The sequence below is a fragment of the Gordionus sp. m RMFG-2023 genome, chromosome 1 (genome assembly GCF_954871325.1).
Source record: "Gordionus sp. m RMFG-2023 chromosome 1, tfGorSpeb1-WG-v2, whole genome shotgun sequence".
Taxonomy (NCBI): domain Eukaryota; kingdom Metazoa; phylum Nematomorpha; class Gordioida; order Chordodea; family Parachordodidae; genus Gordionus; species Gordionus sp. m RMFG-2023.
In genome coordinates this window covers 61816735-61938630 of record NC_088775.1, presented here as the reverse complement: position 1 = coordinate 61938630, position 121896 = coordinate 61816735, and the positions used below count along the sequence as shown (strand labels likewise).

At 27.5% G+C, this 121896-nt stretch overlaps 2 protein-coding genes and 1 long non-coding RNA gene across 5 annotated transcripts; 2 read left to right on the top strand and 1 right to left on the bottom strand.

Annotated features, from left to right (window-relative positions):
- The first annotated feature begins 9584 nt into the window (after positions 1 to 9584).
- Positions 9585 to 91357, top strand: LOC135931188 (uncharacterized aarF domain-containing protein kinase 5-like). 3 transcript variants are annotated; one of them, XM_065468120.1, is made up of 13 exons: positions 9585 to 9751; positions 9790 to 9853; positions 10695 to 10895; positions 57544 to 57687; positions 58523 to 58636; positions 58934 to 59065; positions 59305 to 59388; positions 67201 to 67282; positions 73320 to 73424; positions 74309 to 74497; positions 74588 to 74882; positions 90218 to 90343; positions 91173 to 91357. In XM_065468120.1, the coding sequence occupies exons 1-13, from the start codon at positions 9606 to 9608 to the stop codon at positions 91285 to 91287; spliced, it is 1797 nt and encodes a 598-aa protein (XP_065324192.1). In that variant the 5' UTR covers positions 9585 to 9605; the 3' UTR covers positions 91288 to 91357. The 3 variants fall into 3 exon arrangements, with proteins under 3 accessions (XP_065324192.1, XP_065324193.1, XP_065324194.1); XM_065468121.1 differs by lacking the exon at positions 73320 to 73424; XM_065468122.1 differs by lacking the exons at positions 90218 to 90343; positions 91173 to 91357 and adding an exon at positions 87045 to 87596.
- LOC135922375 (uncharacterized) lies at positions 14843 to 16434 on the top strand. Its single transcript, XM_065456762.1, has 3 exons — positions 14843 to 15316; positions 15434 to 16166; positions 16244 to 16434. Exons 1-3 carry the CDS (start codon positions 14843 to 14845, stop codon positions 16432 to 16434), a joined length of 1398 nt encoding a protein of 465 aa, XP_065312834.1.
- LOC135931189 (uncharacterized) lies at positions 32326 to 45088 on the bottom strand. Its single transcript, XR_010572964.1, has 4 exons — positions 44768 to 45088; positions 32757 to 32843; positions 32409 to 32543; positions 32326 to 32359 (listed from the first exon to the last, which is right to left on the bottom strand). It is a non-coding gene; the product is annotated as an uncharacterized LOC135931189 (long non-coding RNA).
- Positions 91358 to 121896: the final 30539 nt, after the last annotated feature.

Genomic DNA, 121896 nt, shown 5'->3' with positions numbered 1-121896 from the left:
GGTGAAGAGACCGATGAGAAACTATCAGGTCGAGATAGGAAAGGTGAAGCAGCCTTAATCTATACTTTAACTTGTGGTTTACGGGGATGTCCCACCACATGTGAGGATATTAGAAATTATACGTTAAAAGATTAGAAAATAAAATTATTGAAATTGCAAATAACGGGAAAAAAACCATGGGAAGCCGGTGAGAATACATTTAAATGTATTGAAACTGTAACGGTGGTAGACGGTTGCATTATGAGGGCATAGAGCTATTATACCGAGTCAACTGAGAGACAAAGTTCTGAAAATATTACACGCGGGACATCAAGGGATTTCGCGAATGAAACAGTGGGGAAGGGAATATGTTTGGTGGCCGGGAATGAATGGGAAAATTGAAAAAATTGTGAAGTCTGTAACGCTGGGCAAATATGCCGTGTCGGGATAAGAAAAGTATTTTGCCGAAAGTAAATATAGCTTGAGGAAGGGTGCATATGGATTTTTTTGAGTGTAATGATAAAAAATTTATTTTAAGTGTAGATGCTTTTTCAAAGTAGAATGAATTTGAAGAAGTACATGTTTTAACTACGGGTGATATTAAACATTTAAAGAAATTATGGTCTAGATTCGGTATTCCGAAATGGGTGATTTCAGATAGTGATCCGGGGTTCGTGAGTGAAATGTTCGGAAGTTTTTGTTTGAAAAATAATGTGCAACATATGTTAGCACCACCGTATCACCCTAGTTCTAACGGACAGGCAGAAAGATTGGTAGCAGTTGTTAAAAGTTGGTTGAGAAAGGCCAAAGATGGCAAAGAAGAAGTTTGGATAGCTCATTTATATTATAATAATGGGGTAGGAAGGGATGGTAAATCTCCATCGGAAAAAATGTTGGGAAGGAAAACTAATACTTTTTTAGATATATTGAAACCTGTTTCGAAAATTTTAGGAATTGAAAATAATAGGGAATACGAATATATAGTTAATCAGATGGTCTGGGTTAGAATGTACGGGAGTGGTAAAAAATGCGACAAAGGAATAATTATAGAAAATTTAAGTAATAAGTTATGTAAAATAAGATTAGAAGATATGACGGAAGTGCGTCGTCATAGAGATCAAATAAAGTGTCGCGTAAATACGCTAAGTTAATTTTTCTTGGTGTTTGGATGGGTCCATAATATAAAAAAAAAGGGAAAAAAATCTGGACTGATCATATTAATGAAGCTTATTGTTGAATTAGTATGTATTTTTCGAGATTAAGTTTGATTTAAAAAAAAATATATATAGTAAAAATAAAGACAAGAAATAGAGTATTTATTAATTGGGGTATAGTAGTAAATTTATTTAATGCGATTAAAAAGAGGTTAGAAGTAAAATATTTTTTTATTTTAAGGAAGGTTAACAAAAATCATGTATTTTAAAAAAATATATATATTTTATTTAAATATTAAGATTTAAATAAATGAGTTCACACATAAATCAAAGAAAATTTAAATAAAAAAATTGGAAATATTTTTGGAATCGGGCATAAATTCAAATAGGAAATATTTTTGGGATCAAGGATAAGTTTGGTTTAAAAAAAAGAAAATATGTATATATAGTAAAAATAAAAAACAACAAGAAATGGAGTATTTATTAATTGGGATATAGTAGTAAATTATTTATTTAATGTGAAAGAATTGAAAGGGGGAAAATTAATTTTTCTTTTTATTTTAAAGAAAGTTAACAAAATCATTAATTAAATTTTTTTTTTATTTTCTAAATAAAATAATTCAATCATTAAAAAGTTTGGGTTTGTAATTTCTAAATTTTAAAAAAAAATTTTCAGTTTTGTATAAATAAAATAATTTAATTTAAAAGAAATTTTTGTATTTAGAATAAATTTTCTAAAAATTATAAACAATATGATAACTTTCTATATTAAAACTTTACAATCCGTAATTCAAGTGAACCAAGCTAATCTATGAAGTCCATTGGCCGATGCTTGGTTGGATAGATGGCTGATACAACAACAAATGATTACACCTAAGCCTCAACCTGCATTGAATGGACGAGGGGCTTCGTATACCTTACCATGTCTCATTAAAATATAGAATATTTAAATTTCTTTTATTAATTTATAATATAATAGTACATATTTATAATCATAATTTTTTTTTAAAAATTACGAATTTACACTGGTGGGGTCTAATTAGGCCTACAAAAAAACGAATCGAATCGAATAATACTATTATTCGTATTCGATTCGAATCGAATAATTGCGCTATTCGTATTCGTACGAATAATAAAATCATTATTCGTTTCGATTCGTCGAATATCCGATTCGATTCGAAAATTTTTATAAAGCTTATAAAAAAAATTATAAACAGATATAATGTTTTAAGATGACACTTTTAAGGATTCTCTAAACTAATTGTCCATTACAATATAAAAATTTATAGAAAATAAACGAAATAAAACCAAATGATTTCATATAACGTTATCCAAACAAATTGGCCAAAAACGTCCGATTTATAGATTAGAATTGCTTATAAAAAATATTTAAATTATTTCTTCAATCTAATATACAAATTTTATTAAAATATTCTGAAAATATACAATAATTTCATTTTATAAACATCAAAATATAATACACAAAAAATATAATTATAGTATATCTGAATTTGTTAATAACCAATTTTTTAAACATAACGTCTTTCTTATAGTATCCTCTTTCAGAGACATCCTATTTTTCATTATCATATTCGTTCCCATTGAGAACAACCTCTCAGATGAAGCCGATGATCCCTGAATTGACAAGATATCACTTGCCATTTTCGACAACACGGAAAAACGATCCCCATGCAATCTCCACCATTCTAACGGGCTCTTATTAGAACCGATTCTTACTTCACTAAGATATGTCTCCACTTCACATATTGATGTGATGTTATTTTGTTTGAATATTCTATCCATGTTTGACTGTACTGTTGCACTAACTGATGTAGTATTGATATTGTATTTCATTTTGTATTGATTATATACATCCTTAATTTTTTTAATAGATTTGTCGTATCTATAATATACGACGAAGGTAATTGTTCAAAAAATTGGACTTTTAATCTTGGATCCAATATGGTTGATATTATTGTTTCAATATTTGTAAGATTATAATAATTTCCTATTTTATCAATAGCATTTATAGGGTTTATAAAATGGTGGTCAAATGAGTTTAAATGTTCCATTAAGAAAACATAAAAAAGGATGACTTGATTTAAGGTAGGCTATGTGTCACCACAGATATCATTGGTGAAATCAAAAAAGGTTTTTAAATTGTTTTGTATGTTGATTAAGGTAGTCCAATCATCCTGATAAAAAATAATAATTAGTAAATAAAATTAAATTACTTCGTTCAGTTTCCGTTCTTCGATATCAGATATATCATCATATCTGAGTTACAACCTCATCAATAACCCTTTTCATTTTAATCGCTCTTTTGATCATTAAATAAGAACTGTTCCATCTGATGGAAGTGTCTAATTTTAATTTTAAATATTTTATAGGGGGAATTAGCGAGGAGCATACATTTTGCATGATTCTTGTCTTTGTAAACGAATTGCGAATAATTTTATGATTATTCTTAATTTGGATAATTGCCTATTTTTTTAAGTATTTCTTGTACGACTAAATTAAGTACGTGTGCAAAACATCGTACATGTAAAATTTTATAATTTGGATTTTTTACACGAAGAATTTTTATGAAAGTCGAATTAGAGCTAGTATTATCACAAGTAATTGCTATGTTACATATGTCGATATTATAATTTGAGAAAACTATATATATTTTCACCAGAAGAATCAGTGAATGGAACTATATCTAATAATAATGATTTCATCTCCCATTTTTCATCAATAAAGTGGCAGGTCAACCCTAAAAATGGTACATTAGTGGGGCTTGACCATATGTCAGTGGAAGGTTAATTTGGCACTTTAAATTATTTATAATTATTTTAACTTTATTGAATTCTTTATTATAAATTTCATTCATATATTGTTTAATTGAGGGTATTGAATATTTTTATGTCAGGATTCAAAGCTCTAACCAATGACTTGAATTCCTGTGTGGCGAGAATTTTAAATGGTATATTAGACTTGAGTAAAATTTTAATAAATAAATATCATCAGCATTTGTTTTGGACACATTATTTAAATAGTTTTTTATCGTATTATTATTTTGAATATTTTGATGAAATCTTTTATTATGATTAATTAGTGCCGAGGTAGTTTTTTTCTTGCACATTATTTCTACAATGCATATCTTACATCTAGCTGTCTCCGTTTTAGAATTATGCAGATAATGGTTCCATATTAAAGAATTTTTCCGCCTAACATTAACATCAGTTTGATCAGATATTGATGTAGATCTAGAACTATTCGAGGGTACTTCTCCATAACTTCTTCCATCAAGATTTTCTAATTGATCTTTGAATATATTTAAAATTATATATATCATATAAAATACATGCTTACCATCTTTCCTGAAATTCCAGATCATTAATTCATTAGGAGCTAAAAGAAAAAATATTTAAAAATTAAGAAACAGTAAATTAATTAAACAGTGGCATAAGCATGGGGGAGGCTGTTTTTAAAAAATAAAAATATTTTAATTTATATTTTTATTCCTCTTATGAATTAAAAATTAAACCTCTCTTTTCAAATCAAAAAAAATATTATATTAGTTTCTTTTAAATATATTCTTAAAATTTATGCAAATACTATTTTTAATCAAAGTACAAATACAATGTTTTATTTATATTTTGAAAATATTTTCATATTTTTTTTAAATACCAGTATTTGCATTAGTAAAATTTTTAAAATTATAAAAATATTTACATTTTAAAATTTATTTTAAATAATAAAAATAAATTTATGATTAAATAAAGGAAATTTATGCTACTAAAGTATTTTAATATAATATAAAATTTATAATGAAATACTTTCTAAAATTTTGATATATCTTATTCTTATATGCAAATATTTAAAATAAATTTAACATAGCCTAAGATGTAAGCAATTGAGTGTTCATAAAAAATGGGAGAGTTGGGAGAGAAAATCCTGGCTAAGCCACTGCAATTAAAACTTCAAAATATTATTGTTAATTTTATAGTATATAAATTATACATGTAATATCATTTTATTAGAAGTGATTATATATTCTTAAAATTTATGGAAATACTATTTTTAATCAAAGTACAAATACAATGTATTATTTATATTTTGAAAATATTTTCATATTTTTTTAAAATACCAGTATTTGCATAAGAATTATTTAAATTTTATATAATTTTTTATACAATAAAATTTTTAAAATTATAATCTATATAAAATATTTACATTTTAATATTTATTTTAAATAATTAAAAAAAATTTACGATTAAATAAAGGAAATATATGCTATTAAAGTATTTTAATATAATAAATAAAATCTATAATGATGAAATACTTGCTAAAATTTTGTTATATCTTATTCTTATACGCAAATATTTAAAATAAATTTAACATATCCTAATTAAGTGTTCATAAAAAATGGTAGAGTTGGGAGAGAAAATCCTGGCTAAGCCACTGCAAAATATTATTGTTAATTTTCTAGTATATATATTATACATGTAATATCATTTTATTACAAGTGATTATCACAATGTAATTAATAGTGATGAAGATTTTATGATAGTGATTATGATACACTATCTGAATTAGATGATTTTCTTTAAAATTTGATAAAAAATAAGGTCACTGAATGGGAAAAGAATTTTCCTAATCAAAGAATAAGAACTAGTCAAGAAAATTAGTTATTTATCTGCCAAGGAACTTAAGAATATGGGAAAGATTGTTTTGGCTTGTTCTTTTTAAATATATTCTTAAATTTATGCAATAAAAATTTTATTGTATAAAAAATTATATAAAATTTAAATAATTCTTATACAAATATTGGTATTAAAAAAAAATTAGAAAATATTTTTAAAATATAAATAATCCATTGTATTTGTTGTACTTTGATTAAAAATAGTATTTGCATAAATTTAAGAATATATTTAAAAAGAACATGCCAAAACAATCTTTCTCATATTCTTAAGTTCCTGGCAGATAAATAACTAAATTTTCTTGACTAGTTCTTATTCTTTGATTAGGAAAATTTTTTTCCCATTTAGTAACCTTATTTTTTATCAAATTTTAAAGTAAATCATCTAATTCAGATAGTGTATCATAATCACTATCATAAAATCTTCATCACTATTAATTACATTGCCATAATTACTAACAATAATATTTTGAAGTTTTAATTGCAGTGGCTTAGCCAGGAATTTCAGGTTATTTACGACAAACTACGAGCAAGGAAATCACAACATCATCTTCAAAAACGAAACCACCTTGAGCAAAGAAAAGAGAATCTCCTTTTTTAGGTAAAATTTTCTATATTATAAAATTTATTATATTATATTTTTTATATGGCTACAAATGCATATGTGTTGTAACCCGATAATCATCAACTCTTGAAGTATAAATATTTATTATATTTTCTTATAATTCATATCTTTGTCTCTTTTTTTCTATTTCTACCTTCTTATTTTCATTCTTTTTTTCATTTCTTTGCTCCCCTAAAATCCATCTCCTACCTTCACGCGGTGGGGAGTGAACAGTAATTCTGACTAACAGGAGCTCTGGTAAATAATGTTAGTATTTAGGGTGCTAATAAGAGATATTGTTTCATTTTTGTAATTTAAAATATAAATTTCGAAATCACATCTCATAAAAAGGAAAATGTCTGATTCATCCATCATCAAATAAAGGTAAAATATATTATTCATCAATCATTAAATAAAAAAGACAATCCCTCTCTCTTAGTCTTAATGGGTTGGAATTGGCCTGAAGGAGGAGGGGGAGGGGTAAAAAGAATTATCGTAAAAGAACGAATAAAATTCTCATCCCCGTCATTTTTGACGGGTTATCAACTAGTATATAAATCATTTCGAATAATACGAATATCTTTCCTCATTATTCATATTCGATTCGAATTTTCGAATCGAATAATTATGCTTCGTATTCGTAAAATACGAATCGAATCGAATTTCGAATAACAAATAATTCGTTTTAGGCTTAGGTCTAATGAACCCCAAGCAGTCACAAAATGCTTATATCTTAAAAACTACTCAACCGATAAATATCAAATTTTGAATATAGATTTAAAGATCCGTTTTTATACAATATCTTTTCTAGCATGCTTGTTTCATATATACCCGACCGAAGTATTGAAGGGCTAATTGACCGATTGTAAAGGTATTTCCAAAAGAATATTTAAAAGAGAAATTTTATGATATTTTAAATGATTAGTGTTAGCTTAAGGAAAATATAAGAACAATCATATGCCATAAAGAATACCTATTGCTAAAAACTTTTATTTTTGTCCATTTACGTCAAAAAAATTCAAAAAACTTTAAAAATAACTATTATGACAATTGTCACTTATCTAGGGTACATCTTCACTATTTAATTAAACATGTTAGAAATATTTATTTTTACCCATTTACGTCAAAAAATTTTAAAAATAACGATAATGATAATTGTCACTTATCAATGGTACATCTTCACTAAATTTTTAATTAAACATGTTTGCAATACTTATTTTTGTCAAGTGTCAAAAAAATTAAATACGTTTAAAAATACCGATATAATTATCATATTTCCAAAGAACATCTTCATTTAAATTATAATCATCTTTATAATATATTACACTCTTATGACAAAGAATTTCAAAAATGTTTAAAAAAATGAATATGGCAATCACATTAAAATATTAACCTTAAAACGATCGTATAAAATAACATAAAAAAGTTTAATATAAATATTTAAATTATTTAGAAAAAACTACCTCATTTAACAGCCTTAAAAATTAGATAATTTTATAAAAATGATAAAAATAAATTAATGATTTCACCTAAAAGATTGTTTATTTATAATAAAATTCAAGAGATTTAAAATTCAATCAAAAATTATTTTCATAAATATTTTGAAAATCACTTAATGTTATTGTAATTATTTTTTTTTATTAAAAAACATCATATCATTTTTATAATATAATATAAATTTCATTTCATATAAATAAAAAATATTAAATCAAATCATTTGTTTTTTTGTTGATAATAAAATATTATAAAAAAAAGTTATTTTACTAAAATAACACGAATTTGAGATTTTTATTAAAAATTTTGGCTCAAAATTACACTCGAACCAACTCCTGAGCCGGCTTGAGTTTGAGCCTAATTTTCAGCTCCGACCTCGAGGTTGAAGCCAAAATTTTCGGCTCAGACCTCAAGGTTAAAGCCAAAATTTTTAGCTCCGACCTCTAGGTTTAAGCCACATTTTCAGCTCCGACCTCGAGGTTTAAGCCAAAATTTTCAGTTCCGACCTCAAGGTTTAAGTCAAATTTTCGATTCCGAACTCAAAGTTTAATCCAAATTTTCAGCTCCGACCTCGAGGTTTAAGCCAAAATTTTCGGCTACGACCTCGAGGTTTGAGCCAATTTTTCGCCTCAAAAACTGGCTGAGTTTACGGCTGAGCCAGTCTACACCAAATTCTTCAAAAATTTTATTAAAATTATTTATAAATAATAATATGCCTTTTAAAATTATTAATTCAAATGATTTTAAAAATTTTATAAGTGATCTTGATTGTTCTGTAAAATCAATATGCTCCAATACTCTTAAATTGCACATGTATAATATATTTGCAGAAAAAGAACAATTGGTAAAGGAAATAATATCTAAAAATAAAAGTCAGATTAATTTTTCATCTGACATTTGGACTAGCCAAACACAGGTTCCTTTTTTAGGGCTAACAGCCCATTTTATTGATCATAATTTTAAAATAAATAACATAATTTTGGATGTCAGTCCAATAAATGAAACACATTCAGGTGAAAATATATTTAAAGCCTTTATTAAAATAATTAAAAATTTAATTTAAGATAATGCAACTAATAATAAAACAATTATTGATACATTTTCTTTAAAATATCCATTAATAAAAAAAAATAGGACACATCCGATGCTTTGCCAAGCACTACTACCGATCTACAAGCTATTACTTTAATCATCAATGCATCAAACCCAGGCTGAGATAACAATTGCTGAACATAAAGCTATTATATTTAAAATCCTTATAGTATAGTAATAGAAAATTATTTACCTCAACATGTTATTAGCTATATTTAAACCTCTAGGATCAATAAAACCTAATCACTCCATAAGAGCCAAAGCTGAAAGACCAAAAACAATAAGGTCATAAATACGTTGGTTTTTTTATTATAAATATTTGATTTCCAACGTTTAATATACCCAATAATTAACTAAATAATTTTCCCTATATTTATAAAAAAACATTTATATTTATAAAAAAGGTGAAAACTCAAAATTATTTTCATAAAAATATAGAAAAATGTATATAATAAGCGAATTTAAAGACCTGCAATAAAACTTAGTGCGGAAAACTTCAATAGTGCACTCTCCCCATCTCACGCATACGGGAAATCTGGATATGTTGCCGTCAATTACCTTTTGATATGTAAATTCTTACATCTTATGGCTATAGATGTTGACAACAAAGTTTTTACATTATAAAAAGATATATCTTATAGGAGCAGCGATTGGAATACCATCTCTCTATTATCTAAGTCTTACACCAGCGGAAAAACGAAAAGCTATAGTTAACTATGGTGCTATTGTGCGGTTTTTTAGGTATCTTATATATTTTCAAACAATATAAAGATTCTAAGAACGTTTTCAATTGGTGCATTTATAAGTCTTCAATATAAAAGAAAGTTATTTTTTCTCAAAGAAGTATATTAATATTTATTTATATTTTTTTCTACAGAAACAAAATATTTAAGCTTGTACCAATTTAGAATATTACATTATATGATATAGCATTCATATAACGATATTAGAGCTAGCTTACATTACAATTATATTTGTTTTAATTTCAAACTATTGAATTTGCTTAAACGATATTTTCTCCATGGCTCAATTATTATCCATTAGAGTGAAATTAAAATCCATTTTTTTATTATTAAAGTTTTTGTTTATAAAATAATTATTAATTTTAAAAGAGTGTAACTTAGATTATCCTTGTTCATTAGAAAAGTTTTCAAAGTCATATTATTCTTATATTTTAAATATCTCTACCTTAAATTAAGATATCCTAAGTAAATAATTGATATAAATATATTTACTATAAACGGAGATATATCACTTGGTAAATTAGACATATAAGGAAATAGGTAGTGTTGTTAAAAAGCTCGATTTGCTCTGATTTTTTCAAAACAGCCTGGTTAATATTTTAGCTAAAGTAATTATGTAAGCATTGAGATTTGGCAAATAAATGCCAATCCATTTCTACCAGCTATGAGAAAAATCTTTATACATAATGTTATTTTAGTTATAATCTTAGTTGGGCTGTTTTTTAAAATCGACCCCAATCGGGCATTTTGACAACACTAGAAATAGGATGCTTAAGTAAATATAGTTTTGCACCTTAAAATTAATTAGAATATAATAACATACCTCACTTATGAATAAGTATAAAACAATATAAAGTTTGAGATGAACTCTTATTATTACTCTTTTCACTTACAATACCATTTGACATGATGTAAATATATAATGATAAATTAAAATTTAGAATTCATTAGCATATGAGAAGGCCATTAAAGATTGTCATCTATATGGAGCTAACATGATCTTGAGAGGATGCCTTGAAAATGGGGGCTTATACATTAAATTGGGTCAGGGATTGGTGGCCATGAATCACATATTGCCAAAAGAATACACTAACACATTGCAAAGTCTGCAAGATAAGGCATTAACTCAAAATGCCAAACAAGTTCAGCTATTATTACTTGATAATATTAACATGCTCTCTATAAAATGCCATTTTTAAAGTTTTTGATCAAGTGAATAAAAATTTTTTTATTTTGATGATTAATAATTTATATAAATCAGAATTTTATAAATATAATTCATAAGCTGCGATAATTTTAATGTATCAATAAAATAATTTAAACTTTTTTTAAATTCAGACAAAATGCAAATAAAAAAATTAATAAATCTGACTAAACTTGTATAAATTTATTCCAGTAATGATATGGGACTGGTATTAAAATTTATACAGTATATAATCCAGAAGAGCTGACCAAAGAACAATATTGTCATTTAACACAATTGTACTTTATATTCCCTTCCCATTCTTCCTTAATTAAAAAATAGTTAAAATGGATCCAAGCAATCAGCTTCTTTGAGATTATTACATTCATCATTTTTAATACATAAGAAGATCAAGGTGTTAGTCACCAGAGCCTAAATCAAGAAGATGAAATCAAAAAGTATTTAAATACTAAATTATACCAATCATTGAGTGAATATAATATATATTTGACAAGTGTGAAAATCATGAAAGCTTCCAAACTGCAAATTATCAAAAATTGTTTTCTGCACTAGCTTTTTTGAGCAGGCAGTTAGCAAATTTTTTCAATTTTCCCCTTTAGATGAAATTCTGATTTATGTTACTATATAACATCATAAACATATCTGACTAGACATTTTATTTTATTATTTAATGAGATATAAAAAATCTATAATTATTTTTGCCTTGTTTAATAAATATTAATTTATATTTTAAATATCTATTAATTAAAATAATAGACTGAAATGAGTTTTATTATTAAATATACAACAAAAAGGAGTAGACAAAGAATTTTATTTAAATTAATTTAACAACATATTGAACTCATAAACGGATAATTATTTAATCTATTGATGAAAAATACAATTTTTAATCTTCTTTGAGAATGCTCAAGTAAGATTTTTGATTAAATTTATGTAAAATTCTATGACAAAATCATTTTATCCAAATATTAGATGCTTCTATAAATTTCATTGTCTAGCATGATGAAATTTAAAGATCTTTATTCAATCTGTATATAACTTCGTTTTTCTTATTAAGTTTTTAATATTTAAAAAAATTTAGAATTACTAAAATGTTATTTCGGTAAAAATATGATATACACCAGAGAACTGCAGAAATATCATTTGCATGACCAGCCCAAATTAAAAAAACAATTATTTTGAAACATCCTGGGTTTTATTTTTAAAAAATATATTATATTTATTTTTAATTTTTATAGCTAATAAAATAATGGCGTTTAAAATGTGATACTGCCTTGTCCAGGTATTTTAAAAAAATTCTGGATCTACCAGATGTATTTAAAAAAAATTAAAATACGGCATAGCCTGTATAACCAGGCTTAGGGCCAGGCCTGTAGGTCTCTGACATATACTTTGATAATACATAAAAAATAGAATTAAAATTTACAAATGATTCCATTTGTTCCCTAACCTCATTAACCTCAATGGTGATACCTTTTTTAATATAAAGCAAAACCCAGTCCACTTTAGACTGGTAAGAATTTTTGCACAAGTGGCCTTACCCAATAAATTTCTAGCCAAGCCCAGCTTGGTATAAATTTTTTTATATGCCTGGTTAGGCTCGTCGGCTTTTTAGATATCTAATAATGTCATGAGGATTATAGGGTCTGCAAAACTCAACCTACCAACCAGTGGTTTGAGAAATAATTATTTCCTATTTTTAGGGTGGGTCGGAAATTAAAAATTTTTGTTTAATCATGTTTTATATTTATTATTTTTTACAAATTTAAATTTAATTGGTAATATAAATAAATAATGGTTTGATTACATCTTATTTCGGTTCCATGTCAATTCAGCGAAAATTTTATCGCGAAACACTTTTTCGCGAAACTTTTATCGCGAATGTCGTTTATCGCGAATGGATTTTATAGCGAAACTTTTATCGCGAATCCATAATAGCGAATACTATTCCGCGAATGCAATATCGCGAATTTTTTATAGCGAAACCTTTATCACGAAACCTTTATAGCGAAGACATTACCGCGAATACAATATAGCGAAACAAATATCGCGAATTTTTTATAGCGAAACTTTTACCGCGAAACCTTTAATGCGAATACATTACCGCGAAACTTTTATCGCGAATCAATAATCGCGAAAATTTTATAGCGAAACTTTTATCGCGAAACATTTTAAGCGAATACATTACCGCGAAACTTTTATCGCGAATCAATAATCGCGAAAATTTTATAGCGAAACCTTTAAAGCGAATACATTACCGCGAAACTTTAATCGCGAAAATTTTATAGCGAAATTATTATCGCGAAACCCAAATCGCGAAGACAATGTAGCGACAATTATTTCGCGAAACATATATCGCGAAGATATTATAGAGAATTTAATATCGCGGTAATTGCTAATAATGACTAATTTATTTTGAATCATTTTTTTATAATTATATTATTTGAATAATATTTTTTTAATTCACATAGTTTGTAATTTTCTTATAACCTTAAAAAATTTTTACAATGATTAATTAACTTAGACTGGTTTATGAAATTTGTTATTGAAATACACTTTTTTCGCTATCCTATCCTTTCCTTCGAAGTTCTTATTTTTTTATCAATATATTAATCATTGAGTTTATTAGTTAAATCTTGATATTTATTGGCGAAATTGATATCTGGGTAGCATTCCTATGTATTGTCTGATGACTTAATATTTATAAATTTATCAATTAATTTTGGCCAGGGTTAGCAAATCAGTCAAATGACCAGTCTAATGACTAGATTTTGACGGGTCAATTGAACGGGAGAATATTTGACCTGGTCAAGTGGTCATATATTCTATAAGATCTGAATATAAAAATATGTTTGAAAAAGAAAAAACGATATAAAAACATGTGAAATGTGATCACAATGCTTATTGAGTTCCTAATATTAAGGAGAGCATTTTAATCATAGTGAATTTAATGAAGTATGTAATATAATAAAAGAATTAGGCATACAAGGTGGTGATCAAAATATTTCAAGCTATATCATAAATTTCAGAAATAAAAGCGGCTTGTTTAATAGAAAATCATGGGGATAGCAGTAACTTCCATAAGAAACAATCAGATTTCAAACTCAAGCAGTGGAATTAGCTTTGACCACCATGGCCATTAAGAGAAGTGACATTACTAACAATTTCTTGATCTACTTCTTCTTCATAAAGTAATTGGTCTATTTGTGTCAATAATCTTACTAAAACAGAAATCGATTGAAGATTTAGACAAAAAGAAAATTGATTAAAAAATATTAAAGAAAATGATGATATTCAATATAAAATAATATTTATTTGATTTTAACTATATTTGATCGGTCAAATGCACAACCGTGGTTTTGGCAGTCAATATTCTTAAACAGTGTAGATGAATAAAGTCTACAACATTACTGTTTAGAATATCAATTTTGAATGGCAATTCAAAAATAAATTACATCTAAGTGAAATAAGGGATTTCCCCAATTTAAAATATTTATTAATTTTATTATTTTCAATCTTTATAGATATCTTTTTATCTTTTCTGTTTATTTGAAGGGGGGGGGGCGTGATAAAATTTTTAGTTTAATAACTCGGCATTAATTTAAATATAATATTTTGATATGGGTTCTTATTGAATCTTAAATAATTTTAAAATATAATAAAAAAAATAGCTACACTAAAAATTAACAAATAATTAATGACATATTTGATAAATTATAACTATTTTAAAAAAAAAGTATTGCCTAAATTTAAAAAAAAAAATTTTCCCGTCTGGCTGGTGCCATTCCTTTGGTTATAAATTATAAATATTTTCGCCATTCCTTTGGTTATAAATTATAAATATTTTCGCCATTCTTTCCTCTTTATTTCGGAGTCTTATAAAATATGTTATCAAGCAAAAATAAGGAGATCTTAACCTTTAAAAATTATTTGTTCCGCCTGGATAAAGTAGTCTCAGATACTAATTATTTTAGATGTATCAATCAGGATATTTTTAAATGTCCCGTACGACTCACAAAAAAAAATGGTAAGATAAAAGATAATAATGAAATACACAATCATCCAGAAAATCCAATCGAAATGGAAACCAAGAAAATAATCAATTCAATTAAAAATGAAGCTTTGAATAATACTATGGAAACTCCAAACTTTATTGTGGCGAAACACGTATCTCAATTAAGTGATTCTATATCAATGGCACTACCATCACCGAATCTTATGAAACGTATAATTCACCGAACGCGGAGTTCAAACAGTTTTGCACCTCCGAATCCTAGCAGCCTTATTGAGCTAGTAATTCCGCATGAATATTCAATTACGGATAAATATGAGGATTTCATACTTCATGATGATGGTCCGGTAAGATTTTCTATAAATTTTTTGAACAAATATAACTAAATCCTTCATTTTTGTTGCGATAAGCTGCCCGATAAGAAACACTATTATAATTGCTTATTTATTTATCATGTGTGTCAGGTTCCCGACCGTGTTATCATATTTGGAACAAGAAAAAATTTGGACTTCTTAGCTTCATGCGAACATTGGTTTTCTGATGGTACATTTAAATCGTCGCCACCTTTATTTATGCAAATTTATACAATTCATGGGATTAGAAATAATAATGTTTTACCTCTCATATATATATTGACCAATAGAAAGGATTATGAAACTTATAAAAGAATATTTACTATTATAAGTGACAACTTAATATCAACTCCAAAAAAAATTATGACGGATTTTGAAATATCCAGTGTAAAAGCTTTCAATGTAGTGTTTCCCAATTCGCAACACAAATGTTGCTATTTCCATTTTGGCCAATCCTTTTGGCGAAACATTCAAAAATATCCAGAAATATCGCATAAATATAAAACAGATGTAGAATTTAATATACAACTTAGAATGATGGTTTGTTTGGCGTTTGTGCCACCCTTAAATGTAGTTGAAACATTTGAATTACTAATAAACTCCGAATTTTATTCTAATAATCAATTGTTACTTCAGCCTCTAATTGAAACTTTTGAAAAAGCTTATATTGGTAAAACGTTTGGAAGAGGCAGACTACCTGCTTTGTTTAATATTGAACTCTGGAATTGTTACCAATCAACACTGAACGGGGAAGCGAAAACCAACAACGCGGTTGAAGGGTGGCATAGATGCTTCAGTTCCCTCCTAACAAGTTACCATCCAAACATGTGGAAATTTATATCAAGTTATCTATATATCTATTATTTTAAAATGATTTAAAAAGTATAAAGATTTACTAATAAACTATATAATTTTTCCTAGGCTTAAAAAAACAACAAGGGTTGACAGAGTTAAAAATTGCTCAGTATAATTCTGGTGAAACACCCTCTACCCCGAGAAAAAAATATCCAAATCTACATGCGAGAATAGTAACAATTGTTTCTGACTTCGAAAATCGATCAAGATTAGATTATCTTAAAGGAATCGCTATTAATATAACATTGAATGTTTAATTTTTTAAATTCTTATCTACAATAATAAAAATTTTGTTTGTTTTTATATAATAGTCTCAAAATTTTTATATTTTCATTATTTTTTTGTGACAAAAATATAGGATACTTTGGTATAAAATTTAGCTGGTTACTTAAGACTCATTCATCAAGATATAGATTTTATGAGGGTATTTACAAATTCTTTTATATGTGTGTGACACATTCTTTATCTACCACATCAATCCCACGATTAATATTTCAAAAATGCATTATAAAATTATTTTAAAATTCATATTCCTAGCCCTTGAGTCATATAGTTGTTTCCCCTTACAAATATGATCATTTTTGATGAGCAACATTATTAGAAAAGTACTATTAAAATAATACTCAAATATTACACTAAAGGGCAAAGTTTAAAACGAGGATTACATTTTCCTTTTATTTATTAAAGCATATAAATTTATATCGGAGTGTTTTTGTCAGATTTTTTTCCCATGGTTATTTTTAACCAGTCTTTGTTCAAATCAGTGATTCTTTTAAAAATTTACACTTCAGTTATACATTTAACAAACAAACCTATTGGTTTAGACGATATGTTATGACAATGCTCTACTTTCATATTCAATAAAAAAAAAATTATTTTTTAAATAAATGATATCAACCCTCTCAAAACTTTTAACCTCCTGCCAAATATAAATAATTTTAAAAAAAAATACCTTTCACCACTTTCCAATTTTTCAAATAATGATAATTATTTCATAACTAACTATCCCCCCTCTAATTTCAATGATGCTCCTCTAATGAGTTCGCAGTTCAAGTTACGATATTGACCTTGCTATAAAAATTTGGGAAAAAATTGGTTGTATTAATTTTGTTATATAGCTTTAAAATTCCTGAAGGTTATTAATTATTTAAATATTGGAATTTGGTTAAATTTTTTTAATATACTATATTTTCATTTGATTTGATAACAATGTAAATGAGCTTGGGTGGCTTCATGTCATGTCATGAATAATAAAATTAAAATACATCATTTTTTTTGGTTATATTTTTTAAAAATTATTTTCTAAATTTTTTTTATTAATAGCTCAACCTATTCGCGGCTTGATGAAAATAATTAGCTATCCTAATTGATTTTACCATAACCAATCCATCTCATTTTGATATAACATTTTCCAAAGTTGCCGCAAGTTATGTCATCTGTCGGAAAAGTTTCCAAGCTTAATTTTCTTTTGTATAAAATATCGAGTTAGCCTTTTATCTTTATCCTCATATTTTGAAATAAGGAAAAAAGTTGATTTTATAAATAATATAATTTCATTTAATTTTTTTATTATAATTGCTTTCTTTAGATTCTTTGTTCAATCTAAATTTGATAATTTTTAAAATTCTAATAACTTTTGGTTCATACTCAGGGTTGCCAGGTCAAAATTTTCAAATTGAGGGAGATGTGGGAGAAACATGGCGGTAGAAATATAAAAATTGCTAAAAAAAATTTTTGCGGGCGGCCTTCGGCCGGGATTTTGAATTGATTTAATTATCCGCCTATTATTTTTTATAATTAGTTATATAAATACAAAGTCGGTAACTATTTTTCAAAATACAATAAAATCTTGATTTATTAAATTATATTAATTTATAAAAAAAACCAACGATCTTTTTTAAATATAAAAAACGATTTTAATTTTACAATTAAAAATATATTTTAAGCGAATGTCCCTCAAAACGACCGCAATTGGAAATCTACCGTGTGTGTGTATAACATTATAGGGATAGGCGCTTAATTATCAAGTATCACGTTTAAATACATAATAAGGTACTCCAAAATAAGATATAATACAGATGCAACTACAGTTGCGGCAATTGTACTTATCTTGTAGTACAACATTCACAGAGATACTTATCATCACAATGTTGGTAGAATCTTTTTTCCATAATATTTAACGACTCTAATATAAATGAAAATTATACTTGTAGAACAAATGAGCAAGGCTATCATTAATGTTTTAAGACCTAAATCCAGGAGGTCAATTTTTGACGATTTGAAAGATGGGCATATATATGCAATTCTAACAGATGCATTTAAAGGGATTTCCCTTGATCTTCCGCTATTTCAACAAAATTAAGGTCATTTCAATAAAACTATTAAATTTTTTCCCCTCAAATAGTGAAAAATCCAAAGACATAGCTAACCATATAATATCAGATTCGAGATGATCAATAAATTGCATGTCAGCTTTCTGATCTGTTAATGCCTCAGTGATGGAAAAAACAGAGTGTATTTACAGAAGCGAGTCTACACAATGTTGGTTGCGATATGTTCCTAATATCGGCCATCGATAGAATTTTAAAATTTTATAAACCTTTAAAAAATATTTCTTATAATGAATGGCAGAGGTATATTTAGGAATGATTTCACATGTAGAATGTGCAGTTGCAATCGGAAGAATCTTAACAAAGATTCAAAAAATTATGCTGCAGATGTGTCCATCTTTACAGTTAAAAATTGACAATAAATTTTATGGCGCCCTTGCTAAAACATAATTATATTTTATTTGAGATTTAAATAATAGAACTAAATGTTTATCGTCGTTATTGAGATTATAATATTCCTGGCATGACATATTATACATTATTTAACCATTAGCTCGTTCTCTAATGTTGTTAAATCCGATTTCTCTCCTTTTTTCCAGGCAGTCCTCTTCAGGCTAAAAATGCGCTCGGATGAGTAGAATGAGGTAAGGAGAAGTTTTGGCGAATCATAAAAAATAGAGAGAATTAAAATCTTTTCAAATAAGACATCAATGTCTTTCGGTATTTTTAATATATTTATTAAATTACAAAAACCTTAATTGATGGTTTCTGTTCCAAGGTCATAATATTTATACAATTGTAAATAGAGTTATTATAATCAAATTTTGATTGTAAATATTCTAAAATTGTCTGAATAAAAATATCTGCATTATTTAAATATGTATTAATTAGAGTATTATTTGAACATTTTAATATAATATTTTTAGCAATAGCGCCATAAAATTTATTTTCAATTTTTAAATATAGAGATGAACAGAGCTGTAGCATAATTTTGTGAATCATTTTTAATAAAGAATATTCTGATTGCAACTGAATATTAACTGCATGCAGTAGATTTCCTACATGTGAAAAGAATCCCAAATATACTTCTGCCATTTCATATTAGAAAATTTTTTTCAAATTTTAGGACAGCCTTTAAAATCTTTATTTAAGAAGTATTTTTTTAAGGGTTTGTAAAATTTTAAAATTCTATCGATGGCAGGTATTAATGACAACCACCTGATAGGTATATATCGCAACAACTCACACCATTCCAAGTCAGACCACTTCACCAACTCTTTTAATTCATTAACTCTTTTAGTTGAACTAAATTCGTTAAAATATTTCATCACAATTATTTCGACATCCACAGACAGTACATTCATTGCCTTCTTGCAAGAACTATGTAGTATATATGGCATATACAGCCAATTGGTAATAATTCATTTGTGCTGCCTCAATTCGGTAACTTTAGTTTTGGCCAAAATTTACAGAGGCATTATCAGCGCAGAAAGCTGGCATGCAAATCATTGATAACCTTGAATCAGCTATATTTACCCTTATGTGGCTAGCTACATCGTTGGATTTTTCACTATTTGAGGACTTTTTTTTAACAGTTTTATTGAAATGTTCTTATTCTTGTTGAAATTGCAAAGGATCGAGGGAAATGTTTTAATATTTCCATTATTAGATACATTTGTTAGAATTGCATATGGATGCCCATCTTTCAAATCGTCTAGAATTGACCTCTAGGATTCAGGTACCAAAACATTGTGATAGCCTTGCTCATTTTTATTGCCACAAGTAAGGTTTGCACTTATATTGGAGTCGTTAAATATCATGAGAAAAAGATTCGACCCACATTGTAATGATATAAATAGAGCTCTGTGAATGTTGAACTACATAATAGATGTATACGATTTCCTCAAATATAGTTTCATTTTGAGAATATTTTTGTATTGCAATCGATGTTGATATACTCCCCTGTACTGACTAATATTAATGAAATAATGTTGATTTATTATTGGATAAAAATAAAACAGGATAGAAAGAAATTTACAAACTAGACATGTTTTTCGAATAAATATTTAAAATTTAATTTAAAAATATAAAAATAATCAATTAATGTCTCAAAATTATTATTCACATATTAAAAACGTTTAAAATACTTTTTTTTAAAAATCGCGGGAGAAATTAAATTGCGGTAGATTTTTGCGGGAGATTTCCAATTGCGGTAGTTTTGCGGGAGAGAGATATTTGCGTGTAAACTAAAAAATTGCGGGAGTCCCGCTGATGGGGAGAGACATGGCAACCCTGTTCATACTTAAAGGTTGCTACTGTCTATTTCTCTTATTAAAATTAGTTTTTGTTTATTGACTAGAAAAACGGATTGATGGAATAGTAAGTACTAATCTGGCATTTCTATGGTATGAGCTCACCCAAAAATATTTGTTTTTTTTCGCATGTTGCCAATCGTGGCAATTTTATCTTATTTTGTCGAAAAACTATCTAATGAATTGAAGAATCAATGTAATAAATTTCAATTATTGATTTAAGTTCCAGATTAAATGCTTCCAGAAATTTGGTTGGTTTTACGCTTTAATGGGAGATATAGATTTTATTTCTCTTATAGTACGATTACCTTTTTGTGTGTGAAAAAAATGACTGAAGAATTAATAAATATTAGCGCAAACCAGCTATTTTCCATTCTATCAATAATGCCAAATTAGGCAATTTTTCTTATTTTGCTAATAAACTTTTTCTTTATACTGTCTCTTAAACGAATTAAATTATAATTAATACGGAACATCGATAAAATTTTCTGAATAAATTATTTCCGTCGCTTAAATCATAGATTTGCCAAAATTTTGTTACTAATAGTTTTTTCCTTTTACGAGCTACTATACTCAATTGTACAAATAAAGCAAGAAATAATGATATAATTTACAATTAGTTCGTAGAACTATTCAGCCGCCAAATTTAACGGCGCTGATATTAAAATATATAAATCTTGTTTATTCCTCTGTGATACACAAGTTGAAGCATATAAAGAAGTTACTCAGAATTATCAAACTATTATGGTAATTATAGATATAAATAGCTTAAACCTTTGATTTTGAATGATACGATCAAGTTAGAATATTTAGAAAGAATTAAATAAAAATGTAAATATAAGCCTAAAAAATATTTAAAAATTTATTTTTAATTCTACATTCAAATGCTGGCTCAGAAATGAGTTTAATGAATATAATTAGGCGAAAAAATTTTTCTTCGGTCTCATTTGATTTATTAGAGGCCGAATTAATGGTAAAGCAGAATTTTGACATGAATTGCGAAGAGTTAAAATTTATTTCATATATAATAAACTTTTAAATAAAATAAATTCCTTCCGATAAATATGTAGATTTGGATCTAATTTTTATATATTTTGACTTTATATTCAAATTCAAAATTTGTAAATTATAATTTGAAAAAAATTATTCACCAATATTAATATATAAAAGGATTGCAGTTGTGGCTCTTTCCCGCTTTTTATCCTTTAGTCATTAAAAATCCCACCTCACTCTTAGAATATGGGAGGTATGGCCGGGCCTAAAAATTTTTGCAATTTACAAAATGAATGAGAAAATTGAATAATACACCTATTTAATATAATTAAAATATAGCCACTTTTTATAATTATTTTTTATTATCCTTCATTTATATATTCCTCTCAAAATTTAGAAAATGTTTTTATCAACCCCCCCCCCCACCCTTGTCGTGGTAAAATATGTAAAAGTAAATAAATAAACACTTAACCCATTTTGCCCTGATTTCCCGATATTGGAATATCTTTATTTTCTTGATTTGGATTTTCTATTTATTTTCAAAAAACCCTGATTTTTTTAATTCCATTTTATTAGAAAAAATGAGTAAAAGTGCTTACAAATTGAGTAGAAGCGTTTGGCGATGTTTTCACAAATACGCTATATTGAACTGGTATTATTTTAAAAAATGATGAAAACTATTTTACGTTTTTTAATTTTTTTTTTATATTGTTTAGTTTGACTTGTGAAATCAGCAAAAATAAAAAACTAAAATAATTGAAGATCTAATGATTTATTTCCAAAATTTATTCTTCATAAATATTACAAATTTATGTAATCTAGAATATTTTGAATTTTTTTTTTGATTAATCATAACTTTGCAGTTATTTCTATTTATTAAAATGCGAATAGAAGAAAAAGGAAAGGTCATAATATTCAAATGAATTAGTTACTATTATATCAAAGTTATATCGATGTGCATTATCTCAAAATTGTAATTAGGAGGCATTAATTATCAGTAAAATTTTCTATAATTAAAATAATCTGAGAAAATCAATAAAAAATTCTTAGCTTTCAGTATATTTTTTTTATCTAGATTAGAAATAAAGTATTACTTTAAATGACATAAAGCACACTTTTAAATTTTATGTTGGGGGGGGGTTAACTTATTCTGCTAAAAACTTAACCCAAAATATCCGCTCCATACTTACAACCATGAGTGAGTGAGACCAGGAAGACTAATATATTTTCTATCACATCAGATAGAGGTTACATGCTTATTAAATAAACAATACGTAATAAAATATTCTTAAAACATTAGCGTTTATGATTTAAGAAACTTCAGTTGGTAAATTGATATTGAATATATCGATTTCACTTAAAATGAATTCACAATTTTCGCGGTCATGCGCTCGTTATAATAATTTCGCGCAAATACATTCGCGGTAGAAAATTCGCTATAAATGGTTCGCGATTAAAGTTTCGCTATAACGAGTTCGCGATCAAAGTTTCGCTATAATGTATTCGCTATAAAGTATTCGCGGTCATGGTTTCGCGGAAATAAATTCGCGATAATAAGTTCGCGATATTGTCTTCGCTATAAAAGTTTCGCGGAAAAAAATTCGCGGAATTGGTTTCGCGATATTGCCTTCGCTATAAAATTCCTTCGCGATAAACGACATTCGCGATAAAAGTTTCGCGAAAAAGTGTTTCGCGATAAAAGTTTCGCTGAATTGACCTGATACGCTTATTTCACAACTTCATTCATTTTAGATTATTTCTTATAATATTCCAATTAATTAGTGGTCTGTGATAACTCAACTCCAAATGTTATAGCATATGATTGTAGAAATTAGTAAAATCATAATAAATTTTTTTTTAAATTTATTATATTAAATTTCCAACATAATTATTTAAACATGATGTTCACGCTTAATTAATTGCTTCCACTTTTTTAAGCCTAATATGTTGTTAAATTATAATAAAATCTTTCTGTTTACCCCCTTTAGTTGTATATTTAATAACTAGTTGATAACCCATCAAGAATGACGGGAATAAAAAAATTATGAACTATTACAGGAAAAATTTTTTTGAGAACATTCAGTGAATTTTCTAAAATTTGGAGGTAAATTCTATTAAATAAGGTGATTGAAAGTATTTCTTTTTTCCATTATCTATATAAAAATAGCTAGTAGTAATTGAGATATCGATAATAGCCTGGATAACCTGATCAAACGCATGTCGCTGTAAAACATTTAGATTGGCTAACATTATAATTGCGACATCTGCTTCTATTATTGGGTCATATAAATTAGGTTGAGTGATAGGGTCAGGAGATGGAAGATTAAAATCGTTGCAATTGAACCCAGGACAATCTACACAGGTTAAAAGTATGGAGGATATTCCTGTGGTAGCAAAGGGTAAGTCATTTTTTTGTTGTCCTCTAAGATAGTGTAGTAGAGTATTATAAAGATATGTTGTCTTACCTGATCCACCAGGAGGATCTATATAGAAAAATCTGGTAGTAATTGAGGTATGGCAATAGCCTGGATAACCTGATCAAAAGCATGTCGCTGTAAAACATTAAAACTCCTTACATAAAGATTTTCTGAAAAATATACGTTCACTATCACAAAATATGGTAGTAAAATTTTTTTTTTATCTCAACCACAATATGGGAACTTTGCAAATAGTTTAAAATACCTATTTATCAATATCTTCCCATGCCAGAAAATTAACCTTCCTCACTAATCCTAAGTACTTATTATAAATTAGATTTAACAAATAAATTTAAATTATATTTAGCCAATTGAAAAATAAACATTAATCTCATATTACCACCCCAAAATATGCCAGTATAAAAATTTATCTCAAACAATATTTGAACTCTGGAAATGACATACAGTACCAATTTATCAATATCTACCTACATTTTTAAATATTTTGTATCTTAAGAATCTCAAATAAATAAATAAAGTTTGCTTAGTTAATAAAGAAAATAATTAAACATCTGTTTAATTACTGATTATTTTCTGATAACCAGAGGTGAACTCAAACATGATTTAAATCTTGTGCCAACCTGGTGGTGATTTATTCTGTAATAATATCTATAAAAATTAAACATCTTTTTAATTACTGTCTCCTATATTTTGGGGCCTTTGGCAGATGAACTATTATGTCCTGTTGTAATCATTTCGTTACGATTTTTTAAATTAAAACAAAAAATGGTTGATTTTAAAATTAAATAATATAAATAACTATAAACCAATAAAATAAGAGCTTAATAAGTCAATAAAAATAAAGATTAATAAGCCAATAAAAATAAAATTGCATAACAATAACATATATAAGAAAGATTATATTACAAATATAGAAGGTGGCTGAGTGGGAAGAACGTTTGCCTTTAAAACGTTAAGTCATGGGTTCGAATCCCGTTATGTACAAAAAATTTTCTTAAAATTTAACATTAGAGAGATATAGTCTCCATCGATTTATTTAACATTAAGAAGATAAAAAGTTGATAGGAAAAATAAAAATTAACATTAAGAAGATAGAAAAGTTGATAAGAAAAATAAAAATTACCATTAAGGATATACGAAAACGCATTTCTTGATTACGGTGATTATATATATAGATAACATGCATTTCATGTAAACAATGATAACATAAAAATTTAATTTTTTTTCATTATAAATTTACATACATTTTAAAATGACAATAAAGTTTTAGTCATTTCAATATTATTGCTAATTTTAGGTTTATGAATAAATTCCATAGGAAGATATATGCTTAATATCATAAACAATTAATAATTTTGAGTCAGCAATTATTCTCCTACTGGGCATAATTTGGAAATTATTCTATTATCAAATTTGATTTAAATAAAAAATCATGAATAATCTCAAGTCAACTTTTTAATATTCAATATTAATAAATAATTTTTGATTGCCTTTCTCATGTTTCCATAGTTATTTTCGCATTTAATGATATAATTTACTAAAATTGTTTTAATTTTGGTGCTTACCTTTATAATTCATTAGAAACAAATACATAAAATAAATAATTTAAAATAATATCAATCATATTCAAATTTTTCGTTATATCTAAATTTAATGTCCCATTGGAGGTTATATGGTTTATAATATGAGTTTTTGTTTTATTGTAGGTCCAAAAAAATCTTTTTTTGGTAAAAATAGCATTCAATCATCATAATATAAATAGAAAATAAACAAAATAATTATTATTTTTATTATCTCTATATATAACACTATTAAATTTAAACGTTCAATGTATTGCTGTTGTGACCGCTGCTTACTTAATATACTACAAATTTTCTTTATTTAACCAATAAAAAATATTATAATTTTTAAAACGAAAAAAATTAACTGTTAAAAAAAAATTAATTTAAAAAAATGAATTGATAATTTACAATTTCGCTTCCCTTTTATAGGGAAGCAATAATCATCACAAATAAATAATTAAAATTTAACAATCTAAAAATATCTTCTTTTACAATTATAAAGTACCTAATCATGCCTCAAATTAAAATTATAAGATAAAAATAGGTCCGTGAAGTTGGCCGAACGATTACAAGCACTAACGATGAATCATATGTCATTTTTTAGTGCTTGTTAGTGCTTCAATCCGAATAGTAGCCGAATTTAAGGGAAAAAAGTTGTAGGCAAAAATAAAAATTTGTGCCAACTTCACGCTTAAAAGTCGATTGGAAGCACTAACGTGAAACTTATATCATTCTTTATTGCTTTGTTAGTAGAGGTTAGTGCTTCAATCCATTTTGTAGCCGAATTTATGAATAAAAAGTTATTCACGAAAAAAGCAAAAATAAACAAATATTGGCGAAGTGCCAAAACAAAAACTAGAGTAGTACTTAACATCTGGTTTTCGCCATTATTTAGTGCTTAATTAATGTATTTAAATTCCATTATTAAATTAGTTAACCGCCATATGGAAAAAATGTTATTAGCTAAATACAAATTATGACGTCACGATTTAAGCGTGAAGTTGGCCGAACTTTTGGAAGCACTAACGATGAAACTTATATCATTCTTTAGTGCTTCGTTAGTAGAGGTTAGTGCTTCAATCAGTTCCGTAGCCGAATTTAAGAATAAAAAGTTATTTACGAAAAAAACAAAAATAAACAAATAATGGCGACGTGCCAAAAAAAAACTATAATAGTACTAAACATCCGGTTTTCGCCATTATTTAGTGCTTATTTAGTATATTTAAATTCCATAATTTATTTTATTAACCGTCATATGAAAAAATTGTAACACGCTAAAGAAATTTTTAGAGGTCAAATTTCGGCTAGAAAATTATGAAAGCACTAACGATGAAACTTATATCATTCTTTAGTGCTTCGTTAGTAGAGGTTAGTGCTTCAATCAGTTTTGTAGCCGAATTTAAGAATAAAAAGTTATTAGCAAAATAAAAACTATGACGTCACGATTTATGCATGAAGTTGGCCGAACTTTTGGAAGCACTAACGATGAAACTTATATCATTCTTTAGTGCTTCGTTAGTAGAGGTTAGTGCTTCAATCAGTTCCGTAGCCGAATTTAAGAATAAAAAGTTATTCACGAAAAAAACAAAAATAAACAAATAATGGCGACGTGCTAAACAAAACCTATAGGAGTACTAAACATCCGGTTTTCCCCATTATTTAGTGCTTAATTAGTGTATTTAAATTCTGTTATTGATTTACTTAACCGCTTTATAAAAAAAAAGTTATAAGCATAAAAACTATGACGTCACGATTTAGGCGTGAAGTTGGCCGAACTTTTGGAAGCACTAACGATGAAACTTATATCATTCTTTAGTGCTTCGTTAGAGGTTAGTGCTTCAATCAGTTCCGTAGCCGAATTTAAGAATAAAAAGTTATTCACGAAAAAAACAAAAATAAACAAATAATGGCGACGTGCCAAAACAAAAACTATAATAGTACTAAACATCCGGTTTTCGCCATTATTTAGTGCTTATTTAGTATATTTAAATTCCGTAATTTATTTTATTAACCGTCATATGAAAAAATTGTAACACGCTAAAGAAATTTTTAGAGGTCAAATTTCGGCTAGAAAATTATGAAAGCACTAACGATGAAACATATATCATTCTTTAGTGCTTCGTTAGTAGAGGTTAGTGCTTCAATCAGTTTTGTAGCCGAATTTAAGAATAAAAAGTTATTTGCGAAAAAAACAAATAATTTCGACGTGCCAAAACAAAAACTATAATAGTACTAAACATCCAGTTTTCGCCATTATTTAGTGCTTAATTAGTATATTTATAATCCGTAATTTATTTTGTTAACCGTTATGAAAAAATTGTAACACGCTAAAATAATTTTTAGAGGTCAAATTTCGGCTAGAAAATTATGAAAGCACTAACGATGAAACTTATATCATTCTTTAATGCTTCGTTAGTAAAGGTTAGTGCTTCAATCAGTTTTGTAGCCGAATTTAAGAATAAAAAGTTATAATCAAAATAAACAAAATACAAATTATTCCTTTTACAAATTTTTATTTTATTCGAAAAAATTTTAATATTTTTATCAAAAATTTCAGTTATATTTAGATCTCATTATTCATAATATAATTATGCAGGAATTCAGTTACCCTGATTCAATATAGCAGTGCCATATCAATACTTAATAGCAACAACCCAATAAAAAAATTTAGTTTACAAATCCCAAACCAATTAATAAAATATTTTTTTTTTTAAATTTAGAAAATATAAATTTAAAATTTTTTTTTTTTCAAATATAGTTGAATATTTTATTTTGTGTATATAATAATCTATAATGACAAGTAAAAACACAATACATATAATAATAATTATAACATACATAATGTTAATTTTGTGAGAAAATATTATATTTTAAAATTGTATTCTCGTTTTAGTTTTGAGTTTGAGTGTTCGGAAATTGGCATCTTTTATTTTTATATAAATAGAGAAAAGATAAAAATATATTTAAATTAATAGGTATAAATTTTTATTAACTTTAATTGATTGGTTGTCCCCGACAACCAAGTACCAAAAAATCATGCATATGATTATAAAAGTTTGTAAAATTGTACGTATGTACCGATTTAATATGGAAGCAGTGGCGTATCAAGGATTTTCCTATAGGGGGGGGGAAATTTTTCCTAATCTCCCTTAGCTGTACCTAGGCCAGCTTTCACCCGGCCTTCGGCCGGGTCATATGTTTAAGCTATTTTATTAAATGATTTATAATTGTTTTACCTTTTTATTTATAATTTAAAGCCAAATTAAGTTATTATTGTTAGATGAGAGTTTTTAATACCGACCTTATTTACCCCATTAACTAATCACATTCACTTCCCATATTTATTACACTTTTGATATAGATTTCGTATTTCAATTTTTTTAGAAAATTCACGAAATAAAAAAAAGAACACAAATAAATATTCTTAAATATAATTTAAATGGCATATTTTATTTACAATTTTTTAAATCGCATAAAAAAATAACATTAAAAATAACAAAAATAATTGCCCCTGAAAAGGTACCCTAACCATTTTTTATTCTATTACTAAAATAATTAACCACACATGTGATTAATTAATCTAATCTATTATAAATATTTTATAATTTTTTTACTGCCATTAAAATAATTTAAAAAAAATTTGTATTCAAAATTTTGTTAATTATTATATAATGTTTTTTATTCATTTAATGACCATCAAGCCAATCGACATTTAATAAAGAAATAATTTAAAATAATCTTCCGTAATTTTTATATATTTAGGATGGTAGGGAAGGTAACATCTTGCAAATAACGGGGATAAACAAATGGTGGGAAATCAGGGATAGCAATATCTTAAAAAATGATTAAGAAAAAAAAATACAAGGTTTACCTCGAGAAATAATTGTTAGAGAAATATTTTAAATTTTAATATGTAGCTTAATAATAGTTCTTTAATATGACATACAAAGTAAAAATCGAAATCCCCGCAAATTCTTAATGTTTTATCAAATAAATATGATATAAATTGAGAACTGCTTATCGATATTGGGCAAGCTTTGATCACACGCTTATTCCTTTTATTTTATTAATAATTTTTTTTAATTAACATTAATTTATAATAATCGACAATTCCAAAAATATTTTCAATATACAAACATGAAATTAATAATAACAAGGTTTAAAAAAAAATCATAATCATTACTTCTAATCCTTTCCCAAAGGATGATCGGAATTTTTATTTTCATCATCGCTCTGCCCTAGCATGAGCTCTTCCATTCTTTGGACTTCAGATGATGTCCTTGAATGAGCTTGCTGTCTTATCCCACTTGTCGAGGCTTTATCACCTGTTTCCGACAAAGGAATCCTGATTGTGTTAGCCACCGACTCTTTTGGTAATCCCGCGAGGGCACTAGTCGAAATGTACCTAATGTGTCCCGACTCTACAGTGCCCCGTTTATTCGTACCGGAGGTATTCATTTAGAACGAAATGCGGTATTTAGGCAACAAGAACGTACTCTTCCAACGTGCTTCTTGTGTGGTCGTCTGGGACATAAAATATTCAACTGTCGGGAAAATGGATCTTTGCCAAGAAGAAGATTTAGGAGAACCGATGAGTGATAATCGGTTGAACAATAGGTATGTTAGGAATCTCTTGCTGTGACATCCACATTTCTAACCAGGAGTCTGCTAGTGGGTTACCTAGATTCGACTGGTTTACCTACATCGAGGCATAAAATATTACTATAAAAATGTTTCCCGCTATTAGAATTTTTTTCACGATCCACCCCCCCCCTTTAAATCAAAATCTACTCTTAATAAAGTAGATTTATCCATCTTTCATTTTATACAAAAAAAATTAATTCTTTTCACACAAATTACTCTTAAACAAATTCTACTAGTATATATAAAAAAAATTAAATTAAACCTCATATTCTTTTTATAAAAAAAACTAATTTCTTTTAGAGATCTTCATGGGCCGGGCCGGCTTACAGTCCTAATTACATATTTTCTAGCGGGCCTGGGCCGGGCTTGGATTCTTTGGAATTTTTTGCAATAGGGCTTTGGCCGGGCTTGGGCCTAAATTTTAGGCCTATGAAGGTCTCTATTTCTTTTCACAACAATTTTTTTAATAAAAAAAAATTTTTTTTACTTGGATCATAGAGAAGGGTGTCTTGATATAGAAAGTGGTCATCATTTTAGTATAATTTTTTTAAATAATATATTTAACTTAGAATAAAATTTTATAGAAAAATTAAATTAAATAAAAATTAATTTTAAATGCACAAATTTTATTCTAAAGTCTAATTATTTTAAATACAAATCTTTAAGTTGTAAATTTTATAGAAAATAGAATTGAATGTGGTGTGTGCTTACGATTTATAGTTATGTTATAAGAAGCTGGCCTAGGTACAGCTAAGGGAGATTAGGAAAAATGGCCGCCAATATTTATAAAGCGATGAAAAAATATATAATAAATAAATATTTTATAATTTTAATGGTCGCCAATATATTTGAAGCGATGCAAACATCTTAAAAATCTATACGGTATTGATTCTACAATAGCAATATATCACTACGGTATTGAATCTATAATGATATCAATACGGTATTGAAGTTACAATGGGTATTGAAGTTACAATGGGTATTGAAGTTACAATGGGTATTGATTTCACAATCAATACACCGGCTCTGATGTAAACATATGCCAGGCTTATAATAATTTTTTCTAAAATATTCCATGGGTAATTACGATTATGTAGCACATACTTATTTTATCTTATATTTTGCCCGTCAAGATGATAGTGAAATAAGAATTTTCTTTTTTATTATTTGAATATATTTTTTATTGTGGACATAAATTAAAATTAATAACCATATACTTCATAGATAAATAATAAATTTTGAATAACCCCTGATGATGGATAAATCAAAAATTTTCTTATCTATCTTATGAGATGTGATTCAGAAATTTATATTTATTAAAATATTTGTTATACATAAATTAAAATTTTTAACTTGGTTTGTTTTTATTGATTTGGGTAGATTAAGATTTTGGTGAATAGTAGATTTTGGTAGTGTCTAATTTAAAAAAATTTATTTGTTAACATAAATTAAATTTTTAACTTCGTTTGTTTCTATTGATTTGGGTAGATTAAGATTCTGTTGAATGGTACATTTCGGTAATATGATTCGTAGAATCTAATTTAAATAAATTTATTTGTTAACATAAATTAAAATTTTTAACTTGGTTTATTTTGATTGATTTTGGTAGATTAAGATTCTGCTGAATGGTACATTTCGGTAATATATATCGTGGAATCTAATTTTAAAAAAATCTATTTGATAACATAAATTAAATTTTTTAACTTCGTTTGTTTTTATTGATTTGGGTAGATTAAGAGTCCGTTGAATGGCACATTTCGGCAATATGATCCGTGGAATCTAATTTAAATAAATTTATTTATTGTCATAAATTAAAATTTTTAACTTGATTTGTTTTTATTGATATAGGATCACTGAAAAAATTATACTTAGATATTGCACCAAAGGTATCTTGTGTAGGAATCTAAAAAAAATAATAAAATAGATTTTAATGGCCCACAGTAATGTTCAACTTGTTCTTGATTTTCAGTATCTTCAAGATGATTGGATGTTGAAGCAAATTGTTTATTTCCAGTATCTTCAAGATGGTTGGATGTTGTAGGAATAAGACTTTGCTCGTTCCTTTTCTGTCTCTTTCTAGCTTTCTCCTTATGTTGATTTATTATTAATAAAAATATAAGAATTACTCAATTTTATAAAAATAAGTTTAGTTTAAAATATTTATTATTGTGGACATAAAATAAAATTACTAAATATATACTTCATAAACATATTTATAAAAAATAATGGAAAATATTAGAATAGCCCCTCACCTAATAAATATATATTTCGGAATCACATCTTAAAAATATAAAATTTACTCTTGTTGAAGCAATAATGCCTTTAGATTTTGGTAGTATGAAACGTTCCAGTGTTTGGTTTTGTTGAATGGTATCTTGTGTAGGAATCTAAAAAAAATAATAAAATAGTATTTATAAAAATTTTAACTTACATTGCCTATGAGATAACCTTAAAAAACTTATTTAATATTATATGTATTTATTATGTAAGTTTGTATTTTGTGCAGGAATCTAAAAAAATAGCATTTATAAAAATTTTAAATTACATTGCCTATGAGATAACCTTAAAAAACTTATTTAATATATGTATTTATTATGTAAGTTTGTTTTTTGTACAGGAATCTAAAAAATAGTATTTATAAAAATTTTAACTTACATTGCCTATGAGATAACCTTAAAAAACTTATTTAATATTATATGTATTTATTATGTAAGTTTGTTTTTTGTACAGGAATCTAAAAAATAGTATTTATAAAAATTTTAACTTCCCTAAATCTGCCACTTAACGTGGGTAAAATAGAATAGATAAATGAATTTTCAAATATAAAATAAGATGCTCAGATAAAACGTAAGTATATGTAATGTTCAATTTGTTCTTGATTCAGTATCTTCAAGATTAAGATGTGTAAATTGAAAGTATATGGTTTTGCTCGCTGTGGTGTCTATTAAAAAATATAATTATTTACTGATGATTGAAGGTTTTGCTCGATGTTGTGTCTGTTAAAAAAAATATCAATTATTGTAATTATTATATTATTATATGTTTTGTAATTGTTTTTTGTATTGAAATTCTTTTTTTGAAAATGGCGGTTCGATTTGGTTTATGAATGCGTGTTTGATATGTTTAAGCTATGATGATTTTTATTGAATATATATATTATAGATTTGAATTCCTTAGCTCTTGTAGGATTATCTGCAAACATTTTTTTCATACTAATGTTCCTTCCTGCCTATTGCCTCAAAATACTTCTGAAATGCTTTCCATGATTTATAGGAGATTAAATCCATTTTGCTAATATGATCTAAATTGGCTAAAAATTGCTATGATAGATAGATAGATAAATTATAGATATATAGAAAGAACAATATATTTGACATCAATTAAGACAAAATAATTGACTATATAATGTCACAGTTGTGACTGTGACTGCTATAATCATTTTGATTGGACAAATAATATTTAAAAGAAAACTATTGGCTAAATTTGATTGACATTTTTTGAGGATTATATATATAGATTCGGCTACGGAACTGATTGAAGCACTAACCTCTACTAACGAAGCACTAAAGAATGATATAAGTTTCATCGTTAGTGCTTCCAAAAGTTCGGCCAACTTCTGGCCTAAATCGTGACGTCATAGTTTTTATTTAGCTTATAACTTTTTTTTTATAAAGCGGTTAAGTAAATTAATAACGGAATTTAAATACACTAATTAAGCACTAAATAATAGCGAAAACCGGATGTTTAGTACTCCTATAGTTTTTGTTTTGACACGTCGCCATTATTTGTTTATTTTTGTTTTTTTCGTGAATAACTTTTTATTCTTAAATTCGGCTACAGAACTGATTAAAGCACTAACCTCTACTAACGAAGCACTAAAGAATGATATAAGTTTCATCGTTAGTGCTTCCAAAAGTTCGGCCAACTTCAAGCCTAAATCGTGACGTCATAGTTTTTATTTTGCTAATAACTTTTTATTCTTAAATTCGGCTACAAAACTGATTGAAGCACTAACCTCTACTAACGAAGCACTAAAGAATGATATAAGTTTCATCGTTAGTGCTTTCATAATTTTCTAGCCGAAATTTGACCTCTAAAAATTTCTTTAGCGTGTTACAATTTTTTCATATGACGGTTAATAAAATAAATTACGGAATTTAAATATACTAAATAATGGCGAAAACCGGATGTTTAGTACTATTATAGTTTTTGTTTTGGCACGTCGCCATTATTTGTTTATTTTTGTTTTTTTCGTGAATAACTTTTTATTCTTAAATTCGGCTACGGAACTGATTGAAGCACTAACCTCTACTAACGAAGCACTAAAGAATAATATAAGTTTCATCGTTAGTGCTTCCAAAAGTTCGCCCAACTTCACGCTTATCGTGACGTCATAATTTTTATTTAGCTATTAACTTTTTTTCCATATGGCGGTTAACTAAATTAATAATGGAATTTAAATACATTAATTAAGCACTAAATAATGGTACAAACCGGATGTTAAGTACTACTCTAGTTTTTGTTTTGGCACTTCGCCAATATTTGTTTTTTTGTGAATAACTTTTTATTCATAAATTCGGCTACAAAATGGATTGAAGCACTAACCTCTACTAACGAAGCACTAAAGAATGATATAAGTTTCATCGTTAGTGCTTCCAATCGACTTTTAAGCGTGAAGTTGGCACAAATTTTTATTTTTGCCTATAACTTTTTTTCCTTAAATTCGGCTACTATACGGATTGAAGCACTAACGAAGCACTAAAAATGACATATGATTCATCGTTAGTGCTTCCAATCGTTCGGCCAACTTCACGGAGCTGATAAAAATTCATTTTTAGAAATTATAAATTATCCCATCATCATAATGACTTTACAATAATTAACTTTTATGAATCTAAAAATAAAATGTTAACGCGATTAAACTAAAACATAAAATTATAAAAATAACAATGACTCACCAATTTAAATAAAACATAAAATTATAAAAATAAAAATGACTCATCAAACGCAATACATACTGACTTTACCAAAAATCAAATTTTACAAATCAAAGTCTCCCAATTATGACACAATGGTTATGGATTTATTAGACCTTCTATATTCCTTATTTTTTATAAAATTTTATTATTAATTGATCTTTGTAATATAGATTAAATATTACTTCTAAACGTTGATTAAATGACATTTTCTAAAGATTCATTTATGTATAGTGAATTCCATATCAAATCAACCAAAAAATATATTTTCAACCCGACCCCCCTCCGATTTTTTAAAAATTTTGTACATTGGTTGTATATACAATCACTTAGAAAAAAATGAAATTTTACTTCCTTATAATCCTTATAGAGGTTAAAATTGGTACATTTTGACAAAATGCACTTCAATAACTTTCAAATCTCTCAAAAAAAAGTTAAAGCAATAATTTAAATTTTATTATATAGCTTGATAATGGATCTTGAAATTTTTTTTTTTGGGGGGGGGGGGGGGTTATGAAGTATAATGGTTTGTTCAACATTTTAGTTAATTTCTCTTGAAATTAGCTTAAATCAAAAATAAAAGAGACAATTTATTATTTGATGCGAATTCAATAGATTATATATCTTTTCTTAACATGCTGACAAAGCCCGCCAACTAATTTATAGATTATTTAGATAGCTTCACAAATCACAACAATCCTTATTTCAAAATTCATTAAAATCCAATTTAAGTGCTGACGAATTCTTATTTATTACTAACCCTTAAGAAAATCATGCATTTGTAGTGCAGGGTAGAGAAGTGCACGAACTGTCCGAAGACGACCCGAGCTCGAGACTCGGGTTGTCTTCGGACATTAAAAATATTTTTCGGGCTCGGGTCGGATTGTAAGAGCTGCCCGACCCGACTCAAAAAATATATAAATATCCTAAATTATCATTATAATTCATAATGTCATTTATAAAACCATATCATATTTTATTTATTACATTTTATTCTAAAAATATCAATCAGAATAACATGTCATTTTCAATTATGATTTTATAATTTACATAACAACCATATACCAATTTTATGTGATTATATTTTAGTATATTGCATTGCATAGTTAACAATATTATTATATACTTAACTTTCATCATATTCTATCAAGTTAAATAAAATATATTTTACTAATATCTATTTAATTAAATAGCCTCATATTTTCATATTAAAAAATTTATTCCAATGGATGCCAAATTAAAAAAAATTGGTGAAAAGATTAAGAGCAATGAATATGAAGTAAGGGAAATTGCCAATGGCAAATTTGCAGTCTGGAAAACGTTTTGATTTATATATGATGAAAACAAAGAAAAACTTAATTATATAAGTTGAAATTTTTGCAAAAATATGCTTATTCTATAACAACATACATAAAATATAAGATATTATGAAATTATTTTAGGCATAAATCAACTAAAAAGGCATAAATACATATTTATAGAGAGTAAAAGGACTTTAAGCGTTTTTGATACTGATCCCAAAAAACTCAAAAATTATGCTAAATTAAAAAAAGAGTTGAAAGGTGCTAACCATATTTTGTGGACGTGATTTGAGATCATTTGATGCAATTCACGGGGAAGGCTTTGTTGATTGTTGCCAATATTTTGCCAAAATTGGCTCAATATATGGAAATATAGATGTTAAAAGCATTATTCCAAATCTCACGACTACTGATGGTATACGCAATAAATTATTTCCGAAATTAAATGCATATATGAAATATGGTCGATGTGCTGATAACAAATATATGAAAATATGATTATTTATATATTTTAGATTCGATTGTATTTTAACTTATTTATAATATTTTTTACAAATTAAATAAAATGCAACTTAATATATATCTTGATTAGATTATGGCCGTCAAATAAACTTTTATTTAAGGTGGCGATGAATATGGTTATTATAATATTCAAACTCAAATTGTATAATTTTATTCGGGCTCAGGTTGGACTAAAAAATGTGTGCTCGGGTAAGGCTCGGACAATAACGTTTTTTAAATTCGGGCTTGGGTCGGGCTGCTAAAAATTACTTTGCAGACCTCTAGTGCAGGGTCATCCTAAGGATTCCTATGGGCCAATAGCCAGGCCACTACTTATCTTGAATGGTTTATTATTGTTAAGACAGCTTGATTAAACAAGTAAATTGTATCGTTTTATCAGATTGTTTGAAGGATAGCGCATCTGCATTTTATTTATCTCAAGCAAAATTCATCTTATCTTTAAAGAAAGATCTGGCAGAGTAACAAAAATTCATTATTTTTTTCTGATGGGGCAGTTACCCAATATAAAAATAAAAAAGGTTCATTACCTTCTATAAACATGAAAATGATTTTGGGATAAAATCAAAGTTGGATTTATTTGCAACCGCACCTGGGAAAAGTCCCTGCGACAGTTTTAGGAGCGTTACTAAATGGTTAACAGCTCATAAGCTTTCAACGTTCATATGATCATATATAAGAAATGATATTACAGATAAATTATACACATATGAGCAATGATGAATATCTAAATTTGAAAAATCATCTTGAAAACATGTTTTGACAGCAAAACAAATTTCTGAAACACAAAATTTTTATACTTTTATTAGAAAATTAGCTGGTAGCCCTTCAAGAATGACTGGAAATCAGAATTTTCTCCTATGATGGATGAATCAGAAATTTTCCTATCTTATGAGATGTGATTCAGAAATTTATATTTATTTAGTTAGAGGTTATCTAAAATTTTGTTTATGAAGTATATATTTAGTAATTTTAATTTATGTGTACAATAAAAAATCTTAACTTAATTTTTATTCAATTCTATTTATAATTTAAAAAATACATTTGCTAGATGAGTTTTGCATAACTTATTTTCTATTTAACTTTGTCCTACAAAACTCTTCTAGCAAAAATAATTCAACCATCATCATATAAAGGTGGACCAGTCCATGTTTGATAGAAAATATCCAAACCCAAGCCCATCCTAAGTTTCAAAAAATTTGCCCAAGCCCTTATTTAAAATTTAATTTATTGTTTTAAATGAAAATAAACAATATTTCAGTGTATTTAGGCCATCACTTTGTTTGCAATACTGAAATTTATTATTATTAGAAGAAGAAAAAATATTTTTAAGTTAGTAACAGTTTAATAAGCTAAATTTAAATAAAAAATTTTTAGGCCGAAGGCCATTAAATTTCAAAAACCCAGACCTGACCCAGGCGCGTATATATTATACCTGGCACCCCATGGGTCGCAAGTCGCCTCATGAAGATCTAATTGAAATGTTAAACCTTTTTAAATCTTTAAAATATTTGATAACAGAAAGAAATTTTTTTAAAAAGATCCATTAAAAGTAAAAGCAATATTTGAAACAAATGTTAAAATGGACAAAAAAATTTAAATAGATGCAATGAAAGATAATTCATTAAATGTATAAAGACATAGCATTTTATATTTTGCTCTTTAATCAAATCTTCTAAATTGGAATGTTTCCAATGGATAGAAATTATCAACGCGTTAACGAAGTTCGTTTTTTTTGAAAAAAATGATGAACGGCGTTCCTTTTATTTTTGACGAACTTTGAACGTGGACGCGTTCTTTTTTTTTGACGAACGTGTTCGAATTTAACGTTCGTTCAATATTAAAAACACTTTTTATTTTTATTTATTTGAAAAATTTAATATTTATCCGAATTTTTTAAGAAATAAGTCCTGTATTTTTTAATCAGCTGTTTTTCCTTTTCATATTTCAGTTTTTTTATAAAAGCTAAATTCTATTAAATTAAATTTTCCTTTACTATAACTTTTTTTCAAATCTTTAATCTAAACAAAATAAAATTCTTTCTAACGTCACCTGGATCTTTATAAAATTTTCTTGGATTCAAGTTAGTATAACTAAATGAAGAACAAATTCACAGGCAAGTTACAAATTGGGTTCCTTAATATAAATGAAAAACAAACTAACGGATCTCTTGAGGTTAGAAGTGGTGAAAGTAGACCTTAATCAAGAAACTCGCTGTCCAGGAACACTGCAAACTTTAAGTGTTATAAAATATTTTACTCGGATAGCACTTCCAAAATCTGGTCTGGTATAGCATTCCTAAAATAAACGAATATATAAATTAATCATCAAATTCGTACCCATATATGAAAGATATGGTCTTCTCTCTTTAAACATAAATTTTAGGCCCACAATAATAGCAAATTTCTATGCCCCACCAATTAGAAATGAAAAATTAGGCTTCATCGACATAATGATAAATACGATCCACTCCCTAGTGCAGATATAATATAATTGTTCGAGGCGATCTAAACCTGAAAATTAGTAAAGAAGCAGAATATGTAAACAGTAATGTCACCTGGAATGCTGCTACCATACAACAATCGAATAACTAGGATAGCAAGAAACTATTGATTTCTGCAGAAACAAGAACTTTAAAATCGAAAATACCTTTTTTTGCCACCTAGAAATAAACATACACCTTCGTGAGTCAGCAGAAATCCAAAATTGATTTCTTCATCTCTAATATTCACCAATGGTTTACAGAATTAGACAAAACTCGACTGAATCTAGTAAAATTCATTTGAAAACAACTTTATACATAAACTCATTAAATTACAAACGCTGGAAGATGTAATAATTTTTGATCAAGTATTAAATAAAAAAAAAGGTACTTCTTAAACATAACTATGCACGGAAATGTAGAAGTATGCTGGAAACTATTTAAAAATGATCTTGCAGAATCATACGATGATTTGTCAAATGTAAGTCTTTTTTAGGAAAGAATGAATGTTTAGTGAGACATTAGAAAAAATAAATCAACTAAAAATGAAGAATGGCTCGAATAACGACTTTGAACATACAGAGATTATTGCGGAGTGATAGACGGATTTACTTATCAAAAAAAGTGATATCGATAAAGATATGAAAGAAAATAGGATTTATGACGCCTATAAAAAATTAAAATATTTCTGTAAACCTCGCAGTTTTAGAAAACCCCCCTCTATAATTTTAGAAAACGGAAAAGCAATCATTAACCAGGACAAAAAAATGGCATTATGGATTAATTATTATATGATGGTCTTCGACTCGCGGAAAGCAACTCTACCAACAAACATAAATACAAACCTCGTACCATTCCCGTCTGGTTTCTCCATAAATAAAATATCAAATGTGAAAAAACTACGAAAAAACAAAGCTCAACTGGATAATATCACAGCTAAATACCTAAAATCGCACCTATGAAATTATCTTCCTACCTCCTAGCCCTCTTCAATAAAATATGGGAGAACGGAAATACTCTAGTCGAATGGAACAAATCCTTCCTTTGTAATTTTCCTAAAACAAAGACCCACAAAAATTTAGGTTCTTAAAAAATAAAATCATATCATCCACACTTCATCTTTTCCCCAAATACATATGCGCGTACAGACCAAACAAAAACATACTTGAGCCAATAAAATAACTTCACTTTCAGTAGAGCTTTTGATAATGTTAACATGAAGCTATATGCGAAACGCTGTCAGAGTGTGGTATGTAGAGCGCATTTTTAGTATAGCTAATGCCGTATTAACTGTCAAGCGTTCTCGCTCTATCAGATGAAAATTTTGAAAAACAGTTATTAAAAATTAATAAGAATTTTTTATAAATAAAATTATCTTTTTATTCGCTATATTATATTGCATTTATAATTATATTATGAAAATAAAACTATATTATTTTTTAACATGGCTAATATATTGTGTTTAAAAATATAAGACATTTATTTTTCTTAATTTAATTTTAAAAAAAATTTGAACGAACGTCAACGCGTTCCTTTTTTTTGAAGGTGAACGTGAAGACGTTCTATTTTTATCAATTAACGTTGAACGCTAACCCGTTCGATTTTTAAAAAAATGTTTACAACACTAAAAATTAAAAATATTCACAAGTAGTCAGATTTGGAAAAGTCTAAAAATTAAAATGTTTCTTTAATGAGTCAAAGTTGTTTCATCAATTTTGCAACTTTAAATTGTTACTTATAAAATCTGATGTTGAATATGCAAATATGCTCTTCACCAAAAATTGATCTGATTTCACTTATATTCCAATCATTAAATAATATAGTGAACTGCTATTATAGCAAGCTTCATTTTTTTTCTATATCAGCTCATAATGCCAAAGTTAAAAGAATCTTGTCTTTAATCAATAGTCAAATGAAAGGAATAGATTATCCGTATTCATTCTGCCTTCTATAAATTTTTAGAGAAAAGGCCAAATATATTATGAAAAATATGGAATAAAATAAATATGATTATATGAATTTTATCTAATAGAGAAATAAATGGATTTATCAATTCTTTTAACAATTTTTTTACATCCAGACGTGATGGTTTTTATCCTACTCACTTATAATTTCGTATAAAATCTTAAATTTCTTTGAAGCCAATTTAAAAAGACACATTTTTAATAACAAAACCAAAATCTGCTTCCATGATAAAAATTACATTGATTTACGGAGTTGCAAAATTACAGACCTATGATATTTCATAAAAGTGATAATATATAAAGCATGGTTTTTAATTTAACAACTTCCTAGAATTATAAATATGTTTATTTTCTAATTTGTCCATCAATAAAATGGGAATTTTTTATTCATCCATCAACAAAATAAGGAGAAAATTCTAATTCTTTGTTAATATTGATGATCTATTAGCTAGTAATCATATAAATGCAAATGTTTACTTATGCATAAAAATTACCTTATTAAATATAAATTCAAATATTTATTAGATTGTGGGATTGGATTCTTCCTAAGGGTTTTCAAAATAGAAGGCACAAAGCACTCTTTGGTAAATTGTTCTCCAGAGTTTTGAATTAGTTTGCATCTTCTCATGACATGGATTCATTCTTCAATAAGATCTTTATTATAAGTTAATATATTGATAATTTAAACATTGATACTGTGAAATCTAAATCCTAACCATTTGCATGATGATTTTATTGGACGAATAATTTTTAAAAGAATACTATTGGCTAAATTTGATTTATGTTGTGACATATTATAAATAAAATGAAAGTCAAAACTTATTCAGGTTTTTCGGGCGATTTAATATATGATATATTTTAACATTTTTATATATTATAAATTTTTGATTTTATAGAATTATTTAGTCAAATAAAGTTATAAATATGTTTAGAATATTTTGTCACGTAATTTCGAGAGAAAATTAACCAAAGTGTTAAATAAACCATATTTTCCCACCTCTCAAATATTATTTTTTAAATAATAAAGTAAGGGCCTTTTATTTAGACACAATTTTTAAATAAAAATTATTACGTAACTATTCATTAAATTTAAGATGATTTTTATGTTAAATTTGATCAATTTTAGCCATATAAAGGGTCATAACTCTTAGACCCACGTTCATCCCAGTCTAGGATTTTCTACAAATATAAAGGAGCCCGGTATAGTTCAGTGTTGTCTACTAAATTTTTTAAAAAAATTGAAGGTCGTATTATTTCTAAAAAATCGTTTTTACTCCTTATATATTTAATAAAATGGCCGGAAATTGAAAAAAAAATTTTTTTTTTATCTAAAAGTAGAATCTTTGTACGTAATTTTGATATTAAATTTGTTATTTACAATTAGATAGTTTCTAAGATATGCTTAATTGAATGAAGGCAGATAATGGTAAAAATACGTCATTTTTGCCACTTTGAACCTAATATCTCCAAAAATATAAATGTTACGAGGCTAAAATTTTGGCTATTTCTTAACTACACTAACCTTTCTTTGCTTACTAAATTTTAAAAAAATCTAAGGGGGTCGGCCGAATCATGGTTGATTTGTCATGGAATGACCCATTTATTTGTCATATTAAAGATCCATTATTAAGCTATATGATAAAATTTAAATTATTGCTCTAACATATTATAATTTTTAGATATTTGGAAGTTAATGAAGTGCATTTTGTTAGAAATGAAAAATGTACCATTTTTCGCTCTTTAAACCCCATTTCTTTGCGAGTTAGTGGTGTAAGAAAGTAAAATTTCATTTTTTTTAGTTATAGTATATATTACCAATATACAAAATTTAAAAAAATTCTGATGGGGTCGCGTTGAAACCTTAGTTAATTTGATATGAATTCACATATATAAATAGTTTATATAATCATTTTATTATTTTTCCCCCTTTCGTTTAATATTAAAATTAAATTAACTGGAATATATTCATAGACTACTCAACGATTATCATATCATATCAAGCAAGTTAGTCATAGACCTGCCCAAGGTGAGCGAACGAGAATTACACGGAGACCTGCCCTCCATATAATTATGCCAATTTTTTTTCTCAAGGGTACCAACAAACCTTGTTACTCAGATGTTTTATCATAATGAGTTGAACTAAGCCCTATCCAATTATAGTATTAGAGTATAGTATAGTTATGAGTATATAGGAGAAAAGATAAGAAGGAAAAGAGAGAAAAAAAGAAAACTATTTCTTACAAATACAAATGTTTTTATTTAATTGTTAGGGTTTCTGTTTAAATATTGAGAGATTTATAAATTTTGTACATATTATGTAATCAGTCAAGCATTACAAAAAAACCTGGTTAATTGTTTAAGTGTTATAAGTATTTAAAAATTATTTAGTAATTATCCTATATTGAGAAATTTTATAAACTTAGTACATATTATGTAATCGGTCTAAGAATGTTATGAAAAACCTAGTTAATTTTTGTTTAAGTGTTGTAAGATAATTAGTATTTAAAAATTATAACATTATTTTCCTATAACTGTACATGGCATATTAGTTATCTTACTTAGTACTGAAGTCCTATAAATAGTATGATGGGATATCTAACTTTATATTAAATTTCACTATATAATTGGAACCTTTCTTTATTTAGGCCTATATGGATCTCTTGATCTACCTCTATATGAGTCTGTCCTAGTCATGATTAATTATGCTTTTACGCAACGAATGAATTTTTAGATAACCTTTTTATACATTATTACTTTATAAGAATAAAATTGGGACTGGATAATATCTATTTTGAATTAACCACTATAGAGTATCTTATTTCATTACTTAAAAATAACTTCCCCTCAATCAGTTCTCATTTATAAAAAAGCAATATCAATTTCTTAAAGTAACTTCTTTCAACAGTCATTAATTATATAAAAGCTGGATATCATTTATTAAATATTAACAGTTAAAGAATATTGGAGGCTTTCTTAAAATATCTTAAAAATATTATACTAGATACTGGCGATCGATATAGAATTAAAGATCTTCCTTCTTTTTAAAAAAATAAATGGTTATATAATTACCCTTCTAAAAGAAAGTTTTCCTATCAGAAGAAGCTCGGTTAATGAATTCCCAGGATATGCCTATCTCCGCTAATGATCGAGTTATCTTGCCGAACCAACTATTTTTATAGGTTAGGAAGGATTTGAGGGTCAACGGGGATATTTTAAAGAGTGTTTGATATATTAGATTGTTAGGAGCTTGTCTAAGCATGTCCTACTAGTACTATTTTCCTGTATTCTATCATTCTATAATTGGAATTGTGTCGCATCTGGACCATAGAATATAGTTAGTTGTATTACCAGGGAAGAAGGTTATGGTTATATATCTAAGACATTTATTAACAAAAGTTTGCATCTTTTTATTTTCCTGTTTTGTGTCGCTACAATTTCAATACCATAATGTAAGGAAGAGAGTATTAGCTTTGAATAGTCGGATTTTTAATGGAATTGATATTTGGCTTGAAGACCATATTTTCATTAAGGACCTATATTTTATTCTAGCTCTATTTAATTTTACTATTAAATCTTGTTTGGTATTTCCTTTTCTGTCTAATATTACTTCTAAATATTTTAAATGTTGTACTTCTCGACTTCCCTTGTATCATTATATTCACTTGCAGAGGAGTGAATTGAGGTTATCATCTTAGTTTTATTAATGTTTATTTCTAACCCAAAGAATTCAGCTTCACCGATAATATTATCCATTAAGAATTGAAGGTGTAATAATGATTCTCCCACCAGACAAAGATCATCTGCAAATGCAAGAATATTAAGCTTCCCGGTCTAGGCCTTATACCCAGGCTGGGCCTGCAGGTCTCTGATATATATAATTATAATACATGATATCCATGCTTGACTATTCGATTGCTCTCATTTAAAATATAATGTATTTAAACTAACTCAAATTTTTTATTTAAATATTAATATAATTTTATTATTTTGACAAAAAAGTGAGAATAGTCTTATAGAATTTTATGAATCAATTTTTCTTTTATTTTGTATACAATAAATACCACAGAATATATGAAAACATTGAAAAACCATGTGGTTCAGCAGGGTCACCATATATACCTTCGTGGCCTTTATATCAATCATTATCATTTTTAAATAGATCATTCATACCACGCTCTCAAATATCTAATCTCGATAATTTTATTATTATCCCAACACCAGATATAGTTACTATAGATGAACCTAGCGAATTAGCAAATAATGAGAATTTACCATCAAATTCATTATCTCAAAATGAAAAAAAAATTAAAGAGGTATTATTTTAGAAAATAATCAATATTGAGGAATGAAAAACAGATCCTCAGCTTTTGCAAGATATATAGATGAGTAACTATCAATGCTACCATTACATCACAAAGATAAAGTTAAGATGAATCTTACATATGATCTTTATGTACAAAAGTCAATTAAATAAAATATATATTTTATTTTAAATATATACTCAATTGTAAATAAATTTATTTTAAATATATTTTCCATGGTAAACATATTATAAAATATTTTCAATGGTAGATATAAAAATATTATATTGTAACTAGAGATCTGCAGGGCTGGACCTAATATTTTTTAAGAAAATTCGGGCCGGGTTGGGTCGGGCCTTAGAATTTTTTAAAATATATCTAACTATCAATTTTATGTTGAACTTTTTATGTAAAATAAAAATATGTGATTTTTTTTATAGAAAGTAGACGTCAAGTAACATAACGTTTATTTTGAGTAATTATAAAAATAAATTTTTATATTTAAATAAATTCGGATCGGGCCGGGCCGCCAAATTTTTTTAAAAAAATTTCGGGCCGGGCTGGGCAAAACTTTATAAAAAAATTCGGTCCGGGCTTGAAAAATTAGGCCCGATGCAGATTCACTATTAATAAAAAATGATTATTATAAGTAAGCAATCAATTTTTTAAAAAAATACTGATATATTTTTAATATAAAAATAGTTCAAAATTTTATTTTTTTGCCATGACTAAATATCAATATTATTAAAATAATTGCAAAACTAATTCATATGTCTTTGTTTTGATAGTTGTATTTTTAATACTTAGCTGATTCCATATTTGAGTCCTGAATTCATAGGTTCACAAATGGATATATTTATATTTTCTTTGTCTAAAATAATATTTATATAACACAACAGGATTTTATTATGTCTTCAAATACAAGCACACTAACTTCAACTTCATTAAATAAAAATCTCCATTTACTAGTTATTAGCCCAAACATACACTCAACCATTCTCCTTTCAATAGTTCAAATATATGGCTTCTCAAAATTATTTTTAGAGGCTAGGCCCCATCGTCTAAAATAACATGTGGCACTGTAATATTTAAATTTACGTGGGGTTTACCATTTTCGATTTTTTTGATAAAAGAGAGTTGGTAACGATTTCGCCATCACTTTGGCTTCCATAACTGCCAAGATCTCACTAGTGCTTGAAGTATTACCGAAAGCTCATGCTTGTAATTGAAAAATTATGTCCCTGAATTTCAGGGACCCCGTTATTTATAACGGTTCAGTATGTAAAAATTATAATGGTTACGTTCTGGTTACGGTTCTTAAGAATAAATTTATAAGGGTTCGGTTCGGTTCAGCTAATTATAAAGGTTCATTCCAGTTAGAAATTTTTTTTTATTGAAGCAACACTATCATATAATGATTTTAATTATAAATTTATTAAAAATTTTGCCATCACTAATTTATTTTTTATTATAAACATATATAAATTATATATAAAAAAAATATATGATTCAAAATAACTCATTTTTAAATATATTATTTGAACGTATAAGTATATGTTTTCTAATATAAATGGATTCATATTTGTTCGTTGAGGCGATAACACAAATTTTAGCCCCGTAAAGGCCCTTTCTACGGAAACTTGGATTGCTGGAACTGCCAGTGTTATAAGAGCAAGTTTATGCAATTCTGGATATTCAAATTTTTTCGATTCCAAAAATATAAAAACTGATGATTTTTTGTCGATCCTTTCAACACCTTCAAACGATTCAATAATATTTCTAATATTATGTTCTTTGTGTGCATTTGAACTAGCTTTTTTAAATTCCGACTCACGGGCTATAAGTAGCTTTTCTAATTCATCTCTGTTTTATGATCTTTGGAGCTAGAGGTAGCTTGCAATATATCCATTTCTAGGCTATCATCATTTTCCAAAGCCTATATATTTTAAATTAAAAATAACCTCACGGGCTATCAGTAGCTTTTCAAATTCATCATCTGTTTTATGATCTTTGGAGCTAGAGGTAGCTTGCAATATATCCATTTATAGGCTATCATCATTTTCCAAGGCCTATATATTTTAAATTAAAAATAACCTCACGGGCTATCAGTATCTTTTCTAATTCATCATCTGTTTTATGATCTTTGGAGCTAGAGGTAGATTGCAATATATCCATTTTGCATGTTGCATAATATATTATTAAAAAAGATTCACTTAATATTATATTGTATTTTTATATACGAAGCCTTTAGCCACAATTGATTGACCATAAATTAATTTACGATAGATATATATATTGAGATTTTGTGAAAACGAATTTAATTGTATCACTTGTTTTTTTTGTTGTTTGTTTTTTTTTGGAGGAGGTGCATGTTGCATAATATATTATTAAAAAAGATTCACTTAATATTATATTGTATTTTTATATACGAAGCCTTTAGCCACAATTGATTGCCCATAAATTTTACGATAAATATATATATTGAGATTTTGTGAAAACGAATTTAATTGTATCACTTGTTTTTTTTCTTATATTCGATTCTATTTTTATATAATAAATTATTCTGGATTAATACTTTCAAATAAAGACGATATATTTAAATTATTCTAAATTGAACATTTTTCATGTTGCATAATATATTATTAAAAAAGATTCACTTAATATTATATTGTATTTTTATATACGAAGCCTTTAGCCACAATTGATTGACCATAAATTGATTTACGATCGATATATATATTGAGATTTTGTGAAAACGAATTTAATTGTATCACTTGTTTTTTTAAAATTGTTGTTGTTGTTGTTATCGTTGTAGTTGTTGTTTTTGTTGTTGTTGTTGTAGGTCCTACCATTATGCTTGTTTTCATTCCATGTCATATAGAATTGTGCACCATATCTGTCATCTTTTCTCCATATATCTTTTTCAATGAAGGACTTTTTATTATTAAACTCCAATGATTGACATTTGACAACAATCTCCTCAATTATAATCAAGTCTGTCGTGTTCTCTTCTATCAATCTTGTTTTTAATCTCTCATTGTGACAATTAATAATGAATTGAACTGCTATCAATTCTGAATTAAGGCCAGATCCGCACACCTTCAGCCTATCCAGATATTCTCTGCATGACTCTAATCTATCTAAGTTTAGTACTAAAAACTTCCATTATACGAGTAATTTTGTTTTTTTCAACCTTTTTTGTATTAAATCCTTCATTTGTTCATAAGATAAATTATCAATCGAATCCATTATACTCACCGCCAAATCTTTATTAATTGTCTCGAACAGTTTAAATTTCTTAGTAGGTTCATCAGTTATGTTTTCGGCAATAAATTTTAGGTCAAGGGTTTTGAGTAAGACTTTTATGTTATTATTACTATCCTCCATTATATTGAACAAGAGAGAAAAATGTTCATTTTAGAATAATTTAAATATATCGTCTTTATTTGAAAGTATTAATCCAGAATAATTTATTATATAAAAATAGAATTGAATATAAGAAAAAAAACAAGTGATACAATTAAATTCGTTTTCACAAATCTCAATATATATATCTATCGTAAATCAATTTATGGTCAATCAATTGTGGCTAAAGGCTTCGTATATAAAAATACAATATAATATTAGGTGAATCTTTTTTAACAATATATTATGCAACACATTTCTAGGCTATCATCATTTTCCAAGGCCTATATATTTTAAATGAAAAATAACTTTTAAAATAAATCCGGACAATAATCAAAATAAGGCTAAATAAAATATGTGGACCTGAATTGCTTTCCATGTTTTATTTAAATTATCTTTGGCAGTCAATTTTCCATCTTCTGTCAGCAATATCTGATAACGTGGGTCCATATATAAGGCTGCACAAAAGGCATCATTTCTAATATTCGCCTCTCTTGCCTTGATACATGTTGAAAGGTGCTGAGAAAAAGGTGTTTGTACCTTTTGTGTTTCTATTAGACAATTTAGCCAAGCAGCATAAAAATCGCCCAATGTTAATCGTTCATTTGAAGAATTTTTGTCAATATAAAAGAAGGCTTCATAGCTTTCATAATATTTTTAATTATATCCCACTCATCTTCACAAAGATCAATGCTTTGATCCATTTCCATTTCATCACAATAAACTTTTAATTCTAACAATCTTTCTATCATTAGGTAGATAGAATTCCACCTGGTACAGCAATCTATAAGGGGATTTTTAAGATTTAGACGGGTTAAGATATTTAATGAAGTATGTGTGCGAATTTTTTTGCACAATGATCTGGCTTTGTTAATAATCAATAATTCATTAGGTGACGATTTGATGCAATCATTTATCGCCAAATGAAATGTGTGGGAGGCGCATCGAACTCCAACTAACAAAGCTCCAGTCATCCTAAATATAATATCAGTTTCATCAATGTCGTCGATATTACTAATATTTGATAAATTATTCTCATGTGATAACATCATATCTTTGTCGTCAATATCTTCATGCTCCATTAAAAGCTTGATTAACTTAACCATATTGGATGCATTATCAGTAGTTATGCTATATATTATGTTATATGTTGTGTTTTAAATATTTCTAAAATAACTTTTTTGATATTTTCCGAGGTATGCTTTTCAGTAAGTTCTCTCATGCATATTGATCGTAATTGTATTTTTCCATCAGATATAAATTGAATATTGACGCCTAGAATAGCTCTGTCATACCTTGTTGCAATATCTAATTTTACAGAATTCATTTTATTGAATATTTCTTTTTTTATATTAGCAAGGCATTTGCTGGTCATTTTATTAATATTATATCTCATATTTTCTGAATTTATAGAAAAATTATCCCCAAGTCCTGTTATAATTGGGTTGATAATTTTTTTTAAAGCTAAATCATCTAATAAGCTAAATGGCCGGCCATGTACAGTAATAAGTTCTGTGCACGAATTTATTAATGTGTTTTTATCCATTTTAATTTTGATAAGAGAATTTAATGTCTGCTCAATAGAAATATTATGGCTAGGCTTTGATATTGATTTCAAAGTCTTGGATAGCTTTAATTTTTTTGTAGTTAGGGATTCATATTCTTTAGAATGATGCCTTTCTAAATAACTTTAATTATCATTATGCAATTATCTATTATACAGGTTGATTCATTTAAGAGAATATTATAACTAAAAAATGAACGGACTGGGTTAATTTTGGGACGGACCATATTTCTAAAAGCAAATAAAGTAAATTTTTATTAATTATTAACCTAAATACTATAAAAAAAATGAGATTTGTGTAAACAAATATTGTAAAATTGAAATTGATAATACTGCCAAGTTGTAAAGTATATGGATATTATTATTTAAAAATTTACTATTCCTCTAAGAAAATTAATACTTTAAAATATATTCTAATGCCAAAATTTTATAAATAATATATAAAATATAAACTTCATAAATTAGCCTACTATCATATTCAAGGGTGGGTGGGGATATTATAATTAATTAAATAAATGCAACTAAATCAAATTGGCTATTTTGATATTTTGCATACTAAAACATAAAAAATAGGATATAAGAAATAAATACAAAAAATGAGGTCAGACAAATATAATATATTAAAATTATTTGAAAAACTAAATAGAATTTATAATGTAACACAAATTTATTATTTATAATAAAGGCCTGATATTATACTTAAATTAATTTAATAAATACAAGTAAATCAAAAATCTACAAATTGTTTATTTAGATATTTTCTATAATTAAAAGATTGTGGATAAATATAAGTAATAGTTAAAAAATTAATACATACTTTATTAAGGATATCAGATCACACATATATTTTGATCATTTAATAATTAAAATTATAAATAACGACGGAAATATGGTTAAATATATAATTACACCACAAGGAAAATGTAAAAAATCAGAATTATTAATTTTATTTTGCTTTAAACCGGTTTAAAGTTTTTTTATAAAGATCTTTTCACTCCTTTAAAAAATAATTATATCCGTTTGGTTACGGTTAATGTTCAGATATTTATAATGGTTTCGCGGTTCGTGCTCCGGGTCCCTGCTGAATTTGGAGGCTTTTTGTCTTGCAATATTCCCCAACAAATGCATGTTTTATCAAATAATATTAAAATGAAAATTAGCTTTTGCATTTATTTAAATAACATTACAACATATACAGTTAAGGAAGTTCCACATTTCTAGTGTTGTTAAACGGCTCATTTTGAGCCGATTTTTAAAAACGGCTAACTTAGTATTTTATCCAGAAAATTATTACGCAAGCCTGAAGATCTTGCTCATAGATGGTACAAACGTCTAGACATCTATTAGCGAAATCTGGAGGCTTAGGCAATTTTTTTCTGACTTAAATATAGAGTTAGCCGTTTTTAAAAGCGGCTCTAAACGAGCAAGCTTTAAGCCACTTCCTCAAACATCTCCAATGATGGGTATCATGCTTTGGTTGTTTCTCCTATTATTTGCTTTATTGTATATACTTAGTTTATATTCATATGACATTGTGACATATGAATTCCCATTTGCTAGGTATCTTTTAAAGGTAATTAAATGAAGTAATAAGGAAATAGCATAAAAACTTATTCTAAAATTATAAAAATTAGTTATAAGATTATAACATGTCTGGTAAGTGTTTCCACTTTTATTAGTATAAATATATGGTTTAGATCTCAATATTAATACCAAAAAATTTGGTCTGGGGGGGGGGGGGAATAATAAATTTTTTTAAGAAATATTATTGTTATTTAAAAATATCAAGCATACATTTATTAGGACTAATAACTATTTCTAATACACAATTTTAAATTATATGAATTATAAAAAAATTATATATATAAACCGGCACATAAAAAACTAAAATAAATGTGAATTAAAAAATATAAAGTGAATATAACCACCATATGAATCACTTAAATGACCCAAAATAGAAATTTGAATTTTTTGAGCCTTTAAAATTTATATATAAAGTACAAGTTTTAACAAACACTATTATATTTACCCATTGCCGTACGCAGCGGGGGGGGGCAGGGGGACAAATCCCCCCCCCCCCCCAAAGCCAAAAAATGCAGATGCCGGATATATTTTTCAAAAATATTAATGTTTATAATAATTTATATTTGTTAATATTTATTCCTATCTCATATTAAATATATATTTAATTTCATTTATTTATCACATTCATCTATTAAGTTATTTTTATAATTAATTTCAATTTCAAGTTTTCATTGGCGTAATATTTACATATTATTTTCAAATTTCTAGTGGCGTAATATTTATCTACCATTTTCATATTTCTAGTCAAATAATAATTTTTCTGAAACTCCTTGTTCAACAGGGAGAAAGAAATTGCAAGCTTGTTTAACGAGATGTCTCAGCCATCAAGCAGTAACTGCTTTTATGGAGTTAGAAGGGCCGATTATTAAGGCTATTACTGAAATATCACAGTAGCCTGAAAGAAATATTTCCTCAGAAGCAAGGAAATTATTGGATTCGATACTTATTCCAAAATTTTTTCCTCATTAGAATGCATTGTTTAATTATACAACTATTTTATATAATACTTTTCAAAAACATGACATTGACTTGATTAGGAAGATAGCGGAGAGCATTTTATTAGAACTCAAGGAAATCAGGGCTAATGTTGATAAAGAATTTCAATTTTATGTGTTATTGTTGAGTCAAAAGGAGAGCTATACGTGTTTAATATTTGTCTCACTCGATTTGCAGCAAGGCAAGCTCATCGTCAAAACATTAGTATAAGATCAGTAGAAAAGTATTATAAAACTATAATCCAAATAAATGAATGGTTTTTAATTCATCATGCAGCACTTACCAATCTGCAGATATTACTTCCACAAAAGCCTTCCCAATCTTTTTCAGATGGTGATAGAAAAAAAATAATATTTTTTGATGCCTTATTAGCTGAATAATTATGTTTAAAAGATTGCTATGGATGCTTTGTATAATTTCAATTTTAGATTTTATTCCCAATGTATTAAAATGATTATATATATATATTAGCAACTCTTCCCATTAGTAAACTAATGAGATAACATTCTCTTTTTTAAGAAGATTAACAGAGGCCTGCAGAGATACAATTTTCAGGGCACGGCCTGGATTTTTTTCAAAATTTTTTTTCGGCCTGGCCCGGGTTTTTTTAAAAAAAAGTTTTCAGGCTTGACCCGGTTTTTTTTAAATTAAATTTTTCAGGCCCGACCCGGATATTTTTAAATAAATTATTTTTGATTTTTATAGCTAATTTCAAATATTTGGTTTTAAAATATATAGCCGGGCCCGGTTTATATATATAATTTTATAATTCATATAATTTAAAATTGTGTATTATAAATAGTTATTAGTCCTAATAAATTTATGCTTGATATTTTTAAATAACAATAATATTTCTTAAAAAAGTTTAACCCCCCCCCCCCCCCCAGGCCAAATTCCTGCGTACGCGCCTGTATTTACCACAGAGTAATCATCAACTTTTCTATGTAATAATTAGTCTTTATTAAATTTAATTTCTTTTTTGTAATTTCATCTCTTATATGACGCATATGTAATAAACGTTTCCTATTTTATAGTGGGATTTTGAATATTATATTGAGAAATCTATTCACTCTTTTCGTATGCATATAGTAGTTCTTATAAAACTTGGCATCATTTTTAAGTAATTTGGGTAACAAAATAAAATAAGCTCTTTCTATACATCTTTTAGTGTTTATAATATTCTTTTCCTTCTTGAATAATAGATCAAATATAATATATAATTTTTCTAGAAAATATTTCGCCTAATACCCCCGTGGTTCTCTCTGATGTGATGGTGGTCATACCTTTTACCTCAATGAATATTTGTTCATTTAGATAAAATTATGCCTAATTTATTATAAGCCAAAAATTAAAATAAATCACTATGAATGCCTTGTCGGGCGCTGCCAAATCTGATGTTTTTGACATTTAAATCAGATCCGTCTCCACTTTGTATGCTGCCTAAGGGTGTTGATATACTCCACCTGGTTCTAAACTCAACCATAATTTCCCCGAGTTCAGTGGATCCAGGTTCAAAAATTTTAAAACTTGGGGGTGATTCAACGGGTTCAGCAAGTTTAGACGTAAAACCTAATATTTTTAAATTTTGTTTTAAAAAAATCAAACATAAAATGACTAAAAAATGGATCCTAATCATAATCTGAATATTTTCGGGTTCTGAAAAAGAGTCCCGAACCAAGGTTTAGGATCGGTACAGAACTATACTTTATATTTAACACTTAAGGGTTTTGGTAAAAATAATATAATATTAGTAATTATTTCTTATATAACTTTTCCATTATATCTCAATTTATAAAATCAACATATGGTGAATTCCATATCAAATCAACCAAGGTTTCAACCCGACCCCCTTCAATTTTTCTTAAATTTTGTACACTTGTAGTATATACTATAACTAAGAAAAAAATAAAATTTTACCTTCCAACACTGTTTACCCGCTAATATATGGCCGTTTAAAGGGCGGAAATATGGTATATTTTTGACAAAAAGCATCTTATTTGTTTTTATAAATCTCGAGAAATAATTATGTTAGAAAAATAATTAAAATTTTATTAAGTAGCTTAATAATAGTTCTTTAATATGACATAAATATAAATATGATAGAAATTTAATTAATATCGAAAACTAGATGTACAAAGCCGGAAATGGCCATAGAAAAAAAGGTATTTTTTTTTCATAATTTTTTTTTTGTAGATAGATATCACACTGCTTTATATTTATACAAAATTCTAATCTGGGATGAACATGGGTTTAGAAGTTATGACTCTTTATATGGCTAAAATTGAACAATTTTAACCCAAAATATCATCATATTTAAATTTAATGAATAGTTATGAAATAATGTTAATTTAAAAATTATGTCTAAATGACAGGCTCTTATTTTTTTTTATCTTTATCAAAATTTTTGAGGGGTGGCTAGGATAATGAGCTATGTTTAACACTTTAGTTAAATTTTGTTTCGAAGTTACTTGACAAAATAAATCTAAACATATTTATAACTTTTATTTGCCTCAAATTGCATTACATATAATACAATCAAAAATTTATAATTAAAATATATCATATATTATAATCATCCAAAGAATTTGAATAAATTTTCACTTTTGTTTTCGCCTAGGGGAATAAAAACATGGAACTTTGTATTCCAGACATTTTCTTTGCTCTCAAAAATCTGCTTCCAGGATGACTTTCTATGTTAATATATTCGTTATTGCTCACAAATATATAATTTACCCCATAGATATTATTTCTTGCATATTTAAATAGTTTCATTATTTTCAATATGTGATATCCATATGGGTATTGCAAGCTTGCTTGAGCTGCTATAACGGTCCATAAGATGTCGTTTCACTCAATCAAATCTTTCCTTCAAGAATACCATCAATTTTTTAAATAAATAAAACATGCGTTGGGCTTTAAACAATCTAAAATAACCACTAAATTTACATGTTTTATTATGTTGTCCTCATCATAAAAGTGCGGATAGTGGCCTGATTATTTATCTGATTAAATCTTTGTGCATGGTCCCACACCACAAATGCATAGTTTTCTGAAAAGTCTGCAATAACTAAGAATTCTCCAACATTTAAATTGAATTTTAATAAGTTTCGAATTAATGATTATCGTGAAGCTATAAACAAGAAATCAAATTGTTTAATTATTCAATTAAATAATCTACAAATTCGTCGGCGGATTTTGTTAGTGTTTCGAGGGTAGTTCGATCAACAACTATCCATTATTTGAATGTTATATAATCTATAGAATTCTCGTCAAAGAATATATTAAGCCTTTCTTTTAATTTTAAAGTTATGGGGGAAAATTATTGTTGGATTTTAATTATTGTAGATTATTTTATGCTAAATAAAGCTCATTATCTTAGCCACCTCTCAAAAATTTTGATAAATTTAAAAAAAAAATATGGGCCTGTCATTTAGACATAATTTTTAAATTAACATTATTTCATAACTATTCATTAAATTTAAATATGATGATATTTTTGGTTAAAATTGTTCAATTTTAGCCATATAAAGAGTCATAACTCCTAAACCAATGTTCATCCCAGTCTAGGATTTTGTACAAATATAAAGCAGTGTGATATTCTACAGAAAAAAAATTTTGACAAAGAAAATACTTTTTTTTTCTATGGCCATTTCCGGTTTTCGATATTAATCAAATTTCTATCATATTTATTTTTATGTCATATTAAAGAAATATTATTAAGCTACTTAATAAAATTTAAATTATTTTTCTAACATAATTATTTCTCGAGATATTTGAAAATAAATGAGGTGCATTTTGTCAAAAATGTACCATTTTTCCGCGCTTTAAACGGCCATATCTTAGCGGGTAAACAGTTTAGTTATATTATATACTACCAGTATACAAAATTTAAGAAAAATTGTAGGGGGTCGGGTTGAGAATTGCCTTTTTTTTGTCGATTTGATATGGAATTCACCATATATATTTTAATTAATATTTTTTAAAATTTCTCTTAGGTGGACGATTTATTCAAAGAAGATTTCGAAGGAAAATTACCTTCCCAAATTTTCAAGGAATTTGAAATGACACCTCGCGCGTCTGCCAGTTTGGCTCAGGTGCATAAGGCCGAAACTTTCGATGGAAAGAGTGTAGCAGTTAAGGTTTTTTTTAATTAAGTATTATATGATTTTAACGTAATTAAGATCTTTACTTAATTTATTTTATTTATTAAGATAAATATAGTCCTCCACCATTGGCTTCATATAATAAAAATTAAAACTTTTAGTCTATATCAGAAAGCTTTTTGGCGTTATTATCTTATATTTTAATTATAATTTTTTTAGTTATTAAAAATAGACACTAAAGAATTTAGTGGACATAAATTATACCTTTTTAAGTTTTAAACTGAAATCGACTGTAATTCGTGAATTTTTTTTTATGTGAGGTTATACTTTTCCTATTTTATTCTAAAAGCTATTAATTTTACAAAATAATTTTAGAAAAGGTATAAATATAATATCTTAAAAAACAAAATTACGTTCAATTGTTTCTTTATTAGAGTAAATATAAGATTTATTTTAAAAGTAGAACAAAACAACTCATTTGACTGTTTAAAATCTATTACATAATGATTAAAAAATGGGAAATAATGAAGCAAAACTACATAAAAAATTTTCTTGCAGGTATAATTTTTTACAATTTCTCTCAACGACTTGTAGAGGTGTTAAATTTTTGAACAAACCCGGATTTAAAAAATTTCCAGTCTGACCCAGATATTTTTTAAATTTTCTCAGCTTAACCTAAAAATTTTGTCAATTTTTAATCATTTTTACTGTATTTTATAAAGTAGAAATTAAAAATTTAAGAATCAGGTGAAAATTAAATTGACTCTCATCATATGATTTTCCAATTAGTTAATTCAGATAATTTTTTAAAAAATTAGCTTATTCAAATTACATTTTTTTTTAAATTAATCTTATTTGAAACATTTCATAGGTTCAATACATCGATCTAAGAGATAGGTTCAATGGTGACATGTGGGCTCTCAGATTTTTGATGGAGTTGGTGACCTATATTCATCCCAAATTTGGTTTCAAGTGGATATTAGACGTAAGTTTATAATTTTTCAAATCTGTATCGGTGCATCTCTCTACTCATTGATAATACAGTATTTTAGTCTTATTTTGCTTTATAACAAGGCAACCAGCCTCTTAATTTCCAATCTTGTAAAAGTTGCTTTCCTAGAATATTCTAAATGTAAGCACATTATTGTCATCTTTAATTCAGCGAATTGTCTTTTGAAAGTTAGTGAGTTTCTTTTAACTTTGAAAATTGATAACGATATAAGTATAAAAAGCAAAGATATTTTTAAAAAAATATATATTATGTATACTATTTTTATACTAGGAATTAGAGGACACTCTAGCACAGGAGCTCGATTTCGTTCACGAGGGCAAAAATTCGGAAAGGTGCCAGTTCGATCTTAAACATTTGAAATACGTTTACGTACCACCCGTCTTATGGGAATATTGTAGCATGGTAATAAATTGTTAATTTTTGGATGCATCTTAGATTTATAAACTAGTTATAATTGTTACCATGAGAACGATAAAAATTATTGGGCATAAAAAAGGAAGGAATTAAAATTATAGTTTTAAAAGTGACTGTTAGTCGAGTACTCAGGCTTCAATATATAAAATAAAATATACAAACTTCTTCTATTATCCTTTTTGTGACTAATTAATTTATATATTTTTTTGAATTTTATGGTATATTAGAGGGTTTTAACAACGGAATGGATCGATGGTGTCAAAATTAACGATATGTCGAGATTAGAATCCATGGGATTCTCTTTGAAAGATGTAGGATTTTTTTTTATTATATAAGAATATTTTAAATAATCATGGTAGGTAGTGTTGTTGTCGAGTTCTTCCGACTACGACTAATAGTCATACGTAGTCGAGTAACTTGACTAAAAACTAGCGAATACATTGGCAACTAATTCAATAGACTAAAGCACAATTTAGCCGACTAAAGAAACTAATTTAGTTAACTAAACTACTAGGGCTCTGCCGATCCATATATTTTTCACCTATCCGATATTTTCCTATATTGGTTCAAACCCGATCCGATATTTATATTGATTTTTCACCCCCCCCCCTCTTTGAACCAAATTTAATTAATAAATCAATATTTTTTATGCAAAAAATTGAATTATGCATTTTATTTTATTTCTACAATAATTAAAAAAAGTTTAAGGATATTGGTAGTATTAAATGAATTTTTCATTATTCCTCTCCGTGAAATTAAAATTCCTCAGATAACGCATTTTGCAAAATTATCTTTGTCATTTGTAAAATATTTCCATAATTCAGATTAGAGAACTGCAAAGTAATTTTTTCGCAACCCGAGCCCGACCCGAGCCCGAATTTAAAAATTTTTTTTGTCCGAGCCCGACCCGAGCCCGAGCACACATTTTTTAATCCAACCCGACCCGAGCCCGACCCGAATATAATTTTGCAATTTAAGTTTTAATATTATAATAACCAAAAAAAATTTTTGTGTATTTATTCAGTTCAGCCACCTTAAATAAAAGTTTATTTGACGGCCATAATCTATTCAAGATATATATTAAGTTGCATTTTTAAAATTTGTAAAAAATATTATAAAACGATTAATATACAAGCGAATTTAAAAATTATAACGATTATATAATAAGCATCATTTATGCGAATATAGATATGATGTAAAAGTTAATAAATATATAAAAAATATAATGAACATATTATATTATATATTGACCTCATCAATATCATTATCAAAATTATCACAAAGTGAATAATTATGATATATAAATAAAGAGGCGTCCAGTTTATCTGGCTTTAAACGAGTCCTTCTCTCCTCAAAGGCCCTACCAGCAGCTGAAAACGCCCTTTCACTGCCGACGAAGCAGGGATAGCCAGGAATTTAAGAGCTAAAATACTTAAATTTGGAAACTCATAATGGTTTGTTTTCCACCATTTTAAAATATTATCGTCATCAACACATAATTTCGGATCTAGATATTTTTTTAGCTCGTCAACTTCGGCGCTAGCATCAGAATACGCATTGTCAGCCTCCCATAGAGAGAAGTCCAAAAACGTATCTACCACCTCTGTAGTTTCTTAAGAAAAAAATATTCAATAATAATATTAAGATATATATTTACATTATTATTTTTTAATAATTTTACATATTTGATGATTAATATTTTTTTTGATATATGATATTTTTTTATAAAATTTATGTAATTATCATTATTCAACATTGATTTAATAAAATTTGAATTTTTTGAAATTTATTTAGTGATAATAAAATAATTAAAGGAAGTACTGAAAAAGAAAATTTTATTTCAGTAATTTTAGGAAAATTTGTCTAACTTTTTTTTGGAAGTAAATATTAATCTAAGATTTTGTATTTATTATCTCCAATATTTTTTAAATATATACTCAAAATTTTAGATCTCAATTTTTAATAAGTTTTGAGATATATCTAATCAAAATTTGGGGTAAAATAGACCCCACCTTTGTAGTTAAGGGAGTTTTTTCTACCTTTGTAGTGAAGGGTTAAAACAAATGTTAAAAAAGACAATGTATAGGCTAGTTAAATAATAAATAAAACTTACATAAAATATGTCTTATCTGTAATTTACGAGAAACACAATTTAGTAATAAAATAGTTTGGTATCCGGTTGTTAGGTTTATAAAATAATAATTAATAATGACATGACATGTTAATATGATTTTATAATTAATATTATAAATTATACTAACTATTTAAGATATTAATATTATTATATATATTTTCGGGTCGGGTCGGGTTTTCGGGTCGGACAGCTTTTACAACCCGACCCGAGCCCGAACCCGAGAAATTTTTTTTTGATGTCCGCGGGCTACGGACAGCCCGTGCAGTTTTCTAATTCAGATACCATATTTAAAAAAATTCTTTATTTAAAGTATAAATAATAAGGCATTATTTTTTAAAAAGATAATAAAATTTTAGGTGTTCCTTTCTATTTTTATAAAACTATTAAAAACTATAAATCTATTTTAAAAAATAAATAATATTTAAAGGGTGTTATTTATTTGTATTGTTTAATAAAAAATTATTTAGAAAATATTATTAATGTAAAATAAATATACATAAAATAACAAAAAAAATAAAAAGATCGAATCGGTTTTTTACAGGTATCGGGTAAATCCAATATTTTTGGAAAACTCTAAATATCGGTGCCGATCCGATATTTAATATCGGAACAGCCCTGACTACTAATTTGGTCAACTAAATCGACTAATTTAGTGACCCTTTTACTCAGCTAAGTCGACCATAAAAATAATAAACAAAAATAATGATAATAATTATTATAAATAAGTGAAATTATGAGTTATAAAATTAACAATGAAATAATTTAATTTTAAAATTAATATATTATATGATATATATGTAATCAAACCAGAGTTGGCACGTCGGTCAATTGACCAGTCAAATTCAGTCAATTGACCGGTCAATTGACCTTAGAAGTATTTGACCTGTCAAATACGGTCATATACTCTAAAAAATTCTAAGGAAAAATAAATTAAAAATATGTTTAAAAAAGGGAAAAACGATGTAAATACATGTGATCACAATGTTTGCTTATTTTTTGTGTCCACAATATCAAGAGGAAAACTCACAAGTATGTGATATAATTCAAGAATTAGCTATTTTACAAGATCGTGATGACCAAAATATTTTAAGTGATATATTTAATTTCAGAAGCAAAAACAGCATGTTTAATATAGCAAATTATGTGGAAACCAGAAACAATCAATTCCGACCTAGTTAATAGATTAAACTTTGTCCACCCTGCCCATTAAGAGACTAACAATTCCTAGTTCTACTTCTCCCTTAGAAAGAAATAGGTCGATTTGGGTTAATATTCTTGTGAAAATAGAAATCGATTGAAGATCTAAGACATCAGGAAAATTGATTAAAAAATATTAAAGAAAATGATAATATTGAATATGGATCAGAACAAAACTCTGCTACAGATAGCTACATGTTAGTTATTGAATGACAATGAATTTAAAAAATTAATATTATAGATTCATTTTACTATTATATTCAAAATAAAGTTAAAATTAACTTAAAAAAACATATATTTGAATTTGTATTTTTCCGGTCAAATGCACAACCCTGAATCAAACAAATAAACTCGATTCCCCGACCTCCTTCAATTGGAAGCATTATAAGGAATATATAATGATTTTGTAAAGAGTGATAAAGTACCACTATGATAATAAAACCCCAATAATCTCTTCACGCTTCTCAAGGATGGACTTTCGCCCCGCAAAAAAATTTTGCAAATCTTGAGGGAACGATGTAGTTTTTTTTGTCAGATAATTAGATCTTTGTAATCGTCAGAAATATTTCATTTTAAATATTATTAAGAAAATTACGGTTTATTATAACAAATAAATCTCATATTTTTCAAAATAATCTCTCAAAGTTTAATCTTCTTAAAATAATAAAGCAAAATAAATATATTTGACATAAAGTCATATTGAAAATTTATTCCAAGAGCAACAGTTGGCATTGTTGATAAATTTTACTCTACGAAATTAAATTACGTATCCATTAGCCTAAAATTAATAAACATCTTTTATTTCTTACCAAAATTATTTAAATTCTACAAAGAGATAAAAAAAAGTTATTTCAATTCCAGTAATGTGCTGCAACTCTTTCGGTTAAAATCATATTTAATATGTTATGATCTTAAACGGGCTAATACATGGATGATACAGTTATTTCTAGCATATTTAATCAAAAAATTTGTAGTTCTTGTCTGAAAAATTTCAATAATTTTATACTTTTCTGATGGAGTTGTTACCCAGTACAAAACTTTTTAATTTCTACAACCATGAGAATGATTTTGGAATCAATGCAGATATGTATTTTTTTACAACTGCACTTGGCAAAACTCCTTGCGATAGTTTAGGGGACATTACTAAGAAGTTAGCTGTTAGAGCAAGCTTGCAACGTCCTTATGATAATCATATACTAACACCTATGGATTTATGTTTTGTAATTATGGGCTAATTAATATCTCTATGATTAATTATATATTTGTCAGCAACATTAAAAATATAAGCATGGTAACTAATTTTGAAAATAGATTTTAAACAGCCAAATGAATTCCCGGAATGCAAAAATTTCATGCATTAGTTTCCATGAAGGAAAAAATGAAAGCCAAATTATATTCAAATTCATTTAATTATTTAATGTATATTATTTAATTAATGTGTTTATTATAATATTAATTTCCCATTGATTTTCATGTATTATAAATAATTAGCTAAATAAAGTTAAAATATTTTTACAATTATTTTTTTTCTACAATATACCTAAGCTTATATGTTAAATACGACCCAATGTCCACAGTGATTTCTCTGGTGCCTGATTCTTCAAGCCCAGCCCAAAATTTTTATAAAAAAAATATGGGCTCTCTCCCAGACAATTTTTTTTATATTTATCCAGAAAAGCTGTTCCCGAGATATACGAGCTCATAGGTGCAAAAAAGAGCCACTTTTCTGTAAAATTTTAAAAATGCTTATATCTCAAAAACTATTTAAAGTAAAAAAAATATATATGATATATCATATTGTAAATTAATAAAATCTCTAAAGGGCTATCAAAAAATAATAAAAATTCGCGTCATTTTGAGTCTTTAACTTCCGGTCTACTTATATTGCTTTACCTGTATTTTTAAGCAAAAAAGGGAGTTGTTTTCGAAATTTTTTTTGCTTTTTATTTAGACACCTTTTATAAATATATATACGATGTCAAAACCTTGGCTACGCGACGCTATCGACTCTTCCGAAATATACATTTTTACCAGAAAAAAAATATATGGCGCTAATGATTTAAAACTATTATTCTTAAGGAAACTAAAAATATTGACACGTTTATAAGAAATATGATAAAGATTTCCCAGTTCTGCCCCACCCACCATCCTTAAAAAGTTTTACATTTTTTAGATCTCTACTTTGCTACTATAGCGAATGACTCATTAGCTCGATAATATATAAGTATAACAACTACAGTAAAAAAGAATATTTTATTAGGCATATTATCGATTATATTTTACGAGCATATTATTTTACAAAATAAACTGTTTAAAACGATCTCACATTCTACATATATTTTTAACTTGCCTGTTTAGATTAATTAGTTCAACCCGTCTGCAGCTTATTATTTTATCGTCTGTCTACAAATAACATTCGGAATTTCAAGAGTGTATAAACATATATTCAGATTAATTAAAAAAAATTTCTATATCACAGATGGACATACCAAATGTTAAAATTTCAAAATCATCTACAAAGACATGCTCATTATCGCAAGAATCTAAGAAAAATTCTACCCTGGGTGACCCAAAAAATTTTACTAATCAATTTAGATATGTTAATATGCTCTTCATGCCGACAAAAATTAGCAAACAATTTTTATACTTTAAATTACAATGTAGATATTGATTCTCCTCCTCATATAATTAATCGAGAAGCTATTGATAACATTAATATATCCTTACAATCAATAGGGGAATCTTACATTATAAGAAAACGCTTACGTGAAAAGAAATATCCAAAGAAAAAATTATTAACTAAATTTTGTTTTAAATATATCTTAAATTATGGAATGAATATTATTATCTATCTATATTATATATTATTAATAAAAACGAATAATAATTAAAAATTATACGAAAGATATTTATTATTAGAAATTTGTTACATTATTGTCTAATGGGCATTTCCCACACTGCCCCTCAGTTTAATTAGTATATTTAATAGAAATTCGAAATTTTTAAGTATAAAAAGTGAAAATATCCTGTTAATGGTAAGTTAGCAACAAAATTTTAATCATAATCCGTAATTTCATAAAGCGCCATTTATTTTATCTTAATTTTTGGTAAAAATGTATATTTCGGAAGAATCGATAGCGTCGCCAAGGTTTTGACATCTTATATATATTTATATAAGGTGTCTAAATAAAAAGCAAAAAAAAATTCGAAAACAAACTCCCCTTTTGCTTAAAAATACTGGTCAATATAAGTAAACCGGAAGTTAAAGACTCAAATTGGCGCCAATTATTATTTTTTTGATGTCCTTTAGAGATTTTTTTTTACCTACCATATTATATATTTTTTTAATATAAATAGCTTTTGAGATATAATCATTTAAAAAATTTTACAGATTCCATTGTGGCTATTTTTTGCACCTATGAGCCCTTATATCTCGGGAAATAGGTGTGCTAGCGAGCTAAAATAAACGGCGTTGTTATCATTTTTTTACCTATCTAAATAATTCCAGAAATATTTAACTTTTAATAGGAGTCGGCCGAATCGTGATCGATTTGATGAGGAATGGCCCAGGTGCGGAATCTCTTGGACCATTATTTGTCCCAGCCTAGAACTTTATACAAGGAGATATAATGTCTTTCTGTAAAAAAAAATTGAAAGAAAAAAACGCAATTTTCTTTTTAAAACTATTTCTGGTTTTTGTTAATAGACTTTTTTCGATAAAATAAATTTCATATCATATTGGCTATTCTAGAGCTATTTAATAAAATTTAAATTATGTTTTTAGCATATTTACTTTTTGAGTTATTTAAAATTAAATATAGTGTATTTTGGAATTTTCACATTTCCAAAGATGACCATATTTCATGAAGTACTGAGTTGGGAATTAAAATTTTATATTTTTACTAGTTAGTGTTGAATTTTCAGTTGATTTGATATGGAATACAACATGTATTTTTTGAAAATTAGGTGAATAAAAAAAATGGAACATTTTAAACAATTTGTCCAATAAAGGTCAAATACAATTAAATATTATTTACAAAGTGTTGGGTAAAATATTGATTTGACTAAACTTAACCAATTTTTGTCAAAAAATTGACTCAAACTCAATGAAAAATACCCTCCAAAAATTTGGATAATTTTATGGTGTTAGTTTCCCATACTTAAAATTTATCTAATAGATTATTCTTATAATCATTGTCAAGATTACTAAAATTTATATCTTATTCAATAAAAATGTGAGGAAATTGGAAACCTTTTCCGTAGCTGTAAATCCCAAACTCTCTAAAGACTTCATCCAATAACTGTTATTTGATTATAATATGTTCCAAGTATTCTTCAACATGCCAAGGCTCTTGATTATCCTTCAAATGTTTCTCGTGTAATTGGAAATATTGAATAAAATATATTACTCAGTGCACTGTTATGTCTATAAAGCTTTGAGTTTTTGTAAACAACAAATCTGCCTTATTGGTGGTAGAGATATATGATTGAGTCATAAAAACCACGATAAATTAAGGTTATATAAGTTTATTAATTTATTTTACAAATATATAGTATTTTCATATAAAATGAAATTTTACATCCTGTCTGTCAAAACTCATTTTTAAATTTTTGTATCGAAGATGCATTTTTTCAAAATATATGTACGAAATTTTGAAAAGTGTTTTTTATCTTTTTTTGAAATTTTTCAGATATTTATTCAACACTGATAGAGACTGTATCATTACAATCTGCTTATCACTTTATTTAATAGTACAAATATAACAGTTTTATTTATATTATTGTTTATTAGATCGACACCAAGTTAATTTCCATGTTCGGCGAACAAATCTTCTGCACTGGCTTTGTGCATGCTGATCCTCATCCCGGAAACAGTTAATAATAAATACCATGTTTTTTATAATATTTTTATTAACTTACAACTTGATTTGGAAAGGGAAATATTAACATCTTATATTCGCATATACGTTCACCTTCAAAAAGGGACGCGTTCACGTTCTTTCAAAACTTGAATATATTATTGGTTGTTCGCAATAAGAATATCGTTGTTCCTCTAGAATGGTTGTCAAGGCTAATTATTTGAAAAACCAAAAATCACAAAATATCAAATAATTTTATTGGTAAAATAAAAATTGAAAAAATGAAGTCTCATAGTAATATTAGCAAAAATCGGCCCTTTTATATCATACAGTAAAATAAATAATAAATAATTCTCCAAAATAAAATAATATAGGACTCATCCTGAGTCTTGCAACTTATATAATTCAAAGTCAAATACATGTGCCGTTGTCACACATCTATATTACCCCGATCATAACATATATTTTTTTTAAAATATAATATAGTGAATAAAAAAGATTCTTATTAAATATGAAATTTAATTATTTATAAAATAAAATGTTCAACAAGTATTATATAACTCTTGATAAAAACTTAAAAATAATAATGATTAGATTATTATTTCAAAGAATCATACTAAAAATAAATAAATTCTAAAAGATATTAACTATTTTATATCTATGTATAATATATAACATTTAATGATTCTTACTTTATGTATCTATTATAATCAGTGGCATAGCCAGGATTGATCCATGGGGGGGGGGGGGGGGGTGGAATATTTTAGTGTCTAACCACTATAGTAGCCAGCATAAATGAAAAAAAATATTAGTAACAAGATTATGATTATTACGTGACTGAAAGCTATTCTAAAAATTTTATCAATGTTTAGTCAATTGTAAATTAATTCAATCCATTCGGTGTAGAAAGAAGAATAAAATCGCCACCCCCCCCTAAACCTCCCATTTTTTATGACACTCAATATATCTTATTCTATGTTAAAAATAATTATTTTAATTAAATTTTTGCATATAACAAAATTTTGCAGAGAATTTCATTATAGATTTTATTTATTATTAAAATACTTTAGTATAAATAACACCCCTTTATTTAACTATGTATTATTTTAATGATAACAAATGAGTATATTAATAAAACATTAATAATTCTTATTAGAGATCTGCAAAAGTAGGAAAATCGGGTTTGGGCCTAATATTTTTTTAAAAAAATCGAGTCGGGTTGGATCGGGCTTTGGAATTTTTTTTAAAATATATCAATTTTATGTTAAATTTTTTATGTAAAATAAAAATATTTGATTTTATTTATAAAAACTAGACGCCATGTAGCATATATATTTTATTCTGAGTAATTATAAAAATGAATTTCTATATTTAAATAAATTCAGGCCAGGCCGACAAAACTTTTTTAAAAAAATTTAGGGTTCGGGCCGGCAAAACATTTTTAAAATAATTTCGGGCCTGGCTTGAAAAATTAGGCCCGATACAGATCACTACTTATTGCAAATACAATATTTTTATTAAAAATAGTATAATATATAAATATTATGACAAAGAATTCATTATAATTACTTATTGAATATAAAAATTTTATGTTTAATATTATAGCAATTTTATGATTTGAATTTATAAAGAGAGATGTATTTTTCTCTGAGATTTGACTAATTTATATAGAATCAAATTTTTATCTAGCGAATTATTTAAACAGCTTTCACAGGTGCTATTTCTAAAATAGGGGTTTAACCTTTTCAAAATTGAAGAAGACCTTTCATTAGTGCAGGTGCTAATCGGTAAGGTAGCTAAAATAAAAAGCAATGTTTTGATATTAGGCAGGGCTTCTAAAGTGCTATCACAATGGAAAGGGCCTGCATAGCATTTTTTGGTCTCAAAGAGTACTCTATTCTGTCAAAATTTTTATACCAAAATTCGAAATCACAAAGTAACTTATCATACGATCCTAATAATTCATCAGAATAAAACTCTGAGACTTAATATCCTCTCGCGTTTCAAGTGTATTCAGACTCAACCGGCAAAAGAAAATGAAAGCTGTTTAGAATAAAATTATGACTAATAAATCTTTCCTTTAATTGAAATAAAAATGTATCAATAAGGGGAGTAAAAATATTTATTTTATAAAAATCCTCAATCGTAGATGCGTCAATATTTAAGCGATTGGACTATCTAGAAACTACTCTAGGTTTAAAATTTTTAATCCCAAACATATTATCACTTTTACTTTCTCATTATATTTACCAAATTATATAATTTTTCTTTTATTTAAAAATTAATTAAAATTTTTAAAATCTAATTAGTTTAACAATATAAATTTTATTATTAAATTTATAAATATCTAATTTAACTATGCTAGAAAAAATTTACAATATATTTTTATTGTTATTTAATATTTTACATATAATTTTTAATATATATTTTTAAACCATGTTATCATTTAAAATTGAAAATTCTTATTTGTTTTTTTAAATATATTTCATTTTCATATCTTATATAATTTTATTTATAAATTGAAACCGTTTTTAAATAAAATTATTCGCAAAAGAAAAAAATTTAAAAAAAAAATTTTTTTTTCGGAGGTTGGGGGGGGGAGGATTCAACCCCAAACCCCCCCCCCCTGTCACGCCACTGATTATAATACTTTAATAAACCTTTGAAATACAACAATCTAAAATAAGTTATTGACGGTCTACTTATAGCCAGCATCATGCCGAGACTTTTGGCCATCCAGGGAAATATATAATTTGGCTGCCCCTTAAAAAACGATTTACCTATTTGATAATTTTTCGCAATGAGAACTTTATATATTTTATCAAATTTTAATCATAAATGAGTAACGCACATTATAAATGAATATAATCATAAACTAAAATACTGCAATTTTATTTATCCCCTTCGCCTTTTTATATGCAAGGATATTAATATTATGTCAGTATAATTAACGATGAGTCGATATCATTTTCTATTGAAATTAAAGAGAGAATAACAAGTCCGTCCTTTGCCATACAGGATCATAGGTAGTGAAGGTCACTGTCCGGACTGGACCGATACCCTCGGACCGGATCACGGTCCTTAAGAAAAAGATCAATCCAGACCGTGTAAATAAAAAATATATTTTTTTAACCTAATTTAATTTGTTTTATCATTTTATTAAATATAAGAGTATTATATAAACAATAAAATTTATCCAATGGTATTGAAGAAAGTGATTTTGTGCTTGTGAGAGGGCATATTAAAATTAAGAGTAGATTGTGTTTTTGAGATATTTTGATCATTAGAAGTATATATTTTATGTTTTATCTGATGTCTGCTTAAGGTATCTTATTATTTTATTAAGAATAAGGTTAAGTTATTTTGACAATATACGTTTCATGTAGCAGGTTTAACGAAAAATTATTCATATAATCCTTCAAAATTTGCCATCGCTGAGTAGAAACCAAAAAGAGAATATATATTCGTTGGACAACGCTAAAAAATGATTATGCGACTAATGATGATCGTGCCATGTCATCAAGTAGCAGATTTATGCTGTGGCACTCACAAGGCATAAAAAACGCTCTCCGATTTATTTGGAATATTCGAGATTTAACCCCTTTATAACATCCTCTCATATTTGATCCAATTTCTATTATCTTAGATAATAATAAAAATGCTTCTATCAAGGTCTAGCCAGTACTGGAATCGATTTTTAGAAAGACAACAACTCGCTCATTTATTTTCGGTGTTGTTAAGTTCTGCCTTCGTATAACTACTGTTAATTGTTTCTGATAGTTTGTCTGGTGTGCAGTCTAATATTACGGAAAAATATATTGCGTTTTTAATAGCATCAACAATTTTTTTCTATGATCTTATCTCCTATCAAGTTTATATTTCATATTGAATTCGATTTCATAATATTTTATTAAATTTCGTTAAAAATCTAATTTCTTAACTAATAAATAAATGAAGTTGTTTTTATCAAAATATAAATCAAATATTTTGTAATAATACATATAAACATGCCAAACCTTTTTTCATTTCAAAATTTATACATGGATTTTTTATGCCTTGCTTGTATTTAGTATAATTGAATAAAATTACAAAACTTGGCCGCTCTTAAAATTGTCTAAGCCCCCCCCCCGAGTTTGCACGGCACTTAGCTATAATTATATTATATAAATTAATAAATATCACAATCAAGTGTCTTTAAATTATAACCTGAAGATTTTGAAACTGATATTATACTTTTTGGACTCATTTTATATTTGGTAAGGATAAAAACTCCTTAAATATATGATATTACTGTAAAATATTTATTATAGCCTGGGTGTAGGGGCCATGCCGTATAAATTTTTTAGAATAAACCCGGGTCAGGTAAAAAAATTCCCAACAACCTGGGCTGGGTTTAAAAAAATTTATATGGGGGTGGATCGAATAATTTAAAATTCGACTATTTATATAATGAAAAAATATAAATATATTTAAATATTGTATTGTATCATAGAATGATATATCGCACTCATACTTCTCATATTTTAATTTCTATTTCAAAACCATTTATATTACTCTTTAAAAAATACTTAAATAAATAAAAGTAAAATTGTTTTTAAACCAATTATTCACTCATTATAATAATTTTTTTTTAGTCAAATTACAAAACCTTAATCTGTCTTTAATAAAATAGTTATTAATTTATGATTTTTATTAATCAAAAATTACATAACTATATGAAAGAAAGAATTAGTTACTATTTCAACAATTACTATATAATATAATAACCAAATCCAATTAATATTACATTTTATATAGAATATCAATAAATTATTGGAAAATAACTTAAAATATAAATTTGTCTTTATTTTTCCTGTACTTGGTAAATAAACATTCATTTTAGAAAGAAATCATTATAATTTTAATTTTTAGTCAATCAAACATACATTACATATAAAATACATTGGGATAGGTTCTAAATCGCTAAAACAAAAATCGCTAAAAATTGGGAACATGGCTTATATCTCCTAGAAAATTTTTAAAGTAAATTTGAAATTAATATTAATAGATACTAGGGGACTAATCACTTGTATTTAAATTGAAAATTTAAAAAAAATCGCCAAAAAGGAAGAAATATCATCCAAAATCCCAGTTTTGGGAATCAAATTGGGAATATGGATGATATTTCTTCCATTTTAGCGATTTTTTTAAAATTTTCAATTTAAATACAAGTGTTTAGTCCCCTAGTATCTATTAATATTAATTTCAAATTTACTTTAAAAATTTTCTAGGAGATATAAGACATGTTCCCAATTTTTAGCGATTTAGAACGGGAACCAATACATTTTACCAAAAATGAACACAAATGTACTCTTTTATTTGGTATTAAAAATAAAATAAAAACTAGGGTGTGTCCTGGTTCGACTTAATTTTGACACTTGATTGCTTTTTAGTTTAGACTAAAAAGCTTTTGAACTAGGACACCCTATTTTGGCTTGTTTTAAGTATTAACAGCTCTACTGTATATAATATACATTTTATAATAAATTTAATTTCTATGTTCATATATACATAATTGTGTTTATTTTAATTTAAAGGTGTCTACAATCATCCTGATAGAATAATGGTATAATAAATAGATTAGATTGACAACCAATCTATTTGATTAATTTATATACAGATTAAAACCACTTTATTCTAATAGCTCATCTTTCCAAAACTATTTATGCCTGCCTAGCAATCCGTGGTCTAGGGTTCTAATCTTGTTAGGCCTTATTTTTTTGAAAAATTAATTTGATACAAAATATTAAAATAATACGGTTTTTTCTCCTTTTTATTTTTTTTTCGTTTTTTTAAAAGAATATTTTTTTATATAATTAAACTGTTTAGGCGAAGATAAATAACTGGCTGTTTGGTGTCGAACCAGGACACACGTCCTTAGATATTAAATTATTTCATATTAGCCTGAATGAACCGATAAATTCTGAATTGTATATTTTCTTTGGACAAAATTTATTTATTTTAAAACTCTGTAGTAAATTTTTTTAAATATAATTTTAAAAAAATAATACAGACAGTGTCACTAAATACAAGCCCCGGGCCGTGCCAAAAAATAAATTTTTTTTAAATAATCTGAGTCCGGCTTTTACAAACCCGTGCCGTGGAATTGGCTCTGCAAGTTTCTATTTGTAAAAATAAATAATCTACAACATCTTCTAGTGATAATTTCTCACTAATAAAATTGTTTTATCAATTGTGAAAAAAAAAATATTTTACGTCATATTCATGTCTAATATTTTCTTAAAATCTTTATGATTTCCTAAAAATGTATATGATTTAGAGGCTTACAGGGGTTGGCGCTAACCTCATCAATAAAATATATTATTCTATCCATGGATCTAAGAATATTATATTTCCTTCCTTTTCTTTGCATTATTGAATGTCATAAATTATGAAATGAATTTATAATATAAGAAAAAATTTTAAAAAAAAATATGGAGGTAGTAATATTTACTATTCATTTTAATAAGGATTAGGTAGTAACGCATACATGTATTTAAATTACTAAATACTGTATATTTATTTATGTCCAGTCATTACAATCTCTTCCGTTCAAATAGCATTTTGCCCGTAGGGTCATTATATAAAATTTTTTTTATTGTATGTCAGGTTTTTCGTCAATTATTTTTATGTACAAAGTATATTTTATTTTGTGTTTTCTTTTGGCTGAGAGTTTTTCTATTTTTTACATATTTTCCTAAGTTTTTAATGATTATAAATTATAAGGTAGTGGCCAAGCCATGAGATTGTTCTTAATTCAGTGGTGTAATTAGGATCTCAAGATCTCCATGGAGCCTACTTTTATCCTTAATTTGAAGATAAAACTAGCATAAATTTTGTAAAATGACTTTTTTAAGTTTGCCCCATTCTCAATGACGTCATTAGTCTGCAATCTCAGGTGGTTCAATTTTTTTTAAAGAATTACACTTTTATTTAGCTAACATTTTCAAAATGACCACTACATTAATCATATTATATAAAATTAAAAAAAATATATACAAGTTTTGATCCGCAAAATGGATAAAAGTAAAACCTCATTATCATGCACCCCCGAAATTGTGGTACTCGACCACGGTCTTTACGATTATCTACCACCGAAAGATAGGTTAGCCCTCTGTCATTTCTGGACATCGATATTGACTCGAGACGAAAAAAAACTCCAGAAATATAGCAATAGATTGGGTGTTAAAGGTTAAATAGCATATCATTTTAACGCTTTAAAAAATTTGAGAGTATAATATAGATATATCCAAATTATAAAATACTATACATTCATACTAGATTACGTGTCTTTTGCTGAGATATTACTCCAAAGACCCCTTAGATCGTTCAGGTCCCTAGATAACTTGAACAAGGGCAAAATGTCTTCCTCATCTTCCTTGTTCACCGATAAGCTATCCTCTTCTGATCTCGAACTTATCAAGATAATCACTAAAAACCATTTCGACAAGATAATGTCCATATTGAAGGATATGCCTAAGCAGATGTTGCTAATCATGCGTAACATGAACACCATTCGTGCCATAACGCTTGAACACGGCGATTTGGTCAATCGATACATCATTATGGCAAAGAAGTATTTTTTTTTTAATTTTGCAAAATATTTTATTCAGAGTTGTGAGTAATTTATCTTATAACTCATCGACTTTTTAGACTCCTTAAAAAAAATTCGGAGAATTTATCGTCCCTCTTTCTAAATCAATCTTATAAAATAATTGAGGAGGTTTTATTATAAATACTTTTACTTAAGAAACTGAAATACTATATAAACTAGTGATCTGCATCGGGCCTAATTTTTCAAGCCCTGCCCGGCCCGAAATTTTTTTTAAAAAAGTTTTACCGGCCCGAACCCGAAATTTTTTTAAAATAATTTACCGACCCGGCCCGGCCCCAATTTATTTAAATATATAAATTAATTTTTATAATTACTCTAGACATGTTCTTAGATATATTTTAAAAAAATTAAAAATCCGACCCGATCCGGCCCGAATTTTTTTTTAAAATATTAGGCCCGGCCCGAACCCAATTATTTTAAATAGAAATAGGCCCGAAGCCCGTTCTGGCGGACTCGGGCCAGGCCTAACTTTGCAGATCTCTAATATAAACATTATAAAGATTATAACAGACACTGCTAAGTTAACCATGTATTTATGCCATTCATATTGTTACTTACTGCTTTATTAAAAATATTGCATATAATTTCAATAATTCTGATTCGTAGTTGTTTTTTTATATCACTACTTATATTTTATTTACTATATTAACTATATTATTTGTTATAGAATATATCTATTTTATAATAAGTTAAAATGTAGCAATTATATGAAGCGTGTGCTATATAACTTATATTTTATTTATTTTTTTTGTACAATTATCTTATCTATCGCCTATTAAATTATTACGTTATATGTATATCACTACCTAGATTTTATTTTTTATATTAACTAGTGGCTTACCGATATCCATTTTTGGTGGCCGACTCGATATTGCCGATATTAAATCGTTAAAATTAAATATATTTTAATTTTTATGATTATACCATAACGTAGTCATTTAAAATATTCTATAATCAAATTCTAATTAACCCATCATTTTAGGCTTATTTATTTAGTTATATTCATCAATTTAAAAATAAATAAATATTGTTAAATCAATTATTTATATAGTAAAATCAATATAATCTTTTTTTATTTATGATGTAGAAAGTAGAATCTCATCTAAATCTATTCAAGGTCAATAATAATTATTAGATTTTTTTATTATTTATTAAGCCATAAAATTATAAACATTTTTATAATACTAATGTGTTTTATTATTTTTTTTAACATATTTACAATTAGGGCTGCGCCGATATTAAATATCAGATCGGCACCGATATTTAGCGTTTTCCAAAATATTCGTTCGGGCTGATACCTGTAAAATAACCGATCCGATCTTTTTACTTTTATATTTCTTATTATTTTATGTGTATATTTATTTTACATTAATAATATTTTCTAAATAATTTTTTTTATAAAACAATGCAAATGCACAACACGCCTTAAATTTTATTAATTTTTTAAAATAGATTTATAGTATTTGAAGTGTTTTATTAAATAAGTAAAATAGGTAAAGTAAGTAAAAGTATATTTAATACAAAATATCACGTATATATATATCATGAATTCAATCCTTCAGGTTATATAATTTACAAACGAAAAGTTAATATTATATTCAATTTAAATTCAATTTATATTACAGTTCTCCCCACTATAAAATGAATTCATCGTGATAACGTAATGGGGGTTTCGAAACTCTTTTTCCAAGAGTTGTATTCTCATGTTCTGCCTTTTCCACTTCTTCGGTCAACGTAACGGGTATTTCCTTCTCTTGTGTATGTGCATCCCTCAATTGATCTGCATGCTTGTTTTAAACGATCCCCTCTGATTCCACATCGTACAATATTGCGCTTTTTCGTTGTAACACTTTTCTCATGCCACCCTGCTGTCCTTTCGTTTGCTATCCAAACTTTTTGCTGCTCTACAAACTCCCGAGGTTCAACACTTCTATCTTTGTAGTACTTTTGTTTCCATAGAGCGTTTTCCGTCCTTTCTCTCGTTGATAATTTCCACTGTTCCAATGTCGTCCTAAGCGACCTTCCAAACATCATCTCGGCAGGAGATTTACCAGTAGTTGCATTGGGAGTATTACGGTGAGTAATTAAAACATTTGCTAAATTTAACTGGTCCGGAGTCCCACATCTCCTTCCAGCATAGAAACGCGTCTTTATCGTCCGTATATATCGTTCAGCCAAACCATTCGATTTGGGGCTATAAGGGGCCGATCTAAAATGTTTTATATTGTTTTTAAAAAGAAACGTTTTGAATTCAGATCCAGTAAACTGAGTACCGTTATCTGAGACAATGTAGCGAGGTAACCCAAATCTAGCGAAATAATTACGCAGATTATTTATTACACTCGCCGAATTAATATGTGTTAAAATTGCAACTTAAACCCATTTGGTAAAAGCGTCTACCCAAATTAACCGATATTTTCCAGATACGGGGCCTGTCAAATCCATGTGTAATCGTTCCCAAGGTCGGGTAGGAATGTTCCAATTGTATAATGGCACTTCTTTAGCTCCCGGCCTTCCTTCTTGACAACTCTTACAACATTTAACAAAGTCTTCAACATCCGTATCGAGATTTGTCCAAAACACGTAATATCTACACAATGATTTCATCCCCACTATCCCAGGATGTCCTCGATGAATCACATATAAAACCTCCTTTTTTTAAAATATCTGGAATAATAATTATATCATTATAAAATAATAATCCTTCTTCGAACGAAATATTATCTTTAATCGAAATATATTTTTTTACAATCTCCGAATAATTATTTATATTATCAATATACCAATGATTTTTTATTAATTTAATAATCTCTTTTAGGTTTATATCATTGCTCGTTTCACTTACGACTTTACTGCGTGTGAAAGATAAATCCTCTATTAAATTAATTTTTAATCCTCTGATTTCTTCTTCGAATTTTTTTGTAACTTCATTGGTTTTTGCTTTCTCTACCCCCAAACGGGACAGAGCATTGGCACATTTATTTTGATTACCTGGTCTATATATTATCTCATAATCATAATTTAATAGTTTCGTCGCCCACCGTATATTAAACGGTTATTTGTTATTTTGTTAAGATCTCTTTTATCACCTAAAATATATTGTAATGGTTTATGATCAGTAACCAAGATAAAATGTCTTCCAAAAATATATTGATGAAACTTCTCGATAGCGAACATGATCGCCGAAGCCTCCCGATCAATTGTGGCATAATTCTTTTCAGCCGCCGAAAGTGTCCTCGATGCGTAAGCAATCGGTTTCTCCTGGCCAGTAAGAAATCGGTGTGCAATAACAGCTAGACCATCTTCGGAAGCGTCACAAGAAATCACGACAGGGATATCGGCTGAATAAGGAATTATTGTATCTTCTTTTGACAATATATTTTTAACTTTAGTAAATATTTCATTTTCTTTAGCTGACCAAAACCAACCAACATTTTTAATTCACTATTCCAAGAAAGTAGTTCTTTAACATTGGAAGGTGTTTTAAAATTTTTTATAGCGCTAATCTTATCTTCTGTAGGGTGAATTCCGAAACTGTCAATAACATGACCTAAATAAGTGACTGACTTTTCTCCGATTTTAATTTTATCGGTCGTCGTGGTCAGTCCAGCCTTCTCAAATCTTCTTAATACTTCTTCCAAATTAACTATATGATCGGAATTATTCTCACCTGCAATAATTATGTCGTCTAAAAATACACTAACCATAGGAATTCCCTTTAATAGGTTTTTCATAAAGCGTTGGAATATTATCGTACCGCTAGTCAAACCAAATGGAATTCTTTGGTATCGGTAATAACCGACATGTGTCGAAATTACCAAAAGGTCACTACATTCTGGACTAACTCCGAATTGTAAAAATGCATCTCTTAAATCTATTGTTGAAAATATTTTACCACCCGCGATTTTATTTGTTAGGTCGACGAAAGTTGGTAGTAAATCGTTATTGATCGCTAGATATTTGTTGATTGTTAAACGAAAATCTTCGCATATCCGTACGGCACCGGATTTCTTTAAGATATTAACCGTTGGCGTAGCCCAAGTGATTGGAGTTATTGTTGGATCCACCTTCTCGATAACGCCTTCGTCTAAAAGTCTGTCCAACTCAGCTTCAATGGTTCGACGCAACGGAAAAGGAACTCTTCTTGCTGGTAATGCAATCGGTAACGTGTTCGGTTCTATTCGGATGACTGCCTTTTGCAGTTTGATTTCACCTAATTTTTTTTTAAAAACTTGAGGGAATTTTGAAACAATCGTATTTAAAGAGGGAATATTCATATTTATTTTATTAATACGAACTTCTTCCGGTAGTTTTATATCAAATTCTCTAATGAAAGGCATCCCAAAAATAAGGGAATTCTCCCCTTTAACTACCCAAATAAGTAAAAATTTCGAAATATTTTTTACTTTGACTTCTACGGTACATTTACCTAGTACTTCGATTTGGATATGATTATATCCCACTAATATATAAGCCGGTGATAGTTGTGGTCTGCCAATACGATTCCAGGTGACCTCATCAATCACACTACACGCGGCGCCGGTATCAAACTCCCTAGCTAGCTGCAACCCATTTATCTTCGCATCGATGGTAGCTTTATTTGAAAATGACAGGCGAGGTGTGTCCGTGGCAGAATCATTTGTATGGCATGGGTTCTACAATCTTTCGCTATGTCGTTTGCCTTACCGCAACAAAAGCATATAACTTTCTTTTGAATAGAGTTAGGTTTGATACTAGGTCTATAATTATTATTAGGAATATAATTGTTACTAAAGTGTTTATTATTATTGAATCTATTGACGTTAGTATAATTATTATTTCTAAAATAATTATTTTTCGAACCCTGTGTTGGCTTATTTTTAATTATTTTATTAACTTCAGTCTGGGTTTCATTTTCCAACGAAGACAGCGCGATCGCTAAACGCACGGTCTCTTCAAAATTAATATTGCCTTCGATATACTTTGACCGAAGTTCTTTGTCCAACTCAGGTAAGCCTACTCCTAGGATAAATATATCTCTTAAATGTTCATCAAAAGGCGGTTTAAAATTACAAAGAGAACAGACAGTTTTAACCCTAATTGAAAAGTCAATAATCGTCTCATTACATCGACTACTTCCATTGAATCTTCAACTTTAATAGGAGCTACTTCCATTGAGTCTTTTACTTTAAATTTAATAAATCAAATAAATCTTCTCTAAAAATATCGTCGCCAATGAAGTGTTTTATTAAATAAGTAAAATAGGTAAAGTAAGTAAAAGTATATTTAATACAAAATATCACGTATATATATATCATGAATTCAATCCTTCAGGTTATATAATTTACAGAAAAGTTAATATTATATTCAATTTATATTACAGTATTTTAAAGTTTTTTTTATAAAAATAGAAAGGAACACTCAGTTTTATTTATTTTAAATCTTTTTAAATAATAACACCTATTTATACTTAAATAAGAGAATCTTTTAAATGTCGTATATGAATTATGGAAATATTTTACAAAAGTCATAATTTTGCAAAATGCGTTATCTGTGGAATTCTAATTTCACGGGGAGGAATAATGAAAAATTTATTTAATACCACCAATATCCGTAAATTTTTTTAAATTATTGTAGAAATAAAAAAATTAAATGCATATCCGAATTTTCGCTTAAAAAATATTAATTTCTTAATTACATTAGGTTCACAGGGGGATCGTGAAAAAAATAATAAATATCGGATCGGGTTTGAACCTATATCGGATCGGAACGGTGAAAAAATATGTGGATCGGCACAGCCCTATTTACAATTATTTAATTTTTTTTTTAAATTATCACTCAATTATATAAGTATATTCTTGATTTATATAGATAAATATTAATAAAAAAAATTTTTTAAATTATATTAAGATGCCATCAGATCTGATTGTAAAATTTAGTAAATCAGCTGATAAACGATATTTTAAAAACAACTAATATCTATCCGATCCGATAAAAAATATTAATACATCTCTAATATTAAATTTGACCGAAAATAATAAAATGGACTTCGATTATTTAAAAAAAGTAAAATGATTTACATAAAAAGCCTTTTCATTTAAATTATATATTATTTTTACAAAAAGATATATGTGTAAGAAACTCAATTTATCAGAAGCACAAAAATAAAATATATTTAACTTTCTCACCTTGCTAACATAACATCGACACTCCAATAAAATATTAGTTGATTAATAAATTATTTTATTCATTGCATCAACATGTTAGAAGATACGAAAGACTCTTCTCTTCTCATATTAAAGATGTTAGATAGACTTCAAATTTGACTCAGAAAAAATTGAGAAGCAAAAAAATTAATTAACTCCAAACAATTTCTAAAGATATTACCTTGACTATCATAGATAAACTGGATGGGCTGTATTTTAATATAGTCAAAATAAAAGAATTAATAGAAAAGTAAAAACAAAGATTGTGTCGCTAATCGCTATATAATAACCCATGCAAGATATAGACATTACGAGAATTTTGATCAGGGTTAAATGCTTATCTAATAATGATACAATTTATCAATTGCCATAACGAGAAGCTAAGAGTCCGATTGGTGAAGAGCACAACAGGGCAATAAATATAGTCCTTATGTTATTTATATAAAAGAATAAAATTTATATCAGGTTCAATAAAACTTATATTAACCTCCTCTCATTACTATGCAACATTATATATTGACACAATTAAATATTTGATTCTTTAATTTTTCTATTCATTGCTTTTTACAAAAGCAGTAAATCATTTCTCCAGAAAGCATAAAACTAAATATTCTCTCCGATCGGTGCATGATTGTGGTTAGAAGAAGATGAGATTTATAATTTTCAAAATTTTAACAGTTATTTAAATTTTTTGATATAAATTCTTAAAATGGTTATTCTTAAAAATCGTATTAAATAAAATATTTAAAAAGAGGTATTTCATATTAAAAAAAAATTGGGAGAAATCGTAAATTCTCGAAGCACGGATTATCGCTTACGTAAGAGTAAGTCGGAAGTCTTGGCAACCTTAATCTACTAATAAAGTCAGCATTACACCAAAATCTTAAAATGGTTGATAATTTCGGTATTATATCATCTAATGGTTGTTTACAGATTATTTTATCATTAAATATATTTCATTGACGTCTCTAGGTCTCATCATTCAGTCGTGCTAATAGGCCATTTTTTATATTAGATATGTAAAAAAAACTCTTTGCTCAAATAAAAATATTTTAGTCATGTTCAAATTAAATTTAGGCATGCTGAGTATTCTTTTGCTTTACTACTGACACGCTACCGATACTTAATTATTTAAAGTAATGCATTAAATATAAAGATAAGCTTAAGTTTTAAAATGCAATGAACCTGCCGCAAATGGTTCTTTAATTCAACCATACCTCATTTATTTAAAAATTTTGTTTTGCCTACATAATTTTTAAAAATTATTTTATTGGTTGGCTTATAACTCGTTTTTTTTAATTATTTTACTTAAACTTATAAAATATGTAATATTATAAAATAAAAAAATAATTTATAAAAAATATATCACTATTGCACAGTCGAATAATTAAAATTCACACTTATTAATAATTAATTTCATAGTTTTATAATAATTGATTTTTTAGTTTTCAAATCAATTTTTTCAGTTTTAAATTTATACTTTCGCAGTTTTAAATAAAATTATTTTTCAGCTTTTGTTAGATACCGGATGTAGAGGGTAAGATGTATAATAAAATTAGTACTTCTTTTTTTTAATATAATTAAACACAAGTCCTTATCTTTGTTGCGTAGCCCTACGCTAACCGTCAACGCTGTTCATGAATTTGGTATCTGACCTTAGCCTGAACCACGTAGTTCGGTAAAAACTAACAGAAACTTATTGGCTGCACACCTAAGTATCTGTTAGATACCGAATTTATTTGTTTGGTATTTTAATAAAATTAATATTTTACTAACCCATATCTTTGTTGCATAGCCCTAAGCTAATCGCTAACGCTGTCCACGTGCTTGATATGTAGCCTAAGCCTGAAGCGCATATTAACAGAAACTTATTGGCTGCTAACTATGAAAATATTTAAAAACTGGAAATATAATTAAAAAATTTGTTTAGTTCGCCTGACCAATGTTTAAAAATTATTTGGTTTATCTCATTATTTTGTTTTAATATATTTTTACTTTAACTTATATAATATGCAATATTATGAAATAAAAAAATAATTTTAATAAGCTTTGCCTGATAAATATTTAAGTTTACCCCCCCCCCACTTTTCCGCCCAATGCTTACAATTTTTAACCCATCCAGCGATAATATTGGTATCCAGGATTTTCCTACGGGGGGAGGGGGGCATTATTAAATGGGTTTCCCCCCATAAATTTTATTAGAGGTTTTTAGGTCAACTTATTGTAGACTTTTGGTATATTATATTTTTGTAAAAATAGGATTGGGTCTTCACTTTTTATAAAAATGTTTTTTATTTAAATCATAGTCGTTATTTTAAAAAAGAATTAACCTTTACTTATTTTTCTTTCAATGATTGTTTATGATCAGGGATGTGAACCCTTCGACAAAAATAAATGGTCCGGGTTCAGGTACAGGAATAAAATTTTAAAAGGACCCGGGTCCGGGTTCAGGGAACATAATAATGACTCAAAATAAGATTATTTTTTTTCATTAATTTATTATTATACTTCAATATATACATATTCATAATTTACAAATGTAATTCATATTTTAAATGTTTTATTCAATCGCACAATCATAATATCTTCTAAAATATCATCCTTGAGATTTTCACATAAATTAGACAAAATATATTTCAAAATGAAAATTCACGTTCTACCCTTACCTAAAATAGATAGTTATCTTAATAAAATTATTATATTTTCGCCGGTACAGTCATGAAGATTCTAGATAAGATATATAGTTCTGGATATATTGAAGAATTTTAAAATATTTGTATCCTTATTTATTCTCTTAACTTCTGAGAACTTTTTTATTAAAGATACAATAGGCATTTTTTGATCCTCCTTTTTATCTGATAATTTGATTTTTTTTTCTCTATCTAAAAGTAAAATTTCAAGATCATCAATGTTGCTATCATAATTATTATTATCACTACAAGCAGTAGGTATTGCCGTAGTCTCCAATATATTGTAAATAATGGAGTTTTGCGTATGCCATAGATGGTCTTTAGCCATTTCTTTTTGCTCAATACTCGATAAAACTTGATATCGAGGGTCTAAATATATAGAAGCGTATACAACACTATTTTGCAAATATTGCTGCTCTCGAATTTTCATGTTTTCTAATATTTCGTATAAAAAGGATTTTCTAAATCTAATCCATATGCCATAAAAATACAATAAACATTATTGTTCTGATTGTAATATTTTTAAAGGAACTAATACACTAGCAAGTTCCTTTATTGCACCAATCATCTTCCGACAAAATGCTTCACATTCTCCTATAATAAAATCATTACAGAATTCTTTCAAACTTAATAATCGTTCTAGCATCATACAAATTGAGCACCAACGTGTTGTGCATTATCATTTAAATTAAAATATTACTTGCACTGCTAATTCACTTTCAAAATAATCAACATATTTCTATAATATAGCATATTAATAAATTAACATAATAAAATATTTACCTACACTAGAAAATAATTTATGAAATCTCTAAATAAAATGGAAGTCCAGGAAGAAAATTGAAAGAAAAACGCGAAGATAAAATAAATGATTACACAAAAGAAGTTAATAAAATTTAAAAAAATTTATATTATCTTTTAAAAAAATATTTTTATTTTTTAAAAATTTTTATGCCACCTAGAACCCTTGGACTATCTACTTTCAAAAAGGGTCCGAGTTCGGGTACAGCCAAAATACGAGGATCCGGGTTCGGGTTCACATCCCTGTTTATGATGATATGATATAAATACATTTTTAGGGAGGGGGAGGGTGTAAATTTTTATTATAGCTTAATGAATTTACAAGAACAAGCAAATTTTTGATGGAAGAGGTTCCCACTTTTTCCCACCCCTTCGTTTCCGCCTGGACAGCAAAATTTGGTAGTTCAAGGCAATATCGTTTTAAAGGTTTTTTTAAATATAAGTATTAATATGTAGAATATATTATTGAATTTTTTATGTTTGATCTTAAATATTTAAGTGGAAACTTTTATTGTAATTATTAGGGCTGTGGCGATCCACATATTTGTCACCGATCCGATATTTTACGATATTGGCTCAAACCCTATCCAATATTTATATTGATTTTTCACCGTCACCCTTTGAACCAAATGTAATTAAGAAATAAATATTTTTTATGCAAAAAATCGAATTATGCATTTTATTTTATTTCTACAATAATTAAAAAAAGTTTACGGATATTGGTATAAATGAATTTTTCATTATTCCTCCCCATGAAATTAGAATTCCGCAGATAACGCATTTTGCAAAATTATCTTTGTCTTTTGTAAAATATTTCCATAATTTAGATACCATATTTGAAAAAATTCTTTTATTTAAAGTATAAATAATAAAATTGGCGTTATTATAAATAAATAAAATTTAAGGGGTGTTGTGCTTTTGCATTGTTTAATACAAAATTATTTAGAAAATATTATTAATGTAAAATAAATATACATAAAATAATTTAAAAAAAGAAAAGTAAATAGATCGGATCGGTGGAAAGCGCTAAATATCGGTGCCGATCCCTACAGGACCAGTATAACATGTCATTTAAACTCCGTATTAAATATACTCTTAGTAATATTGACATTTATTTCACATGACAATATTTTTTTAGAATATTATTTTAAATTAAAAAAAATTGTTTTATATTTAAGAGCTTATTAATTTTACCCTACCAGAGGGTTCAATGGAATCTGTTGCCATTTTCATCGAAATATAAAAACTTTTATGTATAGGCTTAAATATATTAAATGATAATTTTTTTTAAACTATGCACATTAATATGATATTAACTTATAAATTTCACAATTTTTCAGCTATATTTTTATTTTATATTCATCTACTTATAAAAAAAATATATTATTTGAATTAAATCATGTTTAGCAGATAGATAGTTTATTCTTTAGCATACAATATATATTTACAAATGACGACATATATAAACATAAAGTATGAATAAGTCGTCTAAATCAAGGTTCATCGTAACTGTCTCAATTTTAGCATATTTAGAATATGAAACTATACCATATTAATTTAATAAATTTGAATATTAATATATACCTTGAAGACAGGAATTGATTGCAACTCATTATTGATCTTATCAAATCTTGTATATTGTACATCAGCCTCTACTATTTGGCCATCAGACTCTCAAAAAAAATAATATTAATTATATAATTTTCTCAAAGTCTTGTTTATTCCAAATAAATATTAAATAAGTTATTTACTTGTTTTAAATTTAAGTCTTTTTGAATTATAGGATAAGTAGGTAATTAAGTTATCTTGATAAAAATAAAAAATTTTAAAAATAATATATATATATATAACAAAGCGTCAAACACTCTATTCACTATATTTATAAAGCTTTTACCTGAAGCACTCATCAAATACAATTGTTTTGTATAAGTATATAACGCTGTATTACATCGAACTGCCTATCATGGGCGGAAGTATTGTAAATCGTTAATACTGCGGGCACATTATAATCAATATATTTTCTTCCTTTTTTGCCTTAATAAATATTACGGTTATAAAATAAATTTAAAAAATAATAAATGTTTCAAAAAAAATTAGAAGGTAGGAAGTATTTATTATTCAATTTCATATCATATTTTGTAATAAATAGAATAAAATAGATAAACATCATTAAATTGTCCGAGTTAATGCAGAATAATTAAATTTATTGCATAAGTTTGAAATAAAGAGTAAAATAATAAATATTTAAGTTTGGGATTTCTTCCCTATAAGCTTTTTTTTAAATTAGGACCACCACGAGTCAGGCTTAGATACAAAATAATTTTTGTTACCAGGGCATAGGTGGTTTCGGGCCGAAATAAATAATATGACACTACATTTTACTAACAGGGTATCAGCTACTATTACCGATATCAAATATATTAATTAGTATATTTATTGAAAAAAAGCCTCTCCCAAAATCCTACCTTCAGCCTCACCGTGGCGGGGGAGTGACAACGTTTTTTGGCGGCTAATGGAGGTTTAAAAGCTTCTCTGTGGTCTGAGTCTAGAATAGGATCACCATCTCCTCGACGGGGTGTAAACACCACTCAAATGGGTTGATGCCAGAAAGGGCATCTGATTGTAAAAACCTCGCTCCTAAATTAATGATTAAGGCAAAGCATGAGAGAGGTATAGACCAAAGTACCTCGTGGGCTTCTTCATCCGCCTATGACAAACCTGGTGGAACCACGATTCGTGAAAATCAAATATATCCCATAAACGGCCTGATAATAAGTGGAGAAACCAGTTTGTGATAAAGTAAGATTTGCGACATGAGTGCTGGGAACATGACGGGAAGAGCAGAAGAAGTGTCGATGCACTGCATAGAAGGCATTTAGATGTGCATTGCATACAAGGGACCAGATGGAAAGGTAATGCAAGAATGATTGGCAGAACAAGTGAAAAGTATAATATTTCTGGCAAGGAAGTAATGATGGTAAAGCTGGCATTGGTGTATTGGTTGCAGAGAAATATGCGGACAAAGTAATTGAAGTTAGTAGACTAAATAACCAGTTAATTATTATCAAGATGATTTTGATAGAAAGCTATGCAACATTATTTCGGCATATGTTCCTCAGGTTGGAGATACATTTTAGGACAGTCTTTTGGAAGTGACATCGAGTTTGACAAATGAAGAGATAAGTATCCTGGCTGGTGATCTGAATGGACATTTGAGAGCGAGTTATTAGGGAGTACATGTAGGATTTAGTTACGGCTTGAGAAATCCGGATGGGGAGAGGATTTTGGTGATGCTATGGATATATTGTTTATAATACAATATTAAGTAAAGAATCAGAGAAGCTTGTATTAAGTCGGGTAGTGCTAAGAGTGCTGTGGATTATTTGTTAGTAAGGAGATGTGACTGGTAAATAGTAAAAATGTGAAAGTGATACCGGGAGAGGATTGATCAGCCCCGACAAATTATAGGAGATCTCATTTTTAAAGGCTCCAGGATCACTAAAAGAAAGTTATTGCCAAGGTTGAAGATTTGGAAATTGAAGGAGGAGAGTGCTAGACCTCAATTCAATATGACATTGGCGATAAGAGTAGTGGAGGTGGCACAAGCATCTGGGGTAAATGACAAGTGGGAAGCCATGAAGAAAATTCTTCAAACATGTAATGAAGTATTTGAGATGATGCGGATAAGGGAACAAACGAAAATTGAGTGGTTAGACAAATGCAGGAGTATCTTGCAAAGGAAAAAGAAACATTATTATGCGTTTGTTGATTTGGATAAGGCATTTATCTGGGTGTCGCGCGAGGTTACTAGATGGGCCTTGAGAAAATCATGTGGAAGAATGGTTGGTTATGGCGGCAATGTATGTGATAGCACAAACTGCGATACGGACAGATGTGAAATTTGAAGTGAAGTTAGGACTTCATCAGGGATCTGTGATAGTCAATTATTATTTTTCTTAGTAATAAATGTGGTGGCTAGAGTGATACGTGAAGGACTTCCCTTGGACCTATTATATGTAGATGACCTTGTATTAATGGCAAACAGTGAGGAAGAATTGAGGTATAAAATTAGAATGAATATGGAAGCAAAGGGCCTGAGAATGAATGCAGCAAAGACAAAGGTGGAGATTGGTGGGTAAAATCTAAAGATAGAGGAACCCGGTAATTGGCCTTGTGATATGTGTGGGAAATGAGTTGCTAGAGATTTAATCCAATGTACCATATTCCAGATGTGCATAAAAGATGTAGCAGTAAAAAAGGAAGTCTGATGTTAGAAAGAATGACCTTTATTTGTGGTGGTCTGGATATTGGAAAAGTTTTGCTATTTGGGTGATATGCTAAAGGAAGATGGTGGTGTAGATTCTGCTGTTGCAAAGATCAGACACGCATGGAAGTATTTCAGAGAAATGTCTTTTATTCTAACAAATAAAAATGTCTCTCTGAAGTTAAATGAAAAAGTTTGTGTAAGCTGTATTAGGAATTGTTTGTTTATGGTGGCAAAACATGGGCAATGAAAGCGTTCCAAGAAACCAAATTGTAAAGAACAGAGATGAAGGATGATTAGATGGATGTGTGGGATATCTCTGAGAGAGAGACTAGCAAGGAATTGCGAGCAAGAATGCGTATAGAAGTGATTGGAATGGTAACACGAAGAAATAGACTAAGCATGTGGAACGTAAGACAAAAGATGATTGGGTAAAGAGATGCACCTTGATAGAAGTAGGAGGATCAAGACCTAGGGCCCAAGATGACGTGGATAAAGATGATCGGATATAAGAAAAATGAATCTTACAAATATTGATGATCAGGACCATCAAAAATGGACAGGAAAATTCAGAGGAAAAATTGGTAAACCTGGAAATCGTCATTAAAGGAAGAAGAATATATTTATTGAAAAAAGCAAAGGTATCACATCTATATTATCATTTTTTTATTATCATTAATATATCATATTTATAAAATTAAAATATACCAGCACATTTCGTTTTTATCCCTATTATCATTTTTTTATAAATTCATAGCATATTGTAGAATAAAATTTTTTTTAATTTATGAAAGTTGATCGGCGCGTAACCAATTTGGGGGGGGGGGGGGTTCACCCCCACTCGCAGATTTGCCTGTTCTCGTATAAGCAGATAAAAATATCTCTACTACACACCCTACTCCCCCATACAAATGTATATAACATATCATTCTTTATAAGGAAGAATTTGAAAGAAAATTTTGTAAAAGTTAATAACTTTTTTAAATCACGACTCTAATTCAAAAATTTTTAGAAAAAAAGCATTTTAATATATAAAAAAATAGTGAAAACCCAGAATTATTTTTATTAAAATCTAAAAGATCTTCAATAAAATTTATGGGGAGAAAATTCACCTAATAGTGCTTCCCCTCCCCCACCCATTAGCAAAGTCCTGGATACATATATGAAGGTTGATTATCATTTTTGGGTATCAGTAAAAATTTAAAGTAACAGTGTGCATCTTTGCCACCCTATTTTAAAATCCCTCTCATATCCTATCCTCATTTAGGCCCATGATTTATTATAAAACAACGCGTTTGTTCACTATTTTATACTTATTATAATAGAACTATATAAATTTTTATAATTTTACTCCAGAGCCATCAAAGGTAGTTTAAGTTATGATTTAACGAAAGATTCGAATTCATCCAATAATATCTTAACCCGTTACACCCGATGTATTTGTTACTTTTTACGCCATTCATTGTTCGAATATTATTTAAAGTAATTTTTATATTTATCATAATGAATCAATCTTAGTATTTAGCAAACTTAACTAATATACTGTATTAAATATAGATGGTAAAATGAAGAGTGAAAAAATGAGAAAATATGATAGAAAACATATCTTTATTATACACAGCGTCTACATGAGCGGGAGGGGTAGGAACAGTTTGCATCCTATTTTTTTGAGGGGGTAGGGGTTAAGCTGCTTTAATGGGGGTAGGATACATTTGGGGGGGGGGGGGGTTATCTATTAAATTTTGAGATGAAATAAGACAAAGTTTATCTGTAAAAATTAATACTTTTATTATAGTATTATTATAATACAATTCATCGACCAAATCTATATATTGCAAACAATCATACACATTGTTTTCCAAATAAACTATCCTTTCAAATATAATTTAAAAGGTTTAGATATTTCAGCAAGCTCATAATGCCATAATAATTAATTCATTGTAAATAATGGAGGTTTTAATTAAATTTATTATCTAAAAAATAAATTCTTTGTATTCACAAAATATCGATAGTTGGTAGTAGAGATAGATTAATTTAAGTTATCCTTTATAAATTATTTGAAAAGAGTATCAATAAATAAATAGGTGGAAATAATGATAAAAAGACATCGCCGCCGAAGGGGGCGGGAATTTTTTAGGGGGGTAGGCAAAGGTTTTTGAAGGGGGTTTGCATCCAGTGAAAATCCTGTCATGTAGACGCTGATTATACACAAGAAAAAATGTTTAGATTAAGAGTATTTATTATATTTTAATTACCGTTTTTTTAACAAATACAATTCTATTATTTTTTTTTAAATCGTTTTTTTTAACAGAAGAGAAATATTTAATCAATGGGCTTATATAACCTACGTGAAGGTACTCGTTTTCTTACGACTTATGCCACCTCAAATTGCCGATCTGGTTTTGTATAACAGATATGAGATCTAATATCAATATATTATATTGTCATGTCGGAGATAATTTGTTTAAATACTCGCTTATAACAACATGTTGTATATAATTTTATTAGCACCAAATTATAGTGTAGTTTAATAAAAAAAAAATTAACACTATTTATATCAAAGAAGAAAGAATTTTAATTATTTCTTATCAATAATGATTTTTCATCATTTTAAGTTTTATATATCATCTCTGCTTGAGGTTGCATGTTTTAAGTTATCCCCCGCAACAGTCTTCTAAGTCTTTTTCTATTGCACAAGATTTGGTTCCAACTAGTTCCATTTTTGTTCTAGTTCACTTAGTTATAGTTGGGTCATTATATTTTCACCCGTTTATGCTAATTAGGCAGCTAAATCAAGGTTTTGGACGAAAACTATCACTTTGGCGACCTCGGGGTTATCCTTAAAAGTATAGCATTTTACAATTGAAAGTAAAATATAAATTAAAACGCTTCAATGATAGCGGATTTTCTCCGGCACGCATCTTTAGATTGAGCCGAATTAGCTGACATTTAACCATTACATAAATAGTTATCAGTATATTAAAACAATTATCTATCCGTATGAAGCTTTTTGTTTATTATATAAAATAGAATGCAAAATATTTGTTATAATCATTATTAAAACATGAGTTTTCAAAAAATAGCAAAGAATAGCCAATCCATTTTTATTTTTATTATACATAACTATAAAGGAGGTTTCACAAGAAACGGCCTGAGTCGCACCTCGGAGAAATCCGTGGACTTGGGGTTATATTTCTTTTTAGACATAACTTAGACGAGAGTTTCGCAATTAATGGCCGGAGCCGATCCATAGGACAATTCTCGGTTTAGAAGTATATTTATTTTTTCAGACACAACTTGACATAAGGTTTCACGAGGGATGGCCGGAGCCGCATCACGGAGCAAGCCATCGTTTTGGGCAAGGGTGTTACTAGTCTTTACAATCTCAGGGGGGTCATGGGGTAGCAAGGATTTATCCATAGGCTGGTTTTTAAAAAAAATTTGGTTGGCTTCGCACCCAAACTACCTTTCTTCTGGCCTTCGCCTGGGTTCCTAAAACATATTATATAATATTAATTTATCAGTAGTTATCTTTATATCCTCTTTGTTAAAGTTGGCTTAACAATTGGAAATGCTAATTCTAAAATTTACCAAATTTTATGCTTGTAGCCATTTGGCCAAAGTTATGATTGATAGGCGACTGAAAGCATTATTCTGAAAATTTTATCAATGTTTATTGTTCAATTGTAAATTAATTCAATCCATTCGGTATAGAAAGAAAAAATTCGCCCACCAAACCTCCCATTTTTTATGATCACTCAATATATCTTATTCTATTTTAAAAATAATTATTTTAATTAAATTTTTAATATAACAATACATCATTATAGATTTTATTTATTTTTAAAATACATTAATTAATATAAATAACATCCCTTTATTTAACTATGTATTTATTTTAATGATAATATACAAAAATAAATTTCAAAATATATAAATTTTATACAGATAATTATATTAAAAATTTATTGTAAATAACTAACTGTATTTAAAAAAAATAAATAATTCTTGTTTCACATAATGGTATCTAAAAAATATAATTTAACAATTATAATTTATATAAATGATTATATTATCAAAATATAAATAACTCTTATTGTAAATGCAATACTTTTATTAAAAATATTATAATATAATAAACATGAATATTATGACTAAGAATTTATTATAATTAAGTTTTTCATATAAAAATTTTATGACTAAGGACATATTATAATCATATTGCAATTTTATGATTTGAATTTATAAAGAGAGATCTACTTTTCTATGAGATTTGGCTAAATATTTAGGATAAATTTTTATCTAGAATAATCTCCATATAAATAATAGAGCTAATCCATTTAAACGGCTTTTATCGGTGCTATTTCTTAAATAGGTTTCTCTTAAAATCAACCATCACCCACCTTTAAAGTAATTAAATTATACTTTAGATCTCGGGTATAGGCTCTTTTTTTGCCCAACTCCTTTTTAATAAGCCTATAGAGGTTTAAGCAATAATTTTCAGAATGCTGTGCCTACAAGTACGTGCGGCTTGCCCACAAACGTGTAGAGGGCTTCTCATAATTTTACTTTTATACCCAAATTAAATTATTCCAAATAGATGGAAATGAGGAAAACCTTGCGTAGCTATATTGAATCTTCAACGCTAGAGGGCAGAAGCGCTATATATCACGTATCACATGATAACTTTTGATGTATTTTTTACAAGATGTATTGCTATTTGGATTATTTTTTTTATGTAAAAATTAGAGAAAAAATTTCAATAAAGTATTTTTTTTGAGTTATTTTATATATATCTAATGAATAATATAAGAAAGGAATAGAATAAAGTGTGTGATTGTATTGAATAAGTTACGGAGGAATTCAAAAGATGAAATTATAGTCTTGAAGATTAAAATTGGATATATTATTATTATGGTAATTTAGAATATATTTTTATATATTAAAAAAGAAAACTAAGTGGTTTTTAAAATGAAAATATATATTAATATATATATTTAATTGCCTTGAGATATACAAATAAATTTCACCGAACTTTAAATATACAAATGAATTATTTAAGTATTTAAATATACAATGGCGCACATGCAACGTGCACCACCTCAAAAAAAAATTTATATATAAAAATTTTAAATCTTGAAAACACAACATGGTACAAAAAATGAGGAAGGAAAGAACTTGCTTGACATGCGGGAGGTAACTCTTATAATGTTAAATGCGTAATAAGGTTAATACTTAATGTTACAATAATGATATCATTATTAAAATAATACCCAATACTTACATTAAGATTAATAAGGAATTATATAACAAATAATATATATATGGGGATAGTAGGAACTACAATTGGGAATAGGGAATTTTGTAATATAATAAACAATTACAATTGGGAAGGGGGAATTATTTTCAATATTAACAATGTAACTTATTAATCAAAATTATCACAACTAGGAAAGATAGAATATGTATGATGCTTTAATATTTGTAACCAACAATATAAAAGTAAAAATCTAATGCAATATATTCCTATTAATAATTTCTAATGTGATCAATATGAACAAAGAAAAACTTATCATCTACCTGAATTTCCCAAATGACATTACTAATTCTCCCAACGACAATCCCCACACGCCATTCTTGATTGGAGCCCACTTTAATAAAGACAGTGTTGCCTAATGTTAATTCTCTGAAATTTATTCTTTTTACATTGGGTCTATTATCATAGTCATTGTCTTTTAAAAAACTCCATTTACATCTTAACTCCCTTCCGAATATTCTAAAAGCAGGTGATGACTTAGTAACCGCATGTTTCGTGTTGCGATAATTTAACAACACATCTTCCAAAATGTCATCTCAGCCTCCTAATTTATATATCATATTTTTTGCTGATCGCACAGCTCTTTCAGCCATACCATTTGACGCAGGATGGTATGCAGGAGTATATATATGTACAATTCCCTTTTCTTTTAAAAAGTTATTAAACTCAACAGACCTAAAAGCTGGTCCATTATCTGATACCAATTCTACTGGATACCCAAATCTTGAAAAAATATTATTTAATGCCATTAGTGTTGTTAAAAAGTCGAGTTCATCCGACTCTGACTCAGAGTCTCGAGTCGTTAGTCGAATATGTCGACTAACTCAAACTCGAGTTATGAACTCAAGTCGACTCGAGTTATGAACTCAAGTCGACTCGAGTTATGAACTTGAGTCGATTAGAGGACGAATATTATTTATTATTATTAATTAAGATATTTTTTGTATTTTACATTTTTTTACTCTAGACTTTCATGAGTCGTGAATACAAATTATATAGTTGAGTCGACTAGAGGACAAATAATTCTATGAACTTGAGTCGTCAATTTGAATCGACTAGAGTGCTAATATTTCAAATTAGTTATTATTATCTAAGATATTTGTTCTGTCATTTACATTTTTTTACTTTAGACATCCAATTTGAATCGTGAATACAAATTATATTGTTGAAGACGAATAGTTCAATGAACTTGCGTCGTCAATTTGAGTCAACTAGAGTGCTAATATTTCATATTAGTTATTATTATTTAAGATATTTGTTCTGTTATTTACATTTTTTTACTTTAGACATCCAATTTGAGTCGTGAATACAAATTATATTGTTGAGTCGATTAGAGGACGAATAGTTCTATGAACTTGAGTGGACTTAAGGACGGAGATTTTAAATTAGTTATTATTAATTTATAAAACATTTTTCTTTAACTTTAGACTTCCAACTTGAGTCGTTATACGAGTTATATACTTAAGTCAACTAGAAAACGAATAGTTGTGTCGTTTCTTCGACTCAGACTCAAACGGGTCATTTTTTACGACTTCAACCCAAAGTTGTGGTCGTTTTATTGGATCAGATCCAAAATATGGGTCGTTTTTTAATGGATGATCTAAGGTTTAGGTTTCTTTTTTTCACCTCACCCATTATCCTGATCATTTTTTTCGACCAAGACTTCTAGGGTTGTCCAATATATATAATAATAACATTTAGTAGATATTAAAATTATGGGAGGGTAAGTTATATATAGCCTCTTTTAATTATAATGCTCTGACTTACTTTTATTAATGCACTGACATTTGTCATCGTTATATTTTTAAGTGATTATGTACCATAAAAAAGTGACTATTGTCATAATCGTTATTTTTGAATTTTGGCAAATGGGTAAAAATATGTTAAATTAAAATTTCAGTGAAGGTGTATCATAAAAAAATGACAATTGTCAAAATTATTTTTGAATTTTTTTAAAGCAAATGGGTAAAAATAGATATTGTAAACATGTTAAATTAAAATTTCAGTAAATATGTACCGTAGAAAGATGACAATTGATTTTAAAAAGTGCGAGTGAACCTGTTAAAAAATTTAAATGAGGCATTTTGATGAAATAAATAGTAAAGGTTTCTGAAAATGCCTTGGAAAAACTGGCACAATTCACAAATAAATTGAGCGTTAAATTACATAACGAATTGTGTTCATTTACCAGTATATTCAAAGATTTAATAGCAGAATTAAATGAAATGGATTTATATACATGTTAAAGGTTCAAAAATTTATTATTTTGTATAAAATTTTTTCAGGACGTATTTATATTATAGTGGCTATTTCAACCGATTTCAAAAACGGCGAAACCAAATTTTTAGCCGAATATCCAAGCCTCGTGATTATATGCTATTTATATACATCTAGTCATTATAAAAGAATTTCGGTGGATAAAATTATATTTATTTTATTTAAAAGTATATTTGATATTTATTTACAGATTATTAATATATTAGTAATTGTTATTTTTCTAGTCATTAATCCTAATAAATAAATTTGCAAAATTTTAGATGTTCAATATTTATTTAAGGAAAAATTTTTGAATTATTTTTATAAAAATTACCCCACCCCCCACACCACTCCCAAGCAAATTCCTGGCTAAGCTCATGGTGTCTATGATCAAAAATGGCATGATAAATATGAATATTTTGAATGTTAAGACCCACCAAAAGTATGCTAAATTATTCTTATGAATATTCAAATAAATGCTATACATTTACCATAAATTTAGTCACAAGTAAAATTAGATTCTATTTATAAATAACAGAAACATTTTTTTTAAAAAAGTTCCAGGCCTGGACGAATATTGTAAATCGCCATTATTATATATAAAAAATAAATAGATATATTTAAAAATTGGATATAATAGAATAATATATCACATAAAGATCCGTAAAATGCCGAATTGGTATATTTTAATATTTTTTTAAAACCCAAAACAAAAAAAATTTATACACCCAGGCCGAAAATCTTTTATAGAAATCCGGACCGAAAAATATTTTATCAGAAAAATCCGAGCCGAGCTTGAAAATATAAAACCCGGACCAGGCCGACATTTTTTTAAGCCGTACATATGATACCTCTGCAGGTTTCTGATAAATAATGTATTGATTATTATTATGCGTTTCCTCGAGGGACAAGAAATCAAAACATCGAAAAACATTTTCTTAAAAAAGGGGCGTTTATATTAAAAAATTATTCTTATTGATTGAATATGTCATAAAACATATAAATTTCATATTAAAAAAGGGGCTTAATTTATAAATCAAAAAAAGAAGCTTGAAATGAAATTAATTGACTTTTATTTAAATTTATTATCATTTTTTTTTAATTCAAAGATCGGTGATAAAATTTGATATATCAAATAAAATTCATTATCAGGGGGAGGGGGGGGGCATAGGGTAGGAAGGAGGAATAATATCTTATATTTAGAAGCTTCTTTGTCAATATTTTTATTTTCAAATTCTTAAAATGATTTATAATAAATAGTGTTATATTTGTACAATTTATTACTGTATATGTGCAATTTTAATATATGATTTATTTACTATTCTTTTTTTATTAAAAAATATAAATCGTTTGAACATATCATTTATTTATAAATAGATAGATTTATTTTGGGAGAAAGAAACAAGGGGAGGGATTGGTTATTATTGAAGTGTGGGGGATAATTTTTAATTATTTATTCTTATATTTTATTAATAATTTTTTTATTGCACAATCATATTTAAAATTATTTTAAATGAAAACATATTTGAAAATTCCTATTTTTTTTTTATTTCACATCTTTTCATACTAAAATGTCGTACCTAGATAGTGATGAAGATAACAGAAACCCTCTGCTAAATAACATGGACTTTGACTCGGAAGTAGAATTATGTAATAATTTTTTGTAATTATAAATGTGATTAGAATGACCTTGCATACAACCAAGATCTTCTGGACGATCAAGATCAAGACATCAATATGAGTCAGATATCAGTAATATCTGATTCATCAGTTAATACATCGATAGATAGTACTTCTTTTGATACAAAGAGCATATTTGAATTAAGCCCCAACAAAAATCGCCGAATGTGTAAAATATGTAATAGATATTTTAGCGTTCACACTGCAACAAGTATTATAACAAATAAAAGTATGAGCTATATTAATTTTTATAGCCAATTTAAAAAATCACGTTAGAAGAAATCATCCAGATTTAATTGGGAATGGAGAGAGCGAAGATATACCCAAAAACCTAGTTGGCATTCGTAGATTATTACCTAAGGAAAACGAATGCCTTAACAAATTAATTTTGAAATTTATTATAAAAAACAACATTCCTTTCAAAGTTATGGATAGTAAGGAGTTCCGAAATATATTTTCCTTCATATTCAAGAATGAAAAAATCTGGACAAGACAGACAGCCTGTAAGTACATTGAAAAAATGTATAAAATTTCAAAATTACAACTCATAAAAAATTTAAAGAATATTAAAAGTAAATTGGCTATCACGACTGATATGTGGACCTTCATTAACTCATCGTCTTTTTGTGTAATTACATGCCACTATATCGATAAAAAGTGGAAAATGGAAAGTTGTCTTTTAGATTTAATTCAGCTACCATACCCTCATGGTGGTGAAGAGATATCACAATATTTGTTAGAATCTCTCGATGAATTTGAGATAAAGGACAAAATTATCTCTATCACGCTTGATAACGCACCAAACATAGTAAACGCTGCTGAAAAAATGATTATACATTTTCATGAAAAATATAAAGCAAGCTTATACAGCCACCGATGTTAGCTCATATTATAAATTTGATAGTTAAAGAGGGGATTTCAGCCTTAGATATAAAACTAAATAAAATAACTAATCTTGTAAAGAAGTTACATTCTTCACCAAAACTTTTACAAAAGTACTTGGAGCTCTCAGGAGGGATGAGGATTCCTTTAGATGTAGTAACTAGATGGAACTCTAAATATTTAATGATATCAACAGTAAACAAAGTAAGTTAAACATATTTTTTCATAATGTCTATTATGTTAAACCTTTTTGAGATATAACGTTGCATTGTCTAATAATATATTTAATTTATATAGAATTTAGGTGCAATTAAAGAGCTAGGAAAAAAATGTATGACAGAGCCTTTCGATATAAGCGTTAGGGAGGCAAAATCTGAAGTTGAAAATTTTTTAAAGCCTTTTTATAAAATAACACTCGAAATATCGTCAGATACCATTACAAGAACCGCTGTTTTATTTATAGCAAAGATGGACAAAATTTTAGGGGAGGCTTCCAAAAATCATCCAGATGATGATATTAGAAATGCGGCAAGTAAAATGTGAAGCGTATAAAAACTATCTGAGCACGTTCAGCAATTATGTATCTACCATGTTAGATCCGAAAACTAAGATGAAATATATGCCTCATTTTGTAGCAAAGTAGGATTATAATGAAAACAATTTATTATATAAAACCTACGGGTGGGCACAAAAATCAAATGTGTATGACTTCTCTCTAGATGATTTGGAAACACAGCCTTATTCGGTCTGTATGCATCACGAATTGAGAAAGTAATTATAAATATTTGGTTATATTAATTTATAATTTTAGAGAAGCTTGTGAATTTCCAGATCTCATTAGAGATGAAATTAATGAATATGTCCAAGAACCGGTGCACCAGCGTCAACTAATATACTTGATTGGTGGACGAAAAACAGCGATTTTTACCCAACCTTATCGCTGATAGCTTAGGATTACCTTGCTCAAGAAACGTCCAGCATTCCAAGCGAAAGAGCATTCAGCAAGGCCGTTGATTTTTTGACCAAAAAGCGACACAGGATGTCATCAACAACATTTAAACATTGTATGTGCCTAAATAATTGGGATGTTTCAATATAAAATCATTATCTATTATATATACATATTTTTATCTTATTGATTCTATTATAAATCTTGTTATTTGCATTATACAGTTATCAATAAATATTTAAAATATAAATTAATATTGTGTAATTTATATATTATTTTGAAGATATTTAGTATTAATTTATTTAATATAAGATAAGATTATAGGCCTCTTTTTGTTAGATTTTATCTAAGGTTTTACAAATTTAAAATCATAGATCAAAAACATTTTAATTTATGTTTCTCTATTTTAATAAATAATTTTTATGTAAAGAGTGAATTTATTTTAAAATTACCTCAGCTTAGAAAATTTTCAAATATCAAAAATTATGTCTTATTAAATCATTCACATAAATAAGACATTTAATAACTAACAAATCTACGCGAATGAATTTTTTATTAATAATATAAAATATGTTACTTTATAACTAGATATAAAAATATAAAATACAAATCTTATTTATTTTAAAAGTACCATGAAAACAAATAATATTATTAAAAAGAGGAAAAAGGGAGTGTTTCGAAGAAACAAAAAATAAATTCAAATTATATTAATTATTGAAAAAAAAATTTCCAGGCATAATTTATTTTCTTGGGATAAAAAATTATCCCGATAAAAAAAAAGGTCTACACTAAAACCAATGTTTTTCTTGACATAATAGAGCTCTGGTTCATCTAAAAAAAGTCAGCAATATTCATCACAGTATGAATAGGTTTTAAGCATTAACACCCCCACCCCCTTCGCGATTTTCACATATAATAAACATCTTGTTGGTATAAAGTGTATCGCTATATTATATTAAATTGTTATAATGTTCACAATTCTGATAAAAGCTTTTAAAAAATAAATTAAAATTCTAGACTAAATTTAAATCACGATCTTCCCCATTTCCAATAATTCATTCGTTCTCTGGCCCGGCCCGAACGGGCATGGGGACGGGCTTGGGCCAAATTCTATTTAAAAGAGTCGGGTTCGGACCGGGCCTAATATTTTCAAAAAAAAATCGGGCGGGTCTGTATCAATTTTATATTTAATTTTTTATGTAAAATAAAAATATTTGATTTTATGTATTGAAATGAGTAATTATAAAAATGACTTTGTATATTTAAATAATTCGGGCCGGGCCGGCAAAACTTTTTAAAAAAAATTTCAGGCCTGGGCGGGCTTGAAAAATTAGGCCCGATGCAGATCACTATCAAGTATATTATATTTCGTATAACGACTCAAGTTGGAAATCTAAAGTTAAAAATAAAAAAATGTTTTATAAATAATAACTAATTTAATATCTTCGTCCTTTAGTATACTCAAGTTCACAGAACTATTCGTACACTAGTCGACGCCTCAAGTTCATAAAACTATTCGTCCTCTAGTCGATGACTCAAGTTCATAGAACTTATCGTCCTCTAGTCGACGCCTCAAGTTCATAAAACTATTCGTCCTCTAGTCGATGACTCAAGTTCATAGAACTTATCGTCCTCTAGTCGATGACTCAAGTTCATAGAACTATTCGTCCTCTAATCGACGACTCAAGTTCATAGAACTATTCGTCCTCTAATCGACGACTCAAGTTTATAGAACTATTCGTCCTCTATTAGACTAAGTTCATAAAACTATTCGTCCTCTAGTCGACTAAGTTGATAAAACTATTCGTCCTCTAGTCGACTAAGTTCATAAAATTATTCGTCCTCCAGTCGACTAAGTTTATAAAACTATTCGTCCTCTAGTCGCAAGTTAATAGACTTGAGTTCACAACTCGAGTTAGTTTTGGGTCGATTTTTTCGACCCAAAACTTGACTCCAGTTTTCGGCTAAGTCGACTAGACTTAGTCGATCAACAACACTAAATTCCATGATGGTGGTAATCGCATTAATGTTTTTCACCTTAATAATCTCTAACCAGCGAGAGTACCCATCAATAATTACTAATCCGTAAAAATTTTTAATAGGTCCAAAAAAATCAATATAGACTCGGTACCAGGGTTTGTTAGGTTGTACCCAATAATTCTGTTTAACTTTTGGGAGTTTAGGTGCATTGATCATGCACATATTACATCTAAAAACCATTTCTTTAATATCTTTGTTGACACCTGGCCACCAAAAATACCTTTCCATAGTGTCTAACATCCTATACAACCCAATATGTCCCTCATGCAATATTTTCTTAACCCTTGAGGAATAATAACTTGTTCGCCCTTAAAAATACAATCATTCTTAATATTCAACAACTTACCGAATGCCTTGTAACCTTTAATCAGCGTATCATTTTCATCCTTTTTCCAACACAATTTTTTTAACTTGGATTAATTCTGAATCTAAAAAGGTTTCTTCTTTAATCAATTCTAAATTGTTAATTATTCTTACATCCTTCATATCATTATTAACATTAACAAAACAAATGATATCTTCCTTAATTAACCTTGATAATCCATCAGGAATAATTTGATCCTTACCCCTCCTATAATTAATGTCAAAATCAAAACCAGCTAAACAAAAAGCCCATTTCTGTAGACTTGGAGACATATTGTAAAGCTTAACAGGATCTACTAAAAACAAATTCACCAGTGGTTTATGGTCCGAAAAATTTTTAAATCTCCTACCTACTACATATTCTTTCCATTTTTTTACTGCCAAAACAACAGACAATCCTTCTTTTTCAATAATTGAATATCTTTTTTCAGCTCCAGCCCATGCCTTAGACATAAACTCAATTGGCCTTTCTAAACCATCTTCTTCTACCTGAAATAAGACTGCACCCATGCCTTTATTGGACGCATCCGTTGAAATAAACAATTCCTTACTTCTATCATAATGTGCAAGAATTGGTGCATTACACAATTTTTCTCTAATTTCATAAAAACTAGTTCTTTCATTGATTCCCCAACAAAATTTATTACCCCTTTTAAGTAAATCATATAAATTAGCTGCTAATTTAGAAAAATCTCTTATAAATCTATAATAATAGTTCATAAGACCCAACCAAGAATGTAATTCATCCTTGTTCTTAGGTTCGGTCATTGTAGTTATAGGATCAATTTTTTCTTTGATTGGTAGAATGCCTTTGTCACTTATTAAATAACCTAAATATTTTATACTCTCTTTGTAAAACTCACTTTTTTTTATATTTCCAATCAGCCCAAATTCCAACATTCTTTCAAACACTCTTTTCAATTTATAAAAATGGTCTAACTTATCCTTAAAAATTAACAAATCATCTAAATAATAAATGACCCCCTTAATATCAGCAAATATTTCCTCCATAGTCTTCTGGAAATACGCAGTTGATACTGTAAGCCCAAAAGGTAGTCTATTAAATTGAAAAAGACCCTTGTGTGTGGAGACGGTCAAAAATTTGGAAGTTTCTTTAGATACAGGAATCTGCAGATACGCCGATGAGAAATCTATCTTTGAAAAAAACTTTCCATTACCTACTTTAGCAATTATGTCATTAATCCTTGGAAGCCGATATTCGAACCTTCCTAATTGTGGGTTTACAGTAACTCTAAAGTCAGCACAAACTCTAAACGTATTATCTTTTTTTTTAACTAACACTAATGGAGTGGCCCATTATGAAAATCTGACAGGCTTAATTACTCCCTACTGTCGCCATTGCTCTATAGTGTTTTCTAATTCTTATTCTAACTCGAAGGGCACTCTCCTGGCCTTCACAAATTTTGGCTTAAAGTCATTTTTTAATAAAATGTCTATTTCCAAATTTTTGACTTTTCCAATTCTATCATTAAAAACACAGTCAAATTTCTTAATTAGTTTGTTGATGTCACAACTCTCTTCAAAATACCCTTTTTTAGTAAATAACGATTGACTGACATAATTTCTTTTATAAAATTTCTCAGTATCTTCGAAAGTATTGTTAAAAGTTAAAAAATTTACCTCTCCTATCTCATTCTTATTAATAGTGTTTACATCAACGTTAAATTTGATTATGTCAAATTCTTTAATCCAGTCTTGACCACATAGCGGTGGACATAAAAATTTAAATATTTAATTGTATTCAAATATTTAACCTTAATATTCGAGACCTGACCAACGACTGTGATAGGAGAACCCTCATAAGAGAATAATTTTTTAGAACAATTTTACAACTCAAATTCTTCATAATTCTCCTATTTTTCAAAATCTTTAATGGGCAAGGATGTCACCGGAGAACCCGTATCTATCAAAAAAGAAAAATTTAGATTATTAAGTTGCATATTAATCATAAAATCATTAATAAAATTTATCTTATTCCTTGGCCTCAAATTATATGGCGTTTGTATAATTTCTTGTTTTTTGAAATTGTTGTTGTTGTTGTTATTGTTGTAGGTTGGTGTTGGCCTTAAAAGTCTGCTTGTTCTCTTTCCAAGACGAATAGTCTTGCCAATCGGTTCTATCCTCTCTTTTCCAAGAATCTTTCTCTACATATGTTTTATTATTATTAATATCCAACGATTGAAATTTGACAACAATGTCCTCTATAATATTAATCTCTGTAGTATTTTCTTCTATCAACCTTGTTTTTAGCTTTTCATTACGACAATTCAACATAAATTGCACCGACAAAAATTCAGGATTGAGCCCCGAACCATACCCTTTCAGTCTATCGAAATACTCTCTGGAAGACTCAAGTCTGTCCGGTTTTGTATTGAACAACTCCAAAATACGCGTGATTTTGTTCTTTTCAACTTTCTTTTGTATTAAATCTTTCATTTGTTGATATGATAAATTATCGATGTTATCCATGATACTCACAGCCATCTCTTTATCCAATGTTTCGAATAGTTTATATTTTTTTGTAGCTTCATCTTTAATATTCTCCGCAAGAAATTTTAGATCCAACGTCTTCAATAATATCTTGATCTTTACATCATTTCTATCCTCCACCATAATGAATAATATAAGAAAGGAATAGAATAAAGTGTGTGATTGTATTGAATAAGTTACGGAGGAATTCAAAAGATGAAATTATAGTCTTGAAGATTAAAATTGGAACTATTATTATTATGGTAATTTAGAATATATTTTTATATAGTAAAAAAGAAAAACAAGTGGTTTTTAAAATGAAAATATATATTAATATATATATATTTAATTGCCTTGAGATATACAAATAAATTTCACTGAACTTTAAATGTACAATTGAATTATTTAAGTATTTAAATATACAATGGCGCACATGCAACAATATCAAATAGTGACGCTAAATATGATGATTATGGAATTAATAATAAATTCAACAAAAGACATCTATATACACAATTTATTCTCACTAATTCTTCAGCAAGCTTTTATTTTCTTTTGCAGGTTGAGTCTGAATTGTTGATTACTCTTAAAATGTGAGAGGATATTAAGAAAATCCTCTAATGATTTATCAGGATCGATGTCAAATTTTGGTATAAATCAAAAAATGCTTTGCAGCCCTTTCCTTGTACTTTAGATTCCCTGCCTAATAACAAAACATTGTTTTTTAGCTATCTTACCGATTAGTACCTTGCACTAATGAAAGGTTATTTTTTTGAAAAGGTAAATTTCTTTAGTGTAAGTTATGATTACTATCAATATTGAGATATAATGTTAGAATCTATAAATAAATATGATTAAAATAAAAAAATTGCCTGATTCAACCCATACGATACAATTCTATCACTTCAAATTTTCCATCGGATGAAACCGCCATTTTTCTTTTCTCCTTTACAAAATTTGGGGTTTTCATTTAAAAATCAAAAGTTATCATGTCTGAAGACAAAGCTTTTTCAGGTGATCATTTCCTTCCATAATCATCCACTAACAAACTAACTTCAATGGATTAATTTTGATTGACATTTCATATAAATACGAAATTACAACAATGTATATTAGTTAGATTTTATTTATAGCATCACATTTTAATATGTATATAATATGCGTAAGTTAATGTAATTACAAGTTTCTTTTTTTTCTTATCTCCAATTCATCGTCCTTTATATATCATCTAAATTAAAAAACAATCACATTACAATGTTAATCATTTTAAGTTTTGTTAATAAAACAAAACTATTAAGTTAATGTATATCAGAGACCTGCAGGCCCGGCCCGGGCAGGGCCGGGCCGTATTTTAAATTTTTTTAATATACCCGGGCCGGGTCGGGCCTAAAAAAATTTTTTTAAACATATCCGGGCCGGGCCGGGCCTAAAAAATTTTTTTTAAAATACATCCGGGCCGGGCCGGGCCGGGCCTTAATATTTTTTATAAAAATTTTTACATTATGAGTTAATGGTTATAAGATTATATTATATTATAGTTATGATTAATATAATATTGGGTGATGGTTAACACTACCTAACAACCCACAGATCGATCTAATTATTAATTTCCTGCAAATTTATTTAAAGTATTAATATATTTTTTTTTATAATTCATATCTAAATTTTTACAACATATTTTACCAAAACAATCAAATAAAGGAATATCTTAAATAAGCCCCAATATTCAAGTATTATTAATATATTTTTTTATAATTCATATCTAAATTTTTAGAATATATTTTACCAAAACAATCAAATAAAGGAATATCTTAAATAAGCCCCAATATTCAAGTATTATTAATATATTTTTTTATAATTCATATCTAAATTTTTAGAATATATTTTACCAAAACAATCAAATAAAGGAATATCACTTCTTAAAGTTTGTAATACCCTTCAAAGTGAAAAGGAGAAATAAAATTGATTTTACTTAATATAAAGGATTTTTTAATTAAAAAATTTGTTTTACACAAGTATCATTTTATTTCTCTTTTTCTCTGTCCCAAATTCAAGCAATTACGTATGTAGTCAGGGACAGATCGCAAAATGACGGAAAACTATATAAAAGATTATATTAAATTACAAGAGGCTCAGGAAGTAAATGAAATACCATCGACCAGTCAAATTACGACTGTTGTTAAAAAAACTGAATCGTTTTATGACAAATGGGGCGATGGTAATTCTGGTAATATGTCAATACCCGATGATGAATATTATAATTACATAAATAATAGATAAAACATTTAAGGTGGATAATTTGTTAGAGTGGTGGGCGGCTCATCAAAGCGAATTTCCAATTTTAGCAAAATTGGCAATTCCTGCTTTAAGTGCAAGCTGTGAGCGGAATTTTTCCACTACTGGGAGAATTCTTGAAGAAAGAAGAAGTAATCTTCAACCTGAAAAGGTAGATATGCTTCTCTTTCTTCATGATAATTTGTGAATTTTTAATATCTTTCTTGAGTATAGGGTTTCGTCAATCATGCTGGTTTTTTACTTTGCAAACTGTCAAATATTTATTGCATTTATTATATTTACCTTGAGTCATGAAAGTTTTTAATCCAACATTTTTGATTATTTTTTTTTACAATATTATATAATACAATTATCTTCTTTTGTTAAAAATTTATATTATAAAATAAATTATATTAATATTGTGCAATTAGATTATATTTTCAAAATACTATTTATTATACATGCATTTTTTTAAATAGCGATTTATTTTTATTTTATAAATTAAATAGTAAATTAAATACAATATATTACATTCTCAAAATATTTTCCATTTTTATAAATTAAATATTAGTTTTATTTTTTTTAAATGTAATATAAAATATAGTATATGACAAATATTATTACCATTTTTATGAATATTAGTTTTATTTTTATAAATGCAATATAAAATATAGTATATGCTCAAAATATCCATTTTTATAAATAACAGTTTTATAATTTTTATAAATTCAATATAATATTTTCAAAATATTAGCTTTTTACATGTATTTTTTAAATAATAAGCGATAATACTCGCTGAAAAATATGGTAAAATACCTCATAGGTGAATTTTTGTATATACCAGGTCGAATATAATTTTAAAAAATTCCGAGTTTAAATTTTTAAATCCGGGCCGGGCCGTAAAAAATTTTTTTAAAAAATATCCGGGCCGGGCCTTAAATTTTTAAATTCGGGCCGGGCCGTAAAAATTTTTTTTTTAAATATCCGGGCCGGGCCTAAAAAATTTAAAACCGGGCCGTGCAAATGGTACCTCTGCAGGTCTCTGATGTATATTATAATAATGTAAGAAGAAAGAAAGAAAAATAAAATTTGTCCGAAAAGTAATGGGTTGTTACTTTAGGGTAAAATTAAGATTTTTTTTTATATTATTTATTTTTCATTTTATTGAACACGTGTTACATCAACACTTGCTGTTTATCTTTACCAAATTAAACTATTTTTCTTAATTAAAAATTATAAAAAATAAATTAAAATTTTTAAAACTTTTGCTTCACAATATAAATTATATTATTAAATTTATAATTGTTTTTAACATCCATAGACTCATCGCCAAACCTAAACAATTATCGAATGTAGCATAAAAACATCATTTTTAAAGTTTAAATTAAATAATGCTACCACATTTAATAATAAAAATCACTGAGATTTTAAAAATAAGGTAAATCTCTCATATTATTAATTATTATCTAACGGAATGAAACAACTAGTATTATCTTATAAAGAAATTTAAGTTATAGCAAAGCATATGTCCTTATACACCGTTATTTTGTACGTGTCAAGCTTGTTATTTAAAATTTTATCATACGCAATACTTTGGGACCAATTGACACATACGACCAGCAACATCTATCCTTTAGATTTAAAATTTTATTCAAAACCCGTTTTGGAAAATGGATAGCATTTTAACTACTTCATTCCCATATAAATGCATCAAAGCCGAACGCCATTTATCTTTCCGCTTTCATTAAAAGCTCTGTCCAGCTAATAAAGGTTTTCACTACTTTTAATGAATCCAAGCACTACATTAGTTTTTTCTCTCTTTCCATATGTACAAGTTTAAAACTTACAATTAATTTTATTAGACCCTCACTGTTATTTAACTAAAATGAGGGTTTCCGATTTAAAACACTTTAAATTTGTCAAGAATTTGTTTTCTATCAATAAACATTAATACCTCTAGTTAATGCGCTTAGAATATATAAAATATGAGGGTTATTAAATAAGGTTCTTGTTCGGAACTGCGATATAATTTAAGAAGTAAATACCACTTTTCAAATTTTAAGAACCAAATTATTTAAAAATATTTAGAAACAGAATCATTTTTAGTCTATGAAGGACACTAACTATTATTTTGCTAAAAATTTATGTATGTCAATAAAGCTGATAATCTCAATATAATGAAAGAATGCAAATTTTTTTAAAGGTTATTTTAAAATATTTTATATTAAAAAACGTTTTCCTATCGAAGTCATAGGCGTAGCCATGGGGGGGGGCAATTTCCTCTTCCCTTCAGAATTTATCACCTTTTGTGAATATCATTTTAAGCTAATAAAAAATATCCCCCTTAGTCTTCCTCCCAATCCCTGACTCCCAAAAATGTATGCATATATCTTAAACAATAATTTGAAAGAAAGAATGTAAAAGTTGATATTTTTTTATAAAACTATTCATCGCAATTTATAAATTTTTGGAAAATAGCATTTGTATATAAAAAAAGTGAACCAAAAATACTTTTGTGAGTAATTTTAATTTATTTATCTTAATAAAAGTAAAATATAATTATAAAACTATTGATATAATTAAATCATAAATTAAATAAAAAAGTTAAAGCACAATACAAACAGTGGAATACAGTGGAATATTATATGTCGCAGATTTACAGTATATCTAATTATCAATTATCATACAAGTAATTTTTGTCAATACAGCGAATTATATATTTTACAGAAAACTATAAATTATTGATAAGAACAACAGAAAATATCTTTTAAAGACATTGTGAGATGATGAATATAAAGATTAATTTTTAATATCATTTTATGTTTAAATTAAATAGAGGGCAGGGCGTTAAATAATATAATGCAAATTGGTGCTATATTTATTATCAAGAGCATTGATTAGTAAAATTTGTTAAAATATTAACTGTAATATATTCTCTAACTGAAAATATGTCTGTAAAAGTGGAATTTTACCTAGTATTTGTAACTAGTTCTATATAATAGAGGAATATCAACTATATGTCTACTTACTTTCTATAAATAAATTTCTTATACTTGTTTGGAATAAATTATTACCATGCTTTTATAATAATGTATATACAAGTAATTTATTATATTTTATATAAACTAATAAAAATTATTCCATATTTGTACCAGGCTTATTTTTTACTAAAATTAGCCTCCTATCTTGTAAAAATATTTTATGACTATATATAGACTAAGGTAACCAGGCCGAAACCCAGCTAAAATGGGGGGTTTGGGGGCCAAGCCCTTAGTAATTTTTTTATTCCCCCCACCCTCTTAGGAAAATCCTGGCTACGCCTATGATCAAAGTACTAATGTAAAGACCCGCTTTCAGGGTTAGACAGTATCGTGGATATTTGTATCTCATTTTTTAAAATTTTGGAAAGTATCGTAAGTTGTTTTCGAATTTCGATTTGATCAATATAGGTTCCTTGAATCGACAGATATCGCTTCTAGGTTCCAAGTTGTAGTTGGCGGTTGAGATAGGTCTGAGATGAGTGACGGGGTAACTGCTGTTTCGGTCCCAAATAACGAGGCGTGTTCCTCAACTTGTTTAATAGCTTGATCTACAGTTGTTTCGTCCATAGCGTGTCTGTTAAACAGATCCAGTTGTCCACGGTCTCCTATCCACTGATTGGAAGGTTTGTCGGCGAGATTATCATCGGTAGGAGTCCATTGTATATTCTGGGAGACAGCCGTTAAATTAGGGAGACCTATTTTCACTAAGATCTGGGTGATTTTGATGGAGGGGGATCTGGATCCCCCTTTTCTAAAGACGTAGTAGGCAACAGTCGAATCTGTAAAATCTTCGAGGGTACATTGAACCGGTCAATAGCAAAAGGGTACTTACTCCGACTGCCAGTATTTCCCTAGCGCTGATGTGGCTAATGACATGCATAGGGATGTTGAAGGGCAGGGCCGCTTCCTGGAAGGTGACGGACATGTTATCGAAACCCCAGAACGAAATACCAATGAAGCTATCGGAGGCATCCACGTAAACTGTGTTGTTGACGTGATATCGAAGGCTGATTGGATGTTCGAGGGTATTGATAATTATCTCCGCTTTTTTGAATGCTAGGTAAGTGTCACAGGTGCCAGGGTAGAGCCGTGCATAGATTGTAATAAGGCGGGAACAATCTTGACACAACTGTAATTGTATATATAATACTTTGAAGGCAGAAAGGGCTAAACGAGGCTCCCATAGGTAGAACCTTGTATCTATATTTGGTGCCCATGAACCACACGCCAAAAAATCTCGGCAATTTTAGAGGCAAGGGGATGGAAATAAAAGCTGATTTTATGTTAATTTTGCAGGCGAATTTCGCCTTCTCAGGATTGGCTGACATTAACGGGATAGATTTCAGACGGAACAGTGAAGAAAGTTTTTAGAAACTTCCGAAGAAGTCACTGATGACGCGGGGTGTTCCATCTGTTTTGGGAATAATGTACATAAGTGAGAAAATCTGATCTCGGTCACCTTCTTCAATAACGCCAGCGGCCAAGAGTTATGGATTATCGGTAGAAAACTTTCGTCAGGTTACCGAGCACGTGGGGTGGCGGAAGTATCTCCCTTCATTAGTACGGATTCGCAGATGATCTAGTCTGGGCCTGTAACTCCTTTTTGCGATGGCTTTGGTGAAGGCGGACATTAGGGGACCTACGGCGAGCTTGGCCTTGACGATGTTCAGAGTAAGTCTTCGTTCGAAGCCGGAATCTGCTGGGACAACACGGCCGTGTATACTGACGAAGCCTTGGAGTAGTGTTGTTAATCGACTAAATTTAGTCGATTAACAGACGACTAACTAATAGTTTTAGTCTAAAAATTAGACTAAAAACTTTAGCAACTAAATTAGTCTATTAGTCGACTAATTTGGTCGACTAATTTCGACTAAAACGACTAATATAGTCGACTAAAACGACTAAATTAAGTCGTAATCGTTATTTTTGAACTTTTTTAAAATTTTTTAGGTAAAAATATAAGTTGTAAAGATGTAAAAATAAAATTTCAGTGAAGATGTATCATCATAGAAAAATATTAATTATCAAAATGGTTATTTTTGAAAAGTAAATAGGTAAAAATATATATATTGTAAATGTGTTAAAATAAAATTTCAGTTAAGATGTACCATAGAAAAGTGACAATTGTCAAAATCGTTATTTTTCTTTTTGAATTTTTTTAAAGTAAATAGGTAAAAATATATATTGTAAAGATGTTAAAATAAAATTTCAGTTAAGATGTACCATAGAAAAGTGACAATTGTCATAATCGTTATTTTGTAACTTTTTTGAATTTTTATAAATTAAATAGGTAAAATTATATATTGTAAAGATGTTAAAATAAAATTTCAGTGAAGATGTACCAAAGAAAATAGACAATTGTCATAATCGTTATTTTTTAACTTTTTTGAATTTTTTTAAAGTAAATAGGTAAAAATATATATTGTAAAGATGTTAAAATAAAATTTCAGTGAAGATGTACCATAGAATAGTGACAATTGTCATAATCGTTATATTTTAACTTTTGAATTTTTTTTAAAGTAAATAGGTAAAAATATATATTGAAAGATGTTAAAATAAAATTTCAGTGAAGATGTACCTTAGAAAAGTGACAATTGTCATAATCGTTATTTTTTAACTTTTTTGAATTTTTTTAAAGTAAATAGGTAAAAATATATATTGTAAAGATTTTAAAATAAAATTTCAGTGAAGATGTACCATAGAAAAGTGACAATTGTCATAATCGTTATTTTTTAACTTTTGAATTTTTTTTTAGTAAATAGGTAAAAATATATATTGTAAAGATGTTAAAATAAAATTTCAGTGAAGATGTACCATAGAAAAGTGACAATTGTCATAATGGTTATTTTTTAACTTTTTTGAATTTTTTTAAAGTAAATAGGTAAAAATATATATTGTAAAGATGTTAAAATAAAATTTCAGTGAAAATGTACAATAGAAAAGTGACAATTGTCATAATCGTTATTTTTTAAATTTTTTTAAAGTACATAGGTAAAAATATATATTGTAAAGATGTTAAAATAAAATTTCAGTGAAGATGTATCATAAAGTGACAATTGTCATAATCGTTATTTTTTAACTTTTTTTTATTTTTTTAAAGTAAATAGGTAAAAATATATATTGTAAATAGGTAAAAATATATATTGTAAATAGGTCAAAATATATATTGTAAAGATGTTAAAATAAAATTTCAGTGAAGATGTACCATAGAAAAGTGACAATTGTCATATGGTTATTTTATAACTTTTTAAATTTTTTAAAGTAAATAGGTAAAAATTATATATTGTAAAGATGTTAAAATAAAATTTCAGTGAAGATGTACTATTCCCCAAATATTACGGTGCCCCCTTGGCCGATTACATTATCCATCAAAGAGGAAAAAACAAAATGGATGATTCAGAATTAAAAGCTAAAATTATACAGCTACTAGAACATAATAATGGATTGACGATAAAAAATATAGTGAAAATTTACCACCTCGGGAATATCTAGATACCTTAAATCAATGGGATGGAGCAAGAAAACGGTTGGAAAAGAACCCGAAAGACGGAATTTCCCAGATGTTATAAATATTCGTAAAGAATATTGCCTAAATATGATGAACGTGCCATTTCAAAATTTATTCTATTTAGATGAAACAGGCTTCAATTCCCACGTCATTTCCCACTATGGATGGGCACCTCTGGGTAAGAGGCCATCCATCAAACCCTTCAAAGGGAAAAACGTATCGGTTTTATGCACCATAGGAATTAATGGTTTAAAAAAATACATAATTATAGACGGAGCATTTACATCAATAAAATTCAAAACTTACCTGGATAAATTATCATACATTTTACTGTTGAATTCGCTATTAATAATGGATAATGCGCCCATTTACCGAGCTCATATAATAACAGAAAACTATCAAAATATAGTATATCTTCAACCCTATTCCCCTCAATTTTTTTAAAAAAATTTCGTTCCGTCCGGGGTAAACTTTTTTTAAAATATTTCGGGCGGGCCTGAAAAATTAGGCCCGATGCAAATCACTAATTCAAAGCTATTATTTGAATATTTTGTTATACAATATTATAATCTTCTTATAGCAATTATATTGAATACATAACAGAATTTTAATTTTTAATTGAAAAGGTTCTAAACTCTTCTATAAATTGAATAAGTTTTATGAGTATTTATGAAATCTAGATATTATTTCAATCATGATTTGTCAATTTAGAGCTAGCGAGGTTAGCAAAACCATACACGTCAATTATGGCAGTTAATAATAACGGGCGTAGGCTAAAGTCAGCTCGTTTCAGCAAAAAAGTTGAAAAATATATATTATGACAATTGTCATTTTTCTATGGTACATCTTCACTGAAATTTTATTTAACATCTTTAAAATACATATTTTGACGTATTTACTTTAAAAAAATTCAAAAAAGTTCAAAAATAACGATTATGACAATTGTCACTTTTCTATGGTACATCTTAACTGAAATTTTATTTTAACACATTTACAATGTATATATTTTTACCTATTTACTTTAAAAAAATTCAAAAAAGTTAAAAAATAACGATTATGACAATTGTCATTTTGTTAATAGTGTTGTTTATTCAAATTTGTAAAATAATTAATTGAGTATTAATTTAAATGTTTTGTTACATATTGTGTTGTTTATTCAAATTTGTAAAATAATTTATTGAGTATTAATTTAAATGTTTTGTTACATATACCAGTATATATACCAGTCGATGATATACATATTATAAATTTATTATTATTTTATTTTTTAAAGTAGAAATAAAATTTATTTAAAACAAAACTTGTTTCTTTTATGGCGCCCCGGTACGTTTTTGTAAAAAAAAAAAAGAAGAAGAAAATATATAAAATTTGCCTTAAATTAAAAAAAAAATCAAATATTATTCACTACCTTATCTATTTATATGACTACGTATTGTGGTGACTACCTATTGTGACGATTGCTTAATCCATTGAGATGACTCTATTTATATGACTACTTAATGTGGTGACTACCTATTGTGACGATTGCTTAATCCGTTGAGATGACTCTATTTATATGACTACCTATTGTGAAGATTGCTTAATCCATTGAGATGACTCTATTTATATGACTACCTATTGTGACGACTACCTATTGTGTTGATTGCTTAATCTATGGAGATGACTAGAATCAAACCTTAGCACTTTCATGCAAAAAGCTTCTTTCTTCATGGTGTCCTGGCTCTGGATGTTGGACTGGAATATGATAACCAGCACCTAACCTAATGTGACATCCTAGAAAGAACCAATATGGAATTTGGACGTTAGGTTATGAATTCTATATTGTGAGACCAAAGATGATCACTTATTATTCTAATCCACGTAAGAAGAAAAGTTATTTGAAATTAAAATTTTATGCCGAGATAAAGTCATGTTGTAAATTTACTTATTAAAATAACTTAAATGTAAATCAATAATGGACATATTTGAACACATAAAAGCCTTAAAAAATTATTTACTTAATTTCTTAGTGAAATATTGATATATTTTTTTTGGATTTCTTGTATGATGACCAATTTTTGTAAATTAACTAAACCTAGAGATGAATTTTTAGATATAATTCATTAAAAATCCTAAACAAGAAGATAAAACTTTAATTTTAAATATATTAAAATGTAATTAAAACATGAATTAAAAGGTTTAAATCACATGATAGATTTACATAACCCTTATAAGTAATACTTAATATGATAAAAATGTTTTTGAAATAAAGCTTCTGAAGACAAAAGGTTATGTAAAAATTAAACATCATTATTTTAGAAAAATATTGTGTGAAATTTAAATTTTTTTTAAGAGAGGGAAATGTGCGTAATATTTGCATATTTTAACCTCGGAGATTGAAAATAAAAAAAATAAATTAAATATTAAAACGCTACTAATAAAATATAAAACGCAAAATTAAAAAAAAAAAAACGCGAAATTATATAAAATTTTTTTGATTTATCATTCTTATGTTATTCTACATTCCAAAAATTTTATTCCAAATTCTTTTATTCCAAAATTTTATTCCATATATTCAATGATCCTTATAATAATGATAACGTACAGCAACTTTTCTAACCTACAAAAACGTATGGACTCACGCCATCAGACAGACTTATGCGCCTTCTTAGCAGCAACTTGATGCTTTGTCGAGGAGGGGAATGTTAATAGTGTTGTTTATTCAAATTTGTAAAATAATTAATTGAGTATTAATTTAAATGTTTTGTTACATATTGTGTTGTTTATTCAAATTTGTAAAATAATTTATTGAGTATTAATTTAAATGTTTTGTTACATATACCAGTATATATACCAGTCGATGATATACATATTATAAATTTATTATTATTTTATTTTTTAAAGTAGAAATAAAATTTTATTTAAAGTTAAACTTTACTTGTTTCTTTTACATTTTCTATGGTACATCTTCACTGAAATTTTATTTTAAAATCTTTACAATATATATTTTTACCTATTTACTTAAAAAAATTGAAAAAAGTTAAAAAATAATGATTATGGCAATTGTCACTTTTCTATGGTACATCTTCACTGAAATTTTATTTTAACATCTTTACAATATATATTTTTACCTATTTACTTTAAAAAAATTTAAAAAAGTTAAAAAATAACGATTATGACAATTGCCACTTTTCTATGGTACATCTTCACTGAAATTTTATTTTAACATCTTTACAATATATATTTTTAACTATTTACTTTAAAAAAATTCAAAAAAGTTAAAAAATAACGATCATGACAATTGTCACTTTTCTATGGTACATCTTCACTGAAATTTTATTTTAACATCTTTACAATATATATTTTTACCTATTTACTTTAAAAGAATTTAAAAAAGTTAAAATATAACGATTATGACAATTGTCACTTTTCTATGGTACATCTTCACTGAAATTTTAATTTAACATCTTTACAATATATATTTTTATCTATTTACTTTAAAAAATTCAAAAAAGTTAAAAAATAACGATTATGACAATTGTCACTTTTCTATGATAAATCTTCACTGAAATTTTATTTTAACATCTTTATACAATATATATTTTTACCTATTTACTTTGAAAAAATTCAAAAAAGTTCAAAAATAACGATATGACAATTGTCACTTTTCTATGGTAAATCTTCACATAAATTTTAACTTAATATGTTTACAATATATATTTTCACCTATATGGTGACTTAATAGATCAACTTAGTGGACTAAATTAATCGTTTTAGTCGACTATATTAGTCGTTTTAGTCAACTAAATTAGTCGTTTTTGTCGACTAAATTAGTCGACCAAATTAGTCGACTAATAGACAGTCGCTAAAGTTTTTAGTCGATTTCCATGATTACGACTATTAGTCGTAGTCGAAAGAACTCGATTAATTAACAACACTACCTTAGAGGGTATCGTTGGTAGATGGGATGGCCATGGATCCTGCTTGGGGAGCACCAAAATCCTCGTTTCCACCAGAAAACACGCTTTCTAGGGTATCGATGTTAGATTCAGCTTCCTCGAGTATTCTAGAGAGTGGGGATAGTCAGGATATGGTAGATGGGTTGTCAATCCTTCATTCCTGGATACCAGAATCTTCCGACAATAGTGACACAACATCCGATGAAGTTTCTGGTTGTTAACTGCCGTCGACGATCTCGGAGGCGGAGACGGTTGATCGCTGCTTCCTTCTGATGCTACATTATCCTGGTCGTCATTTGGCGAAAATAGCTGGCGCCTCAATTCCTTAAGATATTTGTTAACTCTTTTATGCCAGACAGGGAATTAAGCTAGTTTGCCCTTCCGGTTTGGCGGTCCATGCACCGGGATTTGGGTGTTTCCTTGGTTCAAATTAATTGTTGCATGTAGCCCTGAAAAGGGTCTTTGGGTATTAGGTGAAGAAGAAAAAGGTAGAGTAAAAAGGAAGGAGGGAGAAATAGAGGAAGAAACGGGGGAGAAGGTATACTTTTTACTTTCGCTTCTTACCCCGGGTGGAGGTCGTCTCTTTCTTGGGCCGACGAAAGGTGGAGGTAGTCCTGCTCGTCAGTGCCCTGCGAAAGGGCTTATCGGCAACGATTTTAATTTCTTCTGCGTCAGTGTATCTCTCCTGGAAAGACATGTCATTGGCTAATTCCAGTGAATGGCCATAGTGATAATACGTACTCTGCCAAATTAAGCATGGCAGATTCTCATGTCGGCTTGCGGGTTCATACATTCCACTATACGTTTTAGGTGTTTGATTTCATGCCTATCACGATCGTTGGCCTTACACTTAGGTTCTTTAAGGTCTAATTTTACTTTCCATAGTCTCATAAGCTTTGCCACTTTCTGCTCAGGTCAGAGTCTACATGACAGGATTTTCACTGGATGCAAACCCCCTTCAAAAACTTTTGCCTACCCCCCCCCCCCCCAAAAAAAAAAATTTACTGCCTCTGCGGCGGTGTGTTTTTATCATTATTTTCACCTATTTATTTCTTGATACTCTTTTCAAAGAATTTATAAAGGATAACTTAAATTAATCTATCTCTACTACCAACTATCGATATTTTATGAATATAAAGAATTTATTTTTTAGAAAATAAATTCAATTAAAACCTCCATTATTTACAATTAATTTATTATTATGGCATTATGAGCTTCATTTAAAAGGATAGTTTATTTGGAAAACAATGTGTATGATTGTTTGCAATATATAGATTTGGTCGATGAATTGTATTATAATAATACTATAATAAATGTATTAATTTTTACAGCAATAAATTTTGTCCTATTTCATCTCAAAATTTAATAGATAACCCCCCAAAAAATTTATCCTACCCCCATTAAAGCAGCTTACCTCATAACCCCTCAAAAAAATAGGATGCAATCTGTTCCTACCCCCCCCCCCCACGCTCATGTAGACGCTGGCTTGGGTGTACGTATTGGTTTTGCGACTGCAGGCTCTGTAGTTATCGTGGTTCTGATCCTTGATACTGAGCTACGGATATCGTCTCCATCGCTTGAGAAGGATTAATCCCTCTCTTCGATCATCGTGGAGAGGGTTCTGATCGATGATCTTCTCCTGCACCGTTCATCATGAACGAAGGTGGTTAGAGCGCGCATTTCCGATGTCAAAGAGGCAATGGCAGCGGTCATTGTTTCCAAGGATACTGTGTTAATAACTGGAGGTTGGTTTCTGCAAACGTCCGCATCTGGGTTTTCGAAGCTAGGACCTGGCAGATTTTTTCCTGCCCCGGAATTATCCGGGGTGAGAATATTGCCTAATGGCTCTGCCGAAAAGGGTGCTTGTTTTCTTATAGTAGATCTTCCCATCGTGATAGAAATTTTCGATTAAAGATAATATAAAATATAATCTATCAAAAATGACGGATGCTATATAATAGTAAAAATATTTAAAAGAAAATAAGAAGGAAATTAAAAAAAAATTTATATTAGTTAATTTAAATAGTATTAAAATTTAAAATGATATTATTTTAAAATTTAAATGAAAAATTTAATCTGAATTTAGATATTTTAAGATAATGTATGATATATGACGTTGGTTGTCATAAAGCAATTTGCAAACAACTACCATATTTTGTTTGAATCGTTTTATATCTATCTATTTTAATATAATGATTAAAGAAGAATATACAATAATATCTTTATATTAGTCAGATGATTCTCTTACAGAAGAATATAATTATAAATTTAAGTTAAATATTTTAAATGGAAAATTTTATCAAGTCACTCAACATGAACATACCAAAACAAATAATAAAATTACTGAAGAATGTAAAGAATGTCACAAATCTATAAGTGGCTCTGAGGATCATCTTATATTGTCAAGCGCCTAATAGAATAATATACATTTATAATCATATTCATTATCATTTTATATTCCATATCAATTTGTTGTTAAATTTATAAGTATTTTTAATTAAATTTTTATATTAATGATTGATAATGAAATTAAAATGACATATAAAAATCATCTATGCAGGGCCGTAGCCAGGAATTTTCACTTAGGGGCGTGAAAGTGCTTACTTGGGGGGGGGGGCACTATTTTTTTAAAATCAAACAAATAATTACGCATTCATAGAAATTTTTTCCTATTTTTATTAAAAATTTAATAACAAAATAATACTATAATATGAATATATGAATATACAAAACAAAATAATACTATAATATGCATATACAAAACAAAATATTACTATAATAGAATACGGCGAATTTTATTTTTAAATTTTAATATAAATGAACTAAAAGATAAATTCTGTTATTCTTTTTTCATACGCCATTAATACTAAATTTTGTTTACGTTTATCCTTCATAGACTCTCTACTGCTCGATAAAACTCTCTTTAATGTAGAGAACGAGGCCTCACAAGAAGCCGTTGATATCCCAATGATTATCGCTGCTGAGTAGCATTTATATAATTCTTTAAATGCATGATTATATATTTTTTTATACATAATATGTAAGATTTTTTCAAAATTATGATTTTCTTTAGCTTCCGAAGCTAGCAATCCTTTTGCTATCTTCATTTCATGATGCAGTGTTTCCATATTTAAGTTTAACAGGGATTTTAATGGGGCCATTTTATCTGATAAAAAATAATCAGGGTCAAGGGGAGACAATGTAATAAAAGATGAAAAAAGATTAAAATCATCTTCTGTAAATCGGTCTAAAAAACGATCCACAAAGTTATCTATAATTTCATAATATATCCTTTTTAAAGAACTCCAATCGGAGTCTTTTTCACAATCGAATTCTAGTTTGCTATCAATTAAAAAAAATTGGAAATTTTTAGGCGTTTAACGTACCCGTGATGATTTTTGGGGAGTAAGATTAAATTTTGATAAAAGTTGTTCAGCCTTAATCACAATCAAAGCAAAAGAATTATCACTTCTTTTATTTTTTAATATATTGATAGTAGAATCAATATAATCTTTAGCATCCACTAGATTAGTACCTACTGATTGTAGAAACTTATTTAGTGGATCTATTGTAATTAATATCTCATAGATTATGATGGCTAATATAATGTAATTTATATTAATACATTGAGATAAAAGACCAGAGGCTTCGACTGAATCATGAATTGAAACCTCTGAATTAAGAGTTCTATTAGAAAAGTAAAATAATACTTCACCAATAGCCTCAAAATTCTCATAAATAATGCGAGATGTTTCCAAATGACCAGTCCACCTCTGGTCTATAAGTCTCTTAAGGGTGTGGCCTGTATATTTACAGGATACATTAAAACGCCTGAAAAAATTATACAATGTATTTGATAAATTAAAAAAATTAGAAATAATAACAATATTATTATACCAATTTTGAACCACAAGATGCAACTTGTGGTTGTAGCAATGTATAAAAGGAACATTTTTATTAATTTTTTTTTGAAGAAGTGTTTGCACTCCTCCATTTCGGCCCGTTGCACCATCATATGCCTAGCTTATTATATTAGCTGAATTAATATTTAGATCATTAAGTTGCTTAAAATGCAATCTGTAATGCTTTCAGCAGAAAGACACTCTAAATTAATGATTCCTATTAAATTTTCTTGGATTTCTCCAGAAAAAATATAGCGAATTATTATGCTCAGGTTTTCACAACCTGAAGCATCTTTTGTCTCATCAGCCTTAAGACAAAAAAAAGGCATCTCGCTTTTATTATATTTGTCTGAAATATGTTCAAGCACCATATCTGCCATAATGGATATTACTTC

Excerpts from the sequence above, each read along its gene's own strand:
- LOC135931188 (XM_065468120.1), top strand. The coding sequence starts at position 9,606 with ATGTTGACAACAAAGTTTTTACATTATAAAAAGATATATCTTATAGGA. Across the intron at positions 9,752-9,789 it reads GCTATTGTGCGGTTTTTTAG|AACGTTTTCAATTGGTGCAT; the intron begins GTATCTTATATA and ends AAAGATTCTAAG. Across the intron at positions 57,688-58,522 it reads GAAAGAGTGTAGCAGTTAAG|GTTCAATACATCGATCTAAG; the intron begins GTTTTTTTTAAT and ends AACATTTCATAG.
- LOC135922375 (XM_065456762.1), top strand. The coding sequence starts at position 14,843 with ATGTTATCAAGCAAAAATAAGGAGATCTTAACCTTTAAAAATTATTTG. Across the intron at positions 15,317-15,433 it reads TACTTCATGATGATGGTCCG|GTTCCCGACCGTGTTATCAT; the intron begins GTAAGATTTTCT and ends CATGTGTGTCAG. Across the intron at positions 16,167-16,243 it reads CATGTGGAAATTTATATCAA|GCTTAAAAAAACAACAAGGG; the intron begins GTTATCTATATA and ends AATTTTTCCTAG.